Source organism: Andrographis paniculata, unplaced genomic scaffold, assembly GCF_009805555.1.
Source record: "Andrographis paniculata isolate CXL003 unplaced genomic scaffold, ASM980555v1 Contig51END, whole genome shotgun sequence".
NCBI lineage: Eukaryota > Viridiplantae > Streptophyta > Magnoliopsida > Lamiales > Acanthaceae > Andrographis > Andrographis paniculata.
The window spans coordinates 2,329,098-2,473,276 of record NW_026137586.1 but is presented as its reverse complement, the minus strand read 5'-3'; the positions used below and the strand labels follow the sequence as shown (position 1 = coordinate 2,473,276).

General features: G+C 29.7%; 14 protein-coding genes across 16 annotated transcripts; 5 read left to right on the top strand and 9 right to left on the bottom strand.

Annotated features, from left to right (window-relative positions):
- Nucleotides 1-4,490: 4,490 nt before the first annotated feature.
- On the top strand, nucleotides 4,491-15,072 carry LOC127253641 (protein translocase subunit SecA, chloroplastic). 2 transcript variants are annotated; one of them, XM_051278308.1, is made up of 20 exons: nucleotides 4,491-5,048; nucleotides 5,219-5,291; nucleotides 5,471-5,677; nucleotides 6,284-6,387; nucleotides 6,492-6,671; nucleotides 6,941-7,159; nucleotides 8,470-8,583; nucleotides 8,687-8,800; nucleotides 9,550-9,717; nucleotides 9,856-10,031; nucleotides 10,894-10,960; nucleotides 11,052-11,198; nucleotides 11,296-11,391; nucleotides 11,954-12,022; nucleotides 12,162-12,263; nucleotides 12,332-12,583; nucleotides 12,667-12,734; nucleotides 13,263-13,380; nucleotides 13,565-13,804; nucleotides 14,859-15,072. In XM_051278308.1, the coding sequence occupies exons 1-20, from the start codon at nucleotides 4,671-4,673 to the stop codon at nucleotides 15,018-15,020; spliced, it is 3,054 nt and encodes a 1,017-aa protein (XP_051134265.1). In that variant the 5' UTR covers nucleotides 4,491-4,670; the 3' UTR covers nucleotides 15,021-15,072. The 2 variants fall into 2 exon arrangements, with proteins under 2 accessions (XP_051134265.1, XP_051134266.1); XM_051278309.1 differs by having other exon boundaries at nucleotides 4,890-5,022.
- A 4,130-nt stretch (nucleotides 15,073-19,202) lies between these two features.
- On the top strand, nucleotides 19,203-25,419 carry LOC127253828 (rab escort protein 1). 2 transcript variants are annotated; one of them, XM_051278604.1, is made up of 10 exons: nucleotides 19,203-20,252; nucleotides 20,963-21,085; nucleotides 22,376-22,475; nucleotides 23,334-23,372; nucleotides 23,539-23,758; nucleotides 23,829-23,904; nucleotides 24,154-24,346; nucleotides 24,840-24,926; nucleotides 25,084-25,210; nucleotides 25,332-25,419. In XM_051278604.1, the coding sequence occupies exons 1-9, from the start codon at nucleotides 19,570-19,572 to the stop codon at nucleotides 25,180-25,182; spliced, it is 1,620 nt and encodes a 539-aa protein (XP_051134561.1). In that variant the 5' UTR covers nucleotides 19,203-19,569; the 3' UTR covers nucleotides 25,183-25,210; nucleotides 25,332-25,419. The 2 variants fall into 2 exon arrangements, with proteins under 2 accessions (XP_051134561.1, XP_051134560.1); XM_051278603.1 differs by having other exon boundaries at nucleotides 19,205-20,252; nucleotides 25,084-25,419.
- Nucleotides 25,420-27,370: 1,951 nt separating this feature from the next.
- On the top strand, nucleotides 27,371-28,713 carry LOC127253860 (putative lipid-transfer protein DIR1). Its single transcript, XM_051278654.1, has 2 exons — nucleotides 27,371-27,822; nucleotides 28,552-28,713. Exons 1-2 carry the CDS (start codon nucleotides 27,501-27,503, stop codon nucleotides 28,596-28,598), a joined length of 369 nt encoding a protein of 122 aa, XP_051134611.1. The 5' UTR covers nucleotides 27,371-27,500; the 3' UTR covers nucleotides 28,599-28,713.
- A 2,462-nt stretch (nucleotides 28,714-31,175) lies between these two features.
- On the bottom strand, nucleotides 31,176-44,435 carry LOC127253801 (probable inactive purple acid phosphatase 27). Its single transcript, XM_051278574.1, has 13 exons — nucleotides 44,034-44,435; nucleotides 40,786-40,873; nucleotides 36,262-36,528; nucleotides 35,987-36,098; nucleotides 35,769-35,883; nucleotides 34,334-34,466; nucleotides 34,054-34,241; nucleotides 32,906-33,092; nucleotides 32,695-32,762; nucleotides 32,512-32,611; nucleotides 31,911-32,099; nucleotides 31,554-31,634; nucleotides 31,176-31,447 (listed from the first exon to the last, which is right to left on the bottom strand). The coding sequence occupies exons 1-13, from the start codon at nucleotides 44,369-44,371 to the stop codon at nucleotides 31,391-31,393; spliced, it is 1,923 nt and encodes a 640-aa protein (XP_051134531.1). The 5' UTR covers nucleotides 44,372-44,435; the 3' UTR covers nucleotides 31,176-31,390.
- Nucleotides 44,436-61,026: 16,591 nt separating this feature from the next.
- On the bottom strand, nucleotides 61,027-61,666 carry LOC127253777 (dirigent protein 21-like). The gene has a single exon (XM_051278543.1). It carries the CDS (start codon nucleotides 61,631-61,633, stop codon nucleotides 61,109-61,111), a length of 525 nt encoding a protein of 174 aa, XP_051134500.1. The 5' UTR covers nucleotides 61,634-61,666; the 3' UTR covers nucleotides 61,027-61,108.
- Nucleotides 61,667-67,470: 5,804 nt separating this feature from the next.
- On the bottom strand, nucleotides 67,471-71,032 carry LOC127253556 (protein trichome birefringence-like 38). Its single transcript, XM_051278203.1, has 5 exons — nucleotides 70,746-71,032; nucleotides 70,019-70,193; nucleotides 69,743-69,921; nucleotides 68,953-69,111; nucleotides 67,471-67,789 (listed from the first exon to the last, which is right to left on the bottom strand). Exons 1-5 carry the CDS (start codon nucleotides 71,030-71,032, stop codon nucleotides 67,471-67,473), a joined length of 1,119 nt encoding a protein of 372 aa, XP_051134160.1.
- A 2,119-nt stretch (nucleotides 71,033-73,151) lies between these two features.
- On the bottom strand, nucleotides 73,152-77,107 carry LOC127253555 (protein trichome birefringence-like 41). Its single transcript, XM_051278202.1, has 5 exons — nucleotides 76,809-77,107; nucleotides 76,420-76,621; nucleotides 76,109-76,284; nucleotides 74,615-74,770; nucleotides 73,152-73,507 (listed from the first exon to the last, which is right to left on the bottom strand). Exons 1-5 carry the CDS (start codon nucleotides 77,105-77,107, stop codon nucleotides 73,204-73,206), a joined length of 1,137 nt encoding a protein of 378 aa, XP_051134159.1. The 3' UTR covers nucleotides 73,152-73,203.
- A 1,363-nt stretch (nucleotides 77,108-78,470) lies between these two features.
- Nucleotides 78,471-82,997, bottom strand: LOC127253714 (D-3-phosphoglycerate dehydrogenase 1, chloroplastic-like). Its single transcript, XM_051278439.1, has 5 exons — nucleotides 82,051-82,997; nucleotides 81,161-81,537; nucleotides 80,946-81,056; nucleotides 80,757-80,852; nucleotides 78,471-79,295 (listed from the first exon to the last, which is right to left on the bottom strand). The coding sequence occupies exons 1-5, from the start codon at nucleotides 82,580-82,582 to the stop codon at nucleotides 78,624-78,626; spliced, it is 1,788 nt and encodes a 595-aa protein (XP_051134396.1). The 5' UTR covers nucleotides 82,583-82,997; the 3' UTR covers nucleotides 78,471-78,623.
- Nucleotides 82,998-85,849: 2,852 nt separating this feature from the next.
- Nucleotides 85,850-106,387, bottom strand: LOC127253599 (protein trichome birefringence-like 38). Its single transcript, XM_051278254.1, has 5 exons — nucleotides 106,117-106,387; nucleotides 104,862-105,036; nucleotides 86,958-87,133; nucleotides 86,714-86,869; nucleotides 85,850-86,311 (listed from the first exon to the last, which is right to left on the bottom strand). The coding sequence occupies exons 1-5, from the start codon at nucleotides 106,383-106,385 to the stop codon at nucleotides 86,014-86,016; spliced, it is 1,074 nt and encodes a 357-aa protein (XP_051134211.1). The 5' UTR covers nucleotides 106,386-106,387; the 3' UTR covers nucleotides 85,850-86,013.
- Nucleotides 106,388-111,328: 4,941 nt separating this feature from the next.
- Nucleotides 111,329-113,521, top strand: LOC127253554 (reticulon-like protein B5). Its single transcript, XM_051278201.1, has 6 exons — nucleotides 111,329-111,336; nucleotides 111,449-111,566; nucleotides 111,802-111,962; nucleotides 112,890-113,031; nucleotides 113,126-113,195; nucleotides 113,277-113,521. Exons 1-6 carry the CDS (start codon nucleotides 111,329-111,331, stop codon nucleotides 113,519-113,521), a joined length of 744 nt encoding a protein of 247 aa, XP_051134158.1.
- A 1,429-nt stretch (nucleotides 113,522-114,950) lies between these two features.
- LOC127253753 (calcium uniporter protein 5, mitochondrial-like) lies at nucleotides 114,951-117,670 on the bottom strand. Its single transcript, XM_051278509.1, has 2 exons — nucleotides 117,013-117,670; nucleotides 114,951-115,639 (listed from the first exon to the last, which is right to left on the bottom strand). Exons 1-2 carry the CDS (start codon nucleotides 117,391-117,393, stop codon nucleotides 115,160-115,162), a joined length of 861 nt encoding a protein of 286 aa, XP_051134466.1. The 5' UTR covers nucleotides 117,394-117,670; the 3' UTR covers nucleotides 114,951-115,159.
- Nucleotides 117,671-119,748: 2,078 nt separating this feature from the next.
- On the bottom strand, nucleotides 119,749-123,169 carry LOC127253731 (uncharacterized). The gene is made up of 8 exons (XM_051278463.1): nucleotides 122,745-123,169; nucleotides 122,558-122,646; nucleotides 120,945-121,080; nucleotides 120,786-120,860; nucleotides 120,575-120,696; nucleotides 120,410-120,485; nucleotides 120,179-120,238; nucleotides 119,749-120,085 (listed from the first exon to the last, which is right to left on the bottom strand). The coding sequence occupies exons 1-8, from the start codon at nucleotides 122,838-122,840 to the stop codon at nucleotides 119,948-119,950; spliced, it is 792 nt and encodes a 263-aa protein (XP_051134420.1). The 5' UTR covers nucleotides 122,841-123,169; the 3' UTR covers nucleotides 119,749-119,947.
- A 6,957-nt stretch (nucleotides 123,170-130,126) lies between these two features.
- On the top strand, nucleotides 130,127-134,996 carry LOC127253658 (ubiquitin carboxyl-terminal hydrolase 2). Its single transcript, XM_051278345.1, has 6 exons — nucleotides 130,127-130,250; nucleotides 130,540-130,590; nucleotides 132,434-132,480; nucleotides 133,623-133,669; nucleotides 133,760-133,862; nucleotides 133,933-134,996. The coding sequence occupies exons 2-6, from the start codon at nucleotides 130,560-130,562 to the stop codon at nucleotides 134,704-134,706; spliced, it is 1,002 nt and encodes a 333-aa protein (XP_051134302.1). The 5' UTR covers nucleotides 130,127-130,250; nucleotides 130,540-130,559; the 3' UTR covers nucleotides 134,707-134,996.
- On the bottom strand, nucleotides 134,911-137,733 carry LOC127253659 (CBS domain-containing protein CBSX3, mitochondrial-like). Its single transcript, XM_051278346.1, has 6 exons — nucleotides 137,578-137,733; nucleotides 136,194-136,462; nucleotides 135,898-135,979; nucleotides 135,466-135,539; nucleotides 135,323-135,383; nucleotides 134,911-135,235 (listed from the first exon to the last, which is right to left on the bottom strand). The coding sequence occupies exons 2-6, from the start codon at nucleotides 136,455-136,457 to the stop codon at nucleotides 135,093-135,095; spliced, it is 624 nt and encodes a 207-aa protein (XP_051134303.1). The 5' UTR covers nucleotides 136,458-136,462; nucleotides 137,578-137,733; the 3' UTR covers nucleotides 134,911-135,092.
- Between the last annotated feature and the right edge of the window lie 6,446 nt (nucleotides 137,734-144,179).

Sequence of the window (144,179 nt, the reverse complement as noted above, 5' to 3'; positions counted from 1 at the left end):
GCTGGAGTGTCGCTTGCGAGCGGTAGAGGTTGTCGCTTGTGAGCGGTGGAAGCTACCGCTTGCCTCTCTTGCCTTAGCTTTTCTAAGTGATGGGGTCATCGCTTGCGAGCGGAAATGACTATCACTCGTTCCATCTGCCTTAGCTTTTTGGATCCAGAACATCGCTTAAAAGGGTAAAAATTCTTAATAATCTCAACAAACCAACTTTGGATCATGCCAAGCGAGATAGATCAATATAGTATGCCATAAATCAGTTATTGTGATATTTTTTATACAGAAATTCAAGTAATACGTAGTTTTGTCAAGCGAGGAGTATGTTCATATTTGGAGTCATCACATGACCGTGTATAATTGTACATGATCGTATAGTTTCCAGGTTAACTGCCACGTTAATTCCGTTACGTCCATGTCAACAATTGCCGTTAATGTTTTAATGGTGAAACCAAAATTGATTGAAATTATTTATAATGAGACAAAAATTGGTTAAAATTATTTATAATAGGACTAAAATTGATAAGTTTTTTATATTTGGACCAAAATTAATTTTTCTCTTTTAATTATAAGATGTCCCCAATATTAAATTCCTAACCAAATATCGATTCAATATTTTTATAAAAGTTTAACTTCATTTAATAGGAGAAACATAGATACAACAAGTGGCAAGTTTTGATAAACAAAACCCCTAGAGACGCATGAGACTTATTAAATGACATAACTATGAACTCATAACACTTCGTACTAAGGGACATGATGATAGTAAAAGAGGCAAACGAGGTAAGCACTATACAATAACAATTAACAAGGTAACATCAATTGTTCGACAATTGGTTGTACAGAATGCACAAGTTAAAGCCTCAGGAATATGCGCTAGCTCAGAACATCCTATTGATACTTGTCCCACAATGACTCAAGGAGTAATGTCAATGCCTCGAGATTCATTGCGAGCATACGATCCCTAGTCGACACTTACAATCCTGGATGGAAAGATAATCCGAACTTAAAATTTGAAAATCAAAAGGCCAATGTAGGAGACAATTCACAAAGTTCCATCCACCTAATCACTATCCACAACCCTCTCAAGCAGTTTCGAGTAATTATTTACATGATATGATGAAAACTATGACGCCTAATATGTTACAATTTCAACAGAAAACTCGAAACAATATCAGAGCTTGGAAGAACCATTAACTCAAATGACGAATGAGATGCAGGAGATGAAGTCCAAAGAGTAAGGCAAATTGCTTTCACATCTTGACGCTAATACAAAGAATGTGAGCTGGACAGTTCTACAAAGTGGAAATGAATTGGAAGGACCTAAAGTTAGAGTTTCAAAATACAATGATGAAGAGGAGATCGAAAAAAATAGAGAAAACTGATAATGAAAAACCAAATAAGGTAACTTCTGAAACACTTACTCATCCTAAGACTAACGCTGCACCGTTTCCTTGCAGGTTAGATAAACAAAATAAGAGTGATAAAATTAAGAAAATGATAGAGATGTTCAGAAAGGTGGAATTGCGTATACATTTGTTGGATGCAATCAAACAAGTGCTGAATAAAATGACCGGAAGGATGAATCGGACATTAAATAAGGGCTAGATGTATGTGACTAAAGTTAAGTTTGCTAAAGATGTTCTGGACTGATATGATTAACAACATATTTTTATAAGTAGAAGTTTATCAATACTGCAAAAATATAAGATCCCAAAAGAGGTACGTATTGGAAAATTGGTAAATCTCTTTATTTTCAATGTACTTTTGGTTGTATTGCATATCTTAAAGTCGATTATAAGACAAAGTTAGACGTAAAGTCGGTGAGGTATACATTTTTTAGCTATAGTAGTGACAAGTTTAGGTAAAGATTTTGAGATGAAGCAAATTGAAAGATTATATATGCTCGTGATGTTATCTTTGATGAACAAATATTGCACAAAGATATATTGAGTGACAACGACAGAAGGAGTTTGAAAATGATTGAATTTGATACTTTCAACACTAGCTTGAGCAACCAAATTTGGAATGATTGAAGTGAAAGTTGAGCTACCTTCCCCGTTACTAAAAATGTTGAGATCCTAATAGAAGTTGAACCAAACTCAATAATATCATTGTAAAAAATAAGAAATCACAATATAACATATACATTTACTAGATTAAAGAAGATGTAGATGATGATAAGCGATAAAAGGTTAGATTGGTAGTGAAAGGATTTAAATAGATATATGACATTGATTATACTAATGTGTTCACTCATATTGTGAAATTGAAGACAATTCAATTGATTTTAGGCATGATAACATTAAATAATTTGATGTGGAATACTTAGATGTCAAGATTGTCTTTTTTTCAGAGAGGCTTGGGTGAAGATATCTACATGGTATAACCAGAAATGTATGTGGCGGAAGGATAAAACAATATAGTATATAGGTTGAGGAAGACTCTGTATGATCTTAAACAAGCACCGAGACAATGGCTGGAAATTTGATGGCTTCACAAAATGACATGGTTTGACCGTTCATATATAATACTATTGTTATATGTGGAAGGTATGTTATTGGCTTAATCCTATTCTTGATAAATTGATAAACTAAAGCAACAATTGATGAAAAGATTATCGACGAAAGATTTTGGATAAACAAAGCACGTTTCAATCATGCGACAAAAATTAAATATATTTTAGTAATGGAAACTAGCAAGAAAATAATTTGGCCATAAAACTTCATATTTGAGTTAGAAAAATATGTAAAGAATAATAGTTTCATAGCAATACTCGACATGCAATTTATTTGGCTAAGAATCTCGGGTTTGCTTGTTTTGTGTTTTAGTTTGAAGAATTTTTTTTTTATTATATAGAATTATGTAAATAATATAAAAATAATGAGGGTGTATAATATATTACTCTATCAGTTCACTTAATTTGTCATATCTTTTTATTTTTGTCCGTCAAACATAATTTGTCATTTTTTTTTAAAAAAAAATATATAATTATATGTTTAATCCCATTTCAAAATTTATAATTTCTTTATTTTAATTAAACTATTTAGTCATTTTAATCTTAATCTATAATTATTTAATTAAATCATAATTATTTTCAATAATATACTTCTTAATTATAAACTAATTACTTCTTATTCAGCTATGACAATGGGAATAATTTTTTTGAAAAATTATGTTTGAGGGTTTTTTTTTTTTTTTTTTTATCAAAATACACAAACCGCTCGAGTGTGTTCTTCCCTAATTCCCTAAAAATATATTTTCTCTAAAAATTAATATATTACACACATATTTTTATATTATTTACGTAATTTTCTATACTTTACACACAAAAAGATTTTTTCAAATAATTTTAGTAAACAAACACTCACTCCTTGTACTTCATGTAAGGACTTAATATATTAAATTAAAGTTTTATTACATTTGCGAGTTATTTGAAAAAGAGATTTTAAAGTTAGGTCATCTCAAACCCTTCACTCAATTTTTTCAGTTAGCAACGCAGTTGATCTACAGTAATTTTACTATAACCATAAACTTCAATTTTACTCTAAAAAGCTATATTCCCTATATATTCCTCTTTTATATAATTTTTCATATTTATAAATTACACCCCAATTTTAATTTATTTTTACATTAGATCCATACACATATAATTTATATTACTTTTCAAACAGTAAAATTATATATCAATTTAAAAAATAAAATTATACATTATTTTTTTAAAAAATAAAATTATATATTACTTTCAAAAAACTAAAATTATATCACTTTTAAAAAATAAAACTAAACATTATTTTTCAAAAAGGAGGATTTGGGGGTGGGTTGGAGCCCCTCTCCCGTGTCTACAGCGGGTTGAAGATGATCTAAAAATTATACTCCCTATCCCATTAAAATTATCATTTTTTTATTTTCGTCATTAGGTTATCATTTTCTAATTTAATAATTATACTACCTACCTAACATAATAAATATTTTTTTAACTTATAATATATTACACAAATATCATTACTTTTGTATTACACCATACTAATACTAATAAGGATATTTTTGTCTCAATCTAATACTCCCTTTCGTCCGCTTACAAAGTTTACATGTTTCTATTTTGGGACGTCCAATTACAGAGTTTACATTTCATTAAATACCCTAAATATTATTACATTACTTTTAACTATTCTCTATAATTAAAATATTATTATTTCTTAAACACCGCGTCAAAATTAAATGTAATCCTTGTAAATGGACGGAGGAAGTATAATACTAATATTAAAAATCTATGTAAGAAAAACAAATGTCATTTTTGAGACGGGGTGAGTATAAAAAATATGTATTTATTTAAATAATTTTTGGCAGAAAAAATGGATTACCCTAAAAAATATACTAAAATCATCTAACCAAACAAAACTTCTTTTTCTTCATATTTTATTATTATTATTATTATTATTATTATTTTGTGTATAAATCCAACCTTAATTTGATTTCATTGCGTTACGTGTCCTATTCCCATACTGTTCCAAACGGCCGAGAGCCACTTTCTCTTTCTCCTTATCCACCATCAGTCCATCACCTACCTTTCCATCGACTTTCAGGCTTCCATATCGTTCTCAGTTCCCCCAATGTTCGTCAATTGTTTGTAACTACTAATTCAGTCTCCGCTGCTTCCAAATCCTCCTCCTGCGGGTATGGCTGTTTCACCAGGCCACTGCCCTCCCGTCGCCGCCACCGCTCTCACTCCCAACTTTGCTCTCACACAAACACAACTAAGTAATTCTCTGGGCCTCAATTTCCTAATCACACCCCTCAAACTTCGAGGAGGACAACGCACTCAAGTTAGACCACCTGTGAGGCCAGCGGCAGCATTGGGTGGATTTCTTGGCGGGATTTTCGGCTCCGGCACTGACACCGGGGAGACCGCCCGGCAGCTTTACGCCAGCTCCGTTGCACAAATCAATAAGATGGAGTCCGAGATTTCATCTCTCTCCGATTCTCAATTGAGGGAAAGGACATCCGCCTTGCAAGAACGCGCCAGACGTGGTGATTCCTTGGACTCGCTTTTACCTGTATGTCCTGTCCATTTATCTTTAAGCTTAAGACATATTTTCTATCCAAACAGACAGTTGCTTTTATATATGCTTCATTATTCAACTTACAAATTTTTTTAGTTGATGTGTTAATTAGTTTGTAGCTCTCGAATGCTTTCTTAAGAACAAATTTTAATGCTTCGTTGCAGGAAGCATTTGCTGTTGTCAGAGAGGCTTCCAAAAGAGTGCTTGGTCTTCGTCCATTTGATGTACAATTGATAGGTTGGTTCCTCGTCAATGATTTTTTTGGGTTCTCAAAATCATTTTTAGAGAGCAGAGGGGATTCAATGTGAGATGTTAATCGGATCACAAACAAAGGGGATACAACGTTTTAGTTTTAGTGTTCTGCAGTTGTTTGGGCATTTTTTTGAAATTTTCCTGTTTATTTGAATGTTGCATAGGTGGCATGGTTCTCCACAAAGGAGAAATTGCTGAAATGAAAACAGGGGAAGGAAAGACACTTGTTGCTATCCTGCCTGCTTTTTTAAATGCGTTGGCTGGAAAAGGTGTTCATGTTGTTACTGTTAATGACTATTTGGCTCGAAGAGATTGTGAATGGGTCGGACAAGTTCCACGTTTTCTTGGATTGAAGGTTGGCCTAATTCAGCGTACGTCTTACCCATAATTTGTTTATACTCTAAACTATATTGGGATTTTAGTACATTCAAGGATTCTGACTTTAATTTATATAGTATATCTTTATTTTTTATTTCCTTTACTGCAGTAGGAAAAATCAACTTCAGAACCTTTATGGGTAAACACTTGGGTTCAATTGGTAACTTCAAAATTAATCTATCCAAAACTTAGATCGCTCCAATCTGGAGCTTAAAATCTGCTAATGGATGTTTTGACTTACTCTACATTAAGACAATGTTGGGGAAATATTGTTCATTGATTGCCAATAACCTTACTTGCATGCAATCAAGTTATACATGGTTACTGGTTCTTTGTGTAGCTGTCTTTTAGTGGTTTTTTAGGCCCTGAGGATCAGCTTTACACGTTTGTGAATGTCTCTCTTGTTTGGTTTTTTCCATCTTTATCTTTCTCCTCCCGCTTTCACTTGATTTATCTAATGCCATTTGAAGTGTGTCCTCTACATTCTTTGTGTTTCATTACTTCATGTCGTTCTAAGTTATCTCTGACAGCATCTTCTTTTTGACTGTAAAGGCTATATTTACACCCCCCCTCCCTTGACGCTTGTTTAATGATGGCAGAGAATATGACAAGTGAACAAAGGAGGGAAAACTATCTATGTGACATTACATATGTTACAAATAGCGAGCTGGGCTTTGATTTCTTAAGAGATAATCTTGCCATGGAAAGTAATTCTTTTGTTTTTCATTTCCTTCTAATCAATTTGTATGATAATATGAAATATATTTGCTATCCATTTTTGTTTGAAATGGATGTTTTATTATACAGAGTGTCGATGAGCTTGTCTTGAGAGGTTTCAATTACTGTGTGATTGATGAAGTTGATTCCATTCTTGTCGATGAAGCAAGAACTCCTCTCATAATATCAGGACCTGCAGAAAGACCAAGTGATCGTTACTATAAAGCTGCTAAGATAGCCACAGCTTTTGAGCGAGATATACATTACACTGTAAGAAATTCAACTATGTAGGTTCTTATACACTATTTTTGTCAAAGACAGTCATATATAACTTCTTGTAATAGTTTGTGTACTAACCAAAATATGATGAATAAGATTTTTCTTTTTGAGTTGATTATGTTGTTTCCTTAATATAGCTTTCTTTTTATGGATTGACAAAATTCGTACTTTAGTGTACATGTATTTAGGCTCCTCTTAGGTTTGCATCATGTTCAGTGTATATCGTTAGCAACTTCAACTAATATGTTGTCGCTGTGCAGGTTGATGAGAAGCAGAAGACAGTGTTACTTACTGAACAGGGTTATGCAGATGCTGAAGAAATTCTTGATGTTAAAGATTTATATGACCCAAGAGAGCAGTGGGCAGCATACATATTAAATGCCATAAAAGCTAAGGAACTTTTTCTTAAAGATGTGAACTACATAATCAGAGGCAAAGAGGTTTTTATAGTGGATGAATTTACTGGCCGAGTGATGCAGGTAAATAATTTACTGGCCAAGTGATGCAAGGAGGTCCTTAAAAATTTGTTACATGAGTTATGAAGAAAAAATTCATTTTGATCGGTGACATCAATGTTAGGTTCTTTCTAATGGAATACAGCTCCAAAGATACGTCATCGCTTTTCTTCCTAATAATTAAAAGTGCTTTTAAGTTCCTTCACCCACATATTATGCACCTATCTATTCTCTAGTGTGTTTTTGTGTGTCACTCTTGTTTCTTTAGTTTTGTTATAGTTTGCTACACTAAGTGATTGACGTTTGTCCTAAAATATTCTAATATAACGAATTAAAGTTGTTGAGAGGTTTCTTGAAATATATATATATATATATATATTGTGTTCTATAACTAGTACACTCTTTTATTGAATATAAAAATCCTTAATTTCCAATGATAGTTTTTTTAAATGGTATATTGCACGTACTATGTTATTGTAGTAAGACCAAATAAAGGTTTGCATTGGCTAATCTGTCTGCCTTGATTTAATTTTTTGATGTCTTATTTAATGGCACAAAAAGAGCAGTTTTGTTATGTCCTATATACCATTAATAGTCATAGGCATGATGTCATTCTGGGACTGAACATTACACAGGTGGCTGCAGTTTTAGTCATAGTAACATTGGTTTCAGTTCTCCCATAGATTTTATATAGTTATATTTTCATTAATTTTTTAAGATAAAGATTATGTGAGTTATTTTTAATCACTTTCATATTTGTTATATGTCCAATTTGATTATATCGTCAACTTACACGGACTGTATATATGTGCACATCTACATTTATATAGAAAAATTCTATACATTGCTTGTATAGTAAGTAGCTTTTAATATAAAACTTATTATTTTTATTTATATTTAATCAGTTCTGGAGCCAAAACCAGACTGAGCTGCTCATTCTGGTTTCATTTTCTTTGAACAACCAAACCTGGAATCCTTGTATGATTAGTGCATTATAATTTCAGTTCACTAGCAATTTCTTTCATTGTGTCAGTGTATATAATTTGTTCTGTAATAGCTAAATCCATAACATCACTTTATATTATATTTGATATTAGATTCTAGCAACTATTAAGTTCTATATTGATTCAGATTCTTTATTTTATCGTAATATTCTATGTAGTATCAACTAGAGCAAGCGAAATGACAAATATTTCTAAAAAATCAAGAAAAATATTGTATATAGGAGAGCTAAAGGTATAAATTGATTCTTTAACGCAAGAATTCTAGCTCCATGTTATCACTTTGCTCTTATTCTTGAGAATTAATCATGGACCTAATTACAATACTCATAGGGGAGACGGTGGAGTGATGGACTACACCAGGCAGTTGAAGCAAAAGAAGGCCTGCCCATACAAAATGAAACTGTCACCTTGGCTTCTATTAGTTATCAAAACTTCTTTCTCCAGGTTTTCAGATTTACAGTAATTTGTCCATACCTTGTATTCATTGTGATAATCTTTTCACATCACTGAAAGTTTTACTAATGTTTGCTTCGATGGTTGGTTGTAGTTTCCGAAACTTTGTGGTATGACTGGCACTGCTGCTACTGAGAGTACAGAATTTGAGAGCATATACAAGCTTAAAGTTACAACTGTTCCCACAAACAAGCCAATGATAAGAAAGGTTTATTTTAAGCATGTCTTACCATCACTAAACTAATGAATTTTGTTTTTTGGTACTTGTGGTTGGTCTCAATTTTGACTCAGAATCTAGGAATTTAAAAACAATGAAAGTTTGCTTCTACTAGGAACTCAGAAGAATATGTGCATTTTATGATGACTGAGTTTCAGCAAAGGTGCAAACCCATTTATTTTGGCACAAAAACTGGTAGAGAAAATCTAAGAGTGTGTTTGTTTGTGGGTTTGGGATTTTGGGTTTGGATTTTTGGAATAGTAAAAAGTTGAATTTGAATAGTTGTTTAATGTGATATAAATATATATTGATGTGATGTTTTGAATGTAAAATAAATTTGTAGTACAATCTAAAAAAAAAAAATTAATTGTTTGATATGATATTTTTGGAGGGAAATAAGGATCTGAATAGTAAAGATCTGTGTTAAAATCCACAAAAGAACACAACCTAAGTTATTTTACAAAGAATCATGAAATAACATGCAAAACACATTTATTTAATATGATGGAGTACTAGTAACAAATTACGCATTAATCATTGTGGAACATAGTTAATTATAAAGTTCACTAGTAGTAATTATATCCACATGCAAGGTATAAGTATCAAGCGCTTGTATGGGCGTGCTAAACTTTCCTGACCTGTTCATTGGACTTGATGCTGCTTTGCTGTAATTATTACTATTCTTGTTTCTTGCATCTTAATTAAAGTTTATCTGGTAATGTCTTTTGTTAATGCCGAAGGATGAATCAGATGTGGTATTCAGAGCAACTACAGGAAAATGGCGGGCAGTTGTAGTAGAGATATCTCGGATGAACAAAACAGGTCGACCGGTGCTAGTTGGCACAACTAGTGTTGAGCAAAGTGATGCATTATCTGGACAACTACATGAAGCTGGAGTTCCACATGAGGTTGATATAATATAATTTGATAGAACATAATTTAGGGTTTTAAATACTATTGTTGCCTTGAGCATCTAGATTGCATATAACTGTTTTTTCTTTTACCACCTTGGGAAAACTAACTTGCTCAATGTATTATTTTCAAAGGTTCTGAATGCAAAACCAGAAAATGTGGAAAGAGAAGCTGAAATTGTAGCTCAAAGTGGTCGTCTTGGTGCAGTTACAATTGCAACAAATATGGCTGGCCGTGGTACTGACATAATCCTTGGGGGTAATGCGGACTTCATGGCTAGATTAAAGTTACGAGAGATTTTGATGCCAAGGTATGCCCAACCTCAAGCAAAGCTCAATGTAAATATTCTCATAGTAGTTTACATTTGCTTTTTTTGGACAAAGATCATACATTGCCTACCATCTACTATAATGATCATTATATTACAATTTTGGTTAGACCTGACAATAGGGCAATTCGTGTCGGGTTCATTTTGGATTGAATACTTACATCACTTTATTTTAACCCGCCTTGTTTATTATTGGGTCAGAGTCATAGTGATCCGTACGCATAATTGGGTCGAAATTCTTGACCTAAATTTAGTTATTTCAGGTTAGTTGTCGTGTTATGTTAGTTTTGTTGGTTTTAGTGTAATGTTTATAGTGAATTATTTAAAATTAAACTTAATTTAGATTAATATATAGGCTAATTCATTAAACTAGAATTTGTTTTACATATATAATAAATTAATTTATCAATACTAATATATTATAATCGCATTGTCGTGTCGGTTTCGAATTGAGGGCATCAATTTTAATCCAATTCGTTTAGTATCGTATTGGGTTCGTATTGACCCATATACATTATTGGGTTAAAATTCTTGACTCAAACGCAATTATTTCGTTTCGGATTGTCCTGTTAGGTTAGTTTTTGCCAGCTCTTAGTTTTGGTACAAGATGCATATTCCCTTCTTTACATCCATTTTTTTGATCCTCGGATGCATTTAAACATATAGGAAAACTGTGACCAGGTGCTGCCTGTTTTTGTAACTTTATGAGAAATGAAGTCTGATAAGCCCACTTGTATGCATGTCTATGCTGGAAGCACAAATTCATAAAGAAGTAGTTGAAGAGTTTAAAAGAGCGCAAATGCACAATTTTGTTATGTGTTTCTAAGAACTGATTAAACTGCAGAGTTGTGAGGCCAGGTGAAGGTGTTTATGTTTCTGTGAAGAAACCAGCTCCAAAGAAAACATGGAAGGTTTGAATTACGTTATTTGTTTCAACATCTTTCCATCTATCCTGTCCATGTAAATTTCATCATAACCAAATGTAATATACCCATATTCCAGGTTAATGAGAGCCTATTTCCATGCATATTATCCAATGAGAACACTAACCTGGCTGAGGAAGCTGTACAGTTGGCTGCCAAAACATGGGGTCCGAGATCCTTGACTGAGCTTGAAGCAGAAGAACGGCTCTCCTATTCTTGTGAAAAGGTAAAATATATCAACTTATTGCTATCCAAAGTTTGATTTGGTGGATAGATCGGCCACTGACTCATGCATGTTCTTACACCAATCTGAGATTGTGTAGGGTCCTGTTCAAGATGAGGTCATTTCAAAGCTGCGCAATGCCTTTCTGGAAATCGTTAAGGAGTATAAGTCTTACACAGAAGAAGAAAGGAAGAAGGTAACTAGTTTTCCGTGTATTATGTATTATTGGTATTTTTTTATATTCTACGGTACCATTATTTTATTTTCTTTTTTGTTGTCGGTAGGAAACTTTTTTTCTTATCATTTGATCTCTGTCCCCCCCCCCTTCCACCTCGACCTCCTGTCCTTTTGCGTTGTTAGCTCTGTTGCAATGACAGAGATCAGAGATGTCAATTTTGGCAAAGTGTTAAAAGTCTTCGCCAGGAAATCAATAGACGAGAGGAATTAATAACTAGAAATTGTCTAATGACTATAAATCCAGTGATGCAAGATCGTCATTATGTTAGCTGGTCTGTCTAGTAAAAGATGCTGATAGATGGAGGTTGAATTGTTTACCTTGGTGATTACAAACTTTAAATGTCATAAATCATAATGTATTGTAATGCCTTATAAATTGGGTACTCTTCTATTAGTTAGTTTAAAGGGACTATACAACCATTTTGTTTCTAGCACTTCACCTTTTCAGAATGCATTCCATCTGACTCTTGAATTATTCAGGTCACCTTAAGAACAATACTATTTCAATGTTGTTGTGATAGGTTGTATCTGCTGGTGGACTTCATGTTGTGGGTACTGAACGTCATGAGTCACGCCGAATTGACAATCAGGTATGGTTTAAGTATCTTCTTTGGGCTCAGGCATTGTGTTGCATCACCTCCTTTGTTATAAAATCTTAGTTAGTATTGTAACTTTGTTGTTTTATGTCCTTTCTAATTCTTCCACTGTTTAATTTTTGTCTATTTGAAGTTACGTGGTCGTAGTGGCAGACAGGGAGACCCTGGAAGCTCTCGATTTTTTCTGAGTCTTGAAGACAACTTGTTTCGTGTATTTGGTGGAGATCGAATTCAGGTACTCTTTGAGCCCAAGCATATCTTCTATCTTGGCCATGCAGTTATTTATACCATTGAGACATGTAGGGCTTGATGAGAGCGTTCAGAGTTGAAGACTTACCAATTGAATCCAAAATGCTAACAAAAGCTCTGGATGAAGCTCAAAGAAAAGTGGAGAATTACTTCTTTGACATTAGAAAACAGTTATTTGATTATGATGAGGTTCTGAACAGCCAAAGAGATCGAGTGTACACAGAGAGGAGGCGGGCGTTAGAATCTGATGATCTCCAACCTCTCCTGATTGAATATGCTGAATTGACAATGGATGATATCCTAGAGGTACAATATCTATTTTCTTGTTGATGCTCTGATATCTGCCTTTTGCTGTTATGTTTGTTCATTTCTCCTCAAAAATGTTATAGGCCAACATTGGTTCTGATGCTCCCCGAGAAAGCTGGGAAGTTGAGAAGCTTATCGCAAAACTTCAGCAGTGAGTTGAATTCTTCTCCCCTATATTTACCCTTATTTCAAAAGCTTGTGGTTTTATATTAGAAATTAGATCATAACGATGCCATTTTGTTTTATTTTTATATATAGCCTGTCACATGTTACATCTTGTTATAAACGAGTACTGTATGATCAATATTTAAACAGTTGTGGGATTTTAAACCCTATATTTTCTGATACTTTTATTATTATTATTATATATATATTTTTTTTTTCTTTTTACATCTTTCAATTTATGATCTTCCATCTGAGTTTGTGGTTGGGTCCTCCTGGCCTTATGTATTGTGATTGTCTAATCTGATGATCAAGAATTTTCTTTTATGCCTAAACAATTCTGTGTAATGTTGAGAATATCAGCTATTGTGTTGTAACTGGAATCAATGTACTCAAAATTGATTATCTTTAGCATTCCATGGTCTGATCCATTGAACCACTGAACTTCATTAGATGGTCTTATTTCTCAACAGGAAGAGTGTTTTTTCAATATCTAATCCTGACTGTCTTTTCCCAGGTATTGCTATCTTCTGAATGATTTGACCCCAGATTTGCTGGATGATAAATGCTCGACGTATGATGAGTTGAGAGATTATCTACGCCTTCGTGGACGTGATGCGTATCTTCAAAAACGGGTGGGTTAGATTTCTAACAATCATATCTTATCAATTACCTATTAAATTGGTAAAGGATGAGTTTATTCTAGTATTTGGGAATACCGATCTAGATAAATCCCAATCAAAATGGATGAAGCTAGGAGATAAGTGAATCCATGTTGTCCGGTACACGGTGCTTCACTTTATTTTTCTCGTGTGCCAGGAAATAGTGGAGAGGGAAGCCCCAGATTTGATGAAAGAAGCTGAAAAGTTCTTGATATTGACCAATATTGATCGCCTATGGAAGGAACATTTGCAAGCGCTAAAATTTGTTCAACAAGCTGTTGGTCTAAGGGGATATGCCCAGAGGGATCCACTGATTGAGTACAAACTTGAGGGGTACAATCTTTTTGTAGAAATGATGGCAAGAATAAGAAGGAATGTGATCTATTCTATTTACCAGGTAATGTTGAATCTTTGTGGATTATTTGTGCTCACCTTTCTGGTTTTCACAATATTTGTGGCTTGCTTTAGATCTTCACCCATTTTGACGTAGCATTGCCATCAAATTTCCTCTCTTGTTATTCGGTCTGGTTACGGTGCTGATTGAGGTTAACACCATATTGATTAATCCCAGTTAGCACATAGTTGCTGAAATTGTATGTGCATGTGTCTATCATTAGTATGTGTTTTTAATTATATACTCCCTCCGTCCGTTTACAATAGTTACATTTACCTTTTGCGTTATTGTACTTAATATTAAAAATATTCTTATATTTATATAGTTATTTATACAAATGTTATTATAATTGTCTTATAAGACATTAATAGAAGTATTTTTGTCTTTTTTTTCTTGATTTGTACTACGTTTTGATATAATAAGATCAAACACACAAAAAGTAAATGTAACTCTTTCATCCGTTCGGAGAGAGTATTATATATTATCTGTGTTAATATGAAGTATGTGGTGAGATTGATAGTAACATATGTTGTTATGCTACACTGTACTGATATACTCAATACATTATGTTGAAATAGTATGTGTATGTTTATATTATTAACATGTGTTCTTAGTTATATATATTATACTTCTTTCGTCAACGAAAAATAAGCTCATTTACTTTTAGTACGGATTTAACGTAGTGTGTACTATTTGCTTTTTTTAATAGTAAGAAAGAAAAGGAAAAATGTTAAAAGGTGGTATGATTTTTTGCTAAAAAAGAAAACAAACATATTTTATTATGACAGCTAAAAATTAAGCCTAATCTTTTATATGATAGAGGGGTATATATTATGGTGTGTTGCGTGATTATTGTTATATGCTATTGGTTTATAGATTGTATTATATTATATTAACATAAATTGTACGTATATATTATGTGCTGTCAGTAGCTTGCTAAATAATAACAGTTGTCCTTGTTATTATTTCCTTGAAGCAATGCCAATGTACACATATACATACTTTCACACACGGGCTAGCTAGTAAATCTGAATGGTGTATCTTTGTGTTTTCTCAGTTCCAACCTGTCTTGCTGAAGGAGCAAAACAATGTAAGACGTGGAGAACAAAGCGAAGCCGTTGCCAATGGAAAGGGAGGCCAGCGCGGGACTTCTGACAGTGTAAATGCTGCCGTGCTGCCGCCCTCTTCATCTGGAGTTGGTCAGCAGGCAAGTAACTGAATCTTAATTGCTTTTGTAGATTCATTTTAATTTTTTTTTTTTTTTTTTTGAAGAGAAAACTTAATTATTGAAGTGTAATGTTTTTGGTAAATGTTTTGAAAAAAATTCCTAACTTCCAAGCTCCCACAATAGGGTACTAAGATTTCATACAAGTCTTCAAATAGAATATGAAATTCCTAACTTCTACAATATGTAGTATTATTCAACCATATAGGTAGATTCTTTAAATCTTCACCTTCTCTATTAATTATTTTGTTATGCATATTTGAGCCAATTAGATATATATATATATATATATATAAAACAGGGTTAGGATTGTTGATTGAAAATTAATAATATATTGTATTGTATATTATACACTATTAGAATACATGTTATATAATGTATTAACATGTGTTTATATGCAAACATACTTAAAGGTGAAAGAAGAGGAATAAAAATAGAAAAGATATTCTACCGGTGTAATTTTGAGTATTAAATTTGGTAAATTGTTCTTAATAAAAGTAGGGTTGAAAATTATAGTTTTAAACATAATTTAGATTACTTGTATTATAAATTAAATAATTTATAGGAATTATTAAAAAAAAATTCATAATTGAAGAGAGATTATTAAATTGATTTGAAATGAATGGTTGATTTAAGTTTTTGTTTAAATACTATTTTGATATGATATTTTACAAGAGAAAATAATATATTTTTATTGAAAACTGGATAGGATGTATAGCGTTGATTTTTATTTAAAATGGTAAAAGAACAAATTCATAATGCTTTTAAGTTCATATTTAGAGAATTTCACTTGAGTTCAATTCATATTTGCTGTATCTTGGATATACATTCTTATTCTAATTGCAAGTATTTTTATTTAATAATTTGTTATTATAAATATTATTAAGTGTTAGACTTTTATGACATAGATATAGCATTCTTAGGGTGTGTTTGTTTGAAGGTTTGGATTTTGGATTGGGATTTGAACAGTAAAAAATTTGAATTTGAATAGTTGTATGATGTGATATAAATAAGAATTGTTGTGATGTTTTAAATGTAAAATTGATTTTTAGTATAATATAAAAAATGAAAAATAAATGTTTGATTTGATGTTTTTGAAGGGAAAATTTTATGTCAATAGTAAAAATTCCACAAAATCCCTCAAACAAAGTATATGAAAAATTTGAAAGCTAATGGGTTAGTAGAAGGATATGTATAAGCAAGTTGCTTGTTCAAATAAACTAGTAACTCAATCTAATGTACTCCAAATATTATACACTTTAATCTTATTTTAAATTTTTAAATTTTAATTATACTAATTAGTTATCTTAATGTTAATTTAAAATTAATTTTATTAATGTATTCTTGATTATTTATTAATTATACTTCTCTTAAATTTCTGTGTCTCCGAGTTGTATAAATTGCATAATTATAAATATGTTCAATATTTTTATAGTGTGTAAATTATGATGGTAAAAGTCATAATCCTAATTGAGAATGGTATAAAACATGCATTGTGCCCTTAAAGATAGCTTCCAGATCTGATTATCGAAACTGAGGATCAGCTATTTGTGGGATAAAATACACATACATACAAACTAATTTTTATAATTAAAATTTAAATATATTTTATCAATCTACCTATGTATATCACTACCAGAATTTTTATATTTTGTATCCGAAATAGCTTCGGAAATTTAAATCAAGTCCAAAGCTATTTTTAATTAGCCTCGGACTTTGTTTCGGATTGATACCCGAGTCTAGAAACTCGTCGTTTTTTAAAAGTCTCTGAAATTCCGAGGCTGTTTTTATTCGTCTCGGAAATTTCGAAGCTATTTTGAGTAATTTTGGAATTTCCGAAACCAAACTAATTTTGATAATTGCATCGGAATTTTCAGATGCAGTATTAAATATTTTTTTTAAAAAGAAAATAAAATTGCCTCGAAATTTTCGAGACAATTATTAATTGTTTTTAAAAATATAATTCAAAATTTTCTCTTGGGTAATTGCCGCCACCACCGTCGCCTTCTCCGAAGAAGCCGCCGGCACCTTTGCTTGGAAGGCCTCCGCCGGAGTGAAAGAAGAAAAAGAAGGAAATCACACCTCCGCCGTCTCCACTGCCGGAGAAGGAGGCGGAGGATGAGGAGGAGATGCGGTTGCTGCCGCCGGCCCGGCGCCGCTCCAATCACGTTGGTTGAAATTTTTGTATAATCTATGATAATTATCAATTGATTTAGGTAATTCTAGACCATCAATAATTTCATTATTCGAGAATTCTATTTCTACTCGATTTCTTTTAGCACATTTGTTGTAATCAGTAATAATTTGACTAGAAACTTCACTACTTGGTGCGGTCAAAGGTGAAATCGGAGCTTACCTATTTAATTTTATAAAAAAATTATCAATAACCACACATCTAACAAAGATTAAATAAATAAATAAACAAAAAGAAAAAATATTTTTAAATTGAATATATAAAAAAAAAAATTGTAACTTATACTATTGGTTTTCCGTTCGACCCCACACCACCAAGTTATCTTATTTCTATCGACACTGATATATATATATATATATACACATACAGGCGCTTGTTCCGGAGTTGATTATGTTTAATTAGCATCGTGCTGATAGTATATTAATATATCATACAATACATTAAGGGTGTGTTCGTTTGTAGGACTTACACAAAATCCTACTATTCATTCAAAAATTTCCCCCCAAAAACATCAAATCAAACACCTATTTTTCATTTTTTATATTATATTAAAAATCAATTTTACATTCAAAACATCACATCAACACCTATTTATATCACATCATACAACTATTCAAATTCAAAATTTTTACTATTCAAATCCCAACTCAAAATCCAAACCCCCAAACAAACACACCCTAAATATAAATGTACAACACACATAAAATAGAATTAACATCACATACTAATTAATACTCTATACAATATGTATTGTCTTCTATTTTTTCATATGCTTTTGATAATATTTTCATATTTTCATGTGCCGATCGGACAAGCAAAAAGGTGCTGATTAATCTCCAATCTCTAGAATTGTGATTGATGTTGCACTTGAATTGTTTGCCGACCTCAACTATTCTTCGTCAACCTTTTTCAGAATTATGTTAGGTTTGTGGCGGTGGCTACAGTGCTAAAAATTCAGCATTGTGCTGATAACATACCGCAGGACACGGTGTTACTGGCATTATACAGTTTGCATTCATATAAAACTAACAATACATGCTATAGTTTTATACAGTATAATCAATACTTGATTTCAGCACACCACGTATTGTTATACAATACACTTGTATTATGAACCAACAACACAAATACAACACCTGAACTGACAGCACATGCTATAGTCTTATACAACACAAATACTAATTGATTTCAGCACACCACGTACTGTTATACAACACGCTGTAATTATGAAACAACATTATATGTCATTATTATACACAACATGTGCTATGCACAATTTGTTTCTATATATTACGGGTACTCCTGATTTTTTCAATTCAGTACCCTAACCGTTCTCTGAGTTTGTACCTTGTTTTCGAATTTGTTTCAACATAATAGTACTATAATTTAGACTTACTCAAACGGTTTAATTCGTCGATTACAATTTGTCAAAATATCAAATTGAAATTGAATTTTTCGAATGACGGTTTTGATTACGGTTTATAAACTGTCGGTTTCGGTTTGTCAAAATATCAAATCTAAATCAAACCTTCCGGATGACGATTTCGATTACGATTTGATGGTTTATAAATCGCCGGTTACTATTTGAATAGCCTATTTATATATATATATATATTCATTTTTAATATATTTTTTTCTTTTTTATTTTCTAAATTTGAATTTTATTTAAAAATAATTAAATTTGATATTAATTTTATTAAGATATATTTATTATGTAAAAATCTTATATATAAATAATTAATTAGATTGTTATATTATAAAAATAATTAAAATAATAAATTTAATGAATAATTAAATTAAATTTCAAATAAAAATAAATTAAATTTAATGATACTGATATGATAAAAAATAACAAATGATGCGTTTATTATTTCAATTTCATTTATCCTCTAAAAATTTCAGATCAAACATTCAATTTATTTATTTATTTTATTACACTTACGCCACCAGGTCGTCGTCGTCGTCTTCTTCTTCTTCTCGCCGGTTCAAACGGTAACCCGGCGGTTTGAACAGGGGTTTACTCGGTTTCGATTGAACCGGGGCCGCCGCCGTGCTCCTCTTTTTTCATATTTCTTCTCCCATTTCATTTTCATCTTACTCGTTTCCTCTCTTTTCTTATCGTCCTCTGTTCTTCCTTCTTCGTCACTCACGATTCACCATTACCGCCGTCCAGCCACAGAGCCGCCGTCTGTTGAGGTTTCAGAAAAGAAAAAAGGAAAAACAAAACTGGAAGTCCGTGCCGGCTGCCGTCGCTGACGTATTCAACGCCCAGCTTGAGACTATCTACTCTACAGCGTCTGCACAGTAGCAATTCAGTCCCAGACCGAAAAAGAAACTTCATTTTCGTGTATGGAGGAATCTACTTCCTACCCATCCATCGACCCTTCAAATTTTGATCTAATCGTCGTCGGTACTGGCCTCCCGGAGTCCATCGTTGCCGGCGCCGCCTCCGCCGCTGGAAAAACCGTCCTCCACCTCGATCCCAACCCCTTCTATGGCACTCACTACAGTTCCTTCCCCCTCAACGACCTAGTCTCCTTCCTCCAATCCGGCTCCCAAATTGTGCCCCAATCTCCACCATTTCAAACGTCGGATGAGTACGATTCAAATCCTCTCCTTGTTCGATCTATGTACTCGGATCTTGAAATCAGTTCCTACTCTTCCGAACCCACTGACTGTTCCAGAAAATTCAATGTCGACTTGGCAGGTCCTCGCGTCTTCCTGTGCTCCGATTCGATGATTGCTTTGATCCTCAAGACTGGTATTAATCAATACATGGAGTTCAAAAGCGTCGATGGGAACTTCGTGAGCGATGCTGAAGGCAAATTGGAGACTGTTCCAGATAGCCGGAGTGCCATCTTCAAGAGCCGCAATTTGTCCTTGCCTGAGAAGAATCAGTTAATGAAATTCTTCAAGCTCGTGCAAAGTCATTTAGGAAACGAAAGTGAGGACAGCAAAATTTCTGAACAGGATTTGGAGAGTCCATTTGTAGACTTCTTGACTAAAATGGGGTTGTCCCAGAAGCTGAAAACGTACGGATCAAGTATTGATTTTTTTACCCTATAGCTATTAAGAAATTGTTCTTTGCTTAGTCTCTTGTATATTGACTTGTTTCTTTGTTTGAGTTGATTGATTATTAGCGTGCTGTGATGTTACATGTTATGTTTTTCTATTTCTTCCTTGATAAGTTTTTGAATCTCATTTATTAGTTTGTTAAGCTTGTCCTTTTTATGTGCTCTTGATACTCTTTGATTCCTGAATGTCTTGCAATAAGTTGATAGTAATGAGTGTGTGTGGTTTGCTTTGTTTAAATATATTGAATTGCATTGTGAAGTAATTGGAGTTTCATTTAAATGACTTATTGTCTCGTAACTTTGGAACTTGTGAGCACTTTGTGTGTTGCCTGGCACCATGTGTTGTTGATCAATTGATTTCCTAAGTTCCAAAATGTTTTTGCATTGATTTCAATGGCTCAAAACATGATGGGATCTTACCATTTTTATGAAACTTCTCATTTCCTTTTGGATTTTGGTTTTCATCAATAAAGCTGATCCGTTGTCTTGAAAGAAAAAGTATTCAAACAGATGGCACCATTTGAATTTTAGCTTCATTAGCAATCGTTTCGATGGTTACTGTTTTGCTTAGATAAGTTATGGATTTCCACTAGGGTTGATTGTTGCTTTGTTGGTTGCTTTCACTATTCAGTTTCGATTTCTCCTGAAATTTTCTATTTGTCCTCCAGGATAATTTTGTACGCAATTGTAATGGCCAATTATGATCAAGAACACTTCGAAGTTTGTAAAGATGTTATCAATACTCGAACTGGGATAAATTGTTTGGCACTTTACCACTCGTCCATTGGCAGGTTAGTTCTCTTAAATTCCATTTGGATAGTTACCCGGGGATAATAAATTAGTATTGAGATTGTTGGAAGTGTCAGGAATTGTCTGCTGAAAAATGGAATCTGTTCATTTGCTTCAATGGTTTTAACCTTGCTTTGTTGTGATGACGAAATTGTGTGAGGCACAGACTAAACAAACTTAGAGTGGCTGAATCCTAAATGCTAGGCTTGAGCCTTCTTAGGCTCAAACAGGGCTTACAAATATCTCAGGCTAATGTCTTAATTGCATTTTACCAGTAGGCTTCACATATATAATGGAAGTACGGGTGGGGTTTGGACATGCTTGATTATGTTGATATGGCTTTTATAATCAGACATGAAGGTTAGTTTTGAATAAACATAGTGGAAGATACTTTGCTTCTGTCCCAGATTGCTTTGCAGTTGAAACTTGTGTTTTAGATGAAGAGAGCACTATGCATGTTGGCTTATTGGTCCATGTTAGGAAATTCCCATAGACATCTCAAACACTCGCCATAAATGTTTATTCAAAACGAACCTTCATCCTTTTTTGTATGCATCAGTCAAATTTTTGGGTTGGTTTTGTGTTAGATCACACTGTTTGGAACCTAGCTAAAACTGCAGTATCGAAATGCATGGGAGAATGTCTGATTGATTTTCTAGGAGCTATTTTCGCATCAGTGGGCCACGTCTAATGATTTGACAAAAATCCTCTGATCACTTTGATAGTTTAATGCTTATGCGAAAGATGTGTTTTGTGCTACGTAAAGATTTTAATGCTCTTTTTCTTTTCTCCACATGGGAGGTGACCTTGCATATTGCAAACTTGTGGAATGATTCTTAGTGATTTTTTTTTAGCTTTTCCAATTCAAGTACTTGCAACAATTTCTGTAGCAGTCCGTTGTAATGTTGTTTTGAGTGAGATAGTTTCCAAAACTTTTGAAATTAATGAATAAATGTATGTACATATAATTTTCAGAAAAATATATCCTAACAATTTTGTTTTAGCTCATATCTCATTCAAATGCTTGTATTTACTTTATTTGAGGCATTCTCATTGCTCTCAATGACATGCTAAGACCCTGCAATTAATATTATTTACTGTAGTATATTAGTTAGTTAAAATACTATCCACTTAAAAAAATAAAGTGAGGTGTGTTTTTAGATGGTTGAATTTAGCATGCAATGAATTCATTTGTAAGTGCCAAATGTGATTGTTTAAATATTCATACATATCGTCGAAGAGTTAAAACATGGCAGATCTGAATTAGATTCTTTGGCTCAACCTTTTTGTAGGTTTTCTAATGCAAATGGTGCTGTGATATATCCCATTTATGGCCAAGGGGAACTTCCTCAATCTTTCTGCCGCCGTGCTGCTGTTAAAGGATGCATTCATGTCAGTATATCTACATATTTTGGATTGCTGATGAGTTAAACATCAACCTATGTGTTTTTTACCTTTTCTGCCACTGCTTTGAGTACGATACTAGTACATGATGAAAATAGGTTCAATTAGTCTGTTTTTTCACTTTCTCTTTGCTGCACTGTTGTGCACCAGCTTTTGATCAATAACTATTCAGTGCTTTTTCGGTCAACATTGAAAATTTTCCAAATAACCGAATTTACGGCCCGGTATAAAGGAATTATTAGAAAAGTTTGTTGAATTTATATGGTAGGTTGTGACAGGAGAGTGAGTTTTAAGCCCTTATGCTAAGCAGTAAAGGTTGGGATGCATGTTATTATGATAAAATATCGGGCAGCCTCCTTGCTAAGATTGCTGAGCTTGGAAGATCATTTGGTGCCAGTAATAGGAACTGTGTGGGTGACCAAAGTATCTAAAACCCTTCATCAAGTCCTTTCAATAATATTTTGACCCTATTTTAATGTGAACCTGTTTCTCAAGGATTAAAGAGTTTGTATGATTTTTAAAAAGGTGAAGTGGATTTTATATTTTATTTATTTGGTTCTACCGGCACTTGCTAAGGCTTATCTCGTTGTTTAGCTTTGACTTGCCAAATGTACCTTTAATCTCTTGTCGTGAAGATGAAGTTCTAAGGTCGTTTAAATGGTTCTTGTGTATTCCTTTTAAACCTAAATGCATTACACCCTTGACTGTACCCATGTGTATGGAATTTGTCTTTCCCTTTGAAATTGGATCTCACCAATTGTAGGCCATAATAATATTAGGCCTTGTATTTGCCTTTTCTTCTGACTTACACGTTTCTAATTTCTATGTAATACTTTGAATATGCAGGTTTTGCGCATGCCTGTTGTGGCTGTACTTACGAATAAGGTTAGAATTGGTTTCACTACGGAACCATTGCATGAGTTCTTTACTAATTGGATACATCATGCATGGGATGCTCTCGAAGTTACATATAGCACGCACGAAAATTTTTTCCTACCTACCACTATGCAGACATTTGTATCACTTCTGATCCCGATTTGAACTTTCACAGGATGATGGTTCATATAAGGGCGTTAAATTAGTTTCTGGACAGGAATTATACAGCTCTCAACTCATTCTTGCCCCCTCTTTCAAGATTGAGTTTTCAAATTCTTATGCATCTGTGGCAAACTTTCGTGATTGCAAAAAGAAGGTTGCTCGGGGGATTTGCATTGCAAAGAATTCTATAAAACAGGAAGCTGCCAATTGTCTCGTGTTTTTTCCACCCAAATGTAAGCATGGTTTCCTTAATTATTGTATTATTTTCAAAATCTTGATTTGATAAGTAATCTTCACTTGCAGCATTGTATGAGGAACAAAAGACGTGTGTCCATGTACTCCAATTAAGTAGCAACGTGGCTGCTTGCCCCGTCGGGATGTAGGTTTTCTCTCATTTCATGCTTGTAGCACTTGAGGTGTAAATAATATCCTTTTCCATCCATTAAATAGAATTAATCCCCAATGCTTGAATGCCTGTTTTGTCTGTGTAACAGTTTGCAACATTTAGCAGTGCTACTAGAAACTTGTGCTGACTTTCTTGAAAGATAACTTTGTGTCTGTGTTTATGAAGTTCCATAAATTTCCTTAAGTCAACCCTTGTTATATTGATAACCATTTCATTTATCAGGTTTGTGACTTATCTATCCGTTATTTGTGATGATCCTGTCGAGGGGAAGAAATCACTTACCACAGCCATAAATGCGTTGTTCTCTGGGCCTATTTCCTCTTCTGAAAGGAATAGCCCTGATGATTCAAGCAATCAAGCAGAAGACAAGCCGAGTTTGCTCTGGAGTGCTTTGTATATTCAAGAATTAAATTCGGTTTGCTTCTTGTCTTTTGAAATTTTAAATTTTCACCTCTGGTTTTGATTAACTGTCGCAGTGACAGTCTGCATTTGCTTCCACTGTGTATGCTGATATATCAGGTTTATGATAAGCTTTCTAAATTCACTATTATGTTAACGAATTAATATATATATTTTCGTATCACTGGTTATACAGACCTATTGAATGAAATCTGAGGGTAGTGAAATCAGTAGGAGAAAGAAATTGATGAATTTAATATACATATCTTCGGTATTTTTATATTGCTTGGGAATGGTTTGTTACAAATGTGAATTTAGCATTATTTGCATCGATTATCATTTCAACTAAATGCTGGTGACCAAGTAACGTGTCTGTTTCACATTAAATAGTAGTTCGCCACTAGTCTGTAAAATGCATCTATGGTGCTCCTTTGATTTTATGTTGACTCCTGTTTATTTTGCTTAGATTCGTCATCCATGACAAATTTCTTTCATGATTTCACTTTCAGTTTTCGGATCCTTTGGATTCCATCAGCTACACTACAATGCCGGATGAGCATCTAAATTATGATACTCTCCTTGTCGCAACAGAAATGGTAGCTATTCCTTTTCTACCTATATTTTGTGATTTAGGTCTCGGAGGAATACATTTGTTATGTCTAGGGTCAATGACATGTTCGAGATTTCATGAACGTAAGTTCCTTCTTGCACATTGGGTATCACCCAATGACCTCTTACCTTGTTTCCCTGCAGTTATTCCGAAAGATTTATCCCAATGAAGACTTCTTCGCAATGACAACCAACTCATCCGAGGAGCATCAAGATGATGATTGTCCGGAGCCAAATTCATAGAAAAAGGTCGCTCTTGTGTTCTCAAATGGTATAAATGAAATTTCCTACCAAATCTTTGGATTGCTAACAACATTTCTTAGTGAAGATGAATTTGAATTAGCAGAGATTCCATGGTTTGTTTTCTCAGTTCTAATCAATTATTATTACAGCACATTTTTCTGGAATCGAGGGTGTGTTTCTTTGGGCTTGGATTGGAAAGATTTGGTGTCGATGTTATATTAAAGTAATATTTGATGAGATATAATGTGAGAGTCGATAATATATGGTTCTTAGAGGCTAGTGCTCCAGGTTCAACCATAGAAGAATGAATTTGTTAAATATTTTTGGTGATTTTGAAAACCATGGATGTTATTATTAGATTGGACATAATCAATTGGCCTACTATTTTTTGTTGATGAAGGTTCTTTTATTAGCATATTTTGGTGGTTATGATTTTGATCATATTTTATTTGTATAATCATATAAATTGAATTTTGATCATATTTTATTTGTATAATCATATAAATTGAATTTTGATCATCTTTAAAGTTTCTTGGTGAGAATAGACTTTTGAAATGGCTTTCATCAGTGCAACAAAGTTTAAGTTTTGCCATTATCATTTTTGGGGCTAATATATTGAAAATAAAAGATAAAATTATAAATTAAGAAATTTTAAAATATAATTAAAGTTTATAATTATTTTTTTAAAAATAGTAGATACTTTTTGCATTCTGAGTAAATTTTTAACTAAATATAATAATCTATAAACTAAATCCGAGTAAAATTTCAACTGACTATAATATTCTGTAAATTAAATCCGAGTAAATTTTTAACTGATTATAATAATCTGTAAACTAAACTCTGGTAAGGCAATCAATCACTTATTTTGACCCTACTTCATATTGTTTCTAAAGATATTGTGTACATTTAAGTATTGTTTTTGTATTTTTTTGTAAAGTTATAATTGGAATTTTTATAGGATTAGTAATGTAATTTTTAAATTAAAATAAGAGATGTCTATAAGAAGTATGTGGGTCACTAGTGAATATAATGTAAATAGATGAAAAAAATAAAAATAAAAATAAAAATAGTAAGTAATAAAATTGTTAATTATAAATAATTATTTCAGCTATTTGAATAATTGATTTTTCATAAGAATTATGTTGTACTTGTGGGAAGCATTTACATAGACTTTCAAAATAAAGAAAAAAAAATATACTACTCCATTTGATAAATTTTATCTTTTTTTTTTTTTCTGTAAAAGTAAAAAAAAAAAAGAAAGATTAATTTTGACAAATAGAGAGAAATATTTTAGTATATATTTGATGAATTATTTCTAAAAAACATTATTATTGATAAATAATAACAAAACCCGTAATAGTAATAGTTCTTGTGTAAATAGAGTTGAAACATAATAAAATTTACAGTATAATAATTAATCTTTTATTTTTTTTATTCACTTAATTTTGGGTGTACTTACTTTATGAAATGTTTTGATTTTGTAATTTGTGTTTCTTGTAAAATAATTGTTAGACATGATTATTTGTATGACAAAATAATGTACTTTTTTGAATTTTTGTAGCATAATAAAAATAATATTAATATTTTATTAGTTAATGTATGTGTGTAAGATGATTTTGAGATTTGTATATATATAATAATTGATTTTATATGCAATGATATATTTGTAATTATATACCACATAAGAATATTTTAGTATTAGTATACAATTATTTTTAACATAATATGGAAAAAAAAAGGGATAAAAAAATACTTTCAATTAGTATGAGTGTAGTAAAGTAGAAATATTATAAAAATTTATTAAAGACATTAACAAATAATAGAATAAGTAAATAAAGTAAAGACAAATGAGTTATTATCAAAATAGGGATAGTGATAATAAAATTATGAGTAGATAAAATTATTTATTATAAATAAATTATACATAAATTTAACGATAATTAAAGAAAATATTGATATAAATATTTCGGACTGACAGAATATATATATATATATTATACTATAATGAATCATCAAGTTGCATAATTATTGAAAACAAAATTAAAAATAATAAAAGTGGAAAAAGCCTTTAATTCATGAGTTTATGCATGAAACATTTGAACTCAAAAAGAGGGAATAAGCATCACATAAATCATGAATCCAAAATCACATGAAACTACACTATATCAAAAACTTGTGTGTCAAGAATCTTTGTTAAAGTAATTTATTTTTATTTTTATTTTTTATTTTTTTAAAAAAACTCCCTATAAATTAGACCTATTTGCTTGCTTGCTTGCTATAAGTCGAGTAAACTCAATCGAACAAAGGTAATAATAAAAATGGCAATCTCTAGAATTGGCTTTGTAGTTTTATACTTGACCGTAGTTTTCGCGAGCTTCATCGCCTTCAGCTCCACCGTGGCATTGGGGCAATGCCGAGGGGACTTCCAAGGCCTTGTAAGACAATGCTCGAGATTTGTTCAAAAAACGGGACCAAAATCCAACCCGTCTTCAGAATGTTGCAATGTTGTCAAGAACGTCGATTTTCAATGCGTATGTCAGCATGTCACCGGCGAAGTCGAGCAAATTATTAGCATGGAGAAAGCAGTATACGTCGCAGCTTCTTGCGGGAGACCCCTTGTTCATGGAACTAAATGTGGAAGTAAGAAAATTACGAGTTTACTTGTGTGTGTCTTTTTTTTTCATGTTATCAAAAAATAAATTTTTTCCTAACAAAAAAAGAAAAGAAAAGTTGCCTTCATACTTACTTTTACATTAAAATGATCACATCTAAAATATACTATCTCAGTTTCATATCTATCTATTCGTTTATTTTTTGTACGGAGTTTTATAAATATTAATATTATATTGAAATATAGTAAAAATAAAGATAAAAAGACTAAACTAACCTTATTAGTATTGTATGACATAAAGATAATGACATTTCTGTACTATATTGTAAATTAGAAGAGTATTTGTAATATTAGGTAGATGGTACAATTACTAAAAAAAAATTATACTTTGTTATGAGACAGACCAAAATGAAAAAATAGATAAATCGTTAATGGACAGAAAAAATATTTTTATTAAGAAAAATCATTGAAAGCATAAACAAACACAACATTCTCTCTTTATATATACATATACGACGACAACTACGATACTATTAAATATAATCATGCTGATAGTACAATAATATATATTCATATAATACAAAACATTATACTATATAAATCTATACGTTATCTATAATATTTTTATGTACTGATTGAGACAATAAATATGGTACTGATAAATCCCGATCTATATTATATAAAGCTTTATTATTTAATATTTGCATATATTGTTGCAAAAGTGATGAGTTTGAGTAACTATGTTAAATTGATTGCAGGTTATACAGTTCCCATGAAGGAAGAAATCGATCAAGTGATTATATGAAATTTCAATGGTATAATAATGATAGTAATAATATTATTAATTAATGTGTGAAGATTATATATATTAATTTGAGCACTACATTGTACTGATCGATCACATTTGATTCTAATGGTTTTGGATAATATTTACTTTGGCCTCAAATTCAATGATTATATTGGATAACATTACTTAATTTTTGTTCATGGATGGGCATGGCTGGAGATGTTAAACGAACCGAGCCGTTCGTGAACTCGGCTCAGTTCGGCTCGATTCAGCTCGGTTAAAGCTCGTTCGCGAACGTTAACGAGCCGAGCCGAACAACATAAACAGACTCGTTTGGTTAACGAACGAGCCCGAGCTTTGTTCGCGAATATTCGTTTAAATAATATATTTATTATAAATATTATATATACATATAAAATTATAATTTATAAATAAATAAAATATTAATTTAAATATATAAATAAAATAATTTTAATTTTTTTTTGTAATTTATATATAAATTTAAAAAAATAAGACAAACGAGCTCGAACGAGTCTAAACGAGCCGAACACGAATATGAGCTCAAACAACAAAATTTTTTAACAAGCCGAACTCGAACACTACGAACGAGCTCGAAAGCTTAACGAACAAACACGAATCTTGTTCGTGAACGTTAACGAACACTTAAATTTGGCTCAGCTCGGCTCGGATCGTTAACAGCTCTAGGCATGGCTAAGAAGTTTAAAATTCAATAATAATAATAATAATAATCGCCTAAAGAAACAAGGTTATGTTTGGTTTGAATTTTTTTCTTAATAAAAAAATTTACCCACGCCTCTCGATAAAAAAATATACTCTTTCCGTCTTATAAGAAGGATTCTATTTTTCATTTTCATCTGTCCCAAAACAAGGATACCATTTCCTAATTTAGTAATTGTATTACATATCTAACATAATAAATACCCTTCCAACTTATAAAATATTACACAAATGTCACCATCTTTATATTACACAATACTAATAAGAATATTTTCGTCTTTTTTACTACAATATAATATAATAGTAATATTAAAAAATCTACATGCAAAAAACAAACGTTACTCTTTATATGGAACGGATGAAGTGTATATCTTTACTAAATAATACATCAAATCATTGTTATATAAACTTAAATTAATGGATCCTCTGTCCCATTAACACTCCCTATCCTCCCAATATATTATACATACACACGTGTGTATATATTACGTGTGTGGGGATAGATGGATAAGATTTATTTTTAGGAGAGAGGATTACACAGGACTATAAGCTTACACTTTATAGATGTGCCGTTTTTTTATATTTTATATATTGAAATCAATTATAGTATATGTTGTATGAACTATTATAAATATATATATTTATATTATATTAACACATTTTTATACTGTCTATTTTTTTTTTTTATAGCTTCAGTTAGAATATTAATCGAGGATTTATCAATATCATGCTGATTAAATTATTAGTATGTGCTTTCAATTAAGTTTTATATGTATATCAAAAATTTATATATAATATAATGTATATTATTATACTATTACCACAATACTAATTATATTTATAGGGTGTTTGACAAAGAACTTTTTGAAAAGCTTTTAGCTTATTGAATAATGTTTGACCAATCAAACAACTAATTTAGGTGTTTGGTAAATTAATTTTTTAGAATAGCTTTTCGGACTTAAAAAAACTAATTTCTCTAACTTACCCAGCGTTGAAATAGTTTTTCCGTATAAATATTTTTATTCTTTCATTTGCCCTTAAAAATTTATTATGCATTTTACACTAATAAATATATTTTGATTATTTATTAATTATATTAGAATATTTTATTATATTATAGTTTTACTTTTATAAATTAATTTTTATATATAAATTATTTAATTAAAAAATATATAAAAAATTTAATAAAATCAACACAAAATAGAAAATATAAATATTAATAATTTATTTTTATATTAAAATTACATTATATAAATTTTATACTAAAAATAAATTAAATTTATTAAAAATTATAAATATAATGAACTAATCGATAATTAATATATAAATATATACATAAAAAATTTATTATTTTATATTTTACATCACTTTCAATAAAAAATAAACTATTTAAATTTTTCGATAAAAATATATTATGTTTTAAATCTAACTATAATAAAAATAAATATTATTTTATAACACTTTTACAAATTTCAATAACTAATAACAAAAAATTTCAAACATTCTAAACTCAAAAGAACACAATTGAATATATTAGAAAAAATTAAATAGAAATATCATCGATTGTCATTTTATGTATAAACAACTAATATCAAACAGTTGTTTTACCAAACATTTTAATACAAACAACTAATCGAATTAGCTAGTGAAATCAGCTAATTGAATCAGTTAACAGCTATCAGTTAATTGAATCGCCAAACATGCCCTTAATCATCACCATAACCATTGCATTTTCTTTTTCTCTTTTTTTTTTTCCTTCCAAATTTAAACATAAACATAAATGAACAAATAGTAAATGTTTCTTACCCAAATGAAAGAGTTCAAATTAATTTAAATACATAAAAATAATGTTCTAACATAATAAATAGTAAGATGAGATATCGACATGGTGATGGTCTCAAATTAAAATTTAAATCTCTGTTGTCACTACATCGGACAAGGATATATAGGTACATATTATCAAACATCGATCAAATTAAGAATGTATTATTCTCGATTGCCCCCGACTCGAAAGGTTTGAATCTCGATAGTAGGATTCAAATAGTTAGATGCCAACTCCCTCATTGATTTTGTCAACCTTTGATGAATCGAAAGCTATCCCCAACCTTCTTCGTTTCGGCATTCACAAACTACAAAAAATATTCAAACATTGTAAGAAAATGCGGAAGAGTGAATAAATGTATAAGAAACATATTATAAGATATCCAAGTTAGTTAGCTAAGTTGGAAAAAAAACCTCGATTTTGAGCTCTTTGGGCGTCGCATGGGCCCTAATGTAGCCGAACTCAGATATCCGAGACAAGCTCCAACTGTTGTCCTACAAGATTTGTCGAAAGAAAGTTATACCAAGTACCTTTCAGACATTATTTATGCTACATTTTGAAGAATTTAAGAGTGAATTTATTATTAATAATGAAATCGTCGTAGACTCAAATAATAACCTAATCTAATATATATAATAAAATAATAACGGTTTGATGTAGATAAAAAAAAAATCTAATCTAAACTATAAATTAAATATCTAAACTATATCAACCATTTCGATTAATTTCATTATTCAAAAGTTGTTATATATGGGAAGAAAAAGGCTTACATTCTGAGTAAATCCGTCGAGCTTAAATCCAGCCATTCCGATGATGGCGTGGACTGGTGCAGCATAGTTGCTGTTATTGTACGTGTCGATTGAATTTTCATCTTTCTTCGGCATTGCTTTGCATTCTTGCTTGTAGACAGCGCACGTTCGTTCGTAGTTGTGGACATGCCCAAACAACGCAAGATCGACCTAGTTCATGTCGAGAGGATTAGATGATCGTATTACCTAAAAGTTTAACCTAGTAGAAATATGCATCATTAATTTATATATTATATATCAACCACTGAGTGTTAAATAACAGTTTCATCTAGAAAATTAATCTGGTAGAAATATATAAAAAATAATTTACATATTATATGTCAATCATTGAGTGTTAAATGATAATTTCATCTAAAAGCTTAATCTAGTAAGTATATGCATCATTAATTTATATATTATATGTCAACCATTAAGTGTTAAATGATAATTTCACCTCAAAATTTAACATAACAGAGATATGCATCGATAATTTACATATTAGATATCAACTAACATCGAAAAAAATCAAAAAATAATGACATGATAAATGAAGCTATCTAATCCTCAGCCCGACTCTCATTACCTTGTTTTCCAGCAGCAATGGCTCGACAGCATCGACAAAATCCTCGTCGACGCTAGGGAGAATGGCTAGCCCCGGATTGGATGAATACATCGGCCGATGCCTACATTTGATAAAAAAAATATTAAGGTTGTAGTAAAATAATGCTACCTTAGCCGAAAAGTCAATATTGATTAATGAGTGTACCCGGCGAAAATTAGCCAAGGGGTTCGTGTTCGTTTGACTGCCGCCATGTCCTTCTTCATCCATTCATACTAGTCGTCGAATAATTGCATTGCATGTGTAGAATCATATGAATAAAGTAAAAACCACTTAAACCAAACTAAAAAAAAAAGAAAAGACGAGCCTAAGGTGTCGAAAGGGCAATAAACATACAACGATGAAAGTCTGAAACTACCTGCTCGGAATTCACGGACCAATTGTGCTCGGTCGAGATGACGGTAAAATGAACACTTCCTTGCTCTATAGAGTACCATGGCTTATCCTTCTCCGCCGATGGCATTGGGAAGTATGTCTCGTAAGGAATGCCGCATTCGCCACCCGAGTCGGGAGTAATGTAGACTGATCCTGACCCGACATAGTCCCTACAAACACGATATATATTTAGAAAATATTCGAAGATGAATCTATTAACATGTTTTTGATGCCGATTGCATGAATCAAGATAGCCGAACAAAAGAAAATTTGCTGATCAATTTTATTAATGAAAAATAATTTTTTGACACTATTCTCAATATATATTTTATTCTATCACAAAAGACAACATTCAACATAAAATAATTTTTTTTTTTTATATTATCGGCAGAATTATCTATACTTCACATAAAAAAATCAAATCAAAATACTAAAGAAACAAACCCAAAAACTTAATAGGAAAAGGAACAACTAATTATTCATGGCGGCGCTGAATGTAAAATTCAACATTGTATTGAATAGCACACCGTGTGCTACAAGACAACACACGATGTTACCATAAACAACACACAATATAATTTAATATAATACAAATACAATACATGATCCAACAATACATGATATAGTCTCACACAACATATACAATACTTGATTTTAACACATCACCGTACTCTCATACAACACACGCTATGATTATGAACTAACAACACATGCTTTTATTACAAACAACACATGTTGTATATAATAAAGACATGCGTTGTTTCTATATTTTACGTGTGCTGATTTTTCAAATTCAGCACCCTAACCTTCCCATTTATTCATAGTTTAAAAAATCCTAAAGTTCCGAAGAAATAAACCTAAGAAAAGGGAAAATTGAAGAATAAATTTGAAAAAAGAAACCTTGAAAAATAGAAAAAAATAGCATCTAATTTAAGACTCTAAATGATCTCGAATGGTAAAAAAAAAAAAAAAAACAGAACATCGGGGCAGCATTGCACCAACATTTTGTTTGTTTCGTCGTTTCGAATTAACCATGTGAACTTCATCCAATTTCAAGTTAGGACACAAAAGTATGGAAAAGTCGGCGAATTGCATCACATTTTATTTATTTTATTAGGACAAAAGAAATACCTCTCATGGTTGCCTATGGCTGTCATGTAAGAAACTTTGGAGGCTAAGGGAGAGATGAGGTGAAGGAAGAAGTCCCATTCTGCTAGAAAACCAGTTGCATAGCTTATGTCTCCGATGTGAAATATCGAGTCGATTTCACCCGATGATATTTCCGTATCCATGGCTTTTATAACCGATACTGATCCTGGCTATATATACACACATATATATATATTGCTCGATTCAATTCGCCTACTAAATTACGATGTTATTTTCATAGTGTATGTAAGTAAATACGTACTTGTATGAAGTGTTCGGCTGAAGAGTCGAGAGGAGCCTTGCCCATGTCGCCGTAGGCGAGAAACTTGACCTCGTTCGATCCCCCGGCTGGCGGGGTCTTGAATGTAATTTCATCGCTCCAACCGACTAAATCGCTGCGTATAAATTCACACAAATGCATATAAATTAAATGTACTATTTTATTTATAAGTACGGCGCTGATTAGCCCTATTCGGAGTGTAGTAATAGTATAGACAACAGACACCCTTATTTGGACGATTAGAATGAAGACTACTACTTCTGTCCTGCTCTAAATGTCTCATTTACTTTTTGCGTGTTAATATTTGAATATAAATTATTATATTAAAACGCAGTACAAATAAAGAAAAAATTGTAAAAATACTTCCCCATTAGTGTCTTATAATACTAATAGAAGAAAATGTGTACAATTTTTACAAATGTAAAGATATTTTTAATGTTAAGTACAATGACGCAGAAGGTAAGTATGACCCTTAGAGACGGGCAGAGGGAATATTATTTTATTCAACATAATTACATGATGACTATAGTTGATCAAAACTCGAAATTGATTAAAGTTGCTTCAATAATACACTAATTGAAGATACTTAATCTACCTAGATGATGGGTAGTAATAATTTATCTCAAGTATTATTTGTACTAAAATTGATAATAATATGTATTTAATCAAACAAAATAAATATGTTAGCAATTAATCTCGTGATTATATCACTACAAGAAAATATCATTTTTGTAACGAGATTTTTTCATTCTTAAATCTAATTTTTCCGTTACTAATGACATTAGAGACGGAATGAGGGATAAAATTACGTTAGCTACGTACACTTTAGGAACAGAATTCCGTTACAAATATACGATTTTTTTTTTTAGTGTATAATCATATAGTAATGTTTTACTTAGCGCATGTTAACATGAACAAATTTACTGTCTGAATTGACGATATATGATAATAACATAAAGCACGCAATAATGTTGATATAACTCTAATGTCTAGCCAACTTAATAATTCCCATTTCTAATCACAACATTATTCATGTGTTTGTTTGAGGGATTTTGTTAGATTTTTATTATTAATAAAAAAAAATTCCAAACAAAAAACTAAATCAACTATTTATTTTTTATTTTTTATATTATACAAAAAATCAATTTTACATTTAAAATATCAGATCAATACTTATTTATATCACGTCATACAATTATTTTAATTCAAAAATTGTACTGTTCAAATCTCAAATCAAAATCCAAACCCTCAAACAAACACACCATACATGTCTCTCTATTCATCGGTTTGAATTAATTCGATAATAAGCTAAGTAGCTAGATCGAGCTATAAAGCCATTCAACTGTTCACGAACTTGATTCGATTCACTAACAACTCTAACAACGAAGAAGAAATACACACATACATACATACATACCTTCCATATTTATACGAGTATTTTGTAGAAGGGGCGAGGCCCGTCATTACAGCCGAGTGAATATATCCCGGGTCGTGCCAACCAAAATCAGCAGCCGGGCTTTCGATTACAGAATCTACACAAACACACATCGTTTGTCTCCATTAGGACAAAATCAATGTAAGAAAATGCATATACGTAGTTCAACATATTTATTTAACAATCTAGCGATGACATACTAGTACACATCTCGGCCTGTGAGAAAGTCGAGACCGAGGATGTCAATGTCTTCCCATTTGCATAATTCACTTGTTGCGGCTTTCGATCTCCACTCACCCACGTCACTCTCATCTATCGCCAATTTTGAAGTCAGTACTAAGGTATAACATAACATAATTTGAATCTTAAATGGATACTTAGTTACAAGACATTAAATTTAATTACAAAAAAAAAAATAATAAAAACATTGTTGCATTATGTATATATATAGATAGATAGATAGATGGATAGATACCGATGTTCCAGTGGAGTCTATGCTCGATAAGTGTCCGTACAAGGGCTTGTTTGGCTTTGCGAAGCTCATTGCGCCGGATCTTTTCAAAATGCACGGTGTCTGAAAACCCCCGCCAAACATAACAAACTCTATGTCTGTCCGGATGTTGATGACGTGAAATGTCAGCGTGGCGCCGCACGTCGACAAGACACATTTTCCGGCGACATGTTTCTTGCATTCTTGCTTGCTGCAGTTGAGGTATTCTGGATCATTGCTGACATATTGAGCCTGTATATCATGCACTAAAATTAAGTACATACGAGAATTTAGGTAGAATATAATTAGTAAATACTATTATTATATAATATAAATAATTACTCTATTCGTCTGCCTCTAAATGTCACATTTACCTTTTGCGTCATTGTACTTAACACTAATAATATCTTTATATTTGTATAATTTTTTTATATAAATGCAGTTCTATTAATATTATAAGACACTAGTACAAATATTATTGTAATTTTTTCTTAATTTGTATTACATTTTAGTATAATAATTAATATTCAAAGATGAGATAAACACAGCAAAAAAAAAGGACCCTTAGAGCGAATGAGATTAAAATAAATAATTAATTTAATTAAAATTATAAAAATATTGATTATAAAACTTAAAATATAATTAAAATGTATAATTATCTTTAAAAAATGAAAAATAAAGGAGAATAGACGAAAATAAAAATAATTGACGAATGAACGGAACCGAGGAAATAATATTTCGAATGAAGAGTAATTGTGTTGAGTAAAAAAAATATATAAAAATATCAGTATGATTTATGCTATGAATAAATACAAATAAATATATTTATGACTCATAAGATAAAACATATTCCCTCCGTCCGACCTACCATGTCCACGTTGCCATTTTTGTTCATCCTACATTCCATGGCACTTTTTTTTTTTGGAAAATAATTATACACTTTAATCTCATTTTAAATTTTCTAATTTAATTTTAATATAACTAATTAGTTATCTTAATCTTAATCTATAATTATTTATATTATAAGATAATTCACTAATACATTCTTAATTATCTACTAATTATACTTATTTTAAATTCTCGTGTCTACCGTGACCAGACATCCAACGCGAGACAGAAGGAGTATTTTTTTTTCGAGAACCTAATAATAATAACATATAAGATCAAAATGGGGTCTGTATTGTTTGTTTGTTTAATGTTTTAGTTTGATCTTTTTTTTTTAACATAAAATACAATGAATTGTATTGATAATATAAAATATAATATTTTAAATTAAATGTTAACTCTTTGTAAAATAATAGAATATATATATTTATATATTGAGAATTACGTTGATAAATGTGTTGAATGATAAATTTGTTCACTTAACAATTTTTTATTTTCACAATTTCCTATAAATATTATAAAAATAATATCTACATATATTAACATAATATATAAAATATATATTTTATTATTCACAAAAATTTAATAATTTAATATTAAGTATTATATATTTATATTATTAACGCAATTCCTCGTATTTAACATAAAAAATACATTTATTTAAAAAAAAAAAAACGTGAACTCACGTTACTCATTTTATTTTAATTATTAAATTAACTAACAATAATTTTATTTTAATCAACATATGCTGATTAATTTAATGTTAATCAATTATAAGGATCTTGTGAGATCACTGCATAGTAATAAATTAAATGATATTTGATTAATTGACAAATTAATATGGCAGAACGTAGTGACCACGACATGGATTTAATTTATTAACTATCTAGAGTTGACCGGGAATTCAACTTCTATTTTTTATTTTCTAAATTATACAAAATTTACGCGTGGTTTCACGAAATTGTACAAAAATTTCATAATTTTAAAACTGCGTCAAACTCCCTCGACTGTCCTTATTTAACGGTATTTGATTTAAATGCGCTCAAACTGTGAATAAATTTTAAAATCTCAATTTCTAAACCCCTAAAATTACAAATATATATATATATATATTTATATTTAGCCTAAAAAACAGTAAAAATAAATTCTTAAAACCTGAGAAAAATAACTACTTTTGAGTATATTTACCATTTTTTTAAGCTAAATATAAGAAAAATAAATATATTAGTAATTTTAGGGGTTTAGAAATTGAGATTCTAAAATTTATTCGCAATTTGAACGCGTTTAGGTCAAATATCGTTAAATAACGACTGCCGAGAGGGTTAGACACAGAGTTTATGAAACCACGAGGGAGTTTGACGCAGTTTTAGAAGTATAGGGGATTTGACGCAATTTCATAAAACCACAGGAAAATTTTGTGCAATTTAGTTTTTTTTTTTTTTTTTTTCAATTTATAATTATACATTTTTTACAAAAATACTACCTCCGTCCAGTTTTAAAGTCTCATTTACTTTTTGCATTTTAATCTTTAAATATTAATTATTATATGAAAACTAGTGCAAATAAAAAGAAAATGACAAAAATACTTTTATTAGTATCTTATGATACTATTATAAAGACATTTGTGCATAAAATTATACAAATATAAGAATATTTTTAATGTTAAATACTATAACGCCAAAGGTAAATGAGACACTTAAAGCCGGACGGATGAAATATATTTTTTTAACAAACGTTTGTTAAAAATAATGACACTCATTATTAGAAAAAAAGATAAATAAATAAAAAATAAAAATACAAACACTAAGCCAAAATAGACAACTTAATTATTTAAATATGATTAACTATATATATTGGAAATTATATTTGGATGGGAACAAAAAAATAATTCAAAGGTTTTCAATTAGTCGATGAATCGTGGACTTTTTATTCATGTGATTTTTTTCTTACAACATAAGCTGGCTTAATAAATAAATTTATTAATGTCAAAGAAACATGTTTTTAGATAATAAAAATAATAATAATAATAATATTGTAAATTTATAAACAATGCAAAAAACACAAATACATTTTCCCAAAAAATATTAATATATTATATATATATTTATTATTTTTATATTATTTATATAATTTCTTATACTTCACGTAAAAAAATTATCGTTTTTAACTATTCCACGAAACAAACACATCTAATGTGTTTTTTTATATTATAATGTACGGATAATTGTATTGATAATATAAAAGTTATTTAATATTGAATTGTTATCTTTTATGAGTAGATAGAATATATATTGTGTTAATATATATATATATTATACTAGTAATTTTTTGTAATATTCATCGTAAATCGTAAAACAAAAAATAGTTTAGGTTAACAAACCGTATGAATATTCGATCGAGTAATATTATTTTATTGACAGATATTTTGATATTTTTTTCTTTGACTTTATATATAAAGAATTTGTATATGTAATAATATATTTTAATGTAAGTAAAAATTAATGACATTTTGACTTTATTAATATATTATTAATAACAAACACATCCTTGCTATTTTTTTCTAACAAAAATTTATATCAAATTACAACAATTTAAATGAAAACTAAAAATAAAACCTAAAGTAGACAATGGCATAATTCCCGTGTTGACAAATCCGTGATTTATATTAATTCATAGATTAAATTTGATTTTTTTTTTTATTTAAATACTATTTTTGAGGTCATAACTTTTTTTGAAAAAATACTACATATGTCCCGTTCTAAGCGTTTCATTTACTTTTTGCGTAATGATATTTGAATACTCCCTCCGTTCCATAATTTAGATATTCATTTGCTTTTTGCACGTAGTTTTAAAAATATTAATATTATATTAGGATATAGTAGAAATAAAATAGAAATGACTAAAATAACTATATTAGTATGGTGTGATATAAAGGTAATGATATTTGTGTAATATATTGTAAATTGTAAGGGTATTTGTAATGTTATGTAAATAATACAATTACTAAAAAAAAGGAAATTGATATTTTGTTATGAGACGAACTAAAATGGAAAAATAAATATTTTGTTATGAGACAGAGGGAGTAGTAATTATCATATCAAAACATAGTATAAATTAAAAAAAAAAACACAAAAATATTTTCATTGGTATCTTGTATTAATACTAATAGAAGGACATTTGTATAAAAAATTATACAAATATAAATATATTTTTAATGTCAAGTACAGTAATGCAAAAAATAAATATTATCCTTAAAGATGGAGGAGAGATAATAATATATTTTTATTAAAATTATATATAATAAATAATACTCCCTCCGTCCACTTACAATGTTTACATATTTCTATTTTGGGACGTTCAATTACAAAGTTAACATTTCATTAAATACCCTACTCTTTTTCCACAGATACTCTTACTTTACGTCACATCATTACTTTTACATAAAAAAAAATAAGAGCAAAAATGTCATTATACTATTTTTAACTACTAACTATAATTAAAATATTATTATTTCTTAAACACTGCGCCAAAAATAAATGTAAACTTTGTAAATGGACGGAGGGAGTATTAATTTAAATTTAAAATAAATAAATAAATATAGGTTGAGAAAGTGGCTTTAATTACCTTAACTGGATAATGGCACAAAAGAGGAAGAGTGCTGAAGTCACCAGTCTGTTGATACATGATTGAATTCCCCAAGCAAGTATCCACACTGCACACCACCACCGTAACAAATCAATTAATATTCCAAAATATATGAAAATTAATACTCTTTCCGTTCCAAAAGTATATTCTTATTATTTTGGGCATCAGATTTAAGAAATATTGATATTATATTGGCAATTGATAAAAAGTAAGATAAATGACTTTTTTGCCCTTCTGTACTATTAGTGCAAAAAGTAGTGATAATAACGAAAAAATAGAGATAGTTTTATTGTGATATAATTATTTATGAAAATGAGACTATTGTTTTGGGACGGACAAAAACGGTAAACAAAACTATTGTATTGAGACGGATGGAGTATAATACTCCGTCTCATAACTATATATTCATTTGATTTTTATACGTAATTTTAGAAATATTAGTATTATATTGAATTGTAGTAGAAATAAAGGTAAAAAGACTAAACTAAATTTATTAGTATTGTATGATATAAATGTAATGACATTTGTGTAATATATTGTAAATTAGAATGATATTTGTAATGTTAGGTAGATAGTACAATTACTAAAAAAAATATTTTGTTATGAGACATACCAAAATAAAAAAATAGATAAATTGTTAAGGAACGAAAAAAATATTATATTAATTGATTGCGATAAAAAATGTTATTTGGAAGCATACAATTGCATTAGGTGGCGGAAATAGAATATTATTAGAGAATGGGCAAAATTTTTAAATTTATAAAATAATTTTTTTTTTCATATATATATATATAAAGTAATATTATCATTGCTCAGTTTATATTTATTTTTTGTATATTAATATTAAATATTAATTGTTATATTAAATATAATTCAAATAAAAAGAAAAAAGATAATTTTTTTTATTAATAAATATTGATATATTATCTTTTGGAACAAAAAAACTAATGCACTTGTTTATTAAAAAATAATAATAATAATAATAATAATAATAACATTTTGATATTCTTATTGCTTTTTTATTTATTTCAAATATTTTTTATAAATTATATATGCATATATATTATTTTTTTTAAATAAAAATATCTAATAAAATAGGATAAATGTGGGATGAGGTGGGGTGGGATGGGGCAAGGGTGGGCCTTAATAGGTCCCCCACTTACTGAATTAATGAAGTGGAAAAAAATGATGAAAATTAAAGGGTATGTAATGAATAAAAATATTTAACTTGTCTCAATTAAAATTATTTATTTTTTATTATAATAAAAATAATTATATATTAATACTAAAATAAATTTAATTTTTACATAAATTATAAATATGATTAAATATACAATTAATTTATACATAATATATAAAAAAAAATCAAAATTTTTTTAGATACTTTTATTAACTAATAAAATATTATTATTTTTTTAATTTTAAAAGGATTGAAAATGAGATCGTACATATTTGATGTGAACAAACAAAATAGATTTGGTTGCCCAATGGAGTAATACATACAACTAATTAATATATAGGCTCCATTAGATAATTTTTTATTTTATTTTATTTTATTTTATTTAAATTTAAGAGTTTTTTAAAAATTTTGAAATAATAAAAAGTTAAATATTTAATATATCTTTTTTAAGAAAATTTTGTTCATTATATATTTCATGCAAAGCTTTATATCACAAAAAATGTTAGGATTTGCTTGATTCTATTTTGTTATTTTCTACCATAGTAAAAAAATTTGAATTATAATACTCCCCCGTCTCATATCTATATATCTATTTTCTTTTTTATGGAGTTTTAGAAATATTAGTATTATATTGGGATAAAGTAGAAATAAAGATAAAAAAGATTAAATTAACCCTATTGTATGATATAAAAGTAACAACATTTGTGTAATATATTGTAAATTGGAATGGTATTTGTAATGCTAGGTAGATATAACACTCCTTAGGGTGTGTTTGTTTGGGGGATTGGATTGGATTTATACTATTCATCTGATCTTTTTTCCCAAAAACATCAAATCAAACACCTATTTTTTATTTTTTTATATTATACTAAAAATCAATCTTACATTTAAAACATCACATCAACATTTATTTATATCACATCGTACAACTATTCAAATTCAAAATTTTTACTATTCAAATCCCAACTCAAAATCCAAACCCCCAAACAAACACACCCTTACTAAAAAAATGAAATGGATATTTTGTCATGAGACGGACCAAAATGAAAAAATTGAATAGATTATTAAGGAACGGAGGGAGTAATTGTTAAATGCTATATGAAGAGATATTTAATTTGATATTAATTTTAAATTTCTTTATATAATATATTAAATAAAAACAGATTTATAAATGGATTTTTTTTTTTAAAAAAAAGAAAAAAAAATGAAATTAGTTAGATGAATATTGAAAATAGTATGGAGAAACGCAACAAAAAGAAACTCATATTCTTTTGGAGTTAGAATTTTTTTCAACAGTAGTTTGGGTTAAATTTTTTAAATATAAATAAAATTTAAAATATGTTTCTATAAACGTAATAATTGTTGCGTAGGAAAATTTTTTAACTCAAATTTAAAAAGAATACAGCAAAATATATATATATATATATAAATAAAATTGTATGTTTTCTTTTTTCATTCAAAGGATATTTATGTTTAAAAATCAAATTAATATTGTTTTTATTTAAAAAATTTCAAAACACGAAAACAATCCAAATTAGAAATCGGATAAATACATTATTTTTTACTATTTAAATCGTTTTCTTTCAAACACATATACCATATCCTTCTTTCAAAATTACCATATATATATATATATATAATAAAATATTTTTGTCTTTTTTTTTTTTAATTTGTCCTATATTTTGATATATTAGTACTTCCTCCGTCCCAGTTCAAATAGGTCATTTGGAATTTTGCAGTAGATTAATAAATAATACTAATATTTTATTAGTGATTGGAAGTTTGTAAAAGATTTTAAAGAGCAATGATATGTTTGTAATTTAGGTAAAAGTTAAGAGTATTTTGATACTAATGTTATGATTACTTTTACTAAAATGAAATGAATACTTTGAAGTGGAAAAAAAACGCAAAAAGTATATGAGACGTTAGAGCCGGAGGAAGATACTAAATTTATTTTACAATTTTCATAAACCACTGGTAAATTTTACGCTATTTTGTCGAAATAATTTCTATATAAAAAGAGCTAATTAATATCAACAGACAATACCTAGAGTGAGAAGGAGAGATCATCGCCACCCAATGATTCTCCGCCGGAACCAGAACTCCGGTGACGTTAACGGTCACATACCCGTCGTCGGGCAGCAGTTCCGGCGGATCGGAGACGGTCACTTCGAGAAATGGGCTCGGGCTTGGGCACTGGATCAAATGTCTACGGTTGACCACACGGAAGTCCGACATGGCGGTGTGCCGCCGGAGCGCCGCCGTTGATCGGAGAAGTTTTTCCGGCAGGGATGATGAGACATGACCGGCGGTTGCCGACAAGACGAAGATGGAGATGACATTAAGCAAGAAAATTGTAAAAACCCTCATTTGATGATTTGACATATGATCTATATTTTGTATCAGAAAAAATTATTTCTTTTTTTTCAGAAATCAATGGAAAAATAAATAAATTTAAATTTAAAAAAAAAAAAGAAGCAATTTGGGATCTTGAGGATGAAAAGAAAAAATCAATACGAGGATGGTAAGGTGGAGAGGTCTTTATAGGTAAAGTAATAATTAATTAATTTAAATATAATTAATTATATAATTAATTTTCAACAAGAGAATAAAGGAAACATATTAATTAAGATTAACATTAATTATTTACTTATTAAATATTAAGAATATATTGTATGTGTTGTTTTGTGGATTTTACGGCATATTTTTAATTTATTTATATTTAAAACATCACGTCAATTATTCAAATTTAACTTTTTACTGTTAAAAAATTCAAACTCAAAAACTAAAATCCACAAACAAACACACTCTTTATGCGTTTGTTTGGTGGACTTTTAAATTTTTTTATTATTCATTACTTTTTTCTTTAAAAATATTAAATTAAATATTTATTATTTTTATTTTTATATTATATATAAACATAAAAATATCAATATTTATTATATCATATAATTATTTTAATTCAAAATTTTTATTATTTTAAACTCAGATCTAAAATCTAAACCTTAAAACAAACAAATTGAATATTTTCTTTTTAATATTGAAATGTTATTAAAATATTTATGTGGAATAACATTTAACAAGTCAAACGATAAAAATTATGCTAACTACTAGAAAGACAATACCCTTGGAATTAATTTTTGAAACTATTACATAATTATGTAAATAATATTATAAATCAACTAAATTTCTTTGAATTTTAAAATTTTCGATACTCTGTCATATAAAATAATTTTAAATTTTAGAAGTATAAAAAATTTGAATTCATTATATTAGCGTCCATGATTAATTTATAATTTTGTACAAGAAATAATTTTACTCTAAGACAACATGTAGTAATATAAAATTCTTGCTTAGTAATTCATGCAATGTTTTTAGTTATGCTTTGAAAGTTACCTCGGTTCTTTTTTGTACGGAGTTTTAGGAATATTACTATTATAATGAAATGTTATACAAATAAAGTAAAAAATATTAAAATAATCTTATTAATATTGTGTGATATAAAGATAATGACATTTATGTAATATTTTGTAAGTTGTAAGTGTATTTTTAATATTAGTAAAAAGTACGGTTACTAAAAAAAATAAATTGATACTTTGTTATAAGACAAATCAAAATAAAAAAATAAATATATTGTTAAAAGACAGAGGAAATATTCTAGAAATATATAAATATGAATGATAAAAATATGTTGAATATAAAGCATGTATTTTTTTTTATAATATTTTAAATAAAATTGTTTTGGATATATAATAAGTATTTGCAATTTACTATTTTTACTATTTATCCACTCCAATATATGTGTTTTAAGAAAAAAAAATATCACACTATATTTTTGTTTTATATTTATTTTATTTCCTCGGTTCCAAAATAATAGTTCTATTTTGTCATTTTCGTCCGTCCCAAAACAACAGTTTCATTTCCATTTTTATTAACCAACTCTCCGTCTTTCTACAAAATTATCCCTTATTTTTTACAATAATTTCATAAAATAGGAATATTTTGGTCTTTTAAAAATACTTTTACATTCACTGTTAATATAATACTATTATTCTTTAATTTCTGTACTCATCTGAAATGTCCCTATTATTTTAAGACGGAGGGAGATTATATTAAAAACTAAATATTTATCTAAAATATCAAATTAATATATGTTTATATCAATAAAATAATTATTTTGTGTGATTTGATTTTTTTGGTGAAGTAGTTGCTAGATTTATTTAGCAACTGATATAGCTATGTGAAAAAGATTACTATCATTGGTTCAAAGGTTTTTCCTTTTTTAAAAAAAAAAAAGAAAAGAAAAGAAAAGAAAAAGCACAATGTTAGATTAATTAATATTTATATGTTATTTAGTATAGGAAAATTATTTAATTTGATATAATAAATATAGTCTAAGGGAGGCATTTAAAGACACAACGTGAATTAAGGTATATCACTTTTATTTATTTATTTATTTATTATTATTATTATTATTTATAAAAAACAAGAATTAATCTAGTTAAGAGTTGAAAGGGATGGGTAGAGATGATAATGTTGGAGACGTGGGAATCCGCAGCCGCTATTCAAAAGTGCGTACTGTGTAAACCCTAAACCCCTGGTCGAACTTAATATTATGCAAATCAGGCCCGACATGTAAGTATTTTTTTTTTATCATTTTTTCCATTATTTCAAAGTATTTTTTTTTCTTTTTTTTTTATAGTAAAAACATTAAAAACAATGTACTCTTAACTTTTATTTAAATTACAAAACATATCATTACGTAAACACTTACTTTTTATATAAAGTCAAATGACAAAAATATCAAATCTTCTTACACACTTCCACTGAGTAATAAAATACTAATATTTCTTAATCTATTACAAAACTCCAAATGATCCATTGAAAAATGGATGGAGGAAATATAATTTTTAGGGGTTTATTTACTCTTTGGTGTGAATTGGCATGTGCATATGATGATAGTTTGGTCGATTAATCCCATGATCATATATAATAATTTATACATATTTGTTGTTTTCATCAATATATATATATATATATATTTAAATAAATTGTATTATTATAAAAACAGAACATGGTCACTATCCATCATATCTATCTACCAATCCCAAATAATGTTTGCCTAAATTTTGGTATGACAGCACACAAATATATATACTTCACAATCTTGCTTTTTCAATATTTTCAGGTATTTTTAGGCCCAAAGTTTTGTAAAAATGAAACAAGTTTGGGAAATGTTTGTTGTGTGGGTGTGTTTTTTAGCATGTTTTTGTTTTATGATAAATATTACTCCTTCCATCACATAACTATATATTCATTTATTTATTGCACGGAATTTTATAAATATTAGTACTCCCTCAATGCCATTGAAAGGTTACAATTTTCTATTTTCGTCCGTCTCAAAACAAAGTTACCATTTCTTAATTTAGTAGTTGTACTACATACTTCACATAATAAATACCCTTTCAAGTTACAATATATTACACAAATGCCATTACTTTTATATTACACCATACTAATAGGGGTATTTTTGTTTTTTTTTTTACTACAATCCAATATAATACTAATATTCAAAAATCTACGTGCAAAAAACAAACGCCACCCTCCTTGCGGGACGAAGGAAGCATTATATTATAATGTCGTAAGAATAAAGTAAAAATTACTAAAATAACTTTATTAGTATTGTGGATATAAATGTAATGACATTTATGTAATATATTGTAAGTTGTAAAAGTATTTGTAATATTATGTAGATAGTACAATTACTAAAAAAGGAAATTGATATTTTGTTATAAGACGGATTAAAATGAAAAAATAGATACTTTGTTATGAGACGGAAGGGGTATATCGTATAGATAAAATAAAAAATACTATCTCCGTCTTAGTTAAAGTGTCTACATTATTGTAGACACAAAAATAGAATTTAAGTAAAGTATAATTAGTAAGTAATTAAAAAGTATATCAGTAAAAATAATTATTATATAATAAAAATAATTATAGAGTAAAATTACTAAATAATTTCATTAAGATTAAAAAAATTATAAATTATAAAATTTAAAATGTGATTAAAATGTATAATTTTTTTTAAATGAAAAATGACAAATTATGTTGGACAGACGAAAAAAAGAACATGAACACTTTATGTGGGACGAAGAGAGTAATATTTTATATTGGATTGTTAATTTTTTTTTTTAGTAAATATAATATATATTATATCATATATTATATAAAATATAAAATATATACTATTCTATTCTTTTATAATATTAATAAAAAAAAATATGCATAAATATTATTAGATGAACACCCTAGTGTTTTTTTTTTTTTTTTTATTTATTTCTCTTGGAAAAGATATAGTATTTTTTTTGGTTTCATAATAAGTTACACTAATCAATATTGGTCAAATTTTAAAATTTTAATAATCTTTTATTTATTAAAAATCAATTTAATTAATTTTTATTTCACCATTAACTTTCCAACAAAAATTGTTGCGAATATGAATGGTTCACAAGCATGTTGGGTAACTTATATGTTGACCAATTTTAACACAGCCATGTTCAACATGGTGGCAACACATTCAACACTTTTTTTTTTTGGAATAATTTTTTATTAATATTATAAAAAAGTAATTCTTTTATTTTGGAATAATTGATCTCTTTTATTAATAATATGGTATTTAAAATAATAATATTTAATTAATTAATTAATAATAATAAATTATGATATTATTTTAATATTTTTATTTAATTAATAATATTGATAGTTTTAAAATAAATTTAATATATTATATGATTAAAAAAAATTTAAGAAATATATTTAAATATTTTAAAAATTATATAGCAATAAAAAAAATATATGGAATATGAATTAGAAAATAAAATTTTCTATAATATAAGTAAATAAAAAAAACATTTATTTATATGTAATTAACATAAATTAATTTATAAAAGATGTGAAGTTTTAAATGTAAGATAAATTTTTATTTTTTAATGGATCTTATATGATGTATGATATTATATGTTACGTAATTAATTAAATTGATTTATATTTGTTGATTATGTTTTGATTTAATAAATTTTACTCAAAATAAAAGGTTGTAAATTGTTATAGAACAGACAAAAATAAAAAAATGTGTCAATTAAAATACAAAATCAATAATTCATACAATAACATAATATATATATAATTTTTTTTTATCCACTCATAAAAATCAATAATTCAACATAAAACTATTTTTTTATATATTACCAATATTTTTTTTTCATATTTAATATGAAAAAACATATTTATTCAAGAATAAAAAGTGAACAAACCAAGGGGTGTATTCATTTGAGATTTTGTAAGATTATGTTGGATTTTAAAAAATTTATGAATTTATGTGGATTTAGAAATTCCACAGAGTTTTCGCGAGAGTTGAATGAATTTTATATATTAATTTAAATAGATTTTTATAGATTTACTTGGATTGTTTATGAATTTGTATAGATTTAATAGAATTGTAAAAAGTTTTTATTAATTTATATAATTAATATAAATATATATATGAAACACATTTGTAGATAAAAAAATTCAAATAATTAAATATAAATACAAAAAATGTAATATAGTTAAAAGAAATAGTATTAAATTATTCATTATTTTTATCTTTATTTTCGTCATTTTCATTTCTATCACCATTATATATATATATATTAATTTTTTAATTATTATTATATTATTATTCAATATATTAATTTGTTTTAATAGATTAGAATTTTAGCATAATTTTATTACGTGTATATGTATTATTATTTTAACAAATTTAATGTGAAATGATGATGAGATAAAATGGATTTGGAGATGAATAATATCCCATTGTCAAGTAACTCGAGTTCAAATCTTCTTCGTATTCTTTTCAATTAAATTTATTTGGATATTTTTTTTATGCCAAAAAAAAAGAATTAATTTAAAATTTTAATTGAAAATATATATTTTCAAAAAATTTACTAATAATTTGCTATTATATTTTAAATTTTGAAATTATTATTATTTTATTAAGACATTATAATAATATTAATAATTATAATAATAATAATTATTATTATAATAATAATATATTTTAAGAATCCATCAAAATCTCTTCTTATCAGGTGAAATTTCATACTGTACAATTTATAAATAACATTCATTTAAAATCCAATAAAATCTACAGACTTCTAAAGTCTATGAATTGATAAATACAACAAGATTTTGAAAGACCTCCAAATTTTAAAAATTTGAATTGAATACTTCAGATTTTAAAAAACTTCTAAAAATATGGATTAAATACACTCAAATATTAAAAGTCCAATAGAATATTCATATAAAATCTTAATTGAATACACCCCTAAATTTGGATTTGAACACGCTTGTATTCAAACATAGGTATATATGTTGAACAGTCGTAACATTTTATATTAATATTACAACTCAAGCTGTATGTGTGCCATTATATTCAACACGATGTCATGATTTGTAGCTAAAGATGACAATAAGTCCGAGCAGACCCACCCCATTTGAAATCAGATTAAGTTATTCGAGTATCAGGTCGGGTATGAATTGCGCATTGTATATCTTAATCGGATTTGGATTGAGTTCAGAGTCTAAAGGTGGATCCTACTTGAACTCAGACTTAATTAATATATTAATAATATATCAATTATATGTATAAAAAAATTAGTTCTAACAATATAATTATATTATTATTATTATTTTAAGATTTTAAAAAGTATAATTTACATCAATATATATTTTGTGTCTTTTAGTTTGTTCTTTTAATATTGACATTCCTTTCAATAAAATAAAAAATAGATATATATTACATATATTTTTAAATAAAAATATATTCTCCCTCCGTCTCAATACAATAGTTTTGTTTACCATTTTTGTCCGTCTCAAAAAAATAGTCTTATTTTTTTAATAACCATATCACCATAAAATTATCTCTACTTTTTCATTATTATTACACAATTGTCATTACTTTTTACACTAATATACTCACAAGGGCAAAAAAGTCATTTATTCACACTTTTTACCAACCACCAATATAATATCAATATTTCTTAAATCTCGTGGCCAAAGCCATAAGAGTATAGTTTTGGGATGGAGTATTTTTTCACAAAATAGAACAATAAAAAAATATACTCCATCCGTCCCAATACAATAGTCTTATTTACCATTTTTGTCCGTCCCAAAACAATAGTCTTATTTACATAAATAACCATATCACTATAAAAGTATCCATACTTTTTTATTATTATTACACAATTGCCACTATTTTTTACACTAATATACTCACAAAGGCAAAAATGTCATTTATCCTTACTTTCTACCAACTACCAATATAATATCGGTATTCCTTAAATCCCGTGTCAAACACAATAAGACTATACTTTTGGGACGAAGGGAGTATATGTTATAACAATACGTTTATACTTTTTGTAGTATTTTTGTAATAATCAATAATTAATAACAAAATTCTTAAATATTCTAAACACTTTTAAATATATTGTACATGATCTTAAGGGGTTTATATCTTACCATGAAAGTTGTAGAACATTATTAGCGATAATGAGAGTCTCTTTCCTTCCCATCTCTACTGTGTGATCTCGTGTACTTTTTTCTAGATGTTATTCTCAAACTCATCCAACCTACAAATATATATATATATATATATATCCCATTTTCGTCGAATTCTCTTTCTTATAAATACAGAAAATTTAAAATAATAATAATAATAAGAGTAAAAACTTTTCGGGTTTGTTTATTTTTGGGTTTCGGAATAATAAATTGAAATAAAAAAATAATATAAAAAAATTTCACTTATTCTATATAGGAATTAATAAATTTGAGTTTAAAACACATAAACAAACACAAAACTATATATATATATATTAGTATTATAGCTGTGTGGAATATATTTTGAAAGCGGAGAAATCGAACATTGGAAGAATCAACCATTTGTTTGAGAATAATGCCTAATCTAGGACAATTCTCCAATTGAAAGGTAAGTCTGCATCTCTTGTAACCAGCACTATGTTAGACATATATTATACTAAATCAATTTTGTTTTAATCAACCAACCATATACAAAAATAAATAAAACTAAATTAATATATCGGTGTGTTCGTTACCTTTAAATAAAATAAAAGTAAGCTTCGTATAAATCTCTATTTTTTTATACCGTAGTATCTTCATAAAATATGTTTCTTTGTATGGTAGTATCTTCGTAAAATTTATAAAAATTATAACCTCACGTTTGTCAAAGATAGAGAAAACCCTGATCCAACTCTTCAATTTATCTTTTATAGATAAATTATCCCATAACAAATGATAAGATAGAATAGGCTCGATTGTATTTGATCTAAGATAAACAACGGTTTCAACATCATATGTGAGCGAAAAAAATTAAGAATATTGTTGCATCACCTCATATAACAACCACCTTCTTCTCGATGCCAAAAGTTTTTGCTTCACAGCTTCCCGAATAACATTTTTATAAAAATCAGTTGTGAAGTTTTGGCCCAATGAAATAAAGAGGTCCAATCCCACACCACCGACCCGCCCCAATTGAAGCTCGGATCCGGCGATCTGCTATCCGACCCAAATCTCTGTGAGACTCGTTGGATTTCTGAATCACTGGATCGTGTTGCTGGACTGTTCTTTTTGAACCGGTCTGAACCGATCTAAACTGAATCAAAGAGTGAACCAAATGAATGAAATCGGACCGGGCTTCAATTAGATGGGCCGGTTGTGTGTGATTGGACCTTTTTATTTCATTGGTCCAAAGCTCTGTTTATGATATTGAAAAAAATCTATTAGTTCTCAAATTAATGATGATATAAGAGTAAATTGCTTTTGTATATTTTTCAATACATTAACTAATAACTAAATTTGTTGTATCTCATAAATCTAAAGCTTACCCTAGATCTATATTTTTTTCTACAGACACAAATTAATATGCTCGCAAATTTAACCGGTATACATTCTACAATTAGCTTAATAATTTCAACTGGTACGCATCTTAGATCGTGACATGCCACATTTCAAACTATGGATGCAACTTGTTTACAAACACTTTTATCATCGTCCATCAATCGATCACAAAGACAAGCATTTAATATAATCAAGAAAAGTCGTTCTAACCTCCACATCTACGTTGTCAACCTAGCTACTCTGAAAGAACTAGCAGCAATGCTTCGTGTATAAAAAATATCGAGTCAGATAAATTAAAAAGACCACCTACTAACAGCCAACTTCTTTAGATCTTACCTAGGTTTATCCAAAATACGAAAAATAGCAACTGCCGAACTGCCGGTTTTTTCGTCATTAAAAAAAAAAAAAAAAAAGGTTAGCTTTAAATGATGTTTAATCACATGCATCGAAAGAATGAAATATCTACCTGTATGAATGCAGAGAAAATCAAGTATACGATGGTAATTGATCTCAAACTTTTGAGGTCTGAAATTTTTTAGCATTGTTGTTTCCGAATGGTAAATATTTCCCTTTATTGTTCTTTTGACTGGGCAGGCCAAGGATTCTTAGAATAATCGATTATTTTTAATTTGTATATGTAGTCACCAATTATAAGCAAGTAAACTCGCGACTACTCTATTTATTTTTACAAAATATCATATTAAAATACTTTCTGCGTCCATTAAAATTAGTCCATTTGATTTCGCAAAGAGATTAAAAAAAATAAATATTTTATTAAAAAATAATAGATAGTTGAATGTATTTTTAAAAATTTAATTAGAAATTAAAGTAAATGAAGATAAAATATAATAAATTTAGTGATATTAGTTATAAATAAATATTGAACATAACGGTAATAATTAAATTTTGATTTTGTCAAAATTAGTAATAAGATAAATTTAACTGATGAACTAAAAAGGAAAATAGAATAAATTTGACGAACGGAGAAAATACTATTTAAACAAAAGTTCGAATTAAAATTTTATTTCAAATCAATTTCAAAATACAACCTATCACTCACTTAAATTCATACCATTACTTATTTGTACCTATGTTATATTTATTTAATTAGAAAATAGGAATACAATGCTTTATATAATCTATCAGAACACGAAATATAATTAGATATAGTATGTGTTAATATAATATAAATAACACATAAATTGTTATAACTCATATTATCAGTGAACTTATACATAAGAAATATAAAAACAACACTTTTATAAAGTAAAATTTATAACATATAGCTTTGTCTGGCTTCGAGGGTTTCATTTACTTTTTGCGTGTTAATATTTGAATATTAATTATTATATCAAAACATATTACAAATTAAGAAAAAAAATTACAAAAATACTTCAATTATTGTCTTATAATCCTAATATAATGACAATTTTACAAAAAAATTATACAAATATAATAATATTTTTAAAATTAAGTACAATAATGCAAAAGATAAATGTGACCCTTATCATTAGGGATGGCAATGGGTCCGGGTAGACTCGAGACCTGACCTGGACCCGACCCATTTATTTGGGATCGGATCCAATTATACAGGCATCGGGTCGGGGTCCGAGTCGGGTCTCGGGTCCAATGGTGGACCCTACCTGGACCCGGACCCGGACCTGACTAATATATTAATTATATATATGAAAAAATTAATTTTTATTAATATAAATTATATTAAAAATATGTTTTTTAATTTTATTTATTTATTTTTTATTATTTTATTATAAAATTTTTGAATAAAATATATGAATTTTAATATATGTCGGGTCTGGATCCGGGTTCGGGTCCAATTTTAAGTTAAATTTTAAAAATTAAAAAAATAATTTCGGGTCTATCGGATCCATCGGGTCTTGTCGGGTATTATTCGGGTTGGGTCTAGGTATGGTCGGGTTCAAGTATAATCGGATCCAGTTCGGGTCTCGGGTCCGGCTGGACCCGACCTATACCCGACCCATTGCCATCCACTTACCATACTGATCAGTCCCAACCTGTTCGAAAAATAAAAATATTGATTGGAAATAATTCAAATAATAAAATAAATATATTAATTATGAATATACAAGGAAGCTTCGAAGGTCAGTTTTGTACTGATATTTATAACAAACTTTAAAAAAAAAAAAAAAAAAACAAAAAAACTGTACATTTTTTGGGCTACGATAAAATGTTATATTGGGCTTAGTATTCCTATTTTATTTTTAATTTAAATATTTATTGGGCCAAATATCATGAATGGTCCACTTTATATTTTGGGCCTAAATTGATACCTAAAACCTCTAACAAATTTTGTATAAACACTTTGGTAGATCATATATCCATTTTACTATTTTGTTTGCTATTTTTGCTTTCACACTCTATATTTTAAAAAGTATAATTTTGGAAATTTTTTAAAATTATTTTTTCTTTACTTTTTTTTTTTTTTTAATAATTTTATAAATAGTATTGAAACGGATAATAGTAAAAACAAAAAAATTAAAAATGTGTAAAAATAAAAATAATTGTAAGAGTTTTGGATATTCCAAATTAAAAATAATAGAGTTTTGAATATTATTGTATTGTTAAACTATTGTGTAAATCTATTAAATCATGAAAAGAATTATTAAATCATACTTCATTTGTCCCACAAAAAGTGTTTATAATATGTAAACACGAGAATTTAGGTAAGTATATTGAAAAATAATTAATACGTGTATTAGTAAAAAATAATTATTATATAATAAAAATAATTATGGATTAAAATTAAAGTAATTAAATACTTTAATTAAGATTAAAAAAAATTATAAATTATAAAATTTAAAATGTGCTTAAAATATATAATTATATTTTCAAGAAATGAAAAATAAATTATGTGAGCATACGAAAATAGAAAAATTGAACACTTTATGTGAGACGGTGAAAGTAATATAACTTTTAAAAATGCTTATACAGACAATATATAATAATAATAATAATAATTATTAATCTCTTCGCCCATAGTTTTTTTTTACTATTTTTATATGTGTCATTTTTTTATTATTTTTTTAGAAAATATAATAGACTTTAATCGCATTTTAAATTCTCTAATTTATATATATATTTTTAATAATTTTAATGTATAATTAATTTTATTATACAATAATTATTTTTATTAATATATTTTTTAATTAATTATTAATTATATTTTATTTAAATTTTCGTATCTATGTAGATCGAACACAAAACAGGGGATCGTGGGACTAGTTATGTGCAGAAAGGATGAGGCCCGTTTAAGAATGTAAAATGGGCCCAGTAACAGGCCATGACCGGAATTTACGAGGGCCCATTTAAGATTAAAACATGGGCTTTAATATTTTGATTTAAAAAAAGAATTATTAATTAATTATTACTCCATATCAGAAACTGCAACATTATAATCAATTAGTAGTATGAGTGAATTGGGCCCAATAATGTGGCTTGGGTTAAGGACATAGGTCATTAGCCCATTTAATAATTACTAATTTATTAAAAAAAAAAATTAAAAGTATATAATGTATATATTCTATCCTTCTATATAAAAAATCAAATTTCAATATAAAATATTATTTTTTATATTATTTATAAAAATTTCTATAATTCATATTAAAAGATATTTCTAGCCAAAATATCAAACAAACAAAACTGTACTTATAAGATGGTTTGGAGTTGATTTGAGTTTTTATTTAAATATTCTTTCGATATAATATGTTATAAAAAATTTTTAGTGTAGTTTTATTAAAAGTTGTACAAAAATAAATAGTAATAATAATTTCAAATGAAAATCACAATCAACCGGACCCTATATTGTAAGAGATATTCCTTCTGTCGTGTAAATTTATGCTCATTTACGGGGAATCGAAGAGTTTATTATTAATAACTTACTAATCTATAAAATCAATTTATGATAATGACAAATAAATAAAAATATTTATTTTTTTCGAGATATAATCTTAAAAAATTTTAAAATACCAATAATATTATTCATATAAAAAATAATAAACTAATATCATAACTTATTATTAATAACTTACTAATCTACACTACCTAAAAAACCTTGTCCCTAATAAAATGGTTCATCCATTGCGGGACGGAGGGAGTAATAATTTTTAGATCAAAATTTTATTACTTCTAAAATATCAAACACTCCCAAAACACAAACAAACACAAACACATCATGAAAATTTCCAAATTATATATATATATATATTCAAATATATTTATACATATTTTTATAGTCAATAGCTTAAAATAATAAGAAGTTGACCTTAATTTTGAAATATAACACATATTCCATCCGTTCAATTTCTATTGTACTAAAGTATATTTGTACGATTTTTTAGGTGATTATTTTTTTGTTATGAATTGAGAAATTTACCCTTAATTGTATGGTAGAAATTAAAAGTAATAAATGAATGAAGAGTAAAAATATAAAATTTATATTTAAAAAAAAGGAAATAAGACAATAGTTGTTGGACGTTCCAAATTGGAAAGTAAGACAATAGTTTATGGACGGAGGGAGTAATAATTATTTAGTTGAATGAACTCAGCTCCATATTAAATCATACTCTGGCTCACTTATCGTATCCACTTTTTCATTTTTCTCTGTCCCACGTATTCTGTCATTTTTTTTTAAAAAAAAATATTATACATTTTAATTTCATTTAAAAAATTTTAATTTATTTTTTAAAATATTAATTATACTAGCTAGTTATTTTAATCTTAATTTAATATTATTTTTTATCAAATAATAATTATTTTCACTAATACATTTTTAATTATTTACTAATTATACTTATTCTAAATTATCGTGTCTATATTAAAGAGGACACCATATTTGGCACAGATGGAGTAATATATTAAAATTATACTCCCTCCGTCCATTTTCTAATGTCCTATTTGATATTTACACGTATTTTTAGGTAATTAGGGTTTTTGTTATAAAATGACAAATTTGCCCTTAATCTTGTGTATAGAAAATAAAAGAGTAAATAAAGTAAGGATAAAAGAGTAAATTTTGTGTATAAAAATAAAAAGAGGGCAATAATTGTTGGACATTCCAAATAAAAAAGTAGGACGTCGGACGGAGGAAGTATATTCCAAGAACAAACTCAACATGCATGTGCGTTATTTTAAAGTTTGAATTTAGATTTGAATAATGACTTGCATCTAATATTTTGTATCCTTTTGACTCACTTTTCGTTCTCTCAACAATAAATAAAAAATAATATAATATAATTTTGTAAAAATTGTGAACATTATATAGTAAAAGAAAATAACAAAAATAAAAAATAGTGTGTTTTTCCTTTTGCTAAAAATCTTCTAAATTTTATTATTTGAATCCTGAAATTTAAAAAATTACATTTTTTTTTTCTTATAAAATATCTTATTAAATATTATTTTAATAACAAAATTTTTTATCAAAATATTATTTAAATACCAAAGTTAGAGTCGTAGTTAGTCAAAGTGCCCGTAAATAAAAAAAATTAAATAAAATTGAGCAATGATATTATCAAAATCTCTATGTTATACAATATCCCTCCCAGGGGACTATGTCACATTTTTTTTTGCCATGGTTATTAATAAAATATATATTAGAAAGTTAATTATATTTAATTTAATTCATAAGAGAGTTTTAGTAAAGTAAAATATATTAACTTTTTAATATTTTATGAGTTAAATAGATATTAAATAATTTTTTTATTTGGACAAATAATTTATATAATTATTTGCAATAATACTATTTTCTTTAAAAATAATTTAAATTACTTAAGGCATCGTTACAGTCGTCTTTTTCCTTACCTTTATCATTGGATTTTTAATTTTAGTATAACAAAATTCATTATCTCTAATAAGAAATACAGTTATCAGAATTTATTATTTTTCTCAAGTATTCATTACTTTCAACAAAAAAATAAATTAAAAAATATTCAAAATTTTTTGAAATTTTAAAATTTTAAAGTTTAAATTTAGTATAAATTATCTATAAATATATTTAAATTTCATTAACTTATTCTCTACTTTTTCATATTTAATTAAACAAAATATTGATCTTTTCAATCAGTAAATTAAATTATTGGACACGATTTGATAATAAAAATAATAATTCTTAAGTTATATTGTTAATATATTTATTTTATATGTTTATATTATATTAAGATTATTTTTTATGTTATTTTTAATTAATATATGTTGATTTATTTCGAATAATTTCAATTATTAAAATTTATATAGATTAATATTTAAAAAGTTAAAATATAATACTCCATCCGTCCCATTGAAATGTTACCATTTTCTATTTTCGTCCGTCCCATAACAAGGTTACTATTTCTTAATTTAGTAATTGTACTACCTACCTAACATAATAAATACTTTTTCAATTTACAATATATTACACAAATGTCATTACTTTTATATTACACCGTACTAATAGGAGTATTTTTGTCTTTTTTACTACAATCCAATATAATACTAATATTAAAAAATTTACGTACAAAAAACAAACGCCACCCTTCCAACGAGACGGAGGGAGTACTATTATATACAAATATTATTCGATAATAAAAATAAGTAGAAATAAATAAATTATTGTGAATTTATAAAATAATAAAGGTAATGTGTTAGAGGTAATTTACTATAACAAGTGATAAATGAAATAATTTGAATATAGAGACAAATATGATGTAGATGAGAGAAATAAAAGAGATAATGAGGTAAAAGTAATGACTATAAACGGATGCTTTTATAATAAATTATTTATTTATAATATAAATAAAAAAAATATTTGATTGGATTTAACCAAAAATTTTAGTATTCACCAATTTTATTTTTTGAAATATCAATAAAAGTCCAATTTTTTATATTATATTAAAAAAAAATTATATTTAACTTATCATATCACTACATATTTATATAATATCAAATAATTATTCAAATTAAAAAAAATTAATATTCAAACTTTAAACACCCAACCAAATATGTGGTTAGAGTTTATTCACATAATTTTCTTTCTAAAAATATCAAATCAAATTTTTATTTTTTTTATATTATAGTAATATTTATTTTTATATAAAATTATCACATTAATACAAATTCATATTACATTTAATACTTATTCAAATTAAAAATTTTTACTAGCAATACCAAATTCAAATTTCAAATACCAACCAAACACATTTGTTAATCAAGTTTAGTGCCTCAAAGTTTTGAAAAAATTGTAATAGTACTATTTTTCATCTAAAAAATATTAGAAAATTTATTTTATTTAATTATTTATACTTTATTATATAGTATTAAGACATTATTAATCTATATACATTTAGTGGCACATTTTTTTATTTTTTTATTTTTTTTTACGGTCCATACCTTCGAAAGTCAAGGATGAATCTTTTTTGTCATATGTTTGTATGACCTAGTTTGCATACTACTAGGTTCAATCAGAGTTTACCTAAAGCGCAAACCACACTTAGAAAATAGCGACTAGGGATGGCATACTGTACCGTACTGAAAATACCGGTCGATATCGATATCGTACCGAACTTTTCTGTATGATTAAAATACATACCGGTACTATACCGAAATTTTCGGTACGGTTACCTGAATATATCGTTTATACCGAAAATTTCAATTTCGGTACGATACCGGTATATACCGCTTATACCGAAAATTTTGATTTCGGTAGATACCGTATATACCGATTATACCTAAAATATAATTTTAAATTTCAAAATAATTAAAAAAATTAATAAATATCACTATTCTCCACCACAAAAATATTATGAAAAAACCAATAAATTTTTAATAATTTACATATTTTTTCTTATGATTTAAAAAAAATATTAATAATTATTATTTATATTAATAATTAAATTATTTAATAAAAATAATATCGGTACGGTATCATACCGAATTTTCCGAAAATTCATACTGATACCATACCGAAACTTTCGGTACGATATCCATACCGTACCGAAATTTTTGGTATTTTCGACACGATACGGTACGATAAATCGGTATTTCGATATGTTCGGTAAATTTATTCATCCCTAAATAGCGACTGCGAATTTTCGTATCATTAAAAAAAAAAAAAATCATATATCCAAATAGTACTGAACAATATAAATCTCAAATACATTCTCAACGATGCATCACAAAGACATCATACTCGACAACGGCATCCCCGGTCGGGGCATTGAACCGTTTAGTCTTAGCCAACGCGTAGCCTTGAGCGAACCGGAACCGGCCGGTCCCTCCAACTATCGGAAACTCCCTCACGGCCTCCATGAACGCATTCCTCCCGAGGATGCTCAACGTGCTCCCGTTGAACTCTCCCGCCAAAAATTCAAAATTCACCGCCATGTGCAACGACATGGCGTCCAACGCGGATGACGTGTACATGCCTTGAGCCCTTCCCACGATCGGGGAGCCGTGCTCGGCGCCCTCCGTCAATGGATCATCGATCACTGCCGTCATGCCAAACTTGTTCTTCTCCCCCGCCACCCTGATAGACGTCGGGTGCCTCCCGCTCACGATGTCGTGGAGGAAAAAGTGAAGATGGGTTGTTGTTGCCGCCGCAGCCGCCGCGGCGCTACCATCGGAGAAAGTTGATTTGGTTAAGGTGAAAAGGGATGAGAGGAGAATGGATACGAAGAGTGTGGCCATTTTAGGGGAGAAGTGGTTTTTTTTTTTGCTTCTCTCGAAACCCTAGTTCTTTTTATATAGATATTTTTGAAACTTATGATAAAACATATCAACAGTTATTTGGATATTTTTCAAATTTTTAAAATTTTGAAAACTTTTGAATAAATGGGACATATGTTACAATGGCTTTTGTCACATGAGTAAATTATTGGTTTGAGTTAGTGGAGGGAAATGATAAATTATGTTGAGTGGGAGCAAAGAGAAGAGTGGGCAAAAGGTTCCATGGGTGTGGTTTGTAATCATTATGGCCTCTTTACCTACCACAAACCTTTATTTTATTTATTTAGGGTTTGTTAGCATTAGTGAAATAGTTTGGAAATATATTTTTAAATATAAAATATAAAAATAATATATTAAGTCTTTCTTTTGAGAAATATATTTTAGGAGAAATGTAATTTCCATGAAAAGAACACATATGATAAATATATTTTTAGTTTTGTATAGACTATTAATGATCATTTTAAACCAAAATTTGAATGACCAACTTAATTTCAAAACAAAACAGTTTCTTCCTCTCATTTCTCTGCTACAACTCATTCATGTTTGGTGAAAGTCATAAAGTGTAGTTCGAAGTTCAATTTTATTATTGATAATGAAAAATTGTTTGATTGTAAGTTGAATTATATTATAATACTCATCGGTCTACTTTGAAAGTTTACATTTGTTTTTTTTATTTAATTATTTAATATTAATTATTATATCAAAATATAGTACAAATTAAAGAAAAATGATAAAAATACTTCTATTAGTGTCTTATAATATAAATATAATGAGATTTGTATATAAAAATTATACAAATATAAGAAAATTGTTAATATTAAGTACAATAACGCAAAAGGTAAATATAAACTTATTAAGTGGACGGAGGAAATATATATATATGATTAAGAATAAATTAAAATTATATTTTGAATATTTTAAAAATCATAAATATATTAAATATGAATGCCATTTTATAAAAAATAAATTAAAATTTAACACTATAATAAGATTCTCACCGTCCAATTTGTAAAAAATTATATTTACTTTTAACGAGGAGTTTAAAAAGGTATACTTTTATCCTTCCTAAAAGAATAAATTCTTAAGAGTTGGATAAGCCGTTTAAAAAATAATAATATTATATTGAAAGTAAGAATAAAATAAATATTAAAAGACAAAAATACCCTTATGAGTATATTTGTGTAACAATAATAATAAAAAAATATATTGATAATTTTATGGTGATATAGTTATTTATAGAGATGAAACTATTGTTTTGAGATTGCCGAAAATGGAAAAATGAGACAATTATTTTAAAACAAAAAAATTTATAGTATTTTAGTTAAAGTGAGTAATTAAAAGTAACGTAACTACAATTTTGTTATTACTTTTTACTGTAAAAGGCATTAATGTGATTATAGAGTAGGAGTACTTTTAGAAAAAAAGTGGGATTTATAATTACTAAAAGAGAATATAATTACTTTGTAATTGGAGAATCTAAAATAAAAACGCATATAAGTTGTGAGTGGTCGAATAAAGTATATATATATATATATTTGTACATAATTAGGATAAATTAGTTTGTAAAAGATTAAAAAAAAGTTTTAAACTTGAAAAAATACAATGTAATTTAGTGTGTGCTATATGAACGTACTTTGTGCGTTAAGTTTAATTGTAATATGTGTTGTATAAACTATTTTTATATATCATTAATTTATTCATATATTATATTCATAGATATTTGATATTATTTTTTTTTATACTTTATAAATTCATTCAATAATGTAGAATCAACTTTAAAATATAGTCTGTTCGTTCAGTATTTTTAGATAGATTAATTTTTGTGTGTGGTATGAGAAATTGTGTTGATAATATAAAAAATAATATTTTTGGTTGAATGTTTGACTTTTTACAAATGAATAATATATACTACCTCCGTCCGGCTCTAAGAGTCTCATTTACTTTTTGCGTGATGATATTTGAATATTAATTATTATATCAAAACGTAATCTAAATTAAGAAAAATTACAAAAATACTTCATTAGTGTCTTACAATTCTAATAGAAGGACATTTGTACAAAAAAAATTATACAAATACAAGGATATTTTTAATATTAAATACAATGACGCAAAATGTAAATGTGACATTTAGAGACGAACGAAAGAAGTATATTATATTAATGTATGTATATTTATATTCTTTTTAATGATATTTATATGAAATTGTTCCATTGAAAAATATTAAAGTGAACTGACCGATAATTTCTTCGACTTGAGCTCCCAATTATAACCAAACATAAAAGATGATCCCAAAGGAAAGACAGCTCCATACGCTCCTTTACCTTTTTTTAGGAAAAGGCTGCTTTGATGTTTCAAGTATTTATTTAGCTTTACTTAAATAATTTTATTTGTTTTAAGAAGAAATATTTCCACTGTCCCACATATTATGTCTACATTACCGTTTCTGTCCGTCTCATATTCTATGTCACTTTTATTTTTTGGAAAATGATTACACATTTTAATCTTATTTTAAACCTTTTAATTTATTTTTTTTAATTTTAATTAAACTAATTAGTTATCTTAATCTTAATTTATAATTATTTATATTATAAGATAATTATTTTCACTCATACATTCTTAATTATTTACTAATTACACCCCTCCTAAAATATCGTGTCTACAGTATAGCAGACACGGTATATGGAACGGAGAGAGTAATATATACTATGACATCTGATTTGCCTGATGTATGGCATCCGGTGTTATTACAACAAAGACAATGATAATTAAATTTTGTACAATAAAATTACTACTTCTTCCGTTTATTTAAAAAGTATGTATATTTATATTTTGAAAAATATTTAAAGAATAATACTCCCTTCGTCTCAAAAGTATAGTCTTATTGTGTTGGACAAGAGATTTAAGGAATATTGATATTATATTGGTGGTCGGTAAAAAATATGGATAAATGAATTTTTTGCCCTTGTGAGCATATTAGTGTAAAAAGTAGTAACAATTGTGTAATATTAATGAAAAAATAGGATAATTTTATGCTGATATGGTTATTTATGGAAATTGGACTATTGTTTTTGAACGGACAAAAATGGTAAACAAGACTATTGCATTGAGACGGAGGGAATAGTATTTTTAATTATAATTGGTAGTTAAAAGTAGAAGAAAATATGATGATGGTAAAACAGAAGTATTTGTAAAAAAAAAAAAAAAATGGAAGTCATACATAATTATTTTAAAATTAAATATGGATTGGAATCGTACTGAAATTGAAGGAAAAAATAAAATTGAAAAGTACGCTCTAGGTAAACGAACGTAATAATCTACAAATTAAGCTCGACAAGGCAAATCGCAATATGCTAACCTAAACCCTAAACCATGTTGCCTTTTTTTTTTTGGATGACATGAGAACCCGCAGCCGCTACCCAAAAGTGCGCACTGGGTAAATTTCCGACCAAACCTAATATCCTGCAAATCAGGTCCGATGAAAAAATCACACTAGGCGAACTATGTTGCCTTTTATTTCGTAAACTCGTGGGGAGACCACTACTTTTTCTTGATCTCAAATTTCTCTTAACTGCATGGTCAAACACTCTTTTACTCCAACAATCTTTTTTACACTTTGCAATGACGTGATTGTCTGCTCATATTTATTTGGCAAGAAACATGGGAGGTACCATTAATCCATGACATTATAACCAACCATTCATTCTCAAGTTTGTTCGAGTCTAGTGGATTAAAATGAATTAGTTGGGTTGCCATGGAATTGGGTTGATTTCGTAGCTAAAGATTTTTTACTATAAAATTAAAATTTATAACAAAAGAGTTTTAACAACAAAATATGGATAATTTTTTTAGTCAAATGATTTTAGCTATGAAAAATAATTTGTAGCTAAAACCTTTTTTGCTATGAAGATGGAATTTTTCTAGCAAACAAGTTTTAACAACGAAATTAATTTTATAATATATAATTGATTTTAGCGATTAAATTTATTTTTGTCGCTAAATGATATTTTTTAATTAAAAAAATATTTCGTAGTTAAAAATATTGTAGGTAATTAGATATTTTTTTATAGTGAATTTGTAGTATGGCACCATAGCCTTAGCTCAATAGTGTTTATTGCACGGCTAAGCGTTTTCGCACTAACATTGCATCCCAAAATTTGAGATTACGCTTGGAGGGCATCGAGGTACTATGGCAAGACATCCGCCATTTATTGCAAATTCACCTTAATATCGGAGTGCTCATTCCAAGTCTTGATCGGACACAATGATGTCGAGATTGACTTCGGATAACTCGTCATCCTCGAGGGTGCCCTCCTCATTCCTTGTGCTCGAACTACTCTCCATGTGCGAGTTGGTCCCTCCGGCCGTGTTGCCTGACACGGGTGAGTTGCTCTTTGCGGGCGAGCCGCTCCTTGTATGCAAACTGCTCACTTCCAAACTTTGCTTCAATTGTCATTCCCTTCGGCTATTACATCGGTGACAAAAATCAAAATTTAGCAGCGCTTCGAAATGTGTCGGGGACTTTGGTTTTAACTCTGGTTGTTTTTGTTTTCCTCAGATTACTGGTGTGTTTGTTTGGAGGATTTTGTAAAATTTCTATTACTCATTAAAAAAATTTTCCCAAAAAACATCAAATTAAATATCTATTTTTTATTTTTTTATATAATATTAAAAATTAGTTTTACATTCAAAATATCACGTCAGCACCTATTTATATTATATCATACAATTATTTAAATTCAAAATTTTTACTATTCAAATTCCAACTAAAAATCCAAACCCCTCAAAATTTTTACTATTCTTCGATTGTATTGAAAGGTGCGAGCCTATCCGGACTACAGGGTGATTCGAAGGCGAACATGTTTGCCCAATCCGTTCGAATTTTAGCCTCCAATTTCGAGCTTCTTCCATTTTTTTTTCTATTTTTTTTGTTTCTTTTTATTTTATATTGCATTCGTTTTAAATTCTGGTTCTTCTATTTCAGGTTGTTAAATTTTAGTTCAGAGTTTACTTTCCTCTCATCAATCAAATCTAGTTTTATTTTATTCTGTTGCAATTAATTTCCAACTCTTAGTTTCCAAAATTTTGCTCTTACATCCGTGTTCATTCGAAATTTTAGATTAATACTCCATGTGTCCCAATACAATAGTCTTGTTTATCATTTTTGTCCGTCCCAAAACAATAGTTTCATTTCCATAAATAATTATATCACCATAAAATTACCCTTATTTTTTCATTATTATTACACAATTGTCACTACTTTTTACACTAGTACACTCACAAGAGCAAAAAAGTCTTTTACCCGTACTTTTTATCCACTACTAATATAATATCAATATTCCTTAAATCTCGTGTCAAACACAACCTAGACTATAGTTCTGGGATGGAGGGAGTATTTGATTTTCCGGCCAATGCATTTGTTTAGCCCTTCAGCCTAAATAACTTTTTATTTTTCCGCACTAGTTAGTAGCTTTCAATTAGTTCATCGCAATATTTTCAGATTCCAAATTTGTTGCATTTCAATTATCAATCGCAAAATCAGCTCAGATACTTTCTAAAGGAGGCTAGGGACCCTTTTTTTTTTTCGATACTGACAGGCCCAACCAATTAGGTTGATTTTTAGTGACAACATTAAGAAATTTTGAATATATAAAAAGCAAAATATTTTAAAATATGTAATAAGACAAGTTTTTAGACTGGTATCACATAGTTCGAAAATTATTTGAGATGATAAACTAACACATTCTTAATTACCACATAAATTATTCAAAATATTCGTTATACTTAATATTTTAGGAAAATCATTTGGTCCCTTGACGATCACCTTCTTGAACAATGTGTGTATAGAGAAGATGGTTCCAAGTATCGACCACGCCGGGGATGCACCAATGTGTACAATCGCTGCCATATTTATTGTATTTGGTCGGGTGCCCGTCTTTCCTCAATTGTGAGAGTAATGTTATATCGAGTAGATGCACGGGTTTTTTAGATGAGATTTTCGTGTTGAGGACTTCTTTCAACACTTTGGACTCTAAAGGCTCGCCGCTCGGGTATATTGAACCTTTCAGGGGCGTCATTTCCTTCTCGCAAGTAACCCCCGGAGTGTTCCAATCTTTCCCACTGCAATGATCGTTTCATTTTCTAATCAGATGTGAAGAATAATAACACTACAAGAAAATAATATTTTTGTAACGAAATTTTTTCATTTCCAAATCCATATTTTCTGTTACTAACGATATTAGATACATAATTAGGGACGAAATTTATATGTTTAGCGTAATTATTATTATTATTATTATTATTATTATTATTATTATTATTATTATTATTTTAAATACATTTAATTCTCTTTAGAAATATAATTCCTCAATCCGACCATATTAGCCCTTTGAGTCTTGCACAAAAATTAAAAAAAAAAAAATAGAAATTTTATTGAAAATATAGAAAAAGTAAAAATAATTGAAAGTATTTTTAAAAATTTAGTTAGTAATTAAATAAAACAAAGAAATGATGTAATGGAATTACTGTTATTTATGATAAATAAATGCTTAATGAAAGGTAATAGTTAAATATTGATTTTTTACATTTCCAGATATAGCTAGGGTAAATTTAACGGACGGACAAAAAAAATAAGTAAAAATAAATTTGACGGAAGAGGAAATTATAATTTTTTCGTTGCAAAACAACACATCTAACTATTATTTAAACCAAAATTTAAAACTAAAACACAAGATCAAATGAAAACTAAATTTATAGCTACTCTATGATATTATGTTTTTTTAAAAAAAAAAAAAAATTAGTTATAATTTTGATTATATATACATGATTACCATAAAATGCATCTTGTTTTACTGTAGCATTGTAGAATTTCACAAATCAATAAAAAAAATGTGAAATTATTTTTATCACATGATTTCATTTTCAATTTGACAAGAAAAGATAGTTAATTGATTGAAAGTCGATGATGCAAGAAGAGCGACAAAATCGCATAATTAGGAGACAAAATCGGAAGTGAAATGTTAGACTTTAGCTTGTTCTTTTGTAATTTTAAATTGAAGTCAATGATATTTATTCAGTGCGATTTTCAATAAAAATATATTATTTTATCTCGTAAAATATTAAATAAAGATATTATTTTCTTTTTTTTAAAAAAAAAACTTAAATCAACGCATCATTTCAAATCAATTTCAAACTATAACCAAACAAACTAGTACCACAAGCAACCATTAATTGTCATTGAAACGAATATTATTAAGAGATATATCAAAGGACTATTTCCTTACTTGTAATGAGATGGAGAGATCCCTTGGAAGAGCACTTTAGTAGTAGGCTTCACCGAGATCGAACTAACCCAATTTGCCCATGTTGTAAGCGCTTTGCGAAATGCATCCATACGATTCATGTCTTGCACAATCTTGCCATCATCTTTAATGACGTCCCACCTGAGTTATCATCGATCACGGATTATAGTTACAATAGCACAAGGGCTAATGAACAAAAAAATAGAGGATACTATTCATCGCTACTGACTTAATCTCACTACAAAAAAGTATCTACTTAGCTACACTATTTTTAACTACGAAATATTTTTGTAGTTAAAACATATCATTTAGCAATAAAAATTAATTTCGTCGTTAAAATATTTTTGCTAGAAAATTCTATTTTCATAGAGAAAAAGGTTTTAGCTATAAAATCATTTTTCATAGATAAAACCATTTGGCTAAAAAAATCAAAAAATAAAAAAATCATACATATTTTCGTAGCTATATATTTTTTCTTAACTTTTCATTGTAAAAAACTTATTTTATGTTACGAAATCATATTCGTCACTGAAGACCTTTACTAATGCAGTATAGGCGATGGAATGATTATCATCACAAATACATTTTTGCTATGAATTATTATATTTTGTTACAAATTTTTTTAGTAGCTAAATTTCAACTTTTTTGTAGTGTCTGAACCTTTAGATTAATTATAAATCCAAATAATAGTAATTTACAAAGAGGAACAATAATAATTTTTCACAAATGAGTCGAATGTAGTTATAAGGCGCATGCCATCTAGGATACTTACAATTCTTTCGGCCCTTTGCTACGATACCACCAATGCCAAGTGTTGAAAATCAAGACATCGTATTGCCTCCATATCTCTCCATCTTTGATAGAATCGAGGTTTAACGTACGACCGGATGTTGTGTTTTCAATGTCCACGAGATATTGCGAGGAAAAGTAGTTCACGGACGAATTGTATTCCTACAACATTAATTATGTTTCGATGATTAGTTGAAGTTATAATTTAGTGTAAACATTTTGAACAAATTATGTAAGTTGTAAATAAATGAATAAATACTTGAAAAGTGACGGTTGAGGTATTGTCGATCCTCGACTGAATAATCTGCGACCTCTCGCCGATAGCCGACTTGAGTAAGCAAGTAAGTGATCCCCATTGATTTTCACTCAAAGAATCCCCAACAAACAACATCTTTTTGCCTTTTATTCTTCCCAAGAAATCAACTCCGTCGAATCTTCATGTATGCATTACATGGAGTACTCAAATTAATTAAACCATCCTCTCGAAATTATTGTTTTAGCTATTATTATGTATTCTTTAAACATTTTTTGTCGATATGATTCCCAATATATAATGTTTATACTTTATTCTCTCACAAAAATTAGCAGTTTAATATAAAATATTATTTTTATATTAGCAATATAATTTCTCATGCCTCAAGTATAAAAATAATAATAATAATATAATAAAAAAATCTTAAACTAAAATATTAAAGAAACATATAATTAATTAATTTTATAAAGTTTAATTATTCACTGTTTTTATCGGAATCACAGATGGATTATAAGCAATTATATATATATAAACTAAAGTAAAAACACGCACAATTTTAAGATGACGAAAAAAATATGAAATGATTTAGAAATAAAATTTAATTATTCACGGTTTTTATCCGAATCACAGATGGATTATACGCAATTATATATATATATAAACTAAAATAAAAACTCGCAAAATTTTAAAATGACGAAAAAAAAAATGAAATGATTTAGTAAAATAGGCTTACTGAGGTAAGTAGCAATCCTTGGGTTGCCATCTATACTTAAGAAACTCGCGATCAGGTCTACCGTTCTTGAGGCAGTCGAACTCTTTGGGGATCAACAACGAGCATTTTGATGAATCGTAAAGAGGGAGGGATTTGTCGTAGACCCACTCGCCATCATAAAAATTGCATTGACCTAGCTTCGATTCCGGAATAAATTCTCGTCGACTTGCAACTGATGATGTTAATGTTGTCATATGGAAGATCAATAATAATACAGCCATGGAAATGGAGATACCAAGGTTTTCCATGTCTTGGATTTTATTTTTTGTAAGAGATAATTATACAAGCTTTGTATTATACACATATATATATATATATATTATAATGCAAATTAGTTATTGTAATTTATAGAATAAGTAATTAGGTGAAAGTAGTAATTATTATTATTGTTGTTGTTTGATTTTTGTGGATATAAATTGATTAGAGATGACACCATTTTTGTGTGATGTTTTATGATTTTCTGATAGTGTTTAGTTTTTGCATTTCAATGGATATGTATATCTCCCTCCGTTCCAGATACCGTGTCTGCTACACTGTAGACACGATATTTTAGAAGGGGTGTAATTAGTAGATAATTAAGAATGTATTAGTGAAAATAATTATCCTATAATATAAATAATTATAAATTAAGATTAAGATAATTAATTAGTTTAATTAAAATTTTAAAAAATAAAATTAAAAATTTTAAAATGAGATTAAAGTGTGTAATTATTTTCCAAAAAATGAAAGTGACATGGTATATGAGATGGATAGAAACGGCAACGTGGACATGGTATCCGGGCCAGGGGAGTATATTTTAGGTGTGAATTCTTTCAAATCTATATAATTAGGTAAATAATTATAAATGCAGGTCAATTTTGATATTGACGCCATTTACTGTAATTCATTATGGGAATCAAATATTAATTGATTTTTGCTTTCAACTAAAAATTTTGAAAATAAATATTGTTTCATTTTATTTTGTTAATATATCATTGTTTCGAATGCATAAAATGACCGTTTTACTTAAAAAGCTTGCTAGGGAAACACAATATTAATATATTTATCCGCAAGCGGGAGTCTCCTCATCCCATATAAATTGTTCATATTTTTTATTTTCGTATGTCCTACATAATTTGTCTTTTTAAAAAATATATATATAATTTTACATTTTATTCCTATTTTGAATTTCATAATTTATAATTTTCTTAATTTTAATTAATTATTTAGTTATCTTAATCTTAATCTATAATTATTTTTACTATACCATAATTGTTTTTATTAATATACTCTCTCCGTCCACCTCTAAATGTCACATTTATCTTTTGGGTTATTATACTTAATCTTAAAAATATGCTTATATTTGTATAATTTTTTGTACAAATGTCATTTTATTAGTATTATAAGACATTATATTAATATTACAAGACACTAATAGAAGTATTTTTTTAATCTTCTTAATTTGTACTTACGTTCTGATATAATAATTAATAATATTAAAAGATCAACACGCAGAAAATAAATAAGACTCTTAGAGTCGGGCGGAGGTACTACTTCTTAGAGCAACTCCAACCATACACCAAATATGAAGTTTGGTGCACAAAATGAAAATAAGTTCCTCCAATGCACTCCATATTTGGTGAAAATGCGCCCATTTGTGGTGTTGTGTTCCTTTTTTTTCTTTTTTATTTTTTGAATTTTTGTATATTAATTCTTTTATTTATTTTGAATTTTTTAATATTTTTTAAAAAGATAATATTAATTATAGATATAAAAAATAGTTTAAAATAATACATAAAAAGAATATTTTAAGAATATTATGTTTTTGGAGTAAAAAATAGAGTTGTAGGTTGAAGTAAAAATATTTTTAGCAATTGTATTTTTTGAGTTAAAAACACTATTTTCACTACTAGAAATTTATGTATTTCCTTTGGAAAATTGATTCGGATTTTAAATTAATTTTGAAACAAAATTTAAAAAGTTTCAAAATTAGCATTTGAAAGATATCATAAAAGAAAACTAAATTAGTTGATTGACTCCCCCGTATGTGTATCCTTCGGATGAATATCGTAGTATATGCCATAATAATAATAATAATAATAATAATAATAATAAAGACTTATCCAAATCAAATATTATGTTGCTCCCACTCTAAGAGTCTCATTTACCTTTTGCGTCGTTATATTTAACATTAAAAATATTCTTGTATTTGTATAATTAGAAGTATTTTTGTCTATTTTCCTTGATTTATATTACGTTTTCATATAATAATTAATATTCAAAGATCAACACGCAAAAATAAATGAAACCTTTAAAATCGAACGGGGAGATTGTATTTAAATTCAGAAAGTTGTATATATTTGCATTTCCCTCCATCCAAGTCAAGATAAGGAGCAAAACAAAGAATTAATTCGGAAGATACACGATGGTTGATCGACAATCAAATTGCTCGAATGAGCTGTGAATAGAGGATGAGATTCCAAGTGTCGATGACTCCGGCAATGCACCAATGGGTGCAATCCATCCCAAAGGTGCCGTGGGTGCCGGGGTGCCCGTCTTTCCTTAGTTGAGAAAGTGTCGTGATGTCGAGCAAATGAACCCTTGAAGGTGGGCTAACTTGGGTATTTAGAACATCCTTCAATACTTTCGAAGCTAATGGCTCGCCACCGCGATACAATGATCCTTTCAAAGGTGTTGTTTCATTCGCGCAATTCTTCACTCCCGGCTTGTTCCAATCTTCTCCTCTATGAAACAACGATATTTAGTGAAAAGAATATATATATATATATATATAAATGAACGTAATTTTTAAAATCGTATTGCATAGAAAAAGATTATAAGTAAATACAAGAGAAGAAACAGTGTCTTCACTCAGTGTTACGCGGTACACAATTTTTAAAAAATATTATTAGAATATACAGCATTAAATAAATATATATATATATATATATATATAAATAATCCAAATCCTACATGCATTTTTTAATACTATCATACAATTCATTTTAAAAATAAAAAACATTTAAAATGTATTTTCAATTACAAACATGGCGCTACTATTTATTGTTTGCCAGCATTGTTTTTTTCTACAGTACTATTCCCAACATACGTGTTATCCGTAAAAATTAATATTTAATATAAAATATTATTTTTTATATTACCAACATAATTTTATATATCTCTCGTAAAAAAATAAAAAAAAAGGAAACATTCATATCAAAACCTGAACAAAGAAATTTATTATATATATAAATAAATAAATTTAAATTATCAAAATAATTATGTTTCTTTAAACAAATTTTCCCAAATTTTATTATTTAGACTCTGCGTTTTTCAAAAAAAAAAAAATATTTTTTTTTTCTTACAAAACATCTCATCAATCATTATTTTAATATTAAACTCAAACCAAATTTTATCAAACTCGAGCAAAAGAAACTAATAATAAACAAGTATTTGAGCTAGACATATCAAAATAATTTCCTAAACCCTAAATCGATACTAACAAATTACTCCCTCCGTCTCATATAATTTGTCCCAATTTTCTATTTTCGTCCGTCCCACATAACTTGTCCTTTCTATTTTTGGAAATATAATTATACACTTTAATCGCATTTTAAATTTTATAATTTTCTTAATTTTAATTAAACTATTTACTTATCTTAATCTTAATCTATAATTATTTTTACTAAATAATAATTATTTTTACTAATACACTTCTTAATTATTTAGTAATTATATTTTACCTAATTTCTGTATCTACAGTAATAGTCCCCTATTTTCTGGGACGGAGGAAGTAATAATTAAAATAGCAATAATTATATATATATATATATAGTAAAGAGAGAGCAGACCTGTAATGCATTGGAGAAATCCCTTGGAAGAAGTAGATGGCCTTAGGGTTGGCTTTAGAGTTGACCCATTTTGCCCATGTTGTTAGTGCCTTTCTAAATGCTTCCATTCGATCCATGTCCTTCGTTATCTTCCCTTCATATTCAATATAATCCCACCTAATTATATAAAATTATATATTAATTAAAATTATTCCATTCATTATATATATATATATATGTCTCTAAATAAGGCGAGAGTTACGATGCTGATTAAATATAATCAATACATATTTAATAACACATTACATAGTATACATATGATATAGAACTAACATAACATAGTACTCCTTTTGTCCCACATAATTTCTCTTTATTTTCTATTTTCGTCTATCTCACATAATTTATCGTTTTCATTTTTGAAAATATAATTATACACTTTAATCTCATTTTAAATTTTAAATTTTATAATTTCTTTAATTTTAATTAAACTATTTAGTTATCTTAATCTTAATGAACAATTATTTTTACTAATATACTTCTTAATTACTCAATAATTACACTTTACCTAAATTCTCGTATCTACCGTAATACGCCCATATAATATGGGACGGAGGGAGTAATACTTTATATACAAGATGTATTTTATATTATATTTTCATATGTTATCTATATTTATATCCATCTATCTTTTAACAATTTATTTATTTTTTTTATTTTGATATGTTTCATAACATAGTATTAATTTCTTTTCTTTTTTTTTTCTTTTTTTAAGTAATTGTCCTATCTATTTAACATTATAACTACCTTTTCAATTTACAATATATTACATAAATATCATTAATTTTATATTATATAACACTAATAAGGTTAGTTTAATCTTTTTACATTTATTTCTAATTTATTTTAATATAATACTAATATTTCTAAATCTCAGTGCAAAAACCAAGTAGATTAATAGATATGGGAGAGATTGAATGTGAAAATTCTTGATTTTAGAACACAGTTAAAACTAAACCTCAATTTTGATATTTTGGATGACAGAAAGTGCAATTTATATAGACACATCAATAAGAGACCTTTCGATGTTTAGTTTTGGTCTGTTTAAATGAAGTAATTGTTACCTAAAATTTTGGGAATAATAATCTTGACATTTTAAAACAATATATATTTAATATGATCTTTAAAAATAATACTCCCTCCGTCCTATAACTAGGTATTCATTTACTTTTTATAAGTAGTTTTAGAAATACTATTATATTTGGATGTAGTAGGAATAAAGTAGAAATGACTAAAATAATTTTATTAGTAGTAAGTTGTAAAGATATTTGTAATGTTAGGTAAATAGTACAATTATTAAAAAAAAAATAAATATTTTATTATAAAACAGACTAAAATAAAAAAATGGATACTTTGTTATGGGACGGTGGGAATACTGTAAATAAATAATACTAAAAGTTTTAACAATATCTATAAGTATAAATAAATAAAGATAGGGTTTTATGCAGTGTTGCTTACGGCTGTTTAGGTCCGGAGCGGTACCACCAGAGCCAGGTATTGAATATAACGACGTCGTATTGCTCCCAAATCTCCCCATCTTTGATTGAATCCAGATTCAAAACCCGACCCGCTTTCCGGTTCTCTATGTCCACCAAATAATGTGACAGCAACATACTGATAGATACTCCATACTTCTGATAATATATATATATATATATATATTATTAAACAATAAATTAAATTAAAAAAAAGAAAAAAAGAAACCATTTTGTTGACGTATGTCATCACTAATTATTGATTAAACTAATTAAAAATTACAATCTTTTGACCTGGAATCTGACGGTGGAGGTCGAATTACCACCGGTGACGGCGGCGGCGCCAAAATATTCTCCGGCGGCAGCGCCGGAATATTCTCCGGTGGCGACCTGCAGCATGCACACCAGCGACTGCCATTGATTATCGCTCACTGAGTCCCCAACAAACAGCACTTTTTTGCCCTTTAGCCTCCTCAAGAAATCGATCCCATCAAATCTGTCTCATCCAAAAAATTAAATAAAAATAAAAAAATTAATTTTGAATCTGCAATCACACAAAAGAGAGACACTAAAAAAACATAATGTATTTATAATGAAATCTCACATTCACTCACGTAGCTGATGTAATTTTATTTCTAATTTTGTCTCTAATGTTATTAATAATGAAAAAAAAAAAAATTTACTTGGGCAAAGTGCATGAACTGGGCTGCCATCTGTAGTTGAGATAATTCCGATCGCTTCGACCATTTCTCAAGCAGGAGAATTCTCTGCGAATGGATTTGCATTTGGAGGAGTCAAAAATGGGGTAAGATTCGTCGTAAACCCACTCTCCTTTGTACACGTCATCACTTCCGCCATTGCAGGGCTGCTTCTGCTTCACTGCAGCATCTGTGTTTCTTATTACAGACACAGACACAGACACAGACAGGAAGACGAAGATGAAGACGAAAGGAATGTCGGCGACATAGCGAATTAATTTCATCTTCAAACTTCGATTTTAATTTTTAATTATTTGGACCGGCGGCGGAGTTCACAAAGTCATATGATATCGTAGGTATATATATATATATGTATATGTATGTATGTGTGTATTGTAGAAGGGGAAGTGACTAATTAAGAGCATCCGTTATTTCTCACACTATATTTATTTCAATATTTAAATTACTTTCTTTATCGATCGTTATAATAATTACATTCAATACATTATTTTTATTTTTTTATATGACACATGCTAAATTGATTAATAATATTTTTATATAATATAATTTTTAAATATTAATCTATATATATTTTAATATATTGGAACATATAATTTACTATTTAAAAAATTGAAATTATTCGAATAAACCACAATATATATTAGATAATTTATGTTAAGTTTAAAATTTAAAATTTTGAAATTTCAAATTTTTTTGAATAATATTTTTTGTTGAAGGTAATCGGTTCTTAAAAAATGTAATAAATATGAATAATTATATCTCTTCCTAAATATAATGAGAAAGATAACTAGTTGTTATAGTAAAAATGAAAAGATAAAGTAATAAAAAAGTGACTACAAGAGATGCTATAATTGGAAAAATTGCAAAAAAATATTTCACACGTATACTCATTATCATTTTCGTGTTTTATATTTATATCGCTGGAAAAATATATTTCAAATATTTGCAAAAATTGTTATTTTATCTTTGAATTTTGTAAACAGATATATTTTGACAGGTATATAAATATAGGATAAACGTGATAATAGGGTATAAGTATGAAATATTTTTGCAATTTTTTTATAATTAATTTTTATTTTAATTCGTTTTAATGAGGGGGGTGGGTCGGTGAGGGTGATCCATGTTTGGTATGAAGTGATTAGAAATTGGAAGTATAATAATGTAGTAATGTAATGTGCATGTGATACGATTGGGACAGCAGTTATGGATGAATATCGTAATTAATTTATTGTCATTAATTGTATATAATAATATTAATATTAATAAATAGTTGACTATATCTAATAAAATTAATTTCTATAATACTCACCCACTTTCCAAAATTTAGAGGATTCTCTCTATATTTATTTCTAGGACTGTTTGTTTGTTGTGTCTTCAAACTTTAAAATCAAAATCAAAATCTAACAGTCCCCTGAGAAATGGCGTGGTGACGCAGGAATTGAATTTATATCCGTGAAGTAATGAATTCAAACCCCCGACGCCTCAAATCATCTGCCACACATGCTTAGCCTAGTGTAAGTTTTCCGTCGAGCCAGATTTCCAAGGTATTAAATTCGACTGAAGATTTACCCAGTGCGCACTTTCGGATAGCAACTTTCTTCGAAAATTAAAAATTCATGCTAAAAATGTCAAATCGGTTAAAATCAAAATCCCTCGAAATAAAATTTGCGACGGAAGCGACGAGGACAACGACAAAAACAACCACAGTAACAACAGCCACACAACAAGACAACAAAATTCAAGACAAAACAGCAAACAACAACAGTCACAACACACATACTACAACTTAAGGTAAACAAATTCCTCAATGGCAGGGATCTCCCCAATCTTCTTCAACGACACCTTACTCGGTTCCTCGTCAACTCCGATCGCCATCACCGCCTGCTTCCTCGGAGCGCTCCTCCCGACGCTCATAAAGCTCACATTAACGTTTTCCTCCGCAAGAATTGAACCGACTTTTCCTATCATGCCCGGCTGATCGACTTGTCTGCACAGTATGATACTACCTTCCAAGCTCACATCGACGTCGAACGACCCAACCATCGTCAAGTGAGGGACCCCATCTTTGACCCGGCCCTCGACCCGGATCTCGCCGCTGTCGGATATTGAGCTCGGGAATTTCGACTCGACGTTCGCTATTTGCACCTGGATTAGCTCCAGGGGGCGCTCGGGAGACCCGTCGAGGATTACGCGCTCTTCGATTATACGGAGCCCTCTCTGCTTTGCGGTGAAATCGGCGTTCACCAGGTTGACGAAGACACTTGATATTGGCTCTATCAGACCTTTGGTTATCATGGCTCGGAGCAGACGGGTGTCGAGATCGTCGGGAGCTCGGGCAGATGCGTATGTGATTTTTATATATTTTACTCCCTCCCCACCAGCTACTAGTTGGACTGCGAGTCGGCCGAGTTTTTCACCAAGAACGACGTAAGGCTTCAGCTCTGTGAGAACCTACGTGGGTAATGAAACAATCGATAGTTTGGATAGTCAATATGATAAACATAAAAAGATCCGATTTTGATAGAGCTATAATTCATTTAATATATTACTTCTATACCAAATCTATTGTCCTATTTTACTCTATCCTTCAAGCTAGAAAATATACATATTTTTATTCTGGAACATTCAATTACAAAACAAACATTTCATTAAATATTTCACTTTCTTCACAAATACACTTACTTTACATCAGGTCATTATTTTTACACCAAAAAGCAAACGCAAAAATGTCATTACACTACTTTTAACTGCCCATTATAATTAAAATACTATGATTGGATTTTCAATACACTATTCATCCTATTTTTTCTCCCAAATACATCAAATCAAACAACTATTTTTCATTTTTTATATTATACTAAAAATTAATTTTACATTTAAAATCCCAACTCAAAATCAAAAATCGAAACCCCCAAACAAACCCACCCTAAGGATAAACATTTACTTTCTATGTGGATGGAGGGAGTATCATTTAAAACTGTTCCGAATCAATTGTTCTATTACCATAAATAGTTATATGACTATAAAACGATTTTACTTTTTTATTATTATTATATAAATATCACTGGGTTTTTCAAATAAATTAAAGCACACATTTGCAAAGACAAAAAGGTCATTTAACCATTATTTTGTATTCACTATCAATAAAATATCAATATTTATTTAAAATATTGTGGCAAAAAAAAAATTTATACCAATTGATTTAGGATGAAGGTAGTATTGCAATAAAATTATTATTTTTCATTCAAACCATCAATTTCTTATTTTCGAATTGTATTCTTATTGGGTTGAACTATAGGTATAACAAAAATCCTACCAACCCGGATGCAACCTGAACCCGATTTTCAACCTGAACTCCTAAACCCGAAAGCGACATGGATTTATTTTAGTCAGGTTCAGATCATCCGATAATCCAAATGAACTTGAAGATTTTGACACAAAATAGACCCGAAAACTTAAAAATTTTAAACTTATCAAAAAAAAAAAAAGCCTAATACAAAACAGCCGAAAATCTTATTTTATTTTTATGCTTAGTATAATATTAATTTTTAATAATTTTATTTGTTTATATTATTTTATTTTGTAATATATTACGATTTGAAATAAATAAAGAATAATTTTAACCGTAAAATCAGATCGGGTTTGGATTTCAGGTTATTCACCGACTTCATTTCTATATTTCGAGTTATCAGGTCAATCTAAGCACGACATGATCCAACCCAATTTTTTTTTTTATTTCAGGTTTGAGTCAATCTGATTTTTTAAAAAACTTCAGACAATCAAACCCAAACCTAAAAATTTTCAGGTCGGGTTCAATTTTGTTACCCCTACGTCAAACACTATGTTAATTCAAATTTTTACTATTTTGAAACCGCAAATAGAAATCTAAACTTTAAAGAAACAAACTGTTACCTGAGCAGGAACCATTGGTGCATTGACTGCAGTGGCAGCCAGCTCTCCCTTCAAGGCTCCAACGACAGCTTCGGCTACTTCAATGGCTACTCCTTCCTGGAAACAAAATCGAACAGCTTAGCGCAAAAGTACTAGAAGCAAACGAAAAAAAAAAAGTGACAGAAAGTGTGATAACAACGTTTCGATGACCTGAGCTTCCATTGTACTGGCTCCAAGATGTGGAGTCGCAGTTACATTCGCGTGTAGCACCAATTTACTGTCCTTTCCCGGCGGCTCTACCGTGAAAACATCGAGCGCAGCCTGAAATCGAAATTATACTCAATAAGTACATATGTAGCTTGACTTATCAAATATTCAAATCTATGGTAGATTTTGGTTTACGAAGGAGAAGGAGAAACTCGTACCTGTGCCACAATGCCAGAGTCGAGCGCCTTCACCAGTGCATCTTCATCGATCACTCCTCCGCGCGCAACATTGACGATCCTGACACCCTTTTTCATCTTTGCAAAAGTTTCATCGTTCAACATTTTTGACGTCGACGCAGTCAGCGGCATGTGCAGTGAGATGAAGTCAGCAGTTGCCATTGCTTCATCGAAGCTTACAAGATCTACACCGATTGCTCGGGCTCTGTCAGCAGCAGCATACGGATCATGTGCAATTACGTGCATACCGAGGCCCTTTGCTCGTCTCGCAACTTCCGAGCCAACCTTCCCAAAACCGAGCACAGCAAGTGTCTTGCCGACGAGGGAAACGCCCACGTATTTGTTCCTCTCCCATTTACCTGAATTTACAAGTGATTCTTTACTTTAAGAATATTGTAAGTTAGGACAGTGACGATAGAATGAATCTAAAGTCGTAACATTTCATAATTCTTACGATAAAAACAATTAATCACTCCTAACAATCTAGCAAAACAGGCCAAAGAATTACCAACGTTGAATCGATTACATTTCTCAGAGTATCTACTATTGAAATATAAAAAAATTTCCACCATCTTACGACATCTTTATCTCAAAACAATCAAATACTTGTAGAATTATTAAACAAGAAATGCATTCCAAAGATAACAAAATTTAGATCTGACTACAGATTCTAATGCACATTGTAACTCAAACTTACGAAGCATCAATCATATAGATCAAGCAGATAACCTTTCAGATATACTTTTGAGTCGATGCATATACATATTGAAATGCAGAAGAAACCATAATATACATATGCATATTGAAAGCAGAAGCCATAAATATAAATTTGAAATGCAGAAGAAACTATGTCTATGTATGAATTTACTAACCAGCTTTAACCGATGCATCGGCTTGAGCAACATTTCTAGCCATGGCGGTTAACAGTGCGATTCCGTGCTCAGCAGCAGCAACAGTATTCGCAGTGGGGGCGTTCACCACCAAACACCCGTGCTCCGTGGCTGCTGCCAGATCTACATTATCGATTCCTACTCCAGCTCTTCCAACCACTTTAAGCCGTCCACCTGATGATTCGAACACCTCGCGGCCGACTTTAGTCCCGCTTCTCACAATCAGCGCGTCGCACAGCGAGATTTTGGTGCAGAGCTCCTCCGGACTGAGGTTATACGAGCAGTCCACATTCGCGAATTCCTTCAAGAGATTCACCCCTGCATCGCCCAGCTTTTCGGCTACCAAAATGGTAGGCTTCGCGTCTAATGAATAGACAACGAAACGGCGGTTTTGGTCGGGGTTGTGGCGAACAGAGATGGTGGTGACGCCGAAAGCGGCGGAAAGGGGACGGCGGCGGAGACCTGAGACGGCGGCGGAGGGTTTAACGCTGGTGAAGGAAACTGAAGCCGCCATTATCGAGACTCTGTTTTGGAGTAATTCTGAGTGCGGTCGGATTTGCACACGAGCCCGATCCTACGCCGATAAAATTGCAGGCTACTTCTACCAAAATTCCTGCCTCACCATTATCACCTAGGCCACGAGTTTGACGATACTGTGATAGATCAGAGACGAACAGCACTTACAGTCCGAGAGCCGATCCGCGTTGCTGCCACTCGTGCAAAAGGCCGTCGGCGGCCACTGTGGTGGTTGCAAAAGCAGCAAATCCGACGTCTATGAGGAGGAGGGTGAAGTTGTTGGCGAAGACGATGAAGGCTGTTGCGCAGAGTGGAAAGACGAAGAAAGATGAAGACGGCGGTCGATCGGTTGGTTGAGCGATAGGGTTTATACTCCTCTCTCTAAAAAATTGTGCTTCTTTTTCGCCTTTTGTCTTTTTTTTCAGCGGAGTCTTTTATAAATGTTTTTAATTGGCTTAAAAGATAGATTTTGGATGCAAGATTTTTGTCCCCAGAATTTTATTTTAAATATTAATTATTATATCAAAATATCATATAAATTAAAAAAAAAAATGTAAACATGGCGTGCTATTCGATCAACCGTAGACTTCACCTTGGCATTGATTGCAAGACACCTTACGAAGTATGATCTAATAAACCTGTAGATTATTTATTATTGAGAATTTTTTGTCGTATTGTTTACTATCATGTGAGTGAAAGTAAATTAAAATTAAAAGCTAAGAATAACATATTTGTTGATTTCGGGGATAGAGTTAAGAGATATAAAATTTAGTCACCTTCTGAGAATAGATAGTAAGAATGTAATATTTGATGAAAATTCTATGCTTAACCCCATTGTAAAGTTCATAGATAAAGAGATGGAGTTGCAAGTCACTTTCGAGAAGAGCATCACAACTGCAAAAGTGGAGAAGATCAACATCTTATTTCTGAAAATACTACATTTTAAAGCACTAGTTCAGATGTTCCAGATGCTACTACGGCTGAAAATACTACATTCGAAAGTACTAGTTCAGATGTTTCGGGGTCTCGTTGCTGATATGCTTTGAATCTAGTTTGTCACTTCACTTAGAGTTTTCATGAGGGTCTCACCGTTGATATGCCTTAAATCTAGTTTGTCACTCTGCTGAATTTTCACAGGAATCTCGTTTCCCGATCAGCGAGTCGGGGGTCAAGGGGGGCGAAGTCCCCTTTGCTTGGGTCTAGGGGCTCGGAGTGGCCTCTAACCGGACGGTATGCATGCAATATTGGACTTTTGAATAGACTTGGAGATACAAAATCTATAATTAAATATGTAACCTAGTCGTCCATAATAAATATATTCTTCGTTTCTATCTGTGAACGTAGCAGTCAACACTTTGTCAGTGAACCATTGTGTCTTCTTTATATTTTTATTTATTATTCGATCATTAATCATAATCTTTCACAACATAAGGAAAATAAAAAGAAGAATAAGGAAAGAAAAAGAAACAACGGCAATACCTGCGCAGCAGCGGCGGCACCGGTCGGAGAGGGGCGGCGGTAAAACGCAAGGAGATCAGTCGGCCAATTAGGCAGATGAGAGAACGTTTGGGTATGTAGGAATTTAAGTGATTTGATAAAAGTAGGTTTGGAATGATAATTATTAAATTTGTAAAAAAAATTAATTTTTATTAAATATATTATATATTAATATTATTTGATAATATATTGATTTGATTTGATAGTGTATGTTAGAAAAGAGTAAAAATTATTTGATAAAAATTACTTATTATATATTAAATGTTGATTTGAACATATAGGAAGTTAATGATAATTTTTTCAAAAAAAAAAAAAAATTGCATAAAATAAATATTTTATTTGTTTCATTTTAAATGATACTAGTATTTTTTTATTATTAACTGTATTTAACATGATGATATTTAACATGTTAATAATTTTTTTTATATAAAAGATATTGCTACACATCATAATTGTTATAAAAATTAAACTTCTAAACAAATACAATTTAAAATTTCTTACTTTAAAATTCTAAAAATTTTACGATTTATCAGCATAACTCTACATATCTCACTTAGAAACACATCAAAATGTAATACTAAACAACCAAAATTTTTCTAGAATTGAAAATAAAAAGAAATGGCACAAATCTCATAGAATTGAATATTATGGAGTAACACAACATATAATATAACTAAAGATAATATATTATTTATTTTAATATAATGCAAATGTAACATATCATATAATTTAATATAAACACATGTTATAATTAATTTCAACACATAATATAATATTATACACCGCACCTACAAATATATAAATATATAGTGTGTTAAATAAAAACAAGTGATGTTTATCGATTTTACATGTGCCAGCAGGGGCGGATTCAAGTCGAAGACAGTGGTAGTACGTGCCACCAATTTTATCACACCAAAAGAAATTTTTTATAATTAAATAATTGTGTCACCATTAAAAAGTTTGAGTGCCCCACTTAAAATTTGAATGTCATTGTTATCCAAAACTATTTTAGTGGATTATTTAAAATTTAAACTGTCCGTGAGTATCTAAATAATTAAAATTCAATCCAATGAAAATAATCTATTTTATTTTAAATATATATATATATAATAGTATTATAATATTATTTTCTATATCATTAATAATAATTTATTTTTATAAATATTAATATATATTTTTTGATATATCTATTATGTTATCACTAAAATTTTTTTCTAAATCCGCCTCTGTGTGCTAGACTATGATAAATCAACACGATAACCATTTCATTAATCATAGACACCCACATTGTTATTATCATTTCATCCAATTTTAAAATATCTAAAATTTTAACCTCTTCAAATGCAATAACCTTTTGTTAAAAAAAAAACGAAGAAACGAATTGCAATACTTTTCTCATAATTACACCATCAAATAAGATTGAGAAATTTTTATTTAAAAAAAAAAAAAAAATTGCACTTAGATTAATATTGCTTTATTTTTTTTATTTTCTAAAAATAACATTTTTTTTTTTTTCATATGTTCTTCTATAACATTTTTTTTTTCTTCAAATTTATTCCTTCAAAGCTAACAAGAACACATAAACAAAGATAGAGTGGCAAAAATTATTAAAGGTTCATCACACTCTAAACTAATTTTCTCTTTGTAATATTCAACTCATTAATTAATTTTTTTCATTTACCCTTTTTTTTTTACTACAAAAAATAAAAAAAAAAAAAAAAAATAGTATATTAGTAACGGAATTTCGTCCCCAAAGTTCACGTAGCTAACGTAATTTCATCCCTAATTCCGTCTTTAATGTCATTAGTAACGGAAAAAGTAGATTTATGGACGAAAAAACCTTTGTATAAAAATGATTTTTTTTTTATAGCGTTTTTACAAATAGATTATGAGTTGTTGATATTTTTCAATGGATCCTCGGGGATGACTTCCTCAAATAAGGTATGCATAGAGAATTTGATTCCACGTTTCGAGGACACCGGCAATGCACCAATGGGTGCAGTCCATGCCATGGAAGCCATTGTACTTACTCGGATGCCCGTCTTTCCTCAATTGTGAGAGTTTTGAGATGTCAAGGAAATGCACCAATTTTGATGACGAGACTCGGGTTTTTAACACTTCTTTCATGACTTTTGATGCCAATGGTTCGCCATCCGGATATGTCGAACCTCTCATAGGTGTGGTCTCGTTTAAACAATTGGTCGCTCTCGGATTATTCCATTGTATCCCTCTAAAAAGTTGATTATTTACACAATTTATTAAAAATATGCGATGTAATAATTTACTGTAGAATTAAAGTCTCGAGTTATAATTAAATACTACCTCCGTTCGGCTCTAAGGGTCTCATTTACTTTTTGCGTGTTAATATTTGAATATTAATTATTATATCAAAACGTAGTGCAAATTAAGAAAAAATTGCAAAAATACTTTCACCAGTGTCTTATAATACTAATAGAATAAAATTTGTACAAAAAAAATACAAATATTATTATATTTTTAATGTTAAGTGCAATGATGTAAAAGTTAAATATGATCCTTAGAGGCGGACGAATGGAGTATATTTTTTAAATATTGTATATTGTAAAATGTTAATGTTCAATGCAACGCGATCAAATGAACTATTGTTGTGTACCTGTAATGAGATGGGTTTACTCCTTGTAAGAAAACTTTAGTCGAAGGTTTAACATATGAGTTAACCCATTTTGCCCACGTTGTAAGACCTTTTCGAAATGCATCCATACGGTCCATATCCTTCGATATCTTACCATTCACTTCGACATAATCCCACCTATATTGTATCAAAATAAATAGATCAACATTAAACATGATATCAATCGAACTCCTATCTTAATTGAATATTTTAGTTAAATTCTTACGGTTGTTTTGGTCCTCTACGGTACCACCAAAGCCATGTGTTGAATATTAAGACATCATAATGCCTCCAAGTCTCTCCATCTTTAATTGAATCGAGCTTCAAAACTCGACCAACGCTCTCTCTTTTTATGTCGACCAAATAATGAGAGCTAAAGAAGCTTATCGAAACTCCATAGCGCTACACAATATTACGTGTATGAAATTTATATATGTATAATTAAAATCTTGAAGCACGATGTATTATTCGATCATGAAGTACATGGGTGCAGATTTACTTTGAAGGAGTAAAATCTGACTCAAAATCTTATCAAACTTGAGATTAACTTAAATTAATATCTATTTAACTACGTAATTCAAGAATACTAATACAAAAAACAAAATATACAATAGATTAATGTTAACACGCTAGATATCTTTCGAAGTTCAAGTTCAAGCTTTGACCTCCAATAAGTTGCAAACAAGATATTACTTGTAACTCTAATTATATAATAATATATAACATCTATATACATTATTGGTTGAATCACGTAAAATATAAATACATAAACTATATGTATCACTGCAAGTTTAAGCTTTCAAGTGAGACGTGTAGGAATTCTATTTTAAGAATTCAGAAAATCAAATAATGATTAAATGTTTAGTCTATTCTTAAAATTGAATTCTGATAAGTGAGAAATAGATGAAATGATATGATTATCCACATCACATAACTTTGTCATGAACCAAATTCTGAACTCAAATCGAGTGTCAAACCGAGTCGGTGAGCTCATGAGTTGGATAGAGAAGTTCAAAAAAAACCCTTTCCATACTTAATTGATAAGTCATATCTTAGAATTGATTTCTATATCTAAAACTTGAGATCATATCTAGTGAGATATTGTAATATCCCCGGAGTTGGACCAATGTTAGGCCAACTCTCGTGAATGAGCCGGTGTCAGGCCATGCAAGGTTGAATATAGGTTAAATAAATTGAATATACTACTCATGTTAACATTGTATACATTTTTTTCAGGAGCCCTACTGAAAGAATTCTAGAGTTAAGCGTCTCTCAGGGTGCGCTCCGAGTGCGCATGAGTGAGGACAAAAATGCGCTGGAAGGACTCGCTACCCTAATTATGTAATAATGTATAGCATATATATATATATTGGTACCAAAAACAAAATATACAATAGATTAATGTTAACAAACTAGATATCTTTCGAATTTCAAGTTCAAGCTTTGACTTCTAATAAGGTTCAAACAAGCTTTGACTTCTATGATTGGTTGACTCCCGTAAAATATAAATGAATAAATTTTGCATATTTCTGTAAATTTAAAATTTTAAATGAAATGATTATTTAACATCATCTAATATGGTATCATTTAACATTATCTAATGCATATATATATATATGTAGTGACGGAATCAGCAATAAAAGTCCGGAAGGGCGGGGGGGCCAAAATATCGATTCAGTATTATTTTTGGTTATTCATAGTACACCCTGAAAAAAAAAATGAAAATTTTAAATGTTCTAATTTTTTTTAACAAAATTACATAAAATTTAATATTTCTTTTTACTATAATAAATAAAATTTAAAGATTAAAATTATAAATCAACAAAATTTTTATAATTTTTTACATTATAAAATAAAAAATCAAATGAGGCAAATTACCATAAAATATATTATTGTTACGTACGAAATTTAGAATTAGGTTAAAAGCCCAAGGTAAAAAAGAAGAATGGGCCTGGCAATAGGGTTGATTGAACTGGCTGAAGGACACCGTGAGGAAATCAAGGAAAATAAATTTATTTATTTATTTCTAAGGAAAATACAGGACGGAAGGTTCTCAGGTCGGTAGGTCCTCAGGACGGAAGGACTTCAGGTCGGTAGGTCCTCAGGACGGAAAGACCTCAGGTCGGAAGGTCTTCAGGTCAGTAGGTCCTTAAGACGGAAAGTCATTAGGACGGAAGGACCTCAGGTCGGTAGGTCCTCAAGACGGAAGGACCTCAGGTCGGAAGGTCTTCAGGTCGGTAGGTCTTCAAGACGGAAAGTCATTAGGACGGACGGACCTCAGGTCGGTAGGTCCTCAAGACGGAAGGACCTCAAGTCGGAAGGTTTTCAGGTCGGGAAGTCCTCAAGACGGAAAGACCTCAAGTCGGAAGGTTTTCAGGTCGGGAGGTCCTCAAGACGGAAAGACCTCAAGTCGGAAGGTTTTCAGGTCGGGAAGTCCTCAAGGCGGAAAGACCTCAAGTCGGAAGGTTTTCAGGTCGGGAAGTCCTCAAGGCGGAAAGACCTCAAGCCAGATGGTTCGCAAGTCGGGAGGATTGGCGGTCGGACCCATACTATTGTAGATTGGCAGTCGGGCCAAAAGAGCGGAAGGTCTGTGGTCGGCTCAAGGAGTGAAATATAGGGAATTTTTGGTCTGCTGGGGACACGTGTCAGCATAAGAAAGGTTGGAAGACGGTTGAGAAGGAGACGTTGTAACCGTTCGGGTGACGGTTTTCAGTACGGTTTCCCAGGGAATATTTAAGGATTTGGATCATCATTTGGCAAGGGATCTTCAATCAACTTCAACAAAGCAAAGTCAGATTTGGGGATCACCACTTTAAATTTCAGTCTTTTATTTTCCAGTTTATTTTCTGTACCATACAGTGTTTAGAGATTCCTAATCTCAGGCACTAATTAATCAAGTTTAAGGATATTTTCTATATCTTTGAATTTTACTTTATTTTTGTTGAAAAATTACATCAACAAATTGGCGACCACAGTGGGAGCAAGACAAAATTGCTCATTCCAATTCCGGCGATAATTTCATACGTCTTAGATCCGGCCGAATCATCGGAAGGGTCCATATGGCAGGGTCACAACCGCAAGCATCTTCGACACCGGTGGGAGAATCCGTTCCACCACCCATTGTGCCAAATGCCGGGGACATCCCACAACCACCAACTGATTGGTGGTCTTATGTTCAACAAATGAACAACCAGCATACCTTGGTTATGCAGAATATGTTGCGTGAGCAACAAACGAACATGTTGCGTGAGCAACAGAGTCAGTTGCAGAACATGATAGATCAAGCATTGTCAAGGGTTAGTCTTCAACCCACTCAAACGCCACCAGGAGTGTCACCGTCCAGACCACAGGCAAATTTCGCAGGGCCATCATTCGTGGATAGTACATTCCCAAGTGCCACAAATCCCAACCGAATGGATCGGGGAAAAACTCCTTTGACTTTTCCCAACAATGTTCCACTGGGACCAAGGGTTACCAATTCGCAGCCGAACAATACAAGGGAGGACAGGCCTGAAGGATATATACATGATCCGATTCATATTCCTGTGCAGGATCCGTTCCAGGTTCCTGATCATCAACGCTTTCATGTAGATCCTGATGAGATTGCACATATATTAAGGGATCAGTATGGATTAACTCCTCAGATGGCTAACCGCCCTGCATATCAAAGACCTTTCCCAGAAAGGATCATTCATGAACACCCTCTCCCAAGGAATTTTCGACCACCCGACTTTCATGCATTCTCAGGGGAGGACGGATCTTCCACCATAGAACATGTTGGTCGGTTCACAGCACAATTAGGAGAGGTTGGCAATAACCCTTTTTATAAGTTACAGCTGTTTGGTTTGTCTCTTACCAGAACGGCGTTTTCATGGTTTGTAAGTCTACCTCCTGGACAAATTCAGACATGGGAAGGATTGGAAATGGCATTTCACGCTAGATTCTTTAATCCTTTACCAGTTGTTTCTTTAACTGATTTACTTGAATTGAGACAGTATCCAGAAGAAACTGCTTCACAGTTTATAGAAAGGGTACGATTGATGAAGGGACGATGTCCTACGGTAATCAGTGAGAAAGAGATGACCAATTTAGTGGTCCGGAATATGCATAATCGCTTAAGAAAGGCACTCACTGCCCTGGATGTTGAGGATTTGGCAAATCTTGCATCCAAGGCAGGACGTCTAGAGTCTTTGTTCAGAGAGGAAGAGCAGCATAACAGGCGTAATAGAGGCCAACATATGGCGAGTATGGGAACAGAAACATGCGACTTTGATTTTAATCAGTCAGAAGAGATGGCAGCCGAAATCCTTTCTGGAAAACCGTATGTATGTCCTAAATTGAAGCCAGTACCAGGATCTGAAGGAAAGGAGCAACCGACCTTTGATAGTTCGAAAGCTGATGAAATCTTTGATATCCTACTGACTGATGGGCAGATTCGTATTCCAAAGGGCCAAAGACTTGCCACTAAAGAAGAAATCAAAGGGAGACCATATTGTAAGTGGCATAATTCTTTCACACACACTACAAGTCAGTGTACTCATTTTAGGAAGGAAATTCAAAAAGCCATCAAGACAGGTCGGCTCAAATACATCACTTTAGGTGTAGACCAGCAACCATTTCCGAAACTAACAACTGCAATGGTTGACATCCAACCAAGTTCGGAAACAAGGAAAAGTTCGGTCAATAGTGGACAAACAGGGGAGCAAACTAGTCCCGGAAAAAAGAAAGGGAATCAGCCAAACAGCAGCCGACCGGAAGAACGACTCAAGGTTGTTGAAAGGCCAGTCGCTGAAAAATGGGACCGTCCAGACGGTTCTTTTAACGTGGAAGTGAAGGAAAAGGTTTTAGTGAAAGACCACCCGACCAGAAAAACGGGTTCAGTCGGGAACGAGTGGGCTCGAAATAAAAAGCCTTTACCCGTTGATATAGATCCTCGTTTCCCAGGTATGAATCGTACACAGATTCGCAATGCCAAACGCAGGTATGCTGCAAAGTATGGGAAACGAGTTCCTGCAGTGCAACAAAGAACCGACGAACAAACTGCGGCCGACCACTTGACAGGAGATCAGTCCATTAGAGTCTTTACAGAACAAACGACCGACGAGCAGGGAGCGGCCATTCAGTCTCCAATAAGTCGGTCCAGTCGGGTCTGGTCAGGAAAGCAACCGAAGGACGGATTAGGAGCTTCCGACTATACCAAAAGAAGTTCGTCGGGACAGGGGAAAGGTAAGGGAATGGCACATGAAATAATTAAAGGTTTTAGATGCCAACATTGTGAACGGATCAACATCAATCCATCTCTGGAAGAATTTCGTATTGAATCCTTGACGGTTCAATCTCGAAATGAGACGAAGGAAGAAGTGGTGCCTACAGAGGAAAATTCAAGATCTGTTAAATCTCGTCTGGGACCACGAATCCCTTGTCGAATGACAGAGGTTAACCAGATGAGTGATGAACCGACGTGGGCGAGTCTGGTAGATGATATTATGGACGAACCTTTATGGGCATTCTTGGCAGATGGCGAATTAGAGGAAACAGAGTGGGCAAAGATTACAGATTCTGAGCCTCAGTCGGAAGCACCTTCAATTGTGTTTCCTCCTATTCCAGAGGGTGCGAACTCCCATTTGAAACCCCTGTATGTTAATGCTCACATTTGTGGGAAACCAATCACAAAGGTTTTCGTGGATAATGGAGCAGTCTTTAATGTTATGCCATTGAAGACTCTCAAGAAGCTAGGGAAAGGAATTCATGATCTGTCCCCTGTGGAATTCGAAATGACAAGTTTTACAGGGCAGCCGACCAAGCCTGAAGGTATGATGGTTGCCACAATTGAGGTCGGACCAAAGAAAATTTCCACTGTTTTCTTTATTGTGGACGCAGATACCACATACTCTCTTTTGCTGGGACGAGATTGGATTCATGCCTCTCAATGTGTGCCATCAACCTTGCACCAACAGTTAATGTTCTGGGAAGGAAATCAGGTCTTTAAAATGGAAGCGAATGACAACCCATTCGACGTAACAGAACAAGTGGAAGAGTCAGTGTTTTATTCTAGTCATTTGGCTCCGATGTCTCAGTTGTATATGGCCAGGGAATACCCAAACAAGGGTTATAAAGTCACTGGCCAGAACTCGATGTTCTATTAAAAGAACACCTTTATTGTATGGCTCATGATAAAGCCACACCCATTTCTGTATAAGTTGTTTGTAATGGAAGATACAACTTTAGAAGTATGTAGTTCTCTTATTAATAAGTTCTATTTAAAGCAGTTATTACATAAAGTAGAAAATAATAAAGAGATTCTGGATGTTCACCTCCAAGAAGATGAACAATTTCGTTGGCCCGACTTATTAGAAAAAACAGAACCAACAGCTTCATCACAAGACCCGTTATTGGAGTTTAATTTAGGAACCGAATTGGTTCCAAAAGTGATCAGGTTAAGTGGTTATTTGTCTAAAGAGCAACAAACAATGATGCTTGAAGTTATTAGAAACAACATTGATTGTTTAGCGTGGGATTATTCAGAGATGCCTGGTTTGACAAGAAGTCTAATAGAGCATCGATTGCCCATCAAAGAAGGTTGTAAACCTTACAAACAACCTCCAAGGCGAATGAGTCCAGATCTGATGCCTCAAATCAAGGAAGAAATCCAAAAACTTCTCAAAGTGGGTTTCATTCAACCTTGCCGTTATGCGGAGTGGCTGGCTAATATTGTGCCAGTGGTCAAGAAAAATGGTAAGATAAGGATATGCATCGACTTCAGGGATTTGAATCTAGCTACCCCTAAGGACGAATACGTGATGCCTATGGCCGACATGCTGATAGATGCAGCAGCAGGGCATAAAATCCTTAGTCTGATGGATGGCTATGCAGGTTATAACCAAATATTCTTGGCAGAAGAAGACATTCCTAAGACAGCATTCAGATGCCCAGGGGCTTTGGGTATTTATGAATGGACAGTCATGCCATTCGGGTTAAAGAATGCAGGGGCAACTTACCAAAGAGCCATGAATTCAATCTTTCATGATTTAATTGGCAGATCTATGGAAGTGTATATTGATGATGTTATAGTTAAATCTGCCAGTTTTGACGAACATTTGAGAGATCTTGAAGAGGCATTTGAAAGAATGAAGAAGTACAAGTTGAAGATGAATCCGACCAAATGTGCTTTTGGAATATCAGCCGGGAGCTTTCTAGGATTCTTAGTTCATGAGAGAGGAATTGAAATTGATGCCAATAAGGCTAAAGCCATTCTTGATAGTCGGCCACCCAAGACGGTTACAGAAATCCAAAGTCTGTTGGGTAAGGTGAATTATTTGAGGCGTTTCATTTCTAATGCTGCTGGCAAGGTCAGACCCATTACTAAATTATTGAAAGCTGGAAAAATTGCCTTTGAATGGGGTCCCGACCAACAAACGGCTTTAGATGCTATCAAGCAGGCATTGGTTCATCCTCCAGTCTTGATGCCTCCCAAACAAGGTCGGCCACTCAAACTTTATTTGGCAAATACATATGAAGTGGTTAGTTGTTTATTGGCGCAGGATGGTGATGACGGGAAGGAAAGGGCAATTTACTATCTCAGTAAAACCCTTACAGGACCAGAACTGAATTACACTATGCCAGAAAAAATGTGTTATTCATTGGTCTTCGCTTGCACTAAACTCGAGCATTATTTGCTGCCCAGAAGAGTTGAGGTCATATCAAAGGTGGATCTCATCAAATTGATTTTACAGAGACCTACTATGAAGGGCAGACTCATGAAATGGGCCATCAAATTGGCTCCTTTCGATCTTCAACATTCCCCGCTGAGGGCAATTAAGGGACAAGCAGTAGCCGACTTCTTGGCAGAATTCTCACAAGTCGGGTATTCTCTTTGTGATAGTGTCCGACCATTTAGTTGTGCATCATATCTGGATAATCTACAGGTCGGATGTGTGCCTTATATAAGTACCAGAACATGGTTGATGTTCTTTGATGGTTCTACCTCTGGAAACAAATCGGGGGCAGGGGTCTTTTTGCAAGGACCTGATGGTCAAAAGATCAACTTACAACTACGATTGGAATCCATGACCCATAATTCGGCAGAATATGAAGCTTTAATTTTGGGTTTGGAGGCTTTAATTGCCAGGAAGGTCCAGTCTGTAATCATAAGGGGGGATTCTCAATTAGTAGTCAACCAGGTAAACAATCAATATGTGTGCAATTTCCCTCATCTTCGCAGATATAGGGACATTGTGAGTCGGCTACTGACAAGAATCTCAGAGGTAATAATTGAGTTCATTCCGAGGAAAGAAAACCAACGTGCTGATGAATTGGCTCAAAGGGCATGTAAAGGAATTCTGGAGGATATGTGGTCGGAGGTCAAGTCGGGCATAGAAGGAAAGACAGACCCGATCTGCGAAGTTACGGTCGGGCAGGAGACTATCGGACAGGACCCCGACTGCGAAGTTACGGTCGGGCAAGAGGATATCGGACAGGACCCCGACTGCGAAGTTGCGGTCGGGCAAGAGGATATCGGTCAGGAGTCCGACTGCGAGGTTACGGTCGGGCAAGAGGATAATGGACAGGAGCCCGATTACGAAGTTTTTATCGGACAGAAGTCCGATGGCGAAACAGTGTCCGATTGGAGAACAGAGCTTATCCTGTATTTACAGAATCCTGGTGCGAGTGTTTCAATTGCGACACGATTGAAGGCTTTACGTTTTCAATTGATAAATGGAATTTTGTACAAGAGATCATTTGAAGGTTTACTTTTGAAATGCTTGGGATCTAAAGAAGCTCTAGAAGTGATGACAGAAGTACATGGTGGGATATGTGGAGCTCATCGGGCAGGTCTCAATATGAGATGGGCCATTCATCGCTTGGGTTTTTTCTGGCCTAAGATTTTTGAGGATTGCATACAATTTGCAAAAGGCTGCCTGGAATGTCAGAGACATGGAAACTTGAATCATTTGCCAGTAACCGAATTGCAATTCTTGGCAAAACCATGGCCTTTTAAATCGTGGGCTATGGATATTATTGGTAAGATACATCCTGCTTCATCGAAACATCACTGTTTCATTTTGGTCGCGACTGATTACTTTACCAAATGGGTGGAAGCAGTTGCTTTGAAAAATGTGGATCAGAAAGAAGTGATAGACTTCGTTTTGAACCAAATTATTTACAGATATGGTATTCCTCAGTCTATAACAACCGACCAAGGCTTGGTCTTTACAGGGGAAAAGTTCTCTAATTTCTTGGCAGAATTCGGTGTTCGGTTACATCATTCTTCACCATATTATCCCCAAGCCAATGGACAGGCGGAAGCAGCAAATAAGATTATCATTGGGATTATAAAGAAGATGATTGAAGGGAACCCAAGAAAGTGGCATTTGTTATTGTCTCAGGCTTTATGGGCACATAGAAATGCCAGAAATACGGCCACAGGGTTCTCACCTTACCAACTTACGTTTGGCCAAGATGCTGTTTTACCAGCCGAAATTCGAGTGTCATCTGGCCGAACAGAATTTACTGATAGTGATCTTACAAAGGAATACCAACAAATTATGTTGCAGCAGTTAGAAGATTTGGATGTTAACCGTCTCCATGCAATAGATCGAAGTGTGAAACAGAGTGAAATCAGAGCAAGGAGTTATGGAAAGAAAGTTCTTCACAGGACATTCCAAAAAGGAGACCTAGTCTGGAAGACCATTCTTCCTACATATAAGAAAACCGATCAATTGGGAAAGTGGTCACCGAATTGGGAAGGACCATACATTGTTCAAAAAGATATTGGAAATGGCGCGTTCATTATTGTAAATCATGAAGGTAGAAGAGTACATGATTGTATTAATGCTAAATATCTGAAGAGGTATTATCCTGCCTTTTCAGATAACAAAACTGCCTGAAACCACATATTATTCAGAACCCATTTATGGGGGTTCGAACCTACTGGAAGGTTCATTTCTGTTAGTCATCGTGTAGTTGTGAGAAATTTTCTGTCTCTGAATCAGACTTTTCATCCCAGTGAGTGGATATTAGCTCTGGTTCTTCTTCAATAAGATCTTCCAAGTCTGGTCGGTACCTTTCCCATTGGCTTTGCATGTCATCTAGATCTTGATGGGTACGTGCTTGCATGTCTGTTAGGGCTTGATGTTCACGGTCAACAATGGTACGCAATCTTGAAAAGACTTTTCGTTGATTGGAAAATATGTTATCCCAACCAAGGTCTGGAAGTATGGTTGCTGCATGATTTTCAATCATTTCCATGTGATGATGGAGATCAGGGATGCGGCTGAGGATGTCATGAAGAGGTTCATACCCCTCAATGACTTTTTCCATCAGGAGGATGACGCGATGAATAGTTCTTCTACCTCGTTGGGAGAATCGGAATTTGAAGTCTAGTTGCTTGAGTATATATAACAAGTCTTCTGCATGGCCTCCAATAGGGTGATTACCTACAAAGAAGGGTTGAAGAACACCCTCCCAGTTGCTTGATGGAACATGAGGTCGGTCATTCGCCATGTTTGTTCACACTTTCAGTGTTTTGATTTTTAAAATATGCTTGGGAATATGTTTCTTAAAATGTGAGAAACAGTGTTCTTTTAAAGAAGGAGTTTGGTTCGTTTCCTATAAAGTTGGGAATTGAAAGGTGATCCTTGTTTTGAGAGAAGAAAGAAAAAAATGGATTACTAAGTCAGTTGTTGTTACAAAGGGGGAAATATTACAACAGTGCCCCTAGGGCAGTTTTTATTTGTGTCCATTTGTTTTCATCCCTGGATAGCCTTCTGGTAATGGCAGCCGTCTGATATCTTCTGATGAATTGGGATCGGGCTTGGGTTTTCAGCTCTTGATCCAATTCAGCCTCATTTTTGGTATACTTCTCAAGCAGATGCTGTTCATTGGTAATTTGCTTATCCAGGGTAGACTGTTCTTTCCTCAGCTCCCGCAATTCTGCCTCCTTTTTCTGAATGGCATCATCAACCAGAGCTTTCGTGATATGAATCTTCAGGAGTAGTGCAATATGGACGGATCGTCGGAGTTAGTACTTTCGAGGCTGAAAATGGACCTTCTGGAAGGGTTCCGTCGAAAGGAAGGGCAGGCATGTATTGATTCGCCATAGTTAGAATGTTTTGGGATTGTGATTCACACAGGCTTGTATTGCGAAGATGGAAGTTTATCAGGCGTGTTTCAGTAACTGGTGCAGTTGCTAAGGGAGTTTTTCAAGAGGGTAGTGATTTATGAACTTCCAAACATTGATTGTTAAATGGCGTTTGAAAGTCCCTTGGCGGCGGGCAAGTTGTTACGTACGAAATTTAGAATTAGGTTAAAAGCCCAAGGTAAAAAAGAAGAATGGGCCTGGCAATAGGGTTGATTGAACTGGCTGAAGGACACCGTGAGGAAATCAAGGAAAATAAATTTATTTATTTATTTCTAAGGAAAATACAGGACGGAAGGTTCTCAGGTCGGTAGGTCCTCAGGACGGAAGGACTTCAGGTCGGTAGGTCCTCAGGACGGAAAGACCTCAGGTCGGAAGGTCTTCAGGTCAGTAGGTCCTTAAGACGGAAAGTCATTAGGACGGAAGGACCTCAGGTCGGTAGGTCCTCAAGACGGAAGGACCTCAGGTCGGAAGGTCTTCAGGTCGGTAGGTCTTCAAGACGGAAAGTCATTAGGACGGACGGACCTCAGGTCGGTAGGTCCTCAAGACGGAAGGACCTCAAGTCGGAAGGTTTTCAGGTCGGGAAGTCCTCAAGACGGAAAGACCTCAAGTCGGAAGGTTTTCAGGTCGGGAGGTCCTCAAGACGGAAAGACCTCAAGTCGGAAGGTTTTCAGGTCGGGAAGTCCTCAAGGCGGAAAGACCTCAAGTCGGAAGGTTTTCAGGTCGGGAAGTCCTCAAGGCGGAAAGACCTCAAGCCAGATGGTTCGCAAGTCGGGAGGATTGGCGGTCGGACCCATACTATTGTAGATTGGCAGTCGGGCCAAAAGAGCGGAAGGTCTGTGGTCGGCTCAAGGAGTGAAATATAGGGAATTTTTGGTCTGCTGGGGACACGTGTCAGCATAAGAAAGGTTGGAAGACGGTTGAGAAGGAGACGTTGTAACCGTTCGGGTGACGGTTTTCAGTACGGTTTCCCAGGGAATATTTAAGGATTTGGATCATCATTTGGCAAGGGATCTTCAATCAACTTCAACAAAGCAAAGTCAGATTTGGGGATCACCACTTTAAATTTCAGTCTTTTATTTTCCAGTTTATTTTCTGTACCATACAGTGTTTAGAGATTCCTAATCTCAGGCACTAATTAATCAAGTTTAAGGATATTTTCTATATCTTTGAATTTTACTTTATTTTTGTTGAAAAATTACATCAACAATTATTTTATTAGTTTTTACACCGTGTAGTTCCGTCCCTGTGTTTGTTAATGTATATATATATATATATATAATGATGCCCGGTCGATTGGTAGTTGACAAAATGCGCCAAGTTTTTTATTTAAATACTTTACTAAGAAAATTAAGGCAAAATTTATTTAAAATTTTCTATTACTGTTAAATAAATATAAATATATTTATAGACATTATCTTTTTATTTTATTATGCAACCAATTTATGTTAATTATATATAGTTATTTACATTTTATTTATTTGTATTATATATGATTTTACTATATCTGTCTCTAAAATTATATTTTTGTACATATTTTAATGATAAATTGTAATATTTTTTGTATGTAAAAATTAGTTTGTTCTTGATGTGTAAATTGATGTGAATTTAATAGTAGTAATATTTATAATGTATAACGAGGTTCATACTTCCTAAATAAATTATTGTTATATGTTTGGACAATAAAAAATAATAAAATTGATATTTTCCGAGGATGAAAAGAAATATATATTTATTGAGATAATTTTTAGAAATAATTCAATATATATTTTAAAGCTATTTTTAATTATTTAAAGTTCACTATAAATCAACATCTTCTTTTGTAAAAAAAATTCTACATATTTCCTTCCAAAAGTAATATATTATACGCATTAATTATATTTTAATTATCTACACAATTATTTATACCTTACATAAAAAATTTCATTTAAATAAAAAGGGTAAATTATATAATACCCCTTTAAATATATTTTTTTATCGAAAAAAAAAAGTGATAGTATTATCTTTTGATTTATATGTTTGTTTATTTAGTGTTTTGATTTAAACAATTTTTTATTTTTATGGGAGGTATATGGAATTGTATTGAAAATATAAAAAAATACTCCCTCCGTCCACTTATAATGTTTACATTTACTTTTGGCGCGGTGTTTAAAAAATAATAGTATTTTAATTATAGTGAGTAGTTAAAAGTAGTGTAATGACATTTTTGCCCTTACTTTTTTGTGTAAAAGTAACGATGTGATGTAAAGTAAGGATATTTGTGGAAAAAAGTAGGATATTTAATGAAATGTTAACTTTGTAATTGGACGTTCCAAAATAGAAATATGTAAATATTATAAGTGGACGGATGGAGTATAATCTATATCCCATAAGAAGAATACCATGGACTTTTTGCGCGTTGATATTTGAACATTAATTATTATATCAATATGTAATGCAAATCAAGAGAAAATTACAAAAATACCTCTATTGGTCTCTTATAATACAAATACAATAACATTTGTAGAGTAAATTATACAAATATAAGGACATTTTGAATGTTAACTACAATAACGTAAAAGATAAAGTGTACCCTTATTATGATACGGAGATAATATTTAATATTGAAATTTGACTTTTATAAAAAAAGATAATATATATATATATATACGGAGAATCGTCTTGAAAAAGAAAATTGTGGAAAAATAAACAATATCTGATGATATTATGGTAAATAAAGGTAGGAGTGTCAATTCGTGTTTTTGGGTCGTGTTCGTGTCGGGTTGAGCCATAGGGATAACAAAAAAACTGTCAACCCGAACCCGAAATTTGACCTGAAATCCTAGACCCGAACACGACACGAATTCTTTCAAGTCGGGTTCAGGTTGACCTGAATTAGTTTTAGGTCACCCGAAACCCGAATAAACCCGATACGAACCCGACACGAAATAGACCCGAAAATTAAAAAAAAAATTAAATTGACCTAAAAAAAATCATTTTTATTTTAATTTTTATATTATTTTAAATATAAAATAATATAAATATTATAAATTAAAATAATAATAATAATAAAAATTTCAGGTCAACCCGAAACACGAAACCCAAAACCTAACCTGATTTTGATATTTCAGGTTATCAGGTCAATCCGAAACACGACCCGAACACGACACGAATTTTTTTCGTTTCAGGTTTGGATCGACCCGATTTTTTTCAAACCCGAACCTGAAAAATTTCAGGTCGAACGGGTTCGATTTTTCGGGTCGGGTTTAGTTTTGACACCCCTAAATAAAGGTTGAGTAAAGATAAATTGCTAATTGAACGTGGACTACACATATTATGAATTAGAAATGAGTTATTTAGGTGAGACAATAATACAGATGAAGTATAAATTTTTATATTTAAATTATTTTGAATTCTTTGACCTTGGTTTGAGTAGGATATACTGTTTTGTTAGTAAAAATAATATTATCTACGTCTCAAAACTGATAAAGTATAAATTTTTATATTTAAATTATTTTGAATTCTTTTAGAGTTTGACCTTGGTTTGAGTAGGATATACTGTTTTGGTAGTAAAAATAATATTCTCTCCGTCTCAAAACTATAGTATTAATTGAATTAGCACAAAATTTAAATAATATTGATATTATATTGATAGTTGGTAAAAAGTATGAATAAAAGATTTTTTGCCCTCGTGAGTGTATTAGTGTAAAAATTAGTGGCAATTGTGTAATAAAAATGAAAAAGTAGGGGTAGTTTTATGGTGATATGGTTATTTATGGAAATAAGACTACTGATTTTGAACTGACAAAATGGTAAACAAGACTATTATATTGGGACGAAAGGAGTATGTATTTATATGAAATTGTGATATACAAGGATGATGAGTTTTGCCCCGAATCCGCTCTGGCCATAGTGTTAATGAAACGAGTTTGATTTTAATTTTTTATATCGAGAGTAGATTAACTTTTTTAAAATTTTAAACTCGGTCGAATTCAGAGCGAGTTACGGATTTAATAAAGACTAGGTTGCAAAATGGGTTTGTTCTAAACTCACTTATATTACTAACTATAAAAATTAATATTATATTATCTCCATTCCAACTGAATCGACACATTAGTGAAACAAAATTTAAGATAACGATGTTTAATTAGTTAATAATAATAAGTTACAATATTATTTTATTATTCTTTATGTAATTAATAATATTAGCAATTTTTAAAATAAATTTGATGTATATATAATTAAAAAAAATTAAAATGTGTATTTTCAATATTTTAAAATTATATCACAATAAAGAATATATGCAATAAGTATATTATTTTGTAGAAAATAATTTTTTATAATAAAAGTAAATAAAAAAATATTTATTTATAATTAACATAAATTAATTTTATAAAATATGCGAAGTTTTAAATGTAGATAAAAATATTTATTTTTTAAGAGAAATAGAAATAACAAAGTTTTGAATGGATCATATATGATGTATGATGTTATATGTTATTTAGTTAATTAAATTGATTTATATTGATTAAGTATGTCTAGATTTAATAAGTTTTACTAGTAAATGTGTCCATTATTATGAGACCAAAAAAAAAAAAAATCTCAATTAAGATGGGACAGAAGAATATATTATTATAATTATTTATTGTCTAAATTTATAATATTATATCTTGGTGATTGAGATTTTTGAAATTTAAAATAGCTAAGATTTACTATGTGTAATTTATTATATTTTACTATTATATAACACTACAAGAAATTATCAATTTTGTAACGAAGTTTTTTCGTTACTAAATTCATTTTTTCCGTTACTAATGATATTAGAGACGGAATTAGAGATGGAATTACGTTAGCTACGTGAACTTTAGTAACGGAATTCCGTTACAAATATACTATTTTCTTGTAGTGTAACCTATAACATGAGAAAAAGTTATATGTTCACATGGTTTAGTATAATAAGACACTTCTAGGGCTTGTAATTTTCTAGCCGGACGGATTTTAGGGCATGTAAAATTTAGGTTAAATTATATAACATCCTCAAAGTATTACGAACAAATACAATGGCACGGAAAGAATTCGTGTTACATAAATAGAACCCATCTAAAGAAAATAATTTTAAAATTAGTAAAATCAAAATCTTGCGAACAAGCACAATGGCACGAAAAGAATTCGTGTTACATAAATAGAGCCCATCTAAAGAGAATAATCTTAAAATTAGTAAAATCAAAATCAAAATCAAAATCAAAATCTTACGAACAAACACAATGTCACCAAAAGAATTCGTGTTACATAAATAGAGCCCATTTTGTGGAAATTTTGGTTGCATGAATCCTAATTTCTAGCAGATACCCTTGTCACATTAATTGTAATGACATGATAATGGCAAAATTTGTGGGCTGTTTTTCTGGTTTTAGAAATTTTTAAGAGTTCAGAAATTTGAGGGGTTTTTTATTGTTAACTATTAAGATTGGTAAAAATATTATTTTTTTTTGTTCCAATTTAAAATATTAATTTTATTATTTTTGTCTGTCCTAAAGTAATAGTATTATTTTTTAATCTACTACAAAATTTCAAATAATCCATTTGATTTGGACCGAAAGTGTTTTTTCTTTTTTTTCCGCAACCATTATCCGAAGGGGTGCGATTTAGATAAACTCCGACCGAATCTAATAATCTGCAAAATAGGCGAGGAACCATGTATGATAAATAAGACCTTGAGGCGTCCGACTTAAAGTATATATTTGATTTTAATAGATTAAAAAGATAATAAGTATTGTATTATTTAGTGAAAGTATGTAAGATAATATTGATATTTTTATCTTTATATGTATAAATAGAAAAATATATATTTTTGTAAAATTTAAAAATATTTTGATATTTATATAAAAATTATTTAGTGTAATAGACGAAAATGATAAAATAAGTATGTTAAAAGTTGCGACGGAAGGAGTCCTATGCTTCGAATAACTATACTTATAATTTATCCTATGATCTCTTAATATTTTTAATGTGTAAGGTTTGGTTACAATTTAATATCTTTCGTAATTAAATAAATATTTATTTTTATTTTATTAAATCAATTTATAATTATTACACATATGTAAAGTTTTTAGTTATAGGTATTATATATATCTAAAACAACCGCGGATAGGGTGAGCTGATTTAATCGAATTAGCAATTAACTTGAAGTAATCAACAATTTGTCACAAAATATATAGAATAACACATTAATTTGAAACAATTAGTATTTTATCACAACATAAATAACAAATATTGTATTGCTATAGTATTATATTAATATTTGCGACATTGTTTATAGATATTTGTTGATTGAGTCAAATTACTATTATGTTGAAATCATAATATATTTTGTTATGTATAATTATGTAATGCACTATTAAAATATATATTACTCCATATTAATATTAATATTAATATTTACTATTTTAGAAAATATTAATGAACAAAATAGCAAATATTAATATAATATATAATATATATTTGTCAAAATTGAGTATAATTCACTTATAGTTTGAAAAGTGGGCCCCCTACTCCCTCGTTATTTAGAAATTACACAAGGCTCCCCCGAGTTTTGAAAAATAATGAACTAAAAATTGCATAATTTTTTTTTGTATTTTAAAAAATATTACAAAAAATCCCCTGAAAATAAATTTTATACAATGTTTTGAAAAATAAGAGGGTCTTATGCAAATATTAAACCATAAAAGAGAATAGTGCAAATTTTTCAAACTATATGTAAGTTTTAAAAAAAATTGTCCAAAAATTGTCTAAATACCTATTCATTTCAATTGATAAAATAAAATAAAATAAAATTAGATGTTTTGTTCTCTTAGAATTTTAGTTTTAAATTTTTTACTATATATACAATTATTGTAATTCTCTTATAATTTGTATCGCGCTTTGAATTCTAAAAACTCATGCCATATTAAAAAATAATGAGATAAAACCGATCGATGATCTAAAATATGAATTAAAAGTAAATGTTCATCTAACCTTAAATATTACGGTAGTGATGGAGCTATTTGATACGGCAATGTTCGAATTCCCAACTGCCCCCGTGGCCTTGAGAAGACAAATTAGCGATTCAAAATGATTGAGGCTAATCGAATCCCCCACAAACATCACCTTCTTACCTCTCAATCTCCTCAAGAAATCGACTCCATCGAATCTACATTCACAGACAACGGCTTCACATTCGATTACCAATTTTTATCGTGTTATTTTGTACAATCATGTATTTTACTCTACGTATTATAGATATATATAATTTTCTCATATAACTTAACCTATGATATGTTCTTTTAAGGTTTGAATTTAGATTTGAGACATGAGAATAATAAAAATTTAAATTTAAATAATTTTTTATGTAATATAAATTAATATGTGATGTAATATTTTAAATGGAACATTATTATTAATTTTTTGTTCAATATCATAAATAAAACTAAAATTTTTAATGTGATGGTTTTGAAGAAAAAAAAAATGGAACAAACCCTAAATTTTTTCCTACGTATTCATGTGTATATTTTTCAAGTTCATTTATCCTACCTCTATATATTAAATAAAATTTTAATGTGATGATTTTTAAGAAAAAAATGGAACAAACTCTAAATTTTTTCCTACGTTCCTATGTATATTTTTCAGGTTCAGTTATCCTACTTCCAATGAAATATGCTACTTATGAATCAATCAATCACCTTCCGTCACATGTATTTTTAAAATAAAAAAAATAATAAATACACATGGTGGAAGATAATTTATTGGTATACGAAAAACATAATCCATTGACAGTAAGATAACTGAATCCGTATTTTGCATAGTGAAATACTAGAAATTGAATATTTGTCTCGTCCAATTTAAACCTAAACTCAAATAAATAGCATGGCTTTCGGGCAATTAATTTTTTTCCGCAAAGTATTACTCTCTCTGCCCTACTTGATTTGTCTACTTTTTTCTATTTATGTTTGTCCCACATAATTTGTCTTTTATTTTTCGGAAATATAATTATACACTTTAATCACATTTTAAAATTCATAACTTATAATTTTTTTATTTTAATTAAACTATTTAGTCATTTTAATCTTAATCTATAATTATTTTTATTAAATCATAATTATTTTTACTAACTATTTCTTAATTATTTACTTAATTATACAATACCTAAAACTCCGTATCTAAACTAATTGAGATAAATTAGCTGGGACGAAATGAGTATTACATAAAAGAATAAGATGAAAGAATTTCTTGCCTGGGTAAGTTGCATCCTTTTGGCTGCCATCTGTATTTGAGATAGTCGCGATCGGGTCGACCAAACTTGAGACAATCGAATTCTCTCCGAATGGATTTGCAGACCGAGGAGTCGAAGAGAGGATAGGATTTGTCGTAAACCCATTCTCCTTCGTACATATTGCACATATTAATGTTCCATGTCGAGGTTGTCGATGTCGTGATTGATGTTAAGAGAATAGAAATTACAGCAAGAAAGAGAATAGAAATTATAGCAAGAAACATTTTCATGTCCTAAGTTTGGCTTAATTTCAAATTTCTACCAAGATATATATATATATATATATTTGGATCTAAATGTATTGGATTTGAATCTGAATGATGATATCCAGCACATGATCGACTGTGAAAATAGGATAAATAACTCATTTAGATAACCTACAAGTCAAATTACATACTTTGTTCCGTCCTGCATAAAATATTTATTTTTTATATTTTAGTTCTACATAATTTATTCATTTTTTTCCCTTTTACAAAATAATTATATATTTTAATATTATTTTAAATTTGATCATATATAATTTTTTTAGTTATAATTTAAAATTATTATCATACAATAGTTATTTTTTATTAATACGTTTATTAAATATTTACTTCTAATAAATTTAATAAATTCTCATATCTACTACAAGTGGATAATTTTAATGGAACAAAAAGAATATAAAATTCGTTAAAAACTTTAATGCTAAAATTTATAACTCAACAGAGGTTTTTTTTTTTTTTGCGGTTTGGATTGAATTTTAATATATATGTTAATTTGTTTAGTGGTTGGTTTTTACATTGAAAGTGATTTATTTAATTTATATCTGATTTAATATACATGATTAAAATTTTTGAAATATATGTTTAGAGGAAAAATTGCAAAAAATATCTCAAAGCATATACATCATTATCACTTTTGTCCTGTATTTATCTTTCTGGTAAAATATATTCCACATGTTTTCAAAAATCGTTATTTCTATCCTTTGACCGCGCGTGATTGCGCGTAAGGGCGCGTGGTGTGAATTTCACGCGTGAGAAAAGAACATAAATAACGACTTTTGTAAACATGTGGGATATATTTTGCCGAGAGATAAATACAGGACAAAAGTAATAATAGGGTATAAGTGTGGAATATTTTTTGCAATTTACTCATATGTTTAGATATTTTAATAACAATATTTCAATAAAATATATTTTCTCATTTCTGTACCAATTGAAAGTGTAATTTTAAAATTTTCTTTCATCTTCATATTCCTATTGAAATAAAAATAATTATACCCAGAATGCACTTGACTAGTAGCGGCTACGGATTCTTACGTTATAAAAAATAAATAAATAAAAAATAATTATACATTAATACTAAAATATATATATATATCCTTTAATTTTTACAAAAATAAATAAAATAAATATTAAACAGAACATTTTGAGTGAATTTCATCTAATACAATATTTTTAAAAAATTGAAAGTATAGTATCATTGAAATTGAACCGTTGACCAAACATATTAAAATTTTAATTTAATAAATAATTTTATCGATTTGTTTGTTTTTATTATCGGATTATCAATTTTATTTTTTTTTTCACATTATCAAATATACATGATAAATGTTTATATTAATATATATATATATATATAGTCGTAGCAAATGACATAACAAAATATATTTGTCTTGTAAAGTATATATATATATATATATATATTCACTCCTTATAATATTATTTTATATTGAAAACAATAATATAAATTAGTTTTTATTAAATGACCATCTCTCAATTTTTTTAGGCAGATGCATTCTTATATTAGTATATATATATATATATATATAATATAGTCAACAATCCATTCATGTGCAAAGACAATTTTTCTTTTCTTTTTTCTTATTATTATTATTTTTTTTAATCGGACGTGCAAAGACACTTTTTTCGAAAGAGGCCATGTGGACAAGGGATCTTTCCGCGTGAAATTATATTAAATAATTATTTTAGTTAATAATATCTCTTTACCATCTCAAAAGATTATCATATTATTCTGATATAAATTTTTTCTTAACAATTTCAAAATTATTATCTCATATATATATATATAAATATATATATATACACACACACATAGGATGTGGATCCATGCTAATCCGATCGAATTAGTCGGATCAAACATATGTTATAAAGATAAACAATATACTATCTCATCCGGCTATAAGAATCTCAATTATTTTTTGCGTGTTGATTTTTGAATATTAATTATTATATCAAAATGTAGTACAAATTAAGAAAAAATTGCAAAAATACTTCAATTAGTGTCTTATAATACTAATGAAGGACATTTGTATAAAAAATTATACAAATATAAGGATATTGTTAATATTAAGTACAATAACACAAAAAGTAAATGTGACCCTTAAAGGCGGACGAAAAAATATATTTTTACATAATACAATATATATTGTATTATAAGATATCATTTATAATATAATAAATGTTGATTATCTCTATAATATATGATATACTATGCTGATTTGACCGGATAAACATGTAATATATGGACAACTTTCACATAACTTATCAATTCTATAAAAAAATATTTATGAAAAAATATTGACCTCAATTATATATGTTTTGAATATAAAATTTAATTTTAGTATAATATAAAAAAAAAATAAAAATTATGCACTCCATCCATCCTATATAAAGAGTAACATTTGCTTTTTGTACGTAGATTTTTGAATATTAGTATTATATAGGGTTGTAGTAAAAAAAAATGAAAATATCTTTATTAGTATTGTGTAATATAAAGGTGGTGGCACTTGTATAATATATTGTAAGTTGGAAGGGTATTTATTATGTTAGGTTGGTAGTACAATTACTAAATTAGGAAATGATACCCTTATTTTGAGACGGACGAAAATGGAAAATAAGACACTTCTTGTAGGATGGAGGGACTATTAAAAATATCAAATTATATATCGTTATCGTACCAAACAATTTTGATATAGTATTATATTATAGCGAAATTTCGATGTTTTCGATAATAAAAAAAAATAATAAATAATTTTGGTACTAAAATCTATTGGTTGTATTGAGTCGTGAAAACCTAGTGATAAATTCTACTAAAAGACTCTTGAATTGAGTTGATATCATCAAAATATAGAGTTTAATACCAACTTAAGTCAAAAAAAATATTACAATGTTTATTATTCTCTTCGTCCCATAAATATAGTCTTAATTGAGTTAGATACGAGATTTAAGGAATATTGATATTATATTGGTAGTTGGTAAAATATATGGATAAAAAACTTTTTCTCTCTTGTGAGTATATTAATGTAAAAAGTAGTGGTAATTGTGTAATAAAAATGAAAAAGTAGGGATAATTTTATGGTGATATGGCTATTTATGGAAATAAGACTATTGTTTTTAGACGAACAAAAATGATAAATAACACTATTGTATTAGGACGTAGGGATTATTATTTTGTGCACTTGTCCAACCACAGGCCGGTGCTTCACATACATACTAATGTTATAGTCACATGATAATCACGCATTAAAAATTGTGCTAACTTGTTACTTCCTCCGTCTTACATCTCGTGTCCACCTTTTCATTTCCGTTCGTCTTATTTATTTTGTCATTTTCCTTTTTTTGGAAAAGAATTATACACTTTAATCTTATTTTAAAAATTTTAATTTATAACTTTTTTTAATTTTAATTATACTAATAAGTTATCTTAATTTTAATATATAATTATTTTTATTATACGATAATTATTTTTACTAATTATACAATTCCTAAATTCTCGTGTCTACAGTAAAACAGACAAAATATCTGAGACAGAGGAAGTACAATTTTATGATTCCGTTGCCAAAAATTTTAAAGTAGACTCTTATATCATGAAGTCCGGCAATCATGCACCAACAAGTTGAGCCGTTCTTGGGCTAGTCTCAATCGAATAAGTTCGATCAAGGACGGGTTGGAATGAGCCTGGCCGGAAAATCCGAACCTGGTTGATTAGTCCCATTTAACACCTTTACTTAATGTGTAAGTATAACTTGTGTGGTCGATACTATGTATTTATAAGTTATTACATGTCAATTTGCTAACATTAAAACTACACTATATGTTTTCGCAAATAAATGGCCGTTGTTGCTTTGAAAAGAAGATTTTATTAAATTAATTTAATTTAGGGTAAATTATATAAAAATGCATAAAACATCATGTGTTTTATTTATTTCGTGAAACCCCCTTGTGCTAATGTAAAATTTGCACGAAACACCCCAATTGTTCAAAACTGATGTTCGCTTCTAAATAAAGACCTAAATTATGCAATTTTTATAAAAATAAAAAATGTAAAATATTTTAAATAATTTTTTTGAATAAAATAAATAAATAAATAATTGATCAATAATTTACTTTTACAATTTTTGTAAAAATCAGATAACAATTTGTTTTCAAAAAGTATAAAATGAAGAATTAATTAATTATTTATTTATTTGTTTATTTTATTCAAAAAAATTATTTAACATATTTTTTATTTTTTATTTATATAAAATTTGCGTATTTAGGTCTTTATTTATAACAGAATATCAATTTTGGACAAGTATGGTGTTTCATGCAAATTTTACATTAACACAAGGGAGTTTCAAGTAATAAATAAAACACAGGATGTTTTGTACATTTTTGCTAAAACATAAGGGGATGTTATATAATTCACCCTTTAATTTATGTAGAATACCATATTATACTCATGTCGTCGGGCTCTTTATGCTATATTGCCCAAATATTAAAACTAATAACTAATAATATTTTAATATAAAAATGTGATATGTTAAAAATAAAATAGAGATATAGAGAAATGTTAAAATTGTTACGAAAGCACATGTTTTGAATTAAATTGCACAATATATATCGGTTAGAATTAAATCAACATATGTTATATCATATTTGTATTATGTTAATATATACTTACACTGAGTTAACCCAAAAATACATTCAATTAAAACACACTCATCTCTTTGAAAACACATAAACCAGAAACAAACAAATAAATAAATAATAACAAAAAAAGAATAAAATTTTAAAAAATGAAAAAATAGAATCCTAAGAATTAGGAAAGACAAGGTGTAAAATAGATCACGCTAAAACTACTTCAACTTTCACAAATACGTACATTTATACATACATACATACATACATACATGCGTACGTACGTACGTACGTAAGAACGTACATTTTCTTGCATCATATTGAAAAACAAAAAAAAAAAAAATCATCGAATAAATCCATCTTTGAAACAACATCGAATCGATTACTTTCAGATGCCAGGCCGAGAAGAGCGCGCCGAGCCATCAGAGAATAAGGATCGACGGCGCAACGAGCACACAAATCGCGAGCGACGTCATAAGCCGGTCCTCTCCATCATCGGAAATGGCACGTGTAAGTTGAAGTGCCTACAATATATGTAGGTTATCGATTCTTCTAACTACCAGAATTTATTCAAAAAGACTCAGAAAATTTGCTTCAGAGTTTAAAAGGGTCCTGAGGCAAATTAATTTTGGCTTCGGAATTATTTTTTTCTTGTTCATCGATCAATTCCTTTTTCTTTTTTCTTTTACTTTTTTTTATGATCTTTTCTTTTTTTCTTTCAAGTGTAGATGTTACAATCCTACAGCGAAACAAGCGCAATACGGGGGTTGGCCTAGCCGGCGCAACCATCGTTTGGCTCATCTTCCAACGGATAGGATATTCTTTCATTACCTTTATTTGTCGACTTTCCATACTCTCCTTGGTCGCTTTGTTTCTGTGGTCGAACTTCTCCTTCTATATTAAAAAGTTGGTTTTTTTTTCCGATCACCAAACATTGCATACATAGATTATACACATACGAATTAAAATGGTACTCCTTCTATCCACAAAATATATATTCATATGAATTGGATACGGTTTTTAATGGATATAATATTATATTTGTTGAAAAGAAATTGATTGTAACATATACGAGGGTATTATGGGAAAATAAATGAGTGAGTTAATGAGCTAATAAAAAATCGATAAATTGAATATATAAATGGTAGTGAAAATAAATATTCTATTCGTCCCGAATAATTATGCTATGATTTTTGTTATAGGCTAAATTTATGCATGATCCTATTGAAAATTAATATATATTTTCATAAATTTCAAAAAATAGATATTATTTGGGCAATTGAATGAGAAGTTATTACTATTTAACTGCAGTTACTATCTGAAATATATAAATGAATAACGAATCATATATTTTTTAAACTTTACATTTATAGAATTTTTTTCATAAATTGAATACAGTAATTTTGAAAGTCCATGTTCTTCTTGGTTAAATTTCAAATTTTAAAGAAGTTTATCTATTCACAATTTCATTACCTATATTTTAATAAATAATAATTAATTTGTTACTATTTTTTCTAATTACCTCGCAATTTTATTATCAACTCTTTAATGAATTTCCCATAACACTATTTACTTTTTACCTATCTATTTTTATATCAAATACTATTATTTCTTATATTTTCATATCCGAAAATTGTGATATAATTAGCCCCGATGAAAGGAGTTTCTTTTATTATGAACAAAGAAGAAGAAAAATAAATATAAATTTGGTGGACAAAGACAGTAACTTTTATATTGCACGTATATTTAAACACTACTATCGTTATAAATTATTTGTTCCTGTAATTCGATCCCGTAAATTTGAATTACTTATGATCACTAAAATTTTTGCAGAACTACTTTTAACTTCCCGGAGATCACGCTCCCGGAGGATCTATGCAACATCGTAGCTCTTTCACTAACAGATGCATTCAACAAGGCGATCGGTGAGCTTCGCAAAGTGGCTTTGGGTAAGGACACGGTGAAATTTCTCCAGGTATCTACTCTCCCGTTTTTCACAAAATTAAATACATATATCGAACATGTCTATATATGGTTCGTGAAAATTTTTTCATCACAACAACGTGTAGGCTGTTTTCGCGATGTGGTTTGTGTCCGTGGCTAGTAGCTGGCTCGACTTTTTGACAATAGTTTACATGTGTACGTATAGCGCGCCTTTTTCCGTGCCCATATTTTTTGTTCTAAGTGTAACTTGTGGTTGCGGTGATGATTGTGCTTCAGCGGCTGTGTTTATTTTGATGATGCCGTTGTTGCACGATGAGAGGAACGATGATCAAGTGGACTCGTACGCGCAAAAGGCGAAATCTAGAATTACGAAACAGTACAGCACGTTGGATGGGAAAGTTCGCCTAAACTTCACCCGAGTTCCTTTCATTGTAGATAATAAACAAGAACAACAACAGCAGCAACAATTAGAGTCGGGCTTGCCCGTTTCGAACATGGATGGGCAATCCACCGAGCAATAAATTTTGGCGCGGCCGGAGACCCGTGCCGGGCTGGGGATTAACTATATTAATGGTGTTGTCGAAACATGTATAATTTTTTATTTTTTTTTACTTAGCGATGTTATTCGATTAATTGGTTGCATTTGATTATTTATTTATTCTCTTACAAAATATTTTTTTAGTTATTATTTAAATCAAAATTTGAACTACTAAATCAAATAAAAGTTCCAAAGAAACACAACCTAAAATATTATTAAAATAAATTATATATAGCTGATTTATATTTATATTTATATTTAAATAGTGGTCGAATTTGATATTTTGTGGAAATATATATAATTTTACAGAAATTTTATATGGGAGTGTATAATAAAAAGTATCTTTAAAAAAATAAAAAAGAAAAATTATTAATCTGTTTGTGTTTGTTCACTTTGTATAGGTGGATGGATATATTTTTTATTTAGGTAAGAAAAATTGTATTGGTAATATAAAAGTTAATACTATTTTGTGTTGAATTATTAATTATTTATGAATGAATAAAATATGTGTATTATATATTATGTTATGTGTGTATATTATAATTCAATAATCTCTCCATCCGCTTCTAAGGTCACATTTACCTTTTGTGTTATCGTACTTAATATTAAAAATATCTTTATATTTATATGAGGTCTACGGGTGCGCTTCTAAATAGGAATAGAAAGAGAATGGAGGAAAAATTGAACACTTCCAAAATTTGTGAAAGAATATTAGGTTCTTATAAACCCGTTTTTGTGAATTAATAAAATGGCGCACATCAAAACTGTCCTTGGTAAACATGCTTCGAAAGAAATGCAACGAGACAATGTGATGCTTCGGAAGCGCTTGGTAAACATTAGATGAGGAGTTGCGAGCACATTTCGTCGCCGGATTTGGGGATTTCATGTCTCTAAAGGTGAATGAGGAAGAAAATAGGATATTTTTCTTTTGGGCATAGATCAGCTGCTATACAGGTAATTAGTATATATTCATATATAGGTCAATATATTTATAATACAGTAAATATTATATTATAACTTTAACATATGTTGTATTATGTGTATATATACGCCCATTATGTACATAATATATGTTGATCCGATTAAATCAGTATCACGTTGACTTTGCCGGATCAGCACATGATTCACAACTTTTTTTTTTTCATATAAAGAAAAAGAAAACTTTAGAGTGTATTCTTTTGGGAGATTTCCCACAATTATTTCTACTATTCATTATGTTTTTCCTTAAAATATTAAATTAATTTTTTATTTTTTATTTTTTTATACTATATTAAAAATAAATTTTACAAACATCACGTCACAATCTATTTATATTATATCATACAACTATTCCAATTCAATTTTTTTTACTCTTTAAATTTCAAACTAAAAATCCAAACCTCAAACAAGCACAACGCTAAGAGAGAAGAGTCGAAAAATGCAACTCAGGGGTCTTTGTTGTATATGCTCTCACATTACTAAAACTATATTACGACATATTTCTTTCCTAATTCCTTTTGACACAATGGAAATGAATTTCACTAGGCTGCAAAATGTGTTCAAAATCTAACATTCCAAGCATCCAATGAATAGTAGATAATTGAACTTATTATACCATCTATATATATATATATATATATAATCAATGGCCATGGAGAAGATCCTCGGGGTCGACTTCGACCCCTATCCTTCGCTTAAGCGAAGCCGTAGATTCCGGATGTTTATACTTCTTTTGAAGCTCGACAAACCTACCAACATCAAATTTTTGGCGTTTAATGAGCTTCCTTTGGCGGGAAATGAAAAGGCGCTTTAGTAGGTCTTGATAGGTCGGGTCTTGAGCCGTGAACAAGAAGTAGGCGTAGCCTACGACTATTCCGGCGGTGGTGGTGAAGAAGGCGATGGGCTCCATCACGTCCCACGAGAATTCCCAAAATGTTAGGCGAAAGAATAGCCCGACGTGCACCATGGATAGCCCGAGCCCGGCCCATAGTATGCGGCGCACTTGCTTGTGCGCTTGCAAGTCGATCTCGTCTTTCTTCTCTTGTAGCTTTCTAAGCTCACTCTGGCGAGGATCGTCCGGGAGGAGCGCTAAAGGCACGGCCCGCCTTACTAGATCCACCACCTGTCGTGTATAGTTGAAAATTTTAGTCTTTTTTTTTTTTTTTTTTTTTTAAGGAATGGATTTTGATTTGAGAATAGTAAAATTTTGAAATAAAAATAATTACTGATGTGATGTTATGCAATCGAATGCATCATGTAATCTTTTGAACGAAATATGTATATTTTTTGTTTATTAAATGGAGGAAAAAAGTTATTTGATAGGTTTCGAAAGTAAATAATATTGTAAATCTCTCATTATAATTATTTTTCATATATGATGTGTCATTTCAAGTGTGAGAATATATATATATGGGGATTGAGTTTTTGAGTTTATAGTAATTATTTTTGAGTTTTTACTTATTTATTTTTTATGTTGTATAAAAGTAATTTTTTAATATAATAATTAGCATAGAAAATGAATAATAGATGCAATATTTTTAAGATATATAAATAATTTTTTAATATAATAATTAGCATAGAAAATGAATAATAGGTGCAATATTTTTAAGAAAAAATAAAAAGTATGTTCACGTTGTTTATTTTATATTAAATTGTTACTTTTTTATAAATAAATAAAATATATAGGGTTTGTTTATTATTATAAATATTATTTTTCAATGTATATTTTATTATTTCATAAAAATTAATATTCAATATAAAATATTCAATCTCACTCGCTATTTATAAATACTGTAGAATATATATTATATTACTATGTTATATTTATATTTTTTTAATAATATTTATAGCGAATTATCTCATTGAAAAATTTTAAACAATTATTTTTTATATTATCTTGTATTCAAATAAATAAAAAAATCAAATCAAATTAAAACAATAAAGAAACAAACCCTACATTGTGTGAGTTGTATAGATTGTGTTTTTATAGTAATATTAATCAAAAAAATGTGTCAAAAATTTTTGTTGGTCCTATTTTAAAATACAGAAAAATAATAAATTAAAAGCATTTCAATTAGAGGTGTTTTGATATCTTAAATTATTTTGAGAATAATAAAAAAATTACTTCCACTTTTTTATTTTTGTCATGTTCTACTATTTTGTCATTTTTTCTTTTTTTATTAAAATTATCGTGTGGACATGATATGCTTTTGATTTTAATTTTAATTTAAATAGTATTTAATTTAAAATTTATATTTTTATTGATATGAATCGGTTCATTTAAAATCATATTTTGAGTTGGGATTTGAATAGTAAAAATTTTAAATTTGATATTGATATAATGTTTTGAATGTAAAATTGATTTTCAGTATAATATAAAAAATGAAAAATAAGTATTTGGGAAAAAAATGGAATCCCAAACAAACACACCCTTGCAAAGGAAATCTAAAATACGATAATTAAATAATACTAATATGTATATATGTGATAACCAACCTTATCGGGATGGAGATAGACTTTCTCCCGGAAAAGCATGACGACGCCGGCGTCGTCGAGGACTCTGGCGAAGGCGGCGGCCTCATCGGAGGAGCGGGCGACGCCGCTGCTCTGGCAGGTCTGCAGAAGCTCGGCGTAGGGAATGACCTCTTTGCCCTCCATTCTCAGCCTCTCCTTCAGCGCCTCCACATTCTCCAGTCTCAGCAGGTTCTTCGCCTCCGCGTGGCTCAGCCGGTCGCCGCCGGTTCCAATTTCATCCGATCCGCACGAGTAGGGCCGGGCCAAGTGCAGCCGGCCGGCCGGTTTGAGGAGATCCGGCCTGGGCCGGCCGGCGGTTACCGCCCGTTTGAGAAGATGAGCAACGGCGGGAGATCTCCACATATTGCAGGAGGTTAATTGGTAAGGACAACGACGATGACGACGACAATATAACGAGTCATCGAACGGAGAAATTGAAATTGAAATTGAGGAGGAAAGAAAAAGGGTATGGTTTGTGGATGTGAAGAGCGGTTCTAAGGGGAGAGAAGCTTTAGGGATTCGCGTTGTGCTTCGACAAATGGCGTTCTTTCCTCGGCGCTCATGCTATAACGTAGTGCCCTTGTTTGGATGGCTTTGGAATTATTTTTAGTTTATTAGTCTCCTCTCTCCCTTATTTATCTATTTTTATTTATGTATTCGTTTGTTTTTTCAAGAAATTTTAAAAATATTAATATTATATTGAAGTGGACTACGAATAAAGTATAAAAAACTAAAATAACTAGGGTATTTTTAAGGGTGTGTTTGTTTGAAGGATTTTGGTGAACTTCTACTATTCATCCTATTTTTTTCCCCAAAAAATATCAAATCAAACACCTATTTTTCATTTTTTATACTATACTAAAAATCAATTTTACATTCAAAATATCACATCAATACTTATTTATATCACATCATACAACTATTCAAATTCAAAATTTTTACTATTCAAATCCCAACTCAAAATCCAAACCCCAAACAAACACACCCTTAGTAGAAAGTTCAATTAATAAAAAAAAAATTGATACTTGGACGGACCAAAATAAATAAATTGTTAAGTGACTGACGATTATTATTATCTTTCCATTCACGAAATAGAAAAAGTAAAAAAACAGTGGAAGGTTTTTTTGAAAATTTAATTAAAAATAAAAAAAATGATCATAATGTAATAAAATAAATGGTATTTAATTATTTATTATAAATATGTGTTAAATAAAGGGTAAAAATTAAATATCAAACTTTTTTTACTTTTCCAAATATAGTAATATGGTAAAATTTTAAGGGACCGAAAAAAAGAAACAAAAGTAAGAATAAATTTGGCTGAAGAAATATTATTTTGTTGTATAACTTTATTATTAATGTCATATAACTTTAGAAAAATATACTAGTAAAAAATATATATTAATATGATATTTTAAATGTAAAATTAAATTGTGTATAATATAAAATAAAATAAAATATATATTTTATATTTTTCTAAAAAAATAATGAATAGTAAAAATAAAAAATAAAACTCCACATATACACACAAAATCACATTTCACCACTATTTCGATCAAATATAAAACTAAACACAAAGAACAATGGGTTTGTTTGTTTAATGTTTTGATTTGAGATATATTTTTTAATAAATAAAAGATTATGTAAATAATATAAAAAATAATATTTTAGATTAAATATTAATTTTTTGTGAAACGATAAAATATACTACGGGTGTGTTCGTTTGTAGAATTTCAACAAAATTCTACTATTCATCCAATTTTTTCCCCCAAAAACATCAAATCAAACACCTATTTTTCATTTTTTATATTATACTAAAAATTAATTTTATATTCAAAACATCACATCAACACCTATTTATATCACATCATACAACTATTCAAATTCAAAATTTTTACTATTCAAATCCCAACTCAAAATCCAAACCCCCAAACAAACACACCCTACATAATTATATATTTTTTATGTTACTGTCATTTAATATGATGGTTTATAAAAATATATATTATAATTTTTTTATTAAGAACAGGGGTTAAAATATTTTATTAAAAAAATAATAATTATTAAATAACTCATTTCAACTATCTAAATAATTTATATTATCTAAATTTTCGTATCCACACAAAAGGTTTCATAAATACATATTTATATGCATAGTATTAACATAATGTGAATATGATACTGTAGAGACAAATAAAAGCAAACACTCTTTTGCAAAACTTTGATATTCCCTTTCATTGAATCAATTTATTCATTTTTCCATTTAAACCGGTCCGAAAACAATTCATTTTAAATAATTGTATTTCTCATATAATTTAAAAATAAAAAATTACATTTGAAGTATTATTACAAAAATATTTTTAAAATTTTAAACATCTCGTTATTCATTCACCGTCAATTATATCAGGGCATCAATCCTATATTGATTCTGTCAAATCAGTATAGAATCCATAACCATTATATTACATTTATATATATAATACTAATATTTCAAAGTTCATATAGAAAAAAATAAAGCAGTAAATACATACCAAGGAGTATATACTTTCCGATAAGAAATGGCCTAATGGTATGAAGAGTAGACAGTGATCATGAGGTCACAGATTCAAACTCTCAATACCTCCAGGTCACCTGCCACACATCATTTGCCTAGTGTGACTTACCTGTCGGGTCCGACAAGTTTGCAGAGTATTAAATTCAGTAGAAAGTTTACCCAGTGCGCACTTTCGGATAACGACAACAGATTCCCGAAAAAAAATAATAATTTGAAAATAATCTCAAAGTGGCGAGAGTACAATGAATTGGAATGTGAATGAACAATATACGTGACAAAGATGAAGAAGCCAAATATGATCCACAAATATTAGCAAAGCATTCATTCATTTGCACTTTGAATGTCCTAATCCAATCCATTCAAATTCTACATGCTGTGCCTCGCCTTGCTCAACGTTTTCACCATCCCTCTGGCTATTTTCCAGAACCAGAAAACGTTCATCGCCGCCATCGCCGGCGGCACCACCAGCAAGCTGTAGAACCCCAATGGATACACTAACTTCACCTGCATCCATACATATACATACATACATACAATCTCATCAATAAGTCGATTCAGCCGATCTATTTTGGGATCGAACATACCGGCTCCACTCACCTGATCAAAATACACAAACATGTGGTAGAAGAAGAACACGAACAAGATGATCCGAGCAGCCTGCCAAGCCAAGTATTACGTCTCCGTTTAGACAGAAAATTTTAGAGTTTTTACAAAAATTTAAAAATGGTAGAAGAATCGAGTATTTGAGCCTAAAGATGTCAATCTTTCGAGCAACTTGGTCCCGACAATAGTTCTATGAGAAATTTATAAGAATTTTTTGATCCATACCAACCACCCGAAGAACAGAGCCACGCCGTTGTAAATGTAAGTCTTGGAGCTTTTACGGCCAGAGATGTCGAGGTACCTAGACAAGTCGAGTGAAACAAGTTTTATCCATATCTTAAATTTGTCGAAAAAGGAAAATGATCGCGTAATTGAAATTGCAGAATGTACCATCTCAGATTAACCAGCGGCGTCGTGCTTTCAGTGAAGAGCACCAGTAGTATATAAAATTGTGCTTGGCCGCTGATGAGGGACTGAATGATCGCGCACAGCGACAGCACGTGATGTATGACCTAAACCAAAATCGATGAACTAAGTAAAAATCATCGCACAATTTTTTTGGTGCATTGAATACACAAAAAGGGGCGACGAGGATACTCACATACTCAACACCACCTAAGGCCGGATAATGGTAGAATATCATCGCCAGGTCCGACAAGAAGTACCCAATCGAAACCTGCATTACTCATTCAAAGCATAAAATAAATGTCATAATTGCGATTGGGTTAGGATTAGAACATTTTTCAGCATGGTAACATACTCCCAATAAGGTGTCAGACAGTGGCGAAGTTCGATTGATAATGAGTTCATCGTCTGCCTGACTGAAGAGGTCTGAAAGGAAGAGGAGATACAGTGAACCAGTAGCTGCAACAATGGCATGAAAGGTCGAGAAACCCCTGAAAACAAAAATGTACGTGATTTCAGTCCCTCCGTAACTATGAACACTAGCAAACGAAGAACAAAAATGCACAAAAAACAGCAGGAATTAAGCGAACTTTACGTGACAATCTTGAACTAAAAGTGAAACAAGATATAATTTAATCATAGAATTTTAGAAAGACTCTTAAACCTATAAAGACTTGATGCAAGAACAGGAATCAGTACAAAAGATTTACATGGAAAACCTTTTCGGGGAAGTCTGAGGGAGCAGTAGAACAAATTGAACTATCAAGAATTGAAGGAATACACAAAATACAAATATAGTTCTCACTTATAAAATCCGTAAATCCCATTTGTTTGGGATGATTTGCACTACACATGGCCTAAAGATTCATTTGTCTCGTTTGGCGATACAAAAGATTTCAAATCCACCCCCTTTTTAACATTTCAAATGCTCTTTAAAACTTTATTGTTTCAAATACTTCATAATACCAAACAACATATTTAAATTCGTAGTTAAACTATATTCATTTAAAATTCGCCTTCAAATCCAAACTCATCGAACTAAATAGGATCTAAAAGAATTGGACTAAAATTCTAAAACAAATATCCTAAAAAAGAAAAATAAAATTGAATCATAATGAAATTTAGATCCAAACTTTTCAAAAGCCGGTATGAGTTATCCGAAGTTGCCTTCCAAAAGGACTCGCTATGGCGAATATACAAGTTGGGGACTTCCCACCTCAACCCCCGCTCGACTGTTGAAAAAAATAAAAGGGACTCGCTATAGCAAATGGTAAGCAAAGACATGTATTAGATTATGTAAATGACCGTCTCATCTAAAAGGTTAAACTATTAGGATACGCATCATTTTTTTTATTTATCTACAAATGAGAGTCAACCAACAACATTCTTTGACAAATATGTAAATCTAGTTCGCTAGTGAAGTATTGCACTAGCTCCCTCGCCTAGATCTTCAAATAACTCGCGAGAACTTGACAATAATTAGTAGACGACTAGACTAGCTAACTATTATAAACTCTAGACTAAGACTTCCTCCATGAGGAACTCATTAAACTTTGAACTCATTGGCAAGCGACAAACTTTTTTCATCAAATTCAACGATGAAAAATGACGAAAACTTTATACCAAGGACTACAAATCAAACGAAATAATTATACAGAAGATAATGTGGAGAAGATAATGCATTTAAAGATATTATCGAATATATAAACATAACAATAAACACACAAAAAGATCATTCCCTGTAATACTTTGATACTTTCACATACCCACGACAAAAACACCTAAAACTATTATATCTAGGCCACGGATATGAACACTACAATGTTGGAAGAGTTTAATCATAACAAGTTCTAATTTCAATTTCACCAAAAACAGTTTTAATAGCAACAAATGTGTAAACAAACTTCTAATAAATTTCGAATTCTCGAAAAAAGAACAATATCATAACAACAATCCAATCCAATCCACCTGTTGTTCCATTCCAGCTTCTCCTTGCGGTTTAGTTTTCTGTAAGCCTTGATGAACGATGAACTTATAACATCTGTGAAATCATACACCTCCAAAAAAAAAAAAAAAAAAAAAAAAAGAATAATCTCAGAAGAACAGTTATGATCAAAATCGAAACAACCAGCAACGAAAAATCCATTACACTCACAATTTTGCACATCAATACGCCGGCGGAAATGGCGGAGAGCCACCGGAGCCCTTTCGTTCGAGCAGCTGCATCAGACATCAACCCTACAAAACCCATCCCTCTCCAAAATCCCCAGCAAAACTAAGGCCACAAAAAAACAATGGATAATGACGAACTGCAGTCAAATAGGAAGACGATAAAACTATACATTAGTACACGTCGCCATTTCCAAGCACAAATGAGGGACTGAACTGACAGACGACGAGGAAGAAGGGGAAATGGCGATGTGTGACCGTACAGGCATATAGGCGAAGCAAAAAGGGGGTTTAAGAAGAGATCCTGCGGCCCCAAAAAGGGAGGTGAGTAGATGAACGCATTCAATTCTGAAAATCGACAGCGAGTGGCGTGGTGATTGCCCAATGGATTTTTTTTTCTTTGGATTAAAAATGGCGGATGGATTTTTTTATTATTGTTTTAAATTGAGATTTGACTTGGGTCTCGAGATTGGACGAATTTGGAAAGGCAATCGGGGTGGGGGCCCTGCTGTGATTTTTTTTTTTTTCTTTTGAGAATTTTTGATAGGTTCAAAAGACAATTGTAAGAAATGATGCAAAGTAGATTCGAGAAAATGTGGGGTTTATATGGAGGGCGGGACGCCATAGCTGGATTTGAAGCTGACACTGAAGAGTGAAGAAGGCAAATCAGGAATTTAAATTTGAGAAAGGAAGGAGATGAGGGAATCTTCACGATAGTTAGGGATTAGCAAAATATTGAAAATTGGAAATTTTGAACTGAATCAAGACTTTAAAATTTGATTCAAATTTCTCAAATTGATTCAAAATGAATATTTGATAAATTTTATATTTTGAGATAAAGTCCGATTGGTATAATTAAAATTTGAACTCATTCGAAAAATTCAAATATAATATTAATATATTTGTTTATATATATATATTCTTAAAATATTTATTTAAATATAAACAAAAACTCAAGATTATTAATTATATTTTAATATATTTAATTTTTATATATTATATATATTTAATACTTTTTCGTAATTCAAATTTATTTTTACTTTTTCTTTTTTCATCCAAATTTATTCTCGTTTCATTTTTTAATAAAAAAATACTACTTTTTTTTTAAAAAAAATAAAAATTTCTATTTTTACATATTTTTCTTAAAATATGTGTCCGATCAAATGAACACACAATTGGATAACGGAGGGAGTATTATAAAATAATTATAAAATATTAATTAAATTTTAAAAATAAAACAAAAATATAATTTTGGATTATTTCAAAAAAAAAAATTATTTGATTGAAATTTTTTAGTTTGAATTTCGAATTTTTATTATTTTAACTCGATTCAGATTGATTTTTTCAAAAACAAATTTTCAAATCAATTCAAACAAAATTTAGACCGAAGGAATGTTTACTCTAACCATAGTCAGCCTTTGCTCTCTCCACTATATAGGAGAGATTACAACGGTATTTATATGTATACGTGTTGACACGAATTCAACATGATAATAAACGGGTTGGGGTTAGAGTTGAGACTCTCAATTCGAATCCGACACGACAATCCAATTATAATACTCCCTCCGTCCCACTTCTCATGTCCACCTTTCCATTTCCGTTCGTCCACTTGTTTTGTCACTTTTTTTTTTTGGAAAATAATTATACACTTTAATCTTATTTTTTAAAATTTAATTTTTAATTTTTTAAATTTTAATTATACTAATTAATTATTTTAATCTTAATCTATAATTATTTTTATTATACAATAATTATTTTCACTAATATATTTTTAATTATTTACTAATTATACCCTTCTTAAATTCCCGTATCTACAGTAACGTGGTCAAATTATCCGGGACGGAGGGAGTATATTAATATTGATTAATATATTTATTATATATGTAAAATAATCATAATTTAACAACACGAGAAAAAATAATTTAATTTGAATAAAGAATTTCGACTTAATTATGTATACAAGTCAATCCGAACCCGACACGATAATAAACGGGTCAACACGAACCTGACATGATAATAAACGCATCGAGTTAGAATTGAATAATTTAATCCATTTAAAAGATTCAACCTGACACAAATCCACTCATTGTTAACTCTAGTTCCAAGTCAAATTATCATGTGGCCGGCTCGGACCGACCTTTTTAACCCGGTGTAAGATTGGATTAGTTAAAAAATATATCTATTGCTTTCATGTTTCATAAGGTTCAACATTTTGATTCCAATATTAAAATTTAAATAAGTAAAAATTAAATAATATAACAAGAGGAAATATATATATATATTTTTATTAAATTATTAATAAAATAAATTGTAATTAATTATTTTTTATCTTAAAAATATGATAAAATATATGAAACAGATAAAAAAAAAAAAAAAAAAAAAAAAAAAAAAAAAAAAAAAAAAAAATATTAGAAGATATGTGGCCCATCTTAGCCCAAAATCGCTTCCAATTGGTTTGGACCAGTTTAGCACATGAAAAAAATAATTATTACATAATATACAATAAATGCGTTATAAATGACTATAAATATATTACATGACTATATAAGCATTAATTGACATTAAATACATTAATGATAAATAGTACTCCCTCCGTCCAATCAAGGTGCAACAAGGTGGATAGTATTAATTAGGATAATTTAGAAATTAGGTGATGTGATGAAGAGAAAAATATATATTTTATTTTTTTATTTGGATAATGTCGGGAGATAAAGTGTGGGGTAAAAATTAAGTATAATTAATTATTTCATATTTTGGAAATATTGCAGAGTGTTTGAGACATACCAAAAAGAAAATAATGCAGGGTGTTTGAGACGGATGAAGTACTCTATAAAATAAATACTTTAACTTACAATAAATATGTATAGGCTAGATTGACAGGGATTGTTATACTATTGAGTTACGAGCCGACTTACCTTAGACATATTTTCTATAGTACGATCGAACCTGCCCATTATATTAAAATTTTCAAACGAATTCGGATTAAAATTAGAGGTGATAAACGGATCCGGTCGGGTCAAATTCAGGGTCAGATCAGCTTTAAACGGATTAAAAAAACCCTTGACCTGCACCCCTCTTGTAGCATTTGATGCCTATCTCGGTTCGCTTAGCGAAGTGATCCATTTAATTAAATGCGTTAATATTTGTAACTTTAATTCGATCTTTTATTAATCAGGTCAATCTGAATCTGACATGTATTACGTTTAAGCCTAAAGTTTTTATATTTTAATTTAAAATTACAATTTCTACTAACAAAATTTCCAAATGCATAATATATATACATATTAAAGCAAAAAAAAATTTATTTATATCATGAAACCAATATCCAAAAATCGAATTAACAAACACTATGTAATAGTACATAACACAATCTTTTTTTTTCTATAGTTTATTTTTATAAAAGTGGCCATAAATATTGAATTGTATTCATAAAATTTTAAAAATATATTTAAATTTAAAATAATATTAATTAAACAGGTTATTTTCAGATCGAAAATATAGATCTTGACCTGACCCATTTAATTAAATGGGTTAAACGGATTTGACCCAATTATTAATTGGGTCAAAAAACTCAACCCAAACTCAATTATTTCAGGTTAAGTTCGGATCAGATTATCAGGTTTGGTTAATTTTTGTCAACCCTGATTAAAATAGGTCGAAATCAAACGATTCTTGACAATTTGAGTTCTAAATCACCAACAAATGAACATATATCATGCAGTTTCAGTTAATACAATAATTGCTGTCGTAAAAGAGAATGGTATAGTCCTCTAATTGGAGATTAACTAAGGCTGTGTTTATTTATGGGTGTTTTCGGAAAAATTGAGTTTGAGTTTGATTTTTATTTAAATTTTAAGATAAGTTTGAATTTATGTGTTTATATTATGTGTAGGTTTAGCTTGAGTTCGAAGAGTTTTGATAGTATTGATTTGATGGATAATAAATATAAAAATATAAAATGTGTATTAAATTTAAAAAGTAATAATAGTATAATTTGATTATGAGTTTATGTTATACCTCCATATATATTTTTAAAATTTTATATATTTATATTAAAAAAAATATTATTTTCTACAAAATAACGTATATATTGTATATATTATATTAAATAATAATAATTATAATTATCAGATTATTATTTTTTTATTAGTATAATTTTATATATATTAAATAAAATAAAATAAAAAACTGCACGTATTGCCGCGCTGTCGGCTGGAGAGAGACAAAGGTGATTTGGCGGGATTTTTATTGTGCACCGTAAAATCCAAAATCCCCCCAAATCACATTGGGTAAACCTACCCTAATCTATTTTTTATAAAAATAAGAGTTACAAATATGATCCACGTTATCCAAAAAAAAAAAAAAAAAGTTACAAATATAATTTTTTATTTAAATAAATTAAAATTATATATTCAAAACAGCTCTATAATTTTTTTTTTCTTTTCTGTTTTACTCCTTCATAGAAACAAATTGATGATGATAGTAATTAACACAAGTAAATCTTGTGATTGATATTTCTAGTAATGGTGTGATAGAGTAAAAAATTTTGGGTTATCACTTTTTCAAAAAGTAATTGTTGTTTTAAGAGTTTTTTGTTTGTTAGATTTTTTTTTCAAGAATTTACCTAAGATCACATAATGCTAATGATGTGGCAAGGCTACTGCATATTGACCATAAATCTAGAAATATTAGATAGTCTAAATTACATGCATTGACAGTGAAAAAATTATTTAAAAAACGTTCATCGGATAATATATACGACGTTCGAGGAAATCGACAATTATTTTGAAAGTTGTAGTTGATAATAACTCTTTAAATATGGTATGTCTATTTTGGTTTGTTGAGGGCAAATAATGATACCAATATATTTCAGTTATCAAATTTGTTTTTCAATCTTCCACAAAGTATTGTTTCATCTTCAAATTATGTTATTCACAAATAAAATAATATGACATGAGATATTATTATATACGAGATTCGAGAAAATTAGCAATTATCTTGAAAGTTGTGGCTGATTATGACTCTTTCAATATTGTATGTCTATTTTGGCTTGTTGGAGGCAAATAATGATACCAATATGTTTCGATCATCAAATTTACTTTTAGGTAAACTGTTTTTTTAGTCCTGTAATTGGATTTCCTTATCATTTTAGTCCTGTAAGTGGAGTCTGTCGCAAATTAGTCCCATAAGTGAAAAATTTTCGTTGTTTTAATCCTCCGGCGCCGGACATGCCCGTGTGGCTCGCCGGAGGTGACGTGTCCGCCAGGTGTCGCTGACCTGGCGGACACGTGGATTTTTTTTTTTTTTTTTTTCATTTTTTAAATTATTTTTAAAATTTATTTCTAATTTATTTTAAATTTTGTTTGTATTTTTTAAAATTTTTTTTATAGGGTCCAATTAAAAAAATAAAAAAAATGAAAAAAATAAATAAATCCACGTGTCCGCCCGGTGTTGCTGACTTGGCGGACACGTCACCTCCGGCAATCCACGCGGGCGTCTCCGATGCCGGAGGACTAAAACAGCGAAAATTTTTCACTTATGAGACTAGTTTGCGACAGACTTCACTTACCGGACTAAAATGATAAAGGGGTCCAGTTACGGGACTAAAAAAAACAGTTTACTTTTTATTTTTCAATCTTCCGCAAGGTATTGCTTCATCTCCAAATTATGCTATTCACAAAAAAAATAATATGAAATGAGATATTATTATATAGGACGTTTGAGGAAATCGACAGTTATCTTCATCGATCTTATCATACTATCGCAATCGGAGGGTTTATGTATAAATAATAGAATTTTATTATTATTAAATTATTAATTTGTGTATTTTTTTTTTTGTATCTGATACATATAATAAATAATACAGTAATTGATTTTTTATTATATTTTTGTAATTTGAATTTATAATTTTATTCTCTGTACCAAATGTATTTAATATTTTTGTAAAAAAAAAGATTCTCTAAATTTATAATGTATAAGCGATCTCAGTAGATTGTATTATCAATATGATCTTTTTAAAAATATAATTACATTGAGAGTTCGATGATAACGAAAATATCCTAATGTGATTTAAATATATGATAAAATAAATAAATAAATAAATTCCCACAATGTTCATAAGTAGTATTATAATATTCACGGAGGCCTCTTCTATAATAGACTTTGTATTTGTTCTTGAAAAATTGAAGTGTTTAGATTCTTTTTTATTTTTAAAATTTAAACGGTATATTCATTCAATATTTTTCAATAGAATAAATTTTCTTAAATATTACTCCATTTCGTCAAATTTCTATTATTTTAAAGTATATTTGGACAATTTTTTAGGTGATTATATTTTTGTTATGAATGAACAAATTTGCCCTAAAGTGTATCGTAGAGATTAGAAGTAATAAATGAATGAAAGATAAAAATATAAAATTTGTGTTTAAAAAAAGAAATAGGACAATAGTTGTTAGACGTCCAAAATAAGAAAGTAGGACATTAATTTCTGAACGGATAGAGTATTAAATATATACAAATTACAAATATATATACATTAATATAATACTCTATCCGTCCCAAAATATTTTGCCATTTTTCTCCGTCTCAAAATAATAATCTAATTTTATTTTTGGTAATTAACTCTCTATTTTTTACAAAAGTATCTTATATTTTCACAATAATTACATAAAATAAGGGCATTTAGTCATTTAAAAATACTTTTACACTCACTGTCGCTATAATACTCCCTCCGTCCTGGTCAAGATGACCCATTAGCTTAAGGACACAGTATTTTAGATAGTGTAAATTAGTAAGTTATTAATAATAAATTATGATATTATTTTATTATATTTTATATGAGTAGTGTTGTTGGCATTTTAAATATTTTTAGCATTATATATCAATAAAATATATACAATATGAATATAAATAAAATTTTATATAATACAATTTATTTATTTATAATTAACCTAAAACTAATTGTATTAAAAATAATAAATTTTAAATATAGATAAAAATATTTATTTATTGAGGAGAGATAGAAATAAAGAGGTTTTGAATGAGTCTTTATATTTTTTAAATATGTTTAATATGAATAAATTTACTAAAAATAATAAAAATAGAAAGAGGTCATCTTTCCCGGAACGGAAGGAATACTATTATTCATTGATTGTCCTATCCATCCCAAATGTTCTTTTTGATACAGAAAAAGAATATATATTATTCATTAATATAAAGTCAACAATTCAAATACAAAATATTATTTTTTATATTATCGTCCAATACAACATATAATAAAAATAAATTCATCCAATTTTTACCTATAAGCACAGCTTTTAGTTTTCACTATTAACAGAGATTTTTACCCTAAATTATGATAATAAAGGCACAAAGGGCAGTCGACGACCCGCACCATATATAATTGTGCCCGAAAGCTTCGAAGAGAGTTCTATCTCGTGTCGCTCAACTTCCGACGTTCGCCGCCGCGTGCTCCGGCTATCGAGGGTTTGAGGTATGGCCTGAACCCTTCTTTTTGCCAAAGAAAACGGTATTTCCGTGCCTTGCGAATTAAGCAAATTAAGGCACCAAGTATGAGTTTGTTGTTTTTTTTTTTTTTTTTTTTTTTTTTTTCGAGCACGATGATTTTGTTGTAAAGCTGTGGGTTTTGTGGTTCTTTTTCATCAAGGAGATTTTGAAGCAACTGCTTGTCTATTTACGTTACGGGAATTCGATTGATGGTTATTGTAAGGGCTTCACATCCGAATACCTAATTTTTTATGTTGCCGTCGTTACCTATGCAGTGATTGGATAAACTTCCATCATGTCTTGGTGCACCATCGAGTCGGATCCTGGTAAGTTTTCATATTGTATTTTTACTATGTTAAATAACAGCATTCATTAGTTTCTGGATTGAAATGGAATGGCTTATGCGCCTTGCAGAAAAATGTTTACACCTTTTTTTTTTTGTTTGTTATATGCAGCTTAGAGGATTAATTTGGGTGTTGAGCATTGTATTCTTTACTTGTATATATGACACGATAATCATGATATATTTTTTGCCTTGAATGTGTGTTGAGTTTAAAGAGGCTGTTCTTATGCATTGGAAAGCCATTCCTTTGCTTTTTTGGTGTGCCACCATCGATAGCAGGGTTTAGAGTCTGGAATAGAAGGGAGACCTGTGACATATTAGATTTTTATTTGCTTTGAGGTAGGTAGGAACTATACTCTAGATGGGGGTGAATCTTATATGTTGGTTGAAAATTGCTCGGTAATTCATTAATGGTGAGTTTGCCAGGGGGGATACTATTCTTTATGCTTGGGTGCATAAGCTGGGTTTGCTGGCTTTATTGTGATTTTCTTCATTTCATTATGGTTGCGATTGATTTATGTTTGATTATTTACTTGTTGTAAATCAATATCTCAATCTTGGCAATTTTAATATGGATGCATAAGTTATGCCCCTCCAGGTCCTCACAGAGCACTAGCATTTCCTATCCGAAGCCTTTAAACTGATGTGTTTGACTGGCTTCAAAGCCTATGCAAGTTTGTAATTCAAGCAACTAAACAATAACTGTATGATAGACACAAATCTTTAGCTGCTATTGTTGATATTCAGCGTCAACTGGAACATGGTTATTAAAACATCTAGGGCCCTGCTACTATATTGGAACTTTAGATTATGAATTGTCACTAGAATGCTGATGACATAGTTCTTGGTGCTGTTAAACCATCCGTATTAAAAAAAGAAAAAAGAAAGGGAGGAATTTGTATTGTCACTGTTTTAATTCCAGGCATTCTCTATTTTGTTCTTTCTCTTCTTACTATTTGTTCTTTCTCTTCCTACTATTTGTTCTATGGACAAGATTCCACTTTTTTAACAATGACAGTTTGAGAACTGTTTGTGCATGGCCTTTTTTTCTTTTTGTCTAAAACATTCCCAAGAAGTGAACTGCTCAGCTAAATGGGATATGTTTAGCTCCCGTAGGTGCTTAGGAAACCACTCATAACAATTACAAAAGCCCAAACTACTTGATGTGTAAAGCTATTCAAATACAAGGGCTCTTATAATACAAAGCTACAAACCATTTCAGAACATAATTCCCAAACTATGAGAACAAAATATGCTCCTTTTTCATTAATTTATGCATTTTTCCTAACTTTACTTACCCTGCGTTAACTTTCCTCATTAGTTTTTACATAAGATCAATTCCAGACTCTAGAGTCATGGATTCTCCTCATTGTGTTTCAGCACATATTTATGTTGGGCAGAAATTAACTGACTGAGGCAATATTTTGGGCACTATAGAATTAAGCTCTTATAATTACAGCTATTTTAGTTCTGTTTGGTCAATTCTACAGTACATTGTTATTTTCAAACGTGGCCGGAGAAAATATGGTGCAAAAAAAATATATTTAAAAATTAATATATCAAATGAAGGTCTTCTGAGAAAACATGAACAATTTCAGTTACTGATCGGATTGGAAGGATATATATATATATCATCATATAATGTTAATTATCCTACAATTGTTATATTTTTCAATATAATCCTCTAAACTATTTTGAGATGATCCCATCGACCAAAGTAAACATACCCTAAAGAAATTTTGAAATGTGTGGCAATATTCTATCTGGTATTTTATTTCTCAATCCATCCAAAGTTACATCATTCATGGTGGATTCTTGCACTGCAGGTGTTTTTACTGAACTTATACAACAAATGCAAGTTAAAGGGGCTCAGGTACTGTTTTGCCTGTATGAAATTGTTCTCTTCCATAATTTAGTATGCAGTCTCTTCCGTAACTAATCTTCTTGTCTCTAGTTATGGGTTCCAATAAAGAGCCTTTCTTGCTGAATCCTTCTAGTTTTGTCATTTTGCATATATTGGTGATTTGATGTGCTATTGGAGAGAAAATTAAGTGGAAAAGTAATTCTCTGACAAGAAGTTGGTTGCACTACCATCTTTAGCAGTTTAAAATTTATAAATTGCATACATGTCAAGGGTATTGATTAGTAAAAACACAGCTGTGTACTGCATGATAACTGTACCAATTTTTAGCCTTGTGATTGTATCCCTGTTATCAATTTGATTTAAGCATAAGTATTATATATGAAATTTCACAAATATAGTAATATGTTTTTATCATTTTGCAGCATCTATTAAACTTCATGTTACTGAAATTTTGGCTTATGCTATTGCTGCTGATATCCTTGTGTAACAATGATGTCTTAACTCTTGCTTTAGCTCACTGGCATATACATCCACCCCACACCCCCCTCCCCCCCCCAACCCAATTTTGGTTTCTAGGTTTCTGAAAATATAACACTGGAGATATATAGCTCGGCATTTATAAAGATGTTCATGCATGCTAGTGTCCTTGTAAAGGGTTGATTTGTCGAATGAAATAGCACCAGGTAACATATCCTATCATCAAACAGCAAGAAGTTAGAGGTGGATACACATGGAGCATGTGTATGCCATTCTGTTTTATTGGGGAATCGAACATTCATGCATCTATATTCCATCATAAATGCTACTGTTGATTCGTTAATTTACATTTGGCATTCCTGCATGGTGGCATGGTTGTTTCGGATATGCATATATAATGTCTAATTATCATTATTATACACAAATTTCTACATTACATTGAAATAAGTTTCAATGGGCCAAGGATTGGGAGAGGAGGTAATCCTATTGATGTGTCTACCGGAAATGCTGATATTCACTTGTGACATCTGTACGAGGTTTTGCTTGTTTATTTAGGTTTTCTAATTCAGGGTTACAATTTGATTGTTAAATTGTGTCTTCTGACTTCCAAATTTCCTTTATAAATTGGTTTTCCCAAGGGTCTGGTTCTTATTTTGTTCGCTGTCTTCGATCAGGTTGAGGAGCTGTATTCATTAGATCTCGAAGCTCTCGATAATTTAAGGTAAACTGATTCATCCCCACACTACAATGTTGGATTAGTGATGTCCCTTTCTCTTCATACTTCATTTTATATTCCATCGCTAATTTGCAGGCCAATATACGGGCTAATATTCCTCTTCAAATGGCGTCCTGGTGAGAAAGATGACCGTGCTGTTATAAAGGATCCAAATCCAAACTTGTTTTTCGCCAGCCAGGTTAATATCCGTACCCAAATTCATTTCTGGAATGAGAACGAGTCTGAACTGATTTTATTGTACCTCATAGGTGATAAACAATGCCTGTGCAACCCAAGCAATCTTGTCGATTCTGCTGAACAGTCCCGACCTAGATATTGGGCCAGAGTTATCAGCGCTGAAAGATTTCACCAGAAACTTCCCGCCCGAGCTTAAAGGTCTAGCCATCAACAACAGCGACGCAATCCGCACAGCGCACAACAGTTTCGCCAGACCCGAACCCTTTGTACCAGAAGAGCAACGTTCGGCTGGGAAGGACGACGATGTATATCACTTCATAAGCTATTTACCTGTCGATGGTGTCCTTTATGAACTCGATGGACTCAAGGAGGGCCCCATAAGCCTTGGGCCGTGCCCTTTCGGGCAAAGCGAGGCTGAATGGCTACGCCTAGTGCAACCAGTGATTCAAGAACGAATCGAGAGATACTCCCAAAACGAGATAAGGTTCAATCTGATGGCGGTCATCAGGAACCGAAAGGAAATCTACACGGCCGAGCTGAAAGAACTCCAGAGGAAGAGGGAGCGGATACTGCAGCAGCTTGCTGCGATGCAATCCGAGCGAATGGTTGATGCGAGTAATGTCGATGCGATGAACACAACCCTCTCGGAAATAAATGCTGGGATCGAAGCCGCCACTGAGAAGATTCTAATGGAGGAGGAGAAGTTCAAGAAATGGAGGACCGAAAATATTCGCCGCAAGCACAACTACATTCCCTTCTTGTTCAACTTTCTGAAGATGCTGGCGGAGAAGAAGCAACTCAGACCTCTCATCGAGAAGGCGAAGCAAAAAGCCGCGAAATCGTAAGTAAGTTCCCATCCATATTCTACTGAAGCGACGCTTACTTATGCCGTGATTTAAATTAGCTTTTTGAAGATACTTCCGCTATGCTGTTTTTGACTTGTCGCGCATATTTCTATATCTATTTTGAACGCTTTCGCAGAAGCTTTTTTTTTTTTTTTTGTAGATTTGTTGAATTAGAGTATCCGTTTTCATGCTGAGAATTCGAAGTTCATAAATCATATTTGCCCGATCGACAGGCAAATAATATCGGTAGAGTTGGATTTGAGTTACCATTTAATGTGCTTATTATTACAGATCTTGTCGAGTCGATAGCTAGAAACATTGCCGGCATGTTTGCATTAGTTTAAATATTTACAGAATCGGCTCGGGTGGCACGTTGTGGCCATAGCTTAGTACCCGCCCTGTATAAATGCGTTGAGGCGGTTCAGCTCGTCGCGATGCTCGCTCACAACTGCGCGAACTACGTCGCCTATGGACACCATGCCGATCATTCCACTTTCGTTGATTACGGGAATGTGCCTGATGCGGTTATCTGTCGATTACGGAGAAAGATAAAATCTTACGACAATATTTTCCTACATTTCTCGACTTACTACGTTTGTAAAGAGGAAACTATTACCCGTCATCAGTTGCATTGCCGTAAGCACCCGAGTATCCGGTGTCACCGTGATAAGCTTGTTCTGGAATCAATTTGTCGATCACAAGAGTTTAATAAATGAATCATCTGTAGCTGATGTTTCGATTAACATGAAAGATACACACCTCTTCGGTCATGATGTCCCCGACTTTTGTCGACTTTGATGATCTTCCTTGCACGATTATTTTCCGGAGGTAATCTACACGACAACGATAAGCCAAATGACACTCACGCCTAAGAACTTAGAACAACTTTAGATTATTCGAAAAAAAAATCAGGGGTTTGTTTGTTTGTGAATTTTATGATATAAATAGAGGTTGATGTGATGTTTAATATAATATAAAAAAAAAGTAATTGTTTGATATGATTTTTTGGAGGGAAAAAAAGAATAAAAACCTGTGCTACAACTCATAAAAAAACACAACCTAGATTATTCGACATCAATAAACCAAATGACAATCACGCCTAAAAACTTAGAACCACCTTAGATTATTCGAAAAAGAAACCTTAGATTCTTCGAAAGAGCGATTTGTTTGAGATACAGGGGCGCAATCTACCTCTTTCTGTGATGATTCCGGCAATAGATTTTTGCTCCCCGGGTTTGACGACCACCAGAGCTCCGACATTATGCTGTGTCATCTGCGCAAATCAATATCGTAAAAAGCCTCAAGCTAAACGGCCCAAATCGAGTTCAAATTGGGAGCAAGTCGAGAGCATTCATATATATATATATATATTGTTAGATGATGTAAATGACCGAATCACCTAAAAGCTTAAACTGTTAGGATACGTATCATTTAATTATTTATCTACAAACGAGAATCAACCAATATATATATATATATATGTATACCGATTTGACAGCTTCATAGACGGTGTCATCAGTCGTGCACCAAAGCCACGACCCATCTGCATTTTTCCCCTTGGACGCCAAAATATCCGAAATCGTGGTGCTTTCAAAGCCGTGCTCTTCCATGTGCGCGGCCGGGGTTGATGATTCTCGACGGATCAGCATAAGAGATTGGCGAGGTGAAGGCACCACCAAGCGCACGTGGCGTAGCACCGAGTTCTTCACCACGTTGCCTTGAGATAAGATCGACTGGATTCCTCCTTGCATTGTGTCTTAATTCAAACAAGATACACATATCATTAAGCTTCAAAAAATTCATCGAAACTTACATTCTTTTTATAAACCATGTTCCCAACTCGGACATCATTTTTCTGATTCAAATTGAATCATTCATGTAGCATTGTAGTAGTTGGAACATTCCCCTGACTAAAACAATCACGTCCAATATTTATTTTTTATTTAAAATATTGTACTCAGTGTATTTTTTTTATTAAAAAACGAGCAAATCTAGATATTTCTTTTTTCTTTATAAAAAAAAGGGATTACATAGTTACGAATATGTCACATTCTAGGTAGCCGAGATTGGCCTAGTTTTGAAAAGAAAATGTACAACATTCTATCCAACATAGTCATTTCCAAAAACTACTAGAATGTCCTAAGATCAACCAACACTACCATCACAAGATATGCAATAGAAAAATTATAACTGTTTACATATACTTTTCCAAGTTTTGATACTTTTCATCGACAATAACTAATTTTTTTTCAAGAAACCATAACATTTACTCTCACAAAAATTACAGCATACACTCACTTATTTACCATTTTTAATATTTTTCCAAAACTCTAAAAACCCTGTCTATGAAGTGATGATTCTGCTTCAATATTGAAGATCTTGGGACAGGGAATTTTGTCCAACAGGCTTTTTTTTTTTTATTGTACTGTAGTAACATTAATTAATTACTACTTAATAAGAAATTACACAAGGGTAAAATAAATAACAAAACCAACAGATCAGACAGCCTCAAACTCAGGTAGTTTAATTTCATCCTAAAAATTCAAAGTAGAATTAGATAAAAAAACGTATATAATTCTTGAAATCCCTAAAAGTCTTTCTTCAAGTATCAAAATCCAAACTTCACTCACAAACAAAGATAGATATATATGCCCATACATATATATATATTTAATCTCCCACAAAGCAATACACTCTTTACTTGATGGAAAAAAAAGTTGAAAATTTTGTCCTTTACACAAATTATATTATAATTAATTGGCATCAGTTTCTGGAATCAAACGCTAAAAATGGATCAATCTGCAAACAATTCAAAGATCTCTTTCCTTATTACAGAGAAGATAAAAGATTATTACAAGGGTTGCAGGTTACCAGATTCAGAGGGAAGAGAATCCCTTCTGGAAGACTCAGTTCAGTTGGGAGAGAGAGAGAGAGAAAGTAAGAGAGAGAGAGAAAGAGAGAATAATGTATGGCTTTTGCTAATCTAACCCTTATAATGGCTGAGGGAGGATAGGATAAAATAAATAAATCAAGAGGTATGTATGTCTGTATGTATATGTATGTATGTATGTCTGGTCGCGACTCTTCATTAATCATTCTTTCCTTTCTTCTTCAATCTGACAGCCCCACCGACGGCTCGGATTTTCCGTTACTAAGGTTATTAGTTATGTCTTGTCTTATAATTTTATTTAGTAATTTTATTTTATTAAATATTTTGAATTATGTTTACTTTCCCATCAGAGCATCTCTAACCATGTTCTATTTATAGTATTTCAACACCATTTTTGCTGCGATGGTGCTCCAATCCAACGCCATTTCATGCTCCAAAACGCCATTTATTTATTTTTTAATTTTTTTATTATTTAAAATTATAAATTTAATTTTTAAATTTAATTTTTATTTTTTAAATTTTATTTTAAATTATAAAAATAAAATGTTGTTTAAAATAATAGGAAAAATTGAATATTTGAAGAATAATAGTGAAAAGTTGAGTTACGATTGGAATAAAATTACTGTAGCAACTACATATTTGGAATTAAAACTGGATAAATGGAAATGATGGGCTGGCCTCAGTTGAACATAAGAATGTAAAGGTCTTTACTATGTGGGATTTCTATTTTGATTTTGAGTTGGAATTTGAATAGTAAAAATTTTGAATTGGATTAGTTGTACGATGTTATAATAAATAGGCGTTAGATATAATATTTTGAATATAAAATATGATATAAAAAATAAAAAATAAGTATTTGATTTGATGTTTTTAGAAAAAAAAAAGATTATATTTATAGATCAATTAACTTCTAATCCAACTTATTCGAATTTTAAAAATTATTTATGTTTATAGATTGATTGTAAGTATTATACTTTTAATCTTATTTAACAACTTTAAATTTATTTATTTAGGTTGATTGAGAATTATATCATTTTTAATTGATTTAATTTTAACACTATATAATATTTATAGTTTTAATAATTTATATTTTAAAAGTAAATAAATTTTGATATGATAGCATTTTCATATATATAAAATTTTATTTCCTCTTATGTATATACATAAAATCTTATATGGACAAATATATTACGAAGATGAATAAAAAGATAGTAATTTATAAATTAGTTGATATTTCAAATAATATTAAATATGCAGATAAATAATTTGTTAGCATATTATTCCTTTGTATATAATAGAAAATTAATATATATTTGTAAATCAATAGCATATCGTAGTAATGTATCTAATAAATATCATTGAATATAAATTTTAATTGTTTTTACGAATTATATTTACAATTAAAAATAATAAATTGTCAATTATGCTTTTATTTAATTTTCTAAATTTTTAATTAAATGATATAAATAAGTAACAAATTGTCAAATTTATATTTGTTTGTTTTATTTGTAGGAATCTATTTTTATTGTTCATTTAGAATAAATACTTTTTATTGGTTTGAAAGCTAACAATTTATAAAAGGTACTTTGAGTTGGGATGGAGGAAATACTGTTTATAAATTTTAACTTACAACTAAAGAAGAAATTGATATAAGTATATCGAAATATACTCCCTCTATCTGAGAAAATTATGTAACTTTGATTGGGTACGAAAAATAAGAAATAATGATATTTTAATATTATAATAAAAATGGATAAAAAAGTAAAATATGAGTATTACATGAAATTTACATAGGGATTGATAAATAGGTAATGAGGTAAATAGAAAAAGTATAACAAATTGATTATTATTCTCACCGTCTATCAAATTTACTGTTATTTTTCTTTTAATCCATATGTTAAATTTAATCAATTACTAATTTCGGCAAAAATCATTGAGTGTTCTTTCTATAATAAAACCAATTTTCCAAAAACACATTTTTTTCAAAAAATAACTGTTAAGTTACGGAAAATGGTGCCTAGGGTTTCGTTCCACTGGCCCATTAGGACAAGATGGGCCGGCAGAACTAAATTAGGTATAGCAAGGCCTGGCGGTGCAATTCGGCGAGGCTGGCATTAAGGTATGATGGGCCAATCGGTCGTTCGTTTAGGCTGAATGGTTGAAGGGCCAGGAAGCACCAACTGAATGGTTAGGGTATCTGAAGTTCGGAGAAGCGTACTCTTTGAGGTAATCTATTCAGGTTATGGGAGGTTCGGGAGATAACCACCAGGGGTAACTGGTTGGGGTATCCGAATAACGAGGAAACGCTCTCTTTGAAATAACCGATGCAGGTTATGCGAGGTTCAGGAGATAACCGCCAGGCGGTTACTCTGTAACTAGGTAACTGAATTCAACCATTCGGAACCGGTGCGGGTGAACGGATAAAAAAGAGGCCGGATGTGGAGAAAAAAGAAAAAAGACAACAAAAAATAATCCATAAAAAAGCGCATATGCTAGTTTCCTTTTAACGTTTTCTTTTATGTTTTCTATTTAGATTTCGAAATTCTGTTCTAGTAACTCTAGTGCTTAGGGATTCGTATATGATCCCAAGTCAACCCATCAAATTCAAAGGTCTATTATCGTTTCTTTTGAATTTTACTTTGTTTTTGGATTTCTCAAGCTAACAATAATATATTACACACAAATTCAATATTTCTATATTACTTACACAATTTACCTCACATTAAAAAAAAAAAAAAAAGATCACTTCAAATTATTTCACTAGACAAAGAACAACTCCAAGATCAGAAGATGTAAATTCCCACAACACATACGGGTTGTTTGTTGAAGGATCGGACTGTGAATGCACGGTGACAACAAGAACAAAAAATACATAACAATTATTAACCAATTCCCTCGTCAACGACCTACATCTGAAAAGTTCCAATCCAGACTAGATTCACTATCAAAGCAGTTGAAACATAAGGTTTCATAGATACAATTAGAGTTACAATTCTCAAGAAATCGCTCCCTATTTCTTGAAGATACCCCACTCCTAATTCTTTCTCCTCATTATCACCAATTTAATGAATTAGTGTATCTCTATTTCTATCAACAAAATACAAATTATCTCATCATTATTCAAGGAATTACATTCAGATTTTTTTATATCTAATGTCTCTCATCTCACTTCTCGATTTTAAGATCAATCTAAATCTAAAACATGATAATATTCAATCTAATAAACTCAATCAAGAATGAAATCTTTTTCTTTGCTATCTCTTCCCACCTCTACTAAGTTTTTTACAATTGAGTTTTTGCTATTCAATCACATAGGGAGCAACAATTCTATCAATCTCGATCATTTCTTCCTAACTATTTATTGGATTGATCAATTTTGGATCATGTTTTTGTTTGATTGGCTCAAGTCAATTGTGTCGCATCTGTCCATCAGTATTTGTTAGTTAATTGAATAATTTGCAAACAATATCAATCAAAACCAAATACAAATTGCAACCCATTTTTCAACAATATTTTTATTTTACTTTTTTATCTACCTTAACTAATATTATTATTATTTTTTAATATTCGTCCAAACAAATCAACATAATTTTACATGATAGATAGTGTATTTCTTTTCAATGAAGAGTTTAAAATCACATATGTACTCCCCCGTCATAAAAAAAAAAAAAAATGTTTTCATTTGACCTGGCACATGTTCTAAAAAGAATAGGTAAAAATAAAAATATTTTTTTAAAGACATAAAAAATAATAAAATTGATATTTTTTTATTAAAAAAAAACAAAAATAAATTGAATGACAAAAAAAAACAAAAAAAAAAAATTGATGAAAAAAAGTATATTATAAGAATATTAAAATAAAAAGATTCCATCATCGAGATGGACGGGGCAAGTATGGGATGATGGGGACCATCCAACTAGGTTTGTTTCTATGTTTTCATTATTACAATGAAAAAAAGTAAATAAATAAAATCAAATTTAATTGCTGAATCGAATTAAATTTTTTTATTAATCGAGTTATTTTTATTCCAGTATAAATTCTATATATTTGATATTTGTTTAGTTCGATTTGATTTCGATTTTTGACTTTTTTTTTTCAGTTAATTGAAGCGAACCCAATATATTTATATTATTATATATTAAATTTTATATTAATAATTATATTAAATTCAATTTCGAATATTTGCAATATTCTTATTTATTTGGAATTTTAGTTAATTGTTTTGTATTTTTTTTAATTTATATTCAATTTGAATTATTTGCAACTACTGCAAATATTTTTTGTTAACAAATTTTTTTAAAATTTGAATACATTTCACGGTTTCGAATATCGGACATTTGTTCGCTTTGGTTCAAAAATAAAATACTTGCATATTTGCAAATATCCGAATGTATCCACCCCCACCCCTACCCCTAATTACATTATTTATTTATTCCAAAATGATACTTTTATAAATATATATATTATAGTATGTATAATGATATATTTGTAATTTTATTAAAAATTAAGAATTTATTTCAGTATTAGTGTATAATTACTTTTACTAAATTGAAAATTAGATACTTTTAAATATAACGGACAAAAATAGTAAAAAAAAATTATTTTAAATTAAAACCAAAGAATTTTATTTTTTACAAATATTAAATAAAATTATTAATTTTTGTATCCATAGTTATTTATATTATATTATAATTATTATTTTAATTAAAATTTTTAATATTCAAAACCTCGAAACCAAATTCAAAATCTATAAACAAACACATCTGATATTTTGATGTAGTATATAAAGAAATAATAATATATTATCCATTAATAATAAATTATTGATATTTTTATTCTTGAAAGTATACAAAAATGAATATTTTATAAAAATGTAAAATAATTTGATGCATAGATATAATTAATTTTACTAAAATTAACAACAAATACTCCCTCCATCCGCTTACAAAGTTTACATGTTTCTATTTTGGGACGTCCAATTATAAAATTTATATTTTATTAAATATCCTACTTTTTTCCATAAATACCCTTACTTTTACATCACATCCTTATTTTTACACAAAAAAGTAAAGACAAAAATGTCATTACACTACTTTTAACTACTCACTATAATTAAAATACTATTATTTCTTAAACACCGCGTCAAAAATAAATATAACTCTTCTAAATGGACGGAGGGGTATCTTTTAGTTAAAAAAAAAAAAAAAAAAAAAAAAAATACATTGAATTGAAATAGAAGTAACACTTCACATAAAATATAGTCTCTGTCGTCACAATGACAAAAGTATGTAACCCGCGTGCTGTAATGTGCTAATTCGGGAATATACACTTCCACCCACATATGTATTCTATATTAATTTCAGTCCCCATCATATGATCTGCCCATCAAAAATATTTTGTCCACTTGCAATTCTTTAGCTGTGGAATTTGTACATCTATCTTCATATGATTCTTTTCAACAATAATTTTACATTATATATATATATATTTTTAATTTAAAATTTTGCATAAATATTAGGCTGTTTGTTACTATGTATTTTTCAGTGTAAATATATATATATATACATTAGTGGTCACGCTGTGCTATGCACAACTTATAAAATATTATTATTGTATAATACAAAAAATTATAAATTTAAATTAATATAATTAATTAATTTAATTAAAAAAATTGCAACCTCTTGCATTGATTACAATGATGGAAGTCATTTTATTTTTAAATTTTAATTTGTGGGATCCACACTCATAAAATTTAAAAAAAAATGAAAAAAAAAATGCAACTTTTGTCATTGATTAAAAAGATGAAAGTCATTTTAATTGGTGGGATCATATTCATAAAAAAATAATAATAAAAAAGAAAAAATCAATAAGCCAATATGTGACAACACACTTTCAAGCCTAAATATTATATATTAGATATTATATTAGATTAGATATTTAATTTAAAATTTTCAATATATATTAGGCTGTTTGTTACTATACTTAACAGCAACATATCATAGTTATATGAAAATAGTTCATCAAACACAAGATATATTAATATAATAGAAATCCATATATATATATATACCAACATCACATCATAATAATTCATATAGCACATTATGATTGATCTTAATACAAAATTAGCACATACTACTATTAATCTTAGCACAAAAGATATGTCAACGCACGTGTAAATTATAAACTAACAATATATTATAACAATTTATATACCACGTGCCATTAGAGTGGACAAAAACAAACACAACCCAAAAATCCAATCTAATCCCGATACAAAAAATAAAAAATAAAAATAAAAATTTGAACCTAAAATAGTCAACTCAAAACAAATGAAGATATTTAAAAATTTTAAAATATAATACTCCCTCCGTCCACCTCTAAAAATCACATTTACCTTTTGCATCATTTATATTTACATTAAAAATATCCTTATATTTATATAATTTTTTATTCAAATATAATTTATTAGTATTATAATACACCAGTACAAGTATTTTTGTAATTTTTTCTTGATTTATACTATATTTTGATATAATAATTAATATTCAAAAATCAACATACAAAAATTAAATGAAACCAT

Excerpts from the sequence above, each read along its gene's own strand:
- LOC127253641 (XM_051278308.1), top strand. The coding sequence starts at position 4,671 with ATGGCTGTTTCACCAGGCCACTGCCCTCCCGTCGCCGCCACCGCTCTC. Across the intron at positions 5,678-6,283 it reads GAAGGTTGGCCTAATTCAGC|AGAATATGACAAGTGAACAA; the intron begins GTACGTCTTACC and ends TAATGATGGCAG. Across the intron at positions 8,801-9,549 it reads ACAAGCCAATGATAAGAAAG|GATGAATCAGATGTGGTATT; the intron begins GTTTATTTTAAG and ends TTAATGCCGAAG.
- LOC127253828 (XM_051278604.1), top strand. The coding sequence starts at position 19,570 with ATGGAGGAATCTACTTCCTACCCATCCATCGACCCTTCAAATTTTGAT. Across the intron at positions 22,476-23,333 it reads CTGTTAAAGGATGCATTCAT|GTTTTGCGCATGCCTGTTGT; the intron begins GTCAGTATATCT and ends TTGAATATGCAG. Across the intron at positions 24,927-25,083 it reads TCCTTGTCGCAACAGAAATG|TTATTCCGAAAGATTTATCC; the intron begins GTAGCTATTCCT and ends GTTTCCCTGCAG.
- LOC127253860 (XM_051278654.1), top strand. The coding sequence starts at position 27,501 with ATGGCAATCTCTAGAATTGGCTTTGTAGTTTTATACTTGACCGTAGTT. Across the intron at positions 27,823-28,551 it reads TCATGGAACTAAATGTGGAA|GTTATACAGTTCCCATGAAG; the intron begins GTAAGAAAATTA and ends AATTGATTGCAG.
- LOC127253801 (XM_051278574.1), bottom strand. The coding sequence starts at position 44,371 with ATGTCAAATCATCAAATGAGGGTTTTTACAATTTTCTTGCTTAATGTC. Across the intron at positions 36,529-40,785 it reads TGTGCCATTATCCAGTTAAG|GCTCAATATGTCAGCAATGA; the intron begins GTAATTAAAGCC and ends CATGATATACAG. Across the intron at positions 33,093-34,053 it reads GCCATAGGCAACCATGAGAG|GGACTATGTCGGGTCAGGAT; the intron begins GTATTTCTTTTG and ends TCGTGTTTGTAG.
- LOC127253777 (XM_051278543.1), bottom strand. The coding sequence starts at position 61,633 with ATGGCCACACTCTTCGTATCCATTCTCCTCTCATCCCTTTTCACCTTA.
- LOC127253556 (XM_051278203.1), bottom strand. The coding sequence starts at position 71,032 with ATGGAAAACCTTGGTATCTCCATTTCCATGGCTGTATTATTATTGATC. Across the intron at positions 70,194-70,745 it reads AAGGATTGCTACTTACCTCA|ATTCGACGGAGTTGATTTCT; the intron begins GTAAGCCTATTT and ends GCATACATGAAG. Across the intron at positions 69,112-69,742 it reads AGCAAAGGGCCGAAAGAATT|GTGGGACGTCATTAAAGATG; the intron begins GTAAGTATCCTA and ends ATGATAACTCAG.
- LOC127253555 (XM_051278202.1), bottom strand. The coding sequence starts at position 77,107 with ATGAAATTAATTCGCTATGTCGCCGACATTCCTTTCGTCTTCATCTTC. Across the intron at positions 76,622-76,808 it reads AGTTCATGCACTTTGCCCAA|ATTTGATGGGATCGATTTCT; the intron begins GTAAATTTTTTT and ends TGGATGAGACAG. Across the intron at positions 74,771-76,108 it reads CGCTCCGGACCTAAACAGCC|GTGGGATTATATTGAATATG; the intron begins GTAAGCAACACT and ends TTATATAATTAG.
- LOC127253714 (XM_051278439.1), bottom strand. The coding sequence starts at position 82,582 with ATGGCGGCTTCAGTTTCCTTCACCAGCGTTAAACCCTCCGCCGCCGTC. Across the intron at positions 81,538-82,050 it reads CGATGCATCGGTTAAAGCTG|GTAAATGGGAGAGGAACAAA; the intron begins GTTAGTAAATTC and ends TTGTAAATTCAG. Across the intron at positions 80,853-80,945 it reads CCAGTACAATGGAAGCTCAG|GAAGGAGTAGCCATTGAAGT; the intron begins GTCATCGAAACG and ends TTTTGTTTCCAG.
- LOC127253599 (XM_051278254.1), bottom strand. The coding sequence starts at position 106,385 with ATGAAAATGTTTCTTGCTATAATTTCTATTCTCTTTCTTGCTGTAATT. Across the intron at positions 105,037-106,116 it reads AAAGGATGCAACTTACCCAG|ATTCGATGGAGTCGATTTCT; the intron begins GCAAGAAATTCT and ends CTGTGAATGTAG. Across the intron at positions 86,870-86,957 it reads CGTAGAGGACCAAAACAACC|GTGGGATTATGTCGAAGTGA; the intron begins GTAAGAATTTAA and ends GATACAATATAG.
- LOC127253554 (XM_051278201.1), top strand. Across the intron at positions 111,963-112,889 it reads TTCTCCTTCTATATTAAAAA|AACTACTTTTAACTTCCCGG; the intron begins GTTGGTTTTTTT and ends AAATTTTTGCAG. Across the intron at positions 113,032-113,125 it reads ACACGGTGAAATTTCTCCAG|GCTGTTTTCGCGATGTGGTT; the intron begins GTATCTACTCTC and ends AACAACGTGTAG.
- LOC127253753 (XM_051278509.1), bottom strand. The coding sequence starts at position 117,393 with ATGTGGAGATCTCCCGCCGTTGCTCATCTTCTCAAACGGGCGGTAACC. Across the intron at positions 115,640-117,012 it reads TCTATCTCCATCCCGATAAG|GTGGTGGATCTAGTAAGGCG; the intron begins GTTGGTTATCAC and ends TATACACGACAG.
- LOC127253731 (XM_051278463.1), bottom strand. The coding sequence starts at position 122,840 with ATGGGTTTTGTAGGGTTGATGTCTGATGCAGCTGCTCGAACGAAAGGG. Across the intron at positions 122,647-122,744 it reads GCGTATTGATGTGCAAAATT|GTGTATGATTTCACAGATGT; the intron begins GTGAGTGTAATG and ends TTTTTTTTGGAG. Across the intron at positions 120,697-120,785 it reads CCTTAGGTGGTGTTGAGTAT|GTCATACATCACGTGCTGTC; the intron begins GTGAGTATCCTC and ends ATTTTGGTTTAG.
- LOC127253658 (XM_051278345.1), top strand. The coding sequence starts at position 130,560 with ATGTCTTGGTGCACCATCGAGTCGGATCCTG. Across the intron at positions 132,481-133,622 it reads TGCAAGTTAAAGGGGCTCAG|GTTGAGGAGCTGTATTCATT; the intron begins GTACTGTTTTGC and ends GTCTTCGATCAG. Across the intron at positions 133,670-133,759 it reads GAAGCTCTCGATAATTTAAG|GCCAATATACGGGCTAATAT; the intron begins GTAAACTGATTC and ends GCTAATTTGCAG.
- LOC127253659 (XM_051278346.1), bottom strand. The coding sequence starts at position 136,457 with ATGCAAGGAGGAATCCAGTCGATCTTATCTCAAGGCAACGTGGTGAAG. Across the intron at positions 135,540-135,897 it reads CGGAATCATCACAGAAAGAG|ATTACCTCCGGAAAATAATC; the intron begins GTAGATTGCGCC and ends GTTGTCGTGTAG. Across the intron at positions 135,236-135,322 it reads GGCAATGCAACTGATGACGG|ATAACCGCATCAGGCACATT; the intron begins GTAATAGTTTCC and ends CGTAATCGACAG.